Below are 143615 nucleotides of genomic sequence, written 5' to 3' on the forward strand. Positions count from 1 at the left end.
TGGCCATGGCCCGGACACAGAACACTCCTTTCCCCAAAGGCAAACTGATGAGACTAAAAGAAAAGTTTCTTGTCCAAGAACCTAATTACAAGACAAAGCTCCAAAACCTTCAAACCACACTTTTGAACCCAAATAGTGATGGTGCTGGAGGGCAACGCTTCACTTTGCAGCATACCAGCCTCCCTGTTTTACTCTGTTGTTGTTTTTTTAATGTAATAAAATACAAGTCAGGATGGATAGAGAGTCTGGTGGGCCCCAAGAAGCGTCTGCAGGCATTTTATTAGAAACCACAGGCATAAGGCACAGAAACAGGAACAGAAACACAAAGCGAAGTGGGTTGTCCACACTGCCGGCTCAGTAGGGAGTAAACTGAGTTGGTAGCACAGAAAGTAAGAACGGAATTTCCATCAGAGTTACTGCTGGAGTAAACGGCAGTTTCAGAGGGTTAAATTGCAGATCACTGGATGCTTGTTGCTTGCCAGGGGTGGCGTTCTTTGGTGGTCTTTAGAGTATAACGTTTCAGACCTGCGGCGTTTAACAGGAAGGCCTCTACCACGGCTGAGCTAACCACACAGTAGCAATGAATCTCTTTCAAACGCACACACTTTCGGGCCAAATCTATTAGTGAGGCGTCGAGGTCATCTGATGAGGTGGTGCGTAGGACCAGCACCTCCAAAGTCTTGCTATAGTTGCTGGTGACAAATCTAATCTGGTTCACCATGTACGTAAAGGTATTCAGTTGCAAAGTGGTGATAGGGATATTTGGCTGTAGGATCCGAGGGATCTTCCATGCAGGGATGGTGTGGTCAAACTCTAGTTCAACGTGGAGCTGCGGATATTTCTCGCTCACTGCAGCCCAAAGCTCTTTGGGGATCACAGGGATGTACTTGTCCAGGCGCTCGCAGAAAATGTGCAGGCACTTGAAGCTTCCTCTGTTTGGCTTCACCACCTCCTGAAAGACGTCCTTAGACAGACTGGCATAATAAACCCCCAAGGTAGAGAGTTTCGGGCAAGCTCTCAGCACCTCCACGACCGTCTCAGGTCGGACGTTGCAAACCAGGGTGCCGTTGTTGATGAACAAGGTGTGCAAATTGGGGGAGCTGAAGGCGATCAGACGGACAATCCCGTCGTCCAGCGTGAACGGCATCTTCCTGAAATCGACGCACTGGAGGTCAATGTCGTTCTCGCTCTGGCAGATTTTCTGGACGCTCCTCAGGATGTCTTGGCCAGAATAGAAGAATGGGTTTTTCCCTCGGCATTCAACGCAAAGCCCCTGCAACTTGTGGTTCTGCTTGGCCAGCAGGTCCAAGATCTGGGTGACCTTCTGCCGGATGGCCTCCTCGGACTGATCAAACACAATCTTCAGGTGCTTGATGTGGCCCAGGAACTGGTGCAAAGCCTGCAACGAACCTTCCTCAGCATCGCAACTGAAAGAGCAGGGAGGGGGAGAATGAAAAAATCACCACTGCAGCATAGCTGGAGCGGCAGCAAACAAATCTAAGAACATGGGAAGAGCCATGATGAATCACACCAAGGGAATCTCTAGTCCAGCATTCTGTTCATACACTGGCCCACCAGCTGCCTGTGAGAAACACCGAAGTAGGGCATAAATGCAAAAGCACCACCCCACCCATGTTCCCCAACAACTGGTGTACATAGGCATTTATTTATTTATTCATTTATTATTGCATTTATATCCCACCTTTTTTCCTCCAAAGAACCCAAGGCAGCAAACATAATCCTCCTCTCCTCCAGTCTGTCCTCACAACAACAACCCTATGAGGTAGGTTGGGCTGATAGTCTGTGACTAGCCCAGAGTCACGCAGCGGGTTTCCATGGCCGAGTGGGGACTAGAACCCGGATCTCCAGACTCCCAGTCTGACACTTTAGCCACTACACCACATGCTGCCTCTGATACTGGAGGTAGCACATAGCCATCAGAGTGCCTCATCCGCTATGGATTTGTCCAATCCCCTTTTAAAGACAAACTACTCAGTAGCTATTCTTACATCTTGTGGCAGCTTCAGTTAGGAGGGTACCAGGTAGGGGAAGGCAATACTGGGGAGAAAGACCAATGTTGCTTCCTATTTTTCTGTTATCATATGCTCCCATGAATTGTCTATCTTCTTTATACTGTATGTTGGTGTGACGTTACATGTCTGTCCATTTTGAGTTTAGGTTAATAAATGTGCATTCTTGTTATAGATCTATGGTTTGCTATGTCTCTCTGGGGTGAGAACAGTGGATTTGCATGTGTGAGCTGATTGGCTGAGAGAGTGAGAAGGAGGGGTTGCAGTGTGGATATGCTATATAAACTGGGTGCTGTACCTATGTGAGGCAGTCAGGGATTTGTTGAGATTGGGTTTAGATCATATGAACGTAAGAAGAGCCATGCTGGATCAGACCAACATGAGAACATAAGTAGTGCCATAGAATCATAGAATAGCAGAGTTGGAAGGGGCCTACAAGGCCATCGAGTCCAACCTCCTGCTCAATGCAGGAATCCACCCTAAAGCATCCCTGACAGGTGGTTTTCCAGCTGCCTCTTGAAGGCCTCTAGTGTGGGAGAGCCCACCACCTCCCTAGGTAACTGATTCCATTGTCGTACTGCTCTAACAGTTAGGAAGTTTTTCCTGATGTCCAGCTGGAATCTGACTTCCTTTAACTTGAGCCCGTTATTCCGTGTCCTGCACTCTGGCAGGATCGAGAAGGGATCCTGGCCCTCCTCTTTGTGACAACCTTTTAAGCATTTGAAGAGTGCTATCATGTCTCCCCTCAATCTTCTCTTCTCCAGGCTAAACATGCCCAGTTCTTTCAGTCTCTCTTCATAGGGCTTTGTTTCCAGACCCCCTGATCATCCTGGTTGCCCTCCTCTGAACACGCTCCAGCTGCATCCTTCTTGAATTGTGGAGCCCAGAACTGGACGCAATACTCTAGATGAGGCCTAACCAGGGCCGAATAGAGAGGAACCAGTACCTCACGTGATTTGGAAGCTATACTTCTATTAATGCAGCCCAAAATAGCATTGGCCTTTCTTGCAGCCATATCGCACTGTTGGCTCATATTCAGCTTGCAATCTACAACAATTCCAAGATCCTTCTCATTTGTAGTATTGCAGAGCCAAGTATCCCCCATCTTGTAACTGTGCATGTGGTTTCTTTTTCCTAGGTGTAGAACTTGGCATTTATCCCTATTAAATTTCATCCTGTGGGTTTCAGCCCAGCACTCCAGCCTATCAAGATCACTTTGAAGTTTTTTTCTGTCTTCCAGGGTATTAGCTATCCCAGCCAATTTTGTGTCATCTGCAAATTTGATCAGCGTTCCCTGCACCTCCTCGTCCAAATCATTAATAAAAATGTTGAAGAGCACTGGGCCCATGCTGGATCAACCATCTAGTCCAGCATTCTGTTCACACAGTGGCCAACTAGCTGTTGACCAGGAACCCACATGCAGGATACAGGTGAAACAACACCCTACCGCCCATGTTCCCCAGCAACTGGTGTATATAGGCTTACTGCCTCCGATACTGAAGGTAGAGCACATGGCCATCAAAACTAATAGCCATTGCTAGCCTTCTTCTCTGGGAAATTATCCAACCCCCTTTCAAAGCCACCCAAATTGGTGGCCTTCACCACATCTTGTAGATCAGAGTTAGGATTTTAGGGCAGAGAGAGAGAGAGAGAGAGAGAGAGAGAGAAGTCTGTGGTCATTGGGGATTATTTGAGAGAGAAATTTTGGAGTATTATGTATGAAAGAACTAATATTGATAGAGCCATTTAAGGGTTACTTGTTTATTATTCAACAACTTATTATTGTAGTTAATAATAAAGGTTTCTTTGTTAATAAAATCCTACGCCTCCTGCTCGTGGCTGTGTAAGGGGGTGGTAATAACGTTAAAGTGTAAAGTCTGCGTGTCCTCACAGAGAGAGAAATGAGTAAGAGTTGAGCCTGAGCCTTAAATGTCCTGGTGGCAGTGGAACCAAGTGTGGGCAAGGACAGGTGGTCCCGGCTTGGGGTGAGAAAGGCCTTACAGGAGGGGAATTCTCACAGAGGAAAGGCTGGAATGCCACTGTTGGCATAAAGGTGCCGTTACAAACTCTAGCACTAACAAGTTTTGCTTGCTAACAGCAAAAAAGGAAAAATGGTTTTCAAACCTCGTGCCGCTTTTTCCTATGCAAGCTTATTTGCTGGAGCTAAGTCCCACTTACATCAATGACACTTACTCCCAGGTTGCTGTGTGTAAAATGGCAGTTGTAACTCACTATGATTCCCCAATGAGTAGAGCAAGACTACAAGATATGATGAATACGTTATCTCCGGTTGGGCGGGGTGGGGGACGACCTTTTGTCAATTAAAACCTCCTACTAACTTGGAAAGATGTGTTTCTGCTTGCATTTGGTTTTAGTTGCACTTTGCTGTTTGAATGAGATGTAAAATCTCAGCCAGCGCAAAATCTGCCTGTGAAATAAAGAGTGAAAGATCACCCTCTAGTGATCTATTGGTGTCTTCTCCAGCATGGTTCTTAGATTGGAGGCGTGATGCTGCTGACATGTTTTTTAAAAAAGGATTAAGTGAAGCAAAGGACCCTGCGCCACACCTGTCTTAAAGATTGACAAAAGGAATTTAACAAGGGCAACCCTGTGTTGGCATTTTGGTTCAGCCGATGCATAACTGAAAACGGCTCCATCTGCTGCTATCACATCTGTTCTGGATGTCGTATTAGTGACGGCCCATTTCATGCATGCAAGCCGTCACCTGAGATCACAGTCTTCAAGAAAATGAACATGGATGCAAGGGGCAGTCCTCAGTCCTTCTAGGAGAACCTCCCACAACTTAGGGCCCTCCAGACGTGTTGGACTACAACTCCCAGAATTCCCAGCCAGCACATGACTCCAATCTGGAGAACACCTGGCTGGGGAAAGACTTTCTCGGATGGCAGCAACCATTTTTACACGGAACCAGTGGCAATCCTATGTCTCAGCCTTGTCCAACTGGGCACCCTTCAGATATTTTGGATTACAAGTCCCAGCATTCCTGACCATTGGCTATGCTGGCTGTGGCTGATGGGAGTTGAAGTCCAAAATGGCACTGGATTGGGGATGTCTGCTATAAATGAGCAAATAAGGATTGAATTTTGCAAATGGGGTTTCTCGCTGCTTCTACATCCCTCTCCCAGTCCGGCAAAATCAAAGTGTGTCTCAAGTGTGTGATGGGGCAATGGAAGACCCACAACCCAGCATTCCCATGGTGGTCTAGAAGTACCTTAACAATGTTGAGGTATACTGCTTGGCCCCCTCCCTTTCTAGGAAGAGCCACAAATGTCTCCCTTTACTAGTCGTCAGTGGCTGTATTCAGGCATAATGCTAAATGCAGTGGAGGCTGGTGGCTCCGATGTCAGTGGGGCGGTGACTCGGCTCTGGGTTTCATTCAGAATTCCAAAGGAGCTATCCAAGGTGCTTTAAAGTTCTGACTGAAACCCGGAGTGGCTAAATCATTGTGAAACAGTACAAGCATGACCCAATCCTCCCACTGGGCTTGTGTGCCCCTTGCTCCCCTGGCATGCCCATGAAGAGATAGGAAGGTTTTGCTTCCATTTTAGATTAACTATAAGTTTCTGTATTATCTGAATCAGAACAAACTGGTTAATTTTAACTATGGTTCATAAACTGTGGTTTGAAGTTAGAATATTTCCCTAACCATAGCTAAAATTAACCACAGTTTTGGAGTTCGGAGGATGCAGCAGGCTGTGGTTAAACAGAAGCAGAAGGTCCCATTTTAACTATGCTTCATAAACTGTGGTTTGAAATTAGCTTCTTTCTACTAAACATAGGCCGTAGCTGGACCTAAGGTTTATCCCAGGATTGTCCTGGGGTCAAACCTGTTCATCTAAGTGCCACACAGGGCATCCAGCGCTCAGGCAGGGATGATCCTGGGATAAACCTTAGGTCTAGCTACGGCCATAGTTACAATTAACCTCAGTTTGTCTGGGTTTGGAAGATGCCACAAGCTGTGGTTAATCAAAAGCAAAAGCTTCCAAACTCCTCTTCGCAGCTGCACGGGGGCCAGACTTGGCTTGGTAACACCAACTGGGGTTGCAGAGCCTCAGAACCAGGCACCCTCTGGCATCTCAATCCAGCCCTCCAGGGTTCTTCAGAAAGCCACGCCTCTTTTCCATGGCCACACCCTCTTTTCCCCAACCACTCCCCCATCTTTTTATGCAGTCCCCCCTCCCCATTCTAAAAGGCAAAATGCCTCTCCTAAGGCATAGTTACTGGCGAGAATAGCTTTAAGCTAAAATAAGCTGATATTTGGGGGCATTTTTGCCCCTGCCCCTTTTGCCCACTACTGGAATCTGGCCCCTGAAAGCTTCACCAAAATCGAAATCGGATCTTGGGCTGAAAGAGACTCTGCCCGCGCCCCCTGCGGTGTACCTTTCAAGGGCCGGTAACGCCTGCTTGACTCCATAACTGTCCACCACCAACGTTCTCTCTTCTTACCTGATCTCTGTATATCCCCAGACGATGCTAGAAGAAACTGCCGCAGCCCAGTGCTGGCAAACTTGGTAGGCGACGTGCCTGTCTCTCAGAGACAAGTAGTAAAATATGTGGGCCAGAATTTCTTCAGGGATGTAGTTCCAAACGTCTGCGGTTGGCGTTGGCATAGACATGGTCTTGGGGCAGCGTTTCCTCACTGAAAAACAATTGACTACCACCACCAAAAGGAAATGTCAACCTATGAAAGAAAAAGAGAAAAGGTGAGCATCTGAAGTAGGTACACCAAGAAGAGAAACAAGCTCTCAGGATGCAAGGATAGATTTATTAGCAAAAAGCCCGACGCGTTTCGGCCTGTCCCTCGTTTTGAAGCCTTCTTCAAAGAGTAGAGAAAAGTTTCTCACAGCAAAAAGATTGTCTCCTGTATTATGATTCTATTGGCATTGGGCTTTTTCTTAATAAATTCATTGTTGCGTCCTGAGAACTTGTTTCTCTTCGTGGTGTAACAGCCTTCGTGGTGTAACAATGAAATAAGCAGACCAAGCCCAGGATAAATGTCCAGAGATCAAAGGACTCTGCACATGGTCACTCCTGAGATGGGCAACCTTGCCAATTCTCACATGCAAACAGTCACACAACGAAGCGGACTTGTGTAAAGGGGGCCATGCACCGGGGGGGGGGGGGGGAATCACACGTTGTGAAAAATGCTAGCATGGTAAATTGCGAATTTGTTGTGGGTGGGCTCTTTCATAAGACCACTTCATCCTATGGATATCCAGGCAGGGACAGGACCTCTTCAACCTCCAAGATGGTTGTGTGAATTGAGCCTTGGAGGTGGTCAGCAGTGGATATCAAGAAAAAGTCAGGGTGAGGGGAAGCTATATGAATAGCCAGGCATGTTCCATATTTAATGTGCCAGGTTGGCTGACTTTAACGCAGCCTTCCCCAACCAGGTGCCCTCCAGATGTGTTGGACTACAACTCCCAGTATCCCCCAGGCTCCCTTAAAGGAAACCACCAATCAGTTTTTCTTTGTTGTTGTGGGATTCACCTGCCACTGTCCTAAGATGAGGTCAAATGAAATTTTGAAGAACTACTAAATTCCCAGATTCAAAATATAAATGCTCAAACTCTGAAGGAGATGGGATTATACTGTAGCTCAGTGGTGGAGGAGAAGCTTTGCATGTAGAAATCCTACTGACTACAATGAGCCTTACCTCTATGTCAGTGGATCTATATACACTTGGAAAAGGAAAGGCACCTCTCGTGCAAGCACTGAGCCCTTACTGACTCTTGGAGAGACGCCAGCTTTCGCTGACGTTTTCTTGGCAGGCCTTATAGCGGGGTGGTTTGCCGTTGCCTTCCCTGGCCGTTATTACATTTCCCCCAGCTAACTGGGTACTCATTTTACCGACCTCAGGAGGATGGAAGGCTAAGTCGACCCAAGCCGGCTGCCTGAAACCAGCTTCCGCTGGGATCAAACTCAGGCCGTGGGGACAGTTTCAGCTGCAGAAACTGCTGCTTTACCACCCTGCGCCACACGGGGCTCTACCTGGGAGTAAATCCCACTAAGCCCAGTAGGACTTACTTCTGAGTAGACACGCACAGGCTTGTGCTTTAAATGGCAAATCTTATACACACTTACTTGGCAGGGCTTAATTCTGAGAACACACACATAGGATTGCACTGTGAGGTTGCAATGCTATACCCAGTTTCTTAGGAGTAAGCCCTATTAAACTACCTTTGAGTAGACATGTGTAGGACTGCACTGTAAGTCTACTAAGTAGATAACGTTGGATGGTATGCCTTACTTGCTCTTGTCTGTAAAATTAAAACGAAGTTTAGAGTACTTATTTTCCCTCCCTGGTTCTTGATCTGCCCTCTTTCCACTAAACTGCTAAAAAAAAATTAAAAAGCAGGTTATACAGCTAGTCAAACAGAGATTATGCCATTACACAATCCCCACCAACTGCCCGTGTGTTGCAAATATAAAGAACAGATATAAGAATATGAATCAGTTTAGGGGAATCTTCTGAAGTACTACAGCTTTACTCATTCTGCTCCACCCTGATCAAGAAACATTTCCTGCCCTCCAGCGCAATGCAAACAGCAGCTGACATCCCTGTATTTAAGGAAACTTCTCTACTTAAAGGTTACTTCCAGCTCCATACAGTATTCCTTGGAACAGAACTCACAGAAGTCCAGGGCTGACATTTCTGATGGAAGTTTTGATCCTGCTCATCTGACATAAACACAGATGGATCACTTAAAAAAAACACACACACCTTGGAATCTCCTCCACCGTGTCAGCCACACAGACAGGGTGGAGGTTACACAGAGAAAACGCGGAAGCTTTATTGTGGGATATAATTATTTCCCTGCTCCTAATTGACAAAAACGGAAAGCATGCGGGTAAAGTTGGGTTCTCCTTTGGATCGGAGATGGCTGGCATAAAAATATGCAAGCTTTGGAGCCACGCAGCATGGCTTAGTCAAGGCTGAGTAAGCCGCCCAAGCTGAACGGAGCGTGTGCAGTCCAACAGCAGCATCTGAACAACTTCTGTGACACTGCCAGAGACGTGAGAAAGTCACAGATCAATCCCCAGTGCCTTCAGGTAGGGCTAGGGGAACCCCCGGCAAGGCCCTGTCAGACCATGGAGACAGTAGGGAGCTAGACGGGGCAATGTTCTGATTCTGTATAAAACAGTTCCCCTGTGTTCTTGTCACCGGCTGGCTCCGTTTAGCAGAATGGAAAAGTGAGCTAATGCTATAGAAAAAGCAAAGCTCTGTGCCAGCGCTATTTTTAGACACCTTGGCGATAGAAACTCTGCTCCTCTCTAACTAGATGGCCCGTTAGGGCATTTTGTGTCCTACCTCCCAGTATCGGCAGAATCCGTCCTCTTCTGCCCACTTAAGGCACCAGCTCTCGTTTCCTCTACGTCTCAGAGAGATCAGCTCCTCTTCTGGCTGTCACACCACAGTAGACAGGAGGAGGACCTAGTGATGGCCGTTTGCTTCTCAGAAATGACGCTTTCCTGGCACTCGGTGCTGGGGCTTTCGTTTTATTCTATCGCTTTGCCGTTTACAGCAGCTTTACGCAAAAGGAAGTAATAACCGCTCTTTGTTTGCCCTGACCCACTTTTCTTGCCACTCAAGTCATAAAAACATAGATTGTCTCACCCAGCGGGCAGGATGTGTCCTGGGTCACGATCAGCATGCCCGACTGGATTGCGCAAGGAGAGCAAGAGGGCAGAGGTTGGCTCTCTGTTACCCCAGAGGGCAGGAGACCAGATCTGACGGACTGAAGTTTCTGTCAGCAGTGCAACCTGGGCTACGTTGGGGAGACCCCAAAAGATCATGCAAAGAGCAGGAGGTGTTGAGGGCGTCGGGGAAGCACACTCCGTTTTCTCCCTGTGTTCATGATGGCACTACGATTCAAATGAGCTTAAATTCAAAATTGCAAATGCTCAGAGGATCATCATTATATTCATTATCCTAGTCACCATAGAATCATAGAAACGTAGAGTTGGAAGGGGCCTATAAGGCCATCAAGTCCAACCCCCTCTCGCCATCTGTAGTAGTGGTGAGACTCCAGGTTTGAGGGTGCCCTTGGCATAGCGCCCACAGAGCTTCGGCTGTTGGGCGGTAGAGAAATGCAATAAATAACTAATAAATAAATAATACACACCCACCCACACACCCACACCAGTCTTCCCTGGCACACCTCCAGCAAGCTTACGCTGTGTGGTGCCCTTTCCTCGAGGACTTATCCAGTGGCAATGCTTCTCCAATTAAACCCAGGCAGGTGCCATTTTAAATTTCCCACAATGCCTCAGAGCACTGCGAAAAGTTTACTACCGGGTGGAGGTCACTGCAGGGCAGGCATCAGTGCCAGAGGCCATCAGTCATTGCTTTTATTGCTTTTAAGTTATGCATTATTACTTTTATGCCTTTTTCTCTTCTCTGTTTTCTCCCTGTGTTCATGATGGTGCTATAGATTATCATCATAATCCTCGTCATTATCCCAGTCATCATCATTTTCTATTGTTTATAAGTTATCCGTGTTTGCATTTATATCCCGCCTTTTTCTCTCTTGCAAGGAAGACTGGGGGAAACCCAAGGTTTTCAGAAGTGCTGGAAAGAAATTGTAGGGGAAGCAAAATAACCTCCTGAGGGCTATTCTGAGGGTCACAGAATGCTAAACGTTAGTTGTGGGCAACGACAGAAAACTGGGGGCAGGGGAGAGGAGGGCAGATATAATGGAGTGTCCTCAGAAAGGGCATGGCTTGCTGGAACTAGGCACAGGAGCAGTCCACACTGCAACATTTTATTGCAGGTTCCACTTGTGATTCAAGAAGGATGTAAGCCTCTGCGGCAGAGTCTTGCTATTTACTGTTTTACTCTGTACAGCACCATGTACATTGATGGTGCTATATAAATAAATAATAATAATAAAGGACCAGGCAATGTGCTGTGTTTTGGAGTTATACAGAACTCCGCCTGAGACTGGACAGCAATCCAAAAGAAAGGTTAAACAGAGAAGAAAGATGTTTAGAGGGCGTGAAAGAGATATTGAGCTCTCCTATCAAAGGATGTTGGTGTACTTTTTTCCTCCCTTAACACTTAAAAAAAACATGAGCAATTTATTCCACCCTCATGATGGCCACTCACGGGAGTTTACGGGTCCTTTAGATAATGTCGTCAACCTCCAGGATGTCTCCCACGCTTCCCCTCCTACTTTATCCCACTTTAAAATAACACAGAGATAATCAGCTAATGCATAAAATCGGTCCTGTGTAAAGTTGGCATTGTGCTATAATTCCGCTACTAGACGGTGGTGCTGTTTCATTGAAGTGAATGAAGCACGCAGAGAGAGGAAGTATTTGATTCAAACCACATGGCCACCCATGTAATGGTGCTAGTCGTAATCCCAGAAAGAAAGCAAAAGCAGAAAGTCCTGGTAAGGCAGCGAGATTTTTTTTTTAAGCTCTCAGAATCATGGTTTGCTTATCAGTGGCACAGCCAGATAGTGGCAGGTCTACCAAATCACCCTGGATGGACAGGTGCAGGCCTCCGCATTTTTCTACTGGTTTTAGTTTGTTAATAACTTAATACATTTTTAGCCATGTATATTTACTGTTTTACAGTGTTCTGATTTTATCTGTACACCACCCTGAGATCCCAATAATATAATGTGGGATACAAATGTTTTAATAAAAAAAAAAAATTAAAATGTGTGAACAGCAGGGATCGAACTGAATTCACAAGAATATCCATCCCCCAAAGTAAGCACTGTGGCTGAAGATCCCTGTTAATTTCTGAGCATCATACGCTTGATGAAGTATCATTGCTCAGGAGCAGAGCAAGTGCTCTCCATGTTGAAAGTCAATGCCTCCCATCTCCAGGTCGGTCTGGAAAAGATTCCTCTCTAAAACCCTGGAGAGCCACTGCCAAACAGCATAGAGTTGCAGGTAACACTGAGCTAGATGGACCACTGGTGTGCCTCAATCTAAGGCAGCTTCCTATGTTTGTCTGCCTAGAGTGGTAAACATCCAGTCCAACTTTAGCAATTCTCATTAAACAGGGCTTGCACAAAAGAATGCCGCGCTGGATTGTGTCCAATAGACTTAACTTTATGGGTAAAATCATACGTAAGTCCTACTTAGAGGAGAACCATTGAAATGAATACAAGTTAGTCATGACTAGCTTAAGTCCCATTCATTTCAATAGGTCTACTCTAAGTAGGATTCCTGTTGGATTTGACCCAATGTCTGAAATCAGAGTGCTATCAAGTCTAGGTTCCTGAACCCATGAGTGGTGACAATTACAGATCCACCGGATGGAAAAGTGAATTCGCTCCCCATCTTCAAAACATCAGGGGTGTTAGATGTCTATACTTTTAAAAGAAATAAGAAAAAAAGAAGTAGATAGGATACTTTGCATATGAAAAAAAAATAGATCTGCCTTCCGTTGGATTAAATATGCCCCAGCCTGAACAAAACTGTCCCGAATCACAAAGATGAGTCAGAAATGTTCAGGACACATTTACATTGTTTTCCCCATTCACCCACCACATCCCCAGTGAGTTTATTACACTACTGGTGAGATATGAGCAGCTTGACTTCCCCTCCACTCCCCCAGTAAGTTAATGTTTAGCTCGTTAACACTATCAGTTAAAATTATTGCATTTGGCAACTCCAACCACGTCACAACAAGTTATCAGTGCTTCAGCAGGTTTTGTTCCCAACAGAAAGGTAGAATCTTAGAGTACAAGTAAGAATTGGAGAGGGGCGGGGTGCGTTATGTTGCCCCTTCCATGAAGGCTGGAAAATTCACGGTTACTCTTAAACACTACATTTTCTTATTTTACGTATTTATTTTTGAAATAGATGTTCTCTGGTCAGGTTACCAAAAAACCGAAATAATAAAATACAATATAAAGCCATAAAAACCAAAAGAATAAAAATACATAAACAAACAAACAGCACATGAATACATATGACAGCCATTGACCCTAAAAAACATCTAAAGTCCTCTTCCAGGTGCCTACTCCGAGGGAAGCTCAGAGGACAGCAACAAGGGAGAGGGCCTTTTCAGTGGTGGCCCCCCAATTGTCGAAGAATCTTCCCGATGAGGCTCACCTGGTGCCAACATTGTTATCATTTCGGCGCCAGGTCTAGACTTTTCTCTTCTCCCAGGCATTTTTAGCTGACCCAGAATAGATGGATATTGTATGTAATCTGTTTTTATGCTTTTTAAGGTTTTTAATTTTGTGTATTTGTTTTTAATATTTCATGTTTTAATCTTTGTAAACCACCCAGAGAGCTTCAGCTGTGGGGTGGTATATAAATGTAAATAATAATAATAATAATAATAACAACTAAATTCTAAACTTCCTGGGAGAAAGGAAAGGCATTTGCCTGGCACCAAGAATATGACAATTTGGCGCCAGGTGAGCTCCTTCAGGAGGCATTCCATTAACAGGGTGCCACAACTGAGAAGACCCTCTCTCTTGTAGTTACCTGCCTAACTTCCTTCAGCACCCAGAAGAGGGCCTCTGAGGGTGATCTAAGATGAAGAGCTCCCAACGTGAACATCTGGCAGGAGATGTTCCTTGAGTTACTCTGCTCCCAAGCTTTAATGGTCAACACCAACACTTTGAATGAATGCCAGTGCAGCTGGTATCACATGATCATATCGACCAGTCCCAGCCAAGCAACTCTGTTTTGTACTGCCTGAAGTTTCTGAGCAGTCTTCAAAGGTAGCCCCACGTACAATGCATTGCAGTAGTCCATCTGGGAAGTAGCAGAGTATGGACGTTACCGGATTATCTCTGTCCAGATAGTGTTGCAGCTGATAAAAGGCGATTCTGTTCACATAACACAAAACAGCCTTTTTACAATGGGAAGTAGCAGCTGCTGGAGTTTCCTATCGGGACAGGGGCTTTTAATTTATTTATTAAATTTATATACCGCCCCGTAGCCGAAGCTCTCTGGGCGGTTTACAGAAGTTAAATATAGCACATAGCCAGGGGCAGAGTTAACTAGGAACATAGAGTAGACCCAATGAAAGTTAAACTAACACTGGATACAACCCCTGAATTCCCCCCAAATATTTTTAGTTGTTGCTATTGCTAGACAGAAATCCCTGCTGATCTACAATAGTTCCCATAGAGCCAGTGTGGTGTAGTGGCCAGAGTCTTGGGCTGGGAGTTGGGAGATCCGGGTTCTAGTCCCCACTCAGCCAGGGAAGCTCACTGGGTGACTTTGGGCCAGTCACAGACTCTCAGCTCAACCTATCTCACAGGGTTGTTGTGAGGATAAAACAGAGAGGAGGAGGATTATTTACACCGTCTTGAGTTCCTTGGAGGAAATATGGCAGGACATAAATGTAATAAATTTAAAATAAATATATTGTACCTTTGGCTCATCCTTAAGACAGACAGACAAACAGATTTATAGATAGATGACTGATGGGAGTTTAACAAAATTATCAGACCGGGTTAAACATAACAGTGCTTTCACGGGGAAAATTTCATCGTAGATTTGCTCCATGTTCCTCACTGGGATGGGGCAAGGGTGCCATTTGGATTTTCTGACAAAAGTACCAAAATGTCTTGGGCCAACTCTGCATACAAAACAATCTGACTGAACCCTTGATGGGCCCTAATGAACGCATCATTTTACTGTGTGCCCCAAGGAAAACTTTCCAAGGGGTCGCCATGTTTGTCTGTGGCAGAAAAAAAGAAAAAGATAGAGCATGTCCTGTAAGATGCTACAAGATTCATCTGCTGTCTGCCAGGAAGCAGCAGGTGACGCCAGGGACAGAAGATGCCCTACCTTAGACCGCAGAAGATGCCCGACCTCAGACTTACAATGGAACAGAAGATATCCTACCTTGGACCGCAGAAGATGCCCGACCTCAGACCGCAGAAGATGCCCGACCTCGGACTTACAATGGGACAGAAGACGCCCGACCTCAGACCGCAGAAGATACCCGACCTCGGACTTACAACGGAACAGAAGATGCCCTACCTTGGACCGCAGAAGATGCCCGACCTCGGACTTACAACGGGACACAAGATGCCCTACCTTGGACCGCAGAAGATGCCCGACCTCGGACTTACAACGGGACAGAAGATGCCCTACCTTGGACCGCAGAAGATGCCCGACCTCGGACTTACAACAGGACAGAAGATGCCCTACCTTGGACCGCAGAAGATGCCCGACCTTGGACTTACAACGGGACAGAAGATGCCCTACCTTGGACCGCAGAAGATGCCCGACCTTGGACTTACAACGGGACAGAAGATGCCCTACCTAGGACCGCAGAAGATGCCCGACCTCGGACTTACAACGGGACAGAAGATGACCGACAGACCACAGAAGATGCCTGACCTCGGACTTACAACGGGACAGAAGATGCCCTACCTTGGACCGCAGAAGATGCCCGACCTTGGACTTACAACGGGACAGAAGATGCCTGACCGCAGAAGATGCCTGACCTCAGATTACACCCCCCATCAGCCCCACTGGGCAACTTTGGCTGGGGATGGTGGGAATTGTAGTCCAATACGGATGGAGGGCTTCACATTGGGGAAGGCTGAAGCAGTGTTTCAGGTGCCACTGCTGCCAGGCTCTTTGTTCTCTTTATTAGTCTGACTCGGGGCAACGATTGAACACATAGAGTCATAGCTCAGCGGCAGAGCACCTGCTCTGCATGCAGGAGGTCCCAGGTTCAATCCCCAGCAACTCCCGATAGGACTAGGAAAAAAACTCCTGCCTGAAACTTTGGACAGCTATTGGGACCAGTCAGCATGAATGATCCTGGGCTAGATTCTGACCCAGTGGGCTGGTTCGCCAATCAAGCAGCCTACGCAGGTCGCCAGTCGTGTCATCCGAACCTGGCGAAGACAGGTTGTTGTCATGGTTGAAAAAACCCACACACAACCCTAAATCAGCCCATGGATTCTGGGTGTTTTGTTGACCAAACCATCAACCCATTCTCGCTAGGTTTGAATGACATGAGAAACCATGGTTGCGGCTTGAATATTCAAAAGTCGCCCCGCGTGCACCCGCATGAACCACAACCTACCGTGGCTTATGCTAGCCATGGTGGACTGCTCTAACTGTGCGAACTGGGTCAATATAACACAGCTTCCTAGGTTCCTAAGTGTGGCTCCTTTCCAACCACCTGCTCAGCTGAGATCCCTGGGTTGTGGGTGGCTTAACCACAGCAACAAGCCACGCTCCATGGGCACAGCAAGATACTCCTTTAACAGTAATGACGCAAATCCTTCCCTGGCACACAACCAGCACCATGGCTTATTCGCCCCTTCTATGATCATATGAAGCGGGCCAATGTATGTCTGTGTGTGGCACTAGAGGGGGAATTCAGAGGTCTCTTCCTTTATTCTCTCAGTATTTTAACACTTAATTTTAACTTAAATTTAAATGTTACTGTTCTAACTCTGTATTTTAACCTTATATCTATTTTGCTGCGTGGTTTTATCCTGGTTGTGCTTTTTATATTGTACTTTGTATTTTGTGTTTTTAACCTGTTGGTTGTTTTATGATGGTTTTAATTTTTGTGAGCCGCCCAGAGAGCTTCGGCTATTGGGCGGTATAAAAATGTAATAAAATAAAATAAATAAATAAAATAAAAACAAATTCTTCTCCGCCCCTGCTCTTAGTGCAACTCCCATCTGATGGATTTGCCCATCTTCTCCCACCAGAGCGCCAGCGGCTCAAACAAAGCTACGATCTCTAGTCCCAGCTGGGTTGGGAGTCATCGGTGGTACGTATCGGGCACTCTGCTCACGCTCAGGAGGACCTCTCTCTTCCTTGTCCCCCCACCCCTCCCCAAAGCAATGTTCGAATTATTCCGGCCGCTGAAGGCAACCCAAGCTGTCCCCTCCTGCCCTTTCCGTTGCGCGATTTCTATCCCACTTACCTGAGATCCGATGACCCCACTCGCCCGCGCGCACTTTCGGCCCCTTTCTAGCCTGGTGTTTTGGGGCCTCCTTGGAACGGGGCGGGATCATTTTTTTGCACCCAACCCAATGGGAAAGCGGAGCTTCGTTTGGATTGGCAGATCTCCTGGCCAGTAAGAATTTATTCTTGCAAACCATGAATGGAGGGAGGGGAGGGGAGAGGGAGAGAGGGGGGGGTGGAGAATAACACAATCCTAAACTCCACCAAGTTCGAACCATGCTCCCTGGCAGGCGGGGGAGTCCCGTGAATTCGCTCCAGGCTTGGAAGTCACGGCGGAGAGGAGCCGGCACTGGCGGATTCCAGGGGGATCCCTCTTTAAGGGATCGGGTCAGCGTCCTCTAAGAGCCACATGATCACGGGAGTGCCTGGTTGGGCGCCTGAGCTCTCCTCCCGCGGCGCTGCTAATGCGCAAAGGCGGAAGGCGGCTCGGCTGGGAGCGCGTAAAGAGCGGAGAGGAGCCCGGCGAGGGGAGGTAAGGGGCCGAGCTCGGCTTCCGGGAGGAGTCGGGGGGCGAGCGCAGGCTGCGGCTGCGGGGAGTCTGAAATACCGGGGGGGGGTCGCGATCCCCGATCCCCCGTTGGCTCAAAGCGCAACGTGCCCGCGCACCGGAGAGAGGCGCAAAGCAGCCCGAGCGGCGCGGCGAAGGAGTTTGTTGTATCCAACCCGAAAGGGATGGATCTTGTGCGCGCGAGGGGTTTGTTTCATGGGAGGGCGAGATCCGAAGCCTCCCTCCGCTTTCACGAAAAGGCGAGGGGTGTGTGTGTGGGGGGGGAGAGTGCCGCCTTGGCGCATTCCGGGAAGCCGCTGTGCCACGGCGCCGTTCCGGGAACTGGCGGCGGCGGCGGCGGCGGCTCCATGTTGAAGGCGTGAAAAAGGCCGCCCGGCTGTTCCGCTGTTGCGTTGGCTTTGCGTGACGGATCGGGCAGGAGAACCCGCTCCCTCTGACCACGCTTCAACCACGCTTTTGTAACAAAGCGGGGGTTTTTTAGGGGTGGGGGTGGGGGTGGCCGGGGAGCGTATTCACGAGCGGTACAACGGAGAGAGTCTCCCAGCGCACGCTGCCCGAAATAAGCGAGAGGACTAAGCCGCGGCCGGGACCGCCTGTGTACAGAACCGCGGGAAATGCTCAGGAATAGTTAATCCGGAATAAAGGCATCCTCTGCAACAGGTTTTTCTCATTTAAGAATCACACGCGGGAAATTGGAGGGGTGTTTGTGTGCCTTCCGCTTTGTAAAGAAAAAGAAAACCAATGCCACCGCTTCAAAATAATATTTAGGGTTTGTATATAGAGCCCTGGTCAGGAACAGAGGGCCCTCCGGATGGTGTTGGACTTCAAACGCCGGGTGCGGAAGAGAGACAAGCTCTGGTGCTGTCAGATTTAGGAAAGGCTTGTATTGATATCCAAGAAGCTCAACGTTTTGGATTGCCAAATCCTTCGTCAGGAGCTACAACAATTAAAAATCACACCGTTAAAAGGAAGAAGAGGACAACGCCCGAGATATCGTTGTCCATATATAGGAAGTCGATGCACATACCGAGGAAATTTTAAACAAGGAAATTTTGAACAAACAGGTTTGTTTATAACAAGCTACTGCATGTGTTGCTTTTAGCTGATCACTGAGTCTGAGGTTGTATTTATCTTTACGGACACTGAACGTTGTAGTGTAATTAGCAAGGAACTTGATCCAGCTTGTGGGTTTATCTCTACCTCCAAGGAGCATGCTGAAATTAGCGTGTAAGACTGATATACTCCATAACTTATCCGGAAGCATTTGTCTCATGAAAGAGGAAAACAATCTGGTCTGGAATAGGTTGGTAAGATGTCCAAAGCTGCTGTTGTATACTAAGTTCAAAGTGTCTTATCAGTAGGGCTGTGCTCTGCTTCGCTTCAGAGAGTAGAAGCAATAGTGAGGTGGCCTGATTCGCCTCCGACAAAGGTGGAGACAAAGCAGGTCAGGGGGGCTGCGGATTGAGGCGAAGAGGATCAAGACCAAGCGGATTCTTGCCTCAATCCGGAGCTCCGAAAAAAAGGTAAATGGGGGCTTACCTGGTACTGCTGCAGTCCGTGTGGCGACAGCAGCAGAGCCAGGTAAAGGGGCAGAGGGGAGGGGGGCTTACCTGCCTCTGTCACGATCCGCCGGCGGCTTCAACTGAGGCTGAGGCTCAAACCGGAAGACCAGGCCGCAAATGCGGCCTGGTCTTCCGGTTTGAGTCCTTGGGCTCAGTTGAAGCCGCCATCGGATCGCGACGGACGCAGGTAAGGAGGGAGGGGGGCTTACCTGGCGCTGCTGCGGAGCTCCGATTCGGATCCGGAGCTCCGCAGCGGAGCAGACCATAGGCGGATCGACGTGGGGCGGAGCGGGCCCAATCCGGAATTTGCGGATCAGGAGCGGAGCGGGGGGGGTCCATGCACAGCCCTACTTATCAGCATTCTGTGTTCGAGCTGAGTATGTCGCTGATAATTTGTCTGTGCCAGCTCCTCCACCTATCTATCTGGCACATGACTTTTGAACCGTTAGCAGGGACAAATTATTACCGGTCAGATTGTTTTCCTCTTTCATGATACAAATGCTTTGGCATAAGTTACGTATATCAGTCGTACAAGCTAATTTCAGCATGCTCCTTGGAGGTAGAGATAAATCCACAAGCTGGACAAAGTTCCTTGCTGAAACCCAAGGGGAGGGCAATCGTAGTTCTTAAGGCATTGCACCCCATAGTTTGGGGGCAACGAGGAAAAAAAGACCCTTTTTCACACATGCCCAGCAAACAGGCCTCTGTGGTTAGTGCTATCCCATTTCATCGAAACAGCCTTAAGGAAATTTTCTCATGAAAGACAGCTGAAAACAACCAGATGGCTGCTTGGTTTTCAGCTACAGCAGTGGGGGGCAGGGGGTGGGGTGGGGGAAGCTTATAGGCCCCCAAACACCGGGGGGGGGCCTACAACTCCTGCCACCCTTTGCCGGCATAGCTAATGGTGATGAGGGGTTGTAGGCCCAAAATCTGGAGTGCTGCAACTCGCACTCCCTGAGTTACAACATGTGTTTTTCATGTATATCACTGTAATACAGTGGTTCCCAATTGGGGGTCCGCGTAACCCACCCAGGGGGTCAGTGACACCTTTCACATATTCACCATTCATTTCTGGAGTCCACTGATGACAAATTCCTACCAGAATTAAAATATAACATCACTGAGCACCTGCATGATTTAGCGACTAGCTTCAGAGATTACTTCCCTGCACCTAATCCTGAAAACTCATGGATAAAGAATCCTTTTGAATATGGTGATGTACAACTAACAACTCTCTCTGTGGAAGAGCAAGATGCACTTGTTGATGTGACTTGTGATGGTTCATTGAAATCATTTTTCAAAGAATATAGACTGGACCAATTCTGGGTGAAGGTTTCTCCTGATTATAAGAAGTTAGGTGAAAAAGCTTTGAAACATCTAGTTCCCTTTTGTTCCACATATCTTTGTGAACAAACATTTTCGACATTTCGTTATATGAAGAACAAGCATAGAAATCGGCTCGATGTTGATCCAGATTTGAGATTAAAAGTAGGAAATATTGAACCAGATGTGGAAGGGATTGTTCAGGACAAAAAGAGGAATGATTTCTCCCATCACATTTAGGTTTAGTAGCTGCTAGACATGTCACAATTTGTTCAATTGTAAACTAGACGTTAGTAAAATTAAATTCATCTTTATATTCCTAACTAAATCATTGTCATTTTTATTATTATTATTATTATTTATTTATTTATATAGCACCATCAATGTACATGGTGCTGTACAGAGTAAAACAGTAAATAGCAAGACCCTGCCGCATAGGCTTACATTCTAATAAAACCATAATAAAACAATAAGGAGGGGAAGAGAATGCAAACAGGCACAGGGTAGGGTAAAGAGGCACTGGGTAGGGTAAAACTAACAGTATAAAGTCAGAACAAAATCAAGTTTTAAAAGCTTTAGGAAAAAGAAAAGTTTTTAGCTGAGCTTTAAAACCTGCGGTTGAACTTGTAGTTCTCAAATGTTCTGGAAGAGCGTTCCAGGCGTAAGGGGCAGCAGAAGAAAATGAACGAAGCCGGGCAAGGGAAGTAGAGACCCTTGGGCAGGCGAGAAACATGGCATCAGAGGAGCGAAGCGCACGAGCGGGGCAATAGTGTGAGATGAGAGAGGAGAGATAGGAAGGAGCTAGATAGTGAAAAGCTTTGTAGGTCAACAGGAGTTTATATTGGATTCTGGAGTGAATTGGAAGCCAATGAAGAGATTTCAGAAGTGGAGTAACATGGTCAGAGCGGCGAGCCAGGAAGATGATCTTAGCAGCAGAGTGGTGAACAGAAACCAATGGACTGATGTGAGAAGAAGGAAGGCCGGTGAGAAGAAGGTTGCAGTAGTCTAACCGAGAAATAACCAATGCATGAACATTTTTGTGTGGTAATATCACATTTTATGGTCTGATTTTTAGTATACCTAAAATCCTTTGCTTATTAGGGGCCGCCCCTTATTTTCTACAAAAAAATTTGCTTCGCACAGGTAACTACCATAGAGGTAACAAAACTTTCAAAAGTAGGGGGTCCATGGCTTGGCATTTGAAAAACAAGGGGTCCACAGTACTTAGCTAATTGGGAACCAGTGCTGTAATACATTGTGCTGTCATGTTCCAATAATACTAATAATAACTTTGTTCACTAGTTAATAACTTTGTTCACTTGCTACAGATTATTTTGGTCTGTGGTGGTCTTGTTTTCGGGGGGGGACCCCCCCCCTTTGTGTTTGGCATGCCAGCGCCACTCGGAGACATTTTGCTGTCCGAGGCAGAGCCGCAAATGGTGCATTTCTGCGACACCCCCCTCCCAGTATAGATCCATCAAGTTCTGCTGACACCTGAGGCAGAAAATCCAACAGACACTTCTCCCCCTACCGGCAGTGAAAATCCAGCAATAATAAACGAAATAGCGAACAGTTCACCTCCTTTTCATAACGCCTGAAGTGTCTGCCTCGCCCTGCTAGTGCAGAGTTGTAAAATGGATCCACAGCAGTCACTGGCCTGCTCGCATTTTGTCTGGCCTTCTCCTGAGGGCTGGCAGAAAGCTCAGAAGCAGGACAGAGAGTTCTGTCACTTCTCCAGTCGCCAGCTGCATTTCTGTGTGTGATCCGGTGTGGTGTAGTGGTTAGAGTGTTGGATTGAGATTCTATTTCTAGTCCGCACTCGGCTATGAAGCTCATGGGGTGACTTTCGGCCAGGCACTGATTCTCAATCTAACCAACCTCACAGGGTTGTTGTGAGAATAAAATAGAGGGGAGGAGGACCACATAAGCCACCTTGGGGTATGGAATAACAGGCTCAAGTTACAGGAAGCCAGATTCCGGCTGGACATCAGGAAAAACTTCCTGACTGTTAGAGCAGTACAACAATGGAACCAGTTACCTAGGAGGGTTGTGGGCTCTCCCACGCTAGAGGCTTTCAAAAGGCAGCTGGAAAACCACCTGTCAGGGATGCTTTAAGGTAGATTCCTGCAATGAGCAGGGGGTGGATTCGATGGCCTTATAGGCCCCTTCCAACTCTACTATTCTATGATTCTATACTTTCAAAAAGAAAAATAGATGATAATAATGCACCATACAATACATACTCACCCGAAACAATCTTGGAAAATGCAGACCATAAAATATACTGGGACAGAACAATTCATTCAGACAAGACAATACTTTGCAATCGTCGAGACATAACAGTTATAGACAAAAAAGAAAAACACACCAACCTCATTGAAATAGCAATGCCTATCGACAGAAACGTAGAAATGGAAGAAGAAAAGAGAAATATACACCACTGGCTAGGAAAGTTAAAGAACTATGACAACAGGAAAAAGTGACCATTATCACGTTAGTCACACTGGCATCACATCAATATATTTCTTACAGAAAATCTTCAGAAATTGGGCCTACTGAAAGACATCCACACCAACATCCAGAAAGCAGTCATACTTAAAACATGTTCAGTAGTCAGGAAATTCCTAAATCAGTAAAAGACAGCATGGCTTGGCAAAGCCTGTCATGTTCATCTAGAAAAATTGCTAAGAGGGAGAAAAAAGATGATGATGATGATGATGATGATGATGATGAAGAAGAAGAAGAAGAAGAAGAAGAAGAAGAGGAGGAGGAGGAGGAGGAGGAGGAGGAGGAGGAGGAGGAGGAGGAGGAGGAGGAGAGATGGATAGCACTGTCTTTCCTCCTCTTTTACCAAGACCACTCACTCATGTGCAGTAACTTCTTGTCTGTAGTTACCAAGGTAATGCTTAAATTCACAGCCGGCCTATTGGTCATGCCGGCCGTGCCAGTGGCCACCGGGAGAGCCTCATTGCTGCCACTGATCCTCTCCCTCCATGGCCACCAGTCTGGTGTGGACATTTGGATCCTGGGTGTGTGCTGCTGATCACAGCATTTCCCTGCCTCCAGAGCTGTAGATGGAGCAAAGATGTAATGTTTCTGGAAATTTTGACGACATTGGAGGAAAAACCTATTTCCCCCCTGTTTTTTGAGGGAAAACCAGAATTTTGGGGGGAAATTGAAAAATAAGCAATACTTAATTTTTAAGCATGCTTTACAGATCTAAAGGCACGTTGGCAGCATCTACACTACTGCCTTAAAACCGTTTATAACAGTAGTGACAATTGTTGGGGCCCAGGACAGGCTGCATAGACAGTTTCCAAAATGTTTTCAAAGTGTCGTATCCTGCTTGGTGTGGATCTGGGCTTTGTTGCTTTAGTACAACCCTTCTTCAGTCTGGTGGGCCCTCAGCCAGGGCCGGTGCTACCATAGAGGCCACTCAGGCGGCCGCCTAGAGCACCAAAGCTAAGAGGGGCGCCGGGCACAGCGCAGCACTCACACGCGTTGGCTGTGAGCCAGCCCGGCCTGAGGATTCAGCTGGGCCTGGGCGGGCAAGATGGCGCCCCATACCCGCCCAGCCGAAGCGAAGCCAGGGACGCTGGGGTGGGGGTGGGGCAGCTCCACGTTCGGACTTCCGGAACACACCTGGGGGAGAGAGAGAGAGAGAGAGAGAGAGAATGTATGGGTGAATGGGGGTCTTTGAGTGAATGCATGTGTTCATGCGTTTGTTTGTTTGGAGTGAGTGATGCTGAGTGTGTGTGTGCGCGCATGCTTGTGAGTTGGGGGGGATGATTTGGAGGTGATATTCCTATTAAATAATACATTTTAGACCCATAGATGTTCTTTTCCAATTTGTTTGCTCTAATTGGCATGACGTATTTCTTGCACTTTAAAATAAATTTAGCAGTTTCAAGTTGTGTGCTTCTTATTTTTTCCAGGAAACATACGTTCTAAAAAATAAAAGTTGGCATTTTTTTTTTGGGGGGGGGGGTATGTGTGAAAGTAGCTCACCTTGCCTGGGGCGCAAAATAGTCTGGCACCGGCCCTGCCCTCAGCCAGGGCCTGACTGTGCGCACCCTCAGCATGGGCCAGGTAATCCAACACATCTGGAGGACATGAGGTTTAAAAAACATTTTTCTTCACCGTTTCATTATTTCCAGGCATTTTGCATCTCTAGTCTTATTACATAAGTTTTAGAAAGGAAGAGCATAACTGTAATTACAAACTCCCGTCGGAGGTCCGCCAAGCATCATCCTAGCCGGCTTTTAAGAAGGTCCTGAAAACAGTATTGGAAGTGCTAAGTGCCTCAAAATTATTTTCCATTGATTTTCCCGCTGACAGCAAAGTGGAAACTGCAAAGGAAACATACTTAGTCTTGCTGCTAAACAAAAACTGATCAGGTCTTTATGCAGTAGCAATGTGTTAGTATCTGTAAATAAGGACAAAAGACCCAGAGAGGAAGACAGTTCTGGTGATTGGTTGATACCATGTGCCTTAGTTGTGAAGCAACTGATTAGTATGTACTTTTTTAGGAGATGTGTAGATTTTTTTAAAAAAGGTGGGGGGGACTTGATCTAAAATCCAATCTTTCTTTTTCTTGGACATTTAAATCATGATTTTAAATAGCGGATTTAAAATCAACTTTATTCAAACAAACCTACCCAGTTTAAATTGTACCTTGTCTGTGCTTTTGTTATGTTCTTAATATTCTGTGTATGAGCTGGTGCAGCGTAATTCTTAGAGACTTCCACCATCCTCCGGTTGTGTTGGACTACAATGTCCACCATCCCCAGCTAGCGTGATGCTAGTGCAGGATGTTGAAAAGTTACTTATTGCATTTATGTCCCGCCTTTTTATTCCTCCAAGGAACCTAAGGTGGAAAACATAATCCTCCTCCTCTCAATGCGATGCAGTTCCCACATGGGCAGGGGTAATGTAAATGTAGGGTGTTTTTTTAAAATAAAACGTCTACTCTGTTTTCTGTTTCGTTTTCAGTTAGACTCGCAGAACAATGGGCGACAACTCTAATGTCTGGGTGGGAAGCGCTTTCCTCTTTGTGCAGTCGACGTCGGAAAAGGTCCTTCTGCCCGCTCTCTATGGAAACCCCCAGAATAAGCAGAGTGTGTTCAAGGCATTCAAATTGGCATTCGCAGGTACGTATTTTGTGTTGGGTATTAAGTTTGCCTAGCCGGAAACTGCGTAAATGCAACACGGCTTGCCAGTCGTTGCTCAGGAAGGTTACCACACCTGGAGTATCGTGTAAGATCCTGGCCACCACATTTCTAGAAGGACATTGGCAGGTTAGAACAGGTTCAGAGGAGGGCAACGAAGATGATAAAGGGACTTGAGGACAGGCTGAAGGAACTTGGGATGTTCAGTCTGGAGAAAAGGAGAGTGAGGGGAGACATGTTAGCAGTGTTCAGGCACATAAAAGGGTGCCACAGGGAAGGTGGTCAAGAACTATTTTCCATTGCCACAGAAATTAGGACAATAAATAATGGGTAAAAGTTCCAGCTACCTAGATTTCAATTAAATATAAGGAAAAACTTCCTGACGGTAAGATCTGGAATGGTCTACCTAAAAAGGTTGTGGGTTCTCCATCTCTGGGGTTTTTTAAGAAGAGGATGGATAGCTACCTCTCATGGATGGTTTAATTGGTTTTCCTGCCCATTGCAGAGGGTTGGGCTAGGTGATCCTTGAGGTCCCTTCCAACTCCACATTTCTATGATTCTGTGTCCGAGCTTCCCTTGGAATTTCATCTTCTTCCATGTCCAAAATGTTCCCGCAGGTTTAAAATGTAGCCATTCACCTCCCTCGCTATTTGCCACAAAATCTCTGCTCATGGGTAGGTGGGTGATGCCAGTTTCTCTGTAAAACATGGAATGGCACTGAGGTAGGCAGGAGCCAAGAACGGTTAGCTGTGTGGTGTCCACTCCATGCCCCTTAGACAGAGCTGCTGCACAGCAGAGGGAAGGGGGCGGGCCTATCCCTCGGCCTACTAACTTTCTCTTTCTACAAACTGTGCTTGTTCTTTTTTTCATACTTTAACATATTTCCCCTCCAATATCTGGGGCTTTTTTTTAAATGTCTAAAAAACGTGATTGTTGTATGGTTAAAATCTGCTCGCTGGAGTGCCAAGTCATGATGAGAAGTTGGATTGAAATCGATCAAGATGGCATTGAGGCAGTATATCTTTAAACGTTTTGATTTGCCGCCTTTTGGGTTCAAGATGGCGGTCAGATTTTTCACTCTGCCTGAAACCATCCCAGATAGAGGGAGAACAAATCCTAAAAGTCTCATAATAATCGGATGCACGGTTTGCGAGTCCCTCGAGGACATAGAAACAAACACTTCCTTTTATTTCTATATAGAAGAAGGTGAATGCAATAGAAAGATTACACCCAGCCTTCCGTTGGAGATCACAATTCCCTCGATGGGTGTTGCTTTGGTTCCCTGGATGCAACGGCCTGCCATTCCGAGGGCCTGCCTCCTCCCGGAATAAGAATAAGAGCAGGCCGGCTTTGCGGATTGTATAGGTTTCTCTCCTCAGCTCCACAGTGTGCCATGAGAAATGCAAGCTGGGAAACAAATTACTCCCCTCAGGAGAAAGGGCTCCGCTCCAGTTTCTCACAGGACAGTAAAACAACATCCTTATCTCAGAACATGAGATCAGGCAGCTGGGAAAACTCATCCTCTGAGTCCCTCCCTCATCTATGCGGTGTGCAAGGAGAAACCTACTTCTAGCGTGGCCACAGTCAAATATCCAATATACATATGCATTGGACTACAACTCCCATGTTCCCCAGCCAGCTGGCACATCTGGAGGGCACCTGGTTGGGGAAAGTTGTTCTAACCACTGCACCGTACTTTCTTTCAAGAGATGCCTGGGATTGAACATGGCACTTTCTACCTATGTCCTACCTCTGGCTCATGGCCTCTCCCTCAATGAAGCGGACTTAGAGTGCCATGTCTAACTCTGCTGCCCCTGTTTTGGGAGAAGATGTTTCAGGTAATCAGTCAGAATCAGAACTAGAAGATGCAGCACCGGACACCAGCCAGCTTGAACCAGTGGGGGAGGAAGCTCTCACGGGCAATGCCCCAGCAGGGAGTCAGCCCTCTCCAGAGCTTATCTCCTCAAGGCCAAATCCTACACACTGAGTGGGAAGTGAGGTTTCTTCCAGAGGTGAGCGTCCTGACAAGCTAGCTGATGCTAGGGTCCGCCGGAAGCTCAAACGCATGGAGCGAAGGAAGGCGTGAGAAAGTCGGTTCGATTACGCCAGAACCAGCCTCCGCACCAGGTTCTCTGAAGTTACGGGCATTTGGGAAGTAGCTTCCTATTCTTCTTGAGCGGACAATTGTCTTGCTTAGTTTGCATAGTTTTGCCTAGAGGGACGGTTCCGAGAAGTTAGAGTCTCTTCAGGTAGAAGAGACGTTCGTCGCTTAATAAAAGCTTTGTGGATTACTTAGCAAGCCTCGTCATTTGCCTCCCATCGAAAGCAGGAGTTTTCTGAGAAACACGACAGAGTCAGACTATTTGTCCATCTAGTCTGATATCGCCTACTTTGACTGGCAGCTCCTCCACAGCTTTGGACCCCGTAGGTGTCTTTCCCAGTGCTTCTACCCAGGGTTATATGAATTGGTGGCACGGGGCATAGAATCAGAGATCAGCACTCTTCGGCCTGTGATTCAGCAGGTGGGGGAGGGCAGAATGAGTGAGGGCTGGTGGCTCCGATTTCGGTGGGGCTGTCAATCCACTTTGGGTTTCAGTCAGGACCTGTCAGTCCTCTGAAGGTGCTCTCCAAGGTGCAAAATCCTACCCCCAAAATAGGCCTAGCACTTGCCATAGCTCCTTTAGAGTTGTGTCTGTTTCTGATTGAAACCCAAACTGGAACCGGAGCCACCAGCCTCCACAGGTCAGAATGTAACCCTGCTGTAAATCCTCTATCTGGTGTTCTTCTTCCTCGAAGTCATGTCTGAATCGGCACTGATTTCTCTCCCCCCATTTCTCCCCCCATTCTTCCCCAGACTCCACCGGGAGCCTAAATGGGGTGGACGTACTGAAGGTGCACCGCAGCGACCCGCACCTGATCATCCAACTCAAATTCTGCAAGGAGGAAAACTGCCGGAAATTTCTGCAAAGTTACCGTGCCGGAGCCCTCCGGGACTCTCTCCAGAGGCACCTCAAAGTCTCCACGGGCAGCGCCGTCCCTGTTGAGATGGAGCTGAAAGCTGGCGCCGAGAAGCTGGACGCCATGATCCGGGAAGAGGAGCGGTGCCTGGATTGCATCTACCATGAAAAGGTAACGCCCCAAAACTTGGGATGGGTCAGGGTTGCGCTTGGCTCCAGGGCACCAGTCACATTTGGGACTTAAAATTTGGGGAGACCCCATTTCTGCATCCAGAAAAGCTGGATTCTGCCACTGGAGAGAGAAATTTGCATAATTTGTTCTGCGGGTATTTAGTATTTTGCATGGTTCTGGTTTTGCATCATTCCGGGGAAAGGCAAGGAATTATGTGGAGCGCTAAAACCTCATTCCCAGGGAACTACGGAGAACACTGAAATCTAAGAAGGCAGCCTTCTTACTGTTCAGCAGCCGTCACTTTCAAGCCTGTTTTCACAATCATAAGGACTAGAAACTTGCTTCTTCATTTTTTAAGTGAAAGCTGGCATTTTCAAGAAGTTACCACAGTAGAAGTCATGAATTTTCTTTCTCTGTAGAACTATTACAGGATCAAAGAGAACTTAGTTGATGAATTGCATGAGCTCTTTTCTACCAGATCTGGATAAATTTGCTGAGTGTTTTGGATGCATCATCCAAAAACAAAGAGCACTCAGTGAATTTTTCCAGATCTGATAGAAAAGAGCTCATGCAATTCATCAACTAAGATCTCTTTGATCCTGTTATAGTCCTACAGAGAAAGAAAATTCATGACTTCTACTGTGGTAACTTCTTGAAAATGCCAGCTTTCACTTAAAAAATGAAGAAGCAAGTTTCTAGTCCAGTGGTTCTCAACCATTTTTGCTCCATTCCCCCCTTTCACCATTGTTCAGAATACAATCCCCCCCTTCCCAAGATAGTTAACGGTAAGAGGAAAGGAAGAATGTCTGTTCTGAGAAGAAGCCTGCTAGCCATAGATTCGTAAATACTTAAAACTATGTCAGGATGACATAATAGGCTGGTATTTTCGGCCACACCCATTTTGCATTTGGCAAACCTCCTTTGGCCTTCATCCCTACCCACCACTAGAAAAAAACACCCTCTATTTGGTTGATGAAGGCATTGGATTCATAGAATAATAGAGTTGGAAGGGGCCTCTAAGGCCGTTGAGTCCAACCCCCTGCTCAATGCAGGAATCCACCCTGAAGCATCCCTGACTGATGGTTGTCCAGCTGCCTCTTGAAGGCCTCAAGGGTGGGAGAGCCCACAACCTCCCTAGGTCGTACTGCTGTAACAGTCAGGATATTTTTCCTGATGTCCAGCTGGAATCTGGCTTCCTGTCACTTGAGCCCGTTATTCCGTGTCCTGCACTCTGGGAGGATCGAGAAGAGATCTTGGCCCTCCTCTGTGTGACAACCTTTTAAGTATTTGAAGAGTGCTCTCATGTCTCCCCTCCATCTTCTCTTCTCCAGGCTAAACATGCCCAGTTCTTTCAGCCTCTCTTCATAGGGCTTTGTTTCCAGACCCCTGATCATCCTGGTTGCCCTCTTCTGAACCCCCTCTAGCTTGTCTGCATCCTTCTTGAAGTGTGGTGCCCAGAACTGAACGCAATACTCTAGATGAGGCCTAACCAGGGCCGAATAGAGGGGAACCAGTACCTCATGCAATTTGGATTCCAGTGGAGATGTTTTTCTTTTTAAAAAATATCCTCACCCTGGGAGGGCCAGAGTGGAATTTCAGTATGAAAACATGAGTGGGAGAAACCAAAATCTACTCCTCCTGGATCACCATGGTCCCAATCCAATTAGAAGAATATTTAGTTTGGCCCTCAGAACCAGGAAAGGAAAAGAGCTAGTTTAGGGGGAAATTAGACCAGAGGCGGATGGTTTGTATGTTTTTAAAATTATTATTTCAGCCTAACCGTCTCAGGGATGAAGAAATTGCAGAGTTGGAGGAATCCCTGAAGAGACTGAGTTGTTATCAAGAAAGCAACGTTGACAGCACTTATTCATCTTTGGATTCTTCACGTCCATCTTTGGATTCTTCACCGCCATCTTTGGATTCTTTGCCTCCATCTTACAGTTCTTTAGAGATTTCAAGGTCTTTGCTGCAGGGGGACATTTTCACATTCCAAGACCAGCAATTTGGTGAGTGTTTCAAGGAAGAATGTGAAGCAACCCTATCGTGAAAGAGGACGAGGTGCAAGACAAAAATGGTGGGTGTGTGGGTGTCTATCAATACCTGTCTATCCTAAAAGAAGATAATTAGGCAAATGCATTTGTCTCAGTCACCTCAAGGGGGCACTCTGGAAACATTTTCTGTGCATAAATATAAATTTCCTAGAAATGCCTCGCCTTACAATAATCCTCCCAATTTATTATTATTTTATTTTATTTATAAAACTTCTCCCCCATTTATAATGCAATATAAAATAATGATTAAAATTGTTTATGGGAATTAAATACTAGTTTTAAAAAGTTGATGTTTACATAGAGGACGGGGCGCCGGTCTTTTGCACACCTTTTCTATCTGTGTATGCATTGTCCAAAATCAGCGCATCCCACGTTACCGTTTTAGTGTGTGCACTAGTAAACCCACATGTGAAGCAACAAAAACAACAACAACAATAATAATATAACGTTATGTGCACCCCAATTCTCCAAGTGATGAGATTTCATGGGCTTCAGTGCTTACTCTTGGGTTTGGTTCCTTTTGAATGAGGTCCCAGGAATCTTATAATATCTGCATTTATTTACAAATATAGAGCTTGAACAGTTCACCACATTGACACCCCAGTGGGTACTGTTCCCCTGCCGGATTTCTCGGGGGACCATCAAGGCCGTAGGATTCTTGCAGAGAGCAACTCGGGTCCTGTGTGTCTCTTCTAGTCCCACTCCAGAAACTGCAGGCTTGTCCTTTGGTTTCCTGTTTACACACAGACCTGACTCATCCCCACCCCACTTGGGAAGGGGATTGCCAGTTCATCTCCAATGTCTTCCTGGATATCTTGGCTCCCAATGAGACACATCGACTGAATATTTTAAAGTCCATATCGTATAATACTTTTATTAGGCTGGCTCAAAGATCACCAAAAACTATGCAAGCTTTCAAGGTCTCCAGATATCTTCAAGGCAAACTATTGCAGGCTGGTGGTGGGGTGGGGGTAATAGGAGCGGGGGGGGACCACCCATGGCCCTGCCGGCTCGGTAGCTGCAATCCAGCACATCTGGAGGGCACCCCGTTAGGGAAGTCTGGTGTATAAGATTGCAGCCCAAAGATACAGTATATTCATCGTGTGAAATGAATGCACGAAGGCATCCCGATTAGTTAGTTTTGTTTTCTGCTTATCTTTTCCAAGCCAACCGAAAGATCACCCCAGACGACCATCAGAAGTTTGCCAAACTCGTCTCGAAGAAATGGAAGCAGGTGGGCCGGTCTCTGCAGGCCAATTGCCGGGCCCTTCGCGATCCTGTCATTGACAACTTAGCCCTGGAGTACGAACGGGAGGGCCTCTACGAGCAAGCGTACCAGTTGCTCCGCAGGTTTATCGACTCGGAGGGCAAGAAAGCCACCATCCAGAGACTCATCGCTGCCTTGGAGGAGAACAGCCTCATCAGCTTAGCCGAGGAACTTCTGGGGCTCCAGCAAAATGACAAGTCGTAGGGGGAAACCCGGCAAGGGTCTTCCCTCGAGACTACTAGCTGCATGGCCTTGCCGTCGCGCGCTCCCGTGCACTTACAAATCTGTTGACTGCACCTTAGTCATTCGTTGCCAGATCAACGACGTTGCCTCACCAGCAGCAGGCGCCCCAGAAGAACCCATGGCAGAAATGGACCAAAAGGCCGTATCCTGCATCAGCGCTGAAATGTGGATGTTCTCAGTCGTCTCTCATCTTCCAATAGGATCTTGAGGAAGATGGCCCAGTCAGGTCTCAGCAGTTTCAGAATGCAGCATAATTGCACACACACCTTTGCCCCCAAGGATGGAGGGTATAAGAACAGGATGATGTGGGAAACTGGGAGACCGTCTGAGTAACTAAGTAACTGTCAGAAAAGGCCTACTTAATGAAGGCCTCTTCAGACTTCACTTTCATCCCTCATTGGCTGCAGCATCAACCAATGACATGGGTGGGAATGAGCCATCCTTATCAGCCTTATGCAGGCATTACAAAATGGAAAGCCTGGAGGGGCTACGGAGAGGCCCACGCCGGACCCACCCCTCCACCCCGACTTCCCCGTGTTGACCAGGAAAATCTGGAAGACTGTAATCATGTTTGGTTGAACCAGGTTACAGTCCTGACATGAATATAAGAAGAGCCATGCTGGATCAGACCAAGGGTCTATCGAGTCCAGTACTCTGTCTACACAGCTCCCTGTGGGAGACCCGTAAGTAGGCCTTCACTGCAGTAGCACCCTCCCGCCCATGTTCCTCAGCGTCTGCTGCACAAAGGCGTACTGCCTCTGAGGTAGCGTATGGTCATCAGTAGCCATTGAACGCCTTCTCCAGGAATTTGCCTCATCCTCTTTTAAAGCCAACCAAGTGGGTGGCCATCCTTACTTCTTATGGTGGCCAATTCCTTGGTTTAACTACATGATGTGTGAAGAAGTCCTTCATTTTGTCAGCCCTGAACCCTCCACCAAGTAGCTTCATGGGAGTGACCCCACTGAGTTCAAGTATTGTGGGAGAGGGAGAAAAATGTCTCTCTGTCCGCTTTCTCCACACTGTGCATACCCTATCATGTCTCGCCTTTTTCTCCAAGCTCAACAATCCCAGCTGTTGTAACTTCCCTCACAGGGACATTGCTCCAGCCCCTCGACCACTTTGGTTGCTCTTTTCTGTCTTCTGGGCCCTCACACATGCCCTCTTCACGTTTTCGTTTTGCAACGGCTGCATATGGCTCCTATCCAGTGTGAACACAACCTCAAACACAGCGCTTTCCAGTGGATCCATTTCACACGTTCAGTGGTGAGTCATTGAGTGATCAACATGTCCTAAACTGACTTGCTGCTGAAAGGGGGAAGTGAGTCCCCTGGGAAAGTTTGTGTTTGAGGTGCTGGGAAGACTTTTGCGGAGGATGATATTATACCTGTGAGGGATCATTTTTACCTGCGAGTCCTCACCTGATGCTGTGATACCACAACTGAAAATGTTTGTGTCCACTAGCTCTAGGTGGCATTCATACGAACAGACTGCATCGACATTTTGCACCTCATGGGGTTATTCAGGAGTGTCATACCTAATCTGCATTTACGTGGCGTTTAGGTCACCCGCATCGCCTTGCAGAAAGGATCAGCCTTCGTGACGCTGTTTCTGCACTCCAGCGTGCTTCCACACTAGGCATTTATTCTAGAATTGCCATGCTCCGTTCATTCGCTTTTCACAGGTCATCCACACGGGACCTTCTTGGCCTTTAGCATCTGCATCACGTCACTGGTATGTACAGAATATAGCAGGATGACCGTACAAGAAAAGGACAATGTCCCTGAGAAGTGTGTGGGTAAAGTTGCAATCCTCCATGTAACTTACAGCAATAAAGCAGTGATTTAGTGCTAGCAGCTGCCTGCCTGGAAGCAGGAAGGTTGCTGATGACAACTGTTTCCCTCGGATCCTGCAATCATTTCTTTAAGGGCTTGAATAATGAATATTCATTCAGCGTTCCAAGCTGCATATACAACATTCCACCCTTGTGCTCAGGGTTAATTCAATCAGAATACAGCCCTTGTTTTAGTATTCATAATCACTATGGATCCAGACTTAGAGTAGGCCCATTGAAATCAATGGGACTTGCGTTCATAATGACTGAGAGGTTTAAAATAGAATTTCTCGGAATTGGCCGAGCTTCTGCCAGCTTAGCCATTAACGAGGATGCAGCATTTAGGGGAAGCCCCGAACTCTTGGACACAGCCATCTCGCGATACATATTTTAGGATGTTAGAAGCCTGAACGCTTTGGGGAGGGCAGGTGAGAGTTAGTGCTGCAATTTGCATTTTACTCAAACCAAGCACAGGGTAGAAGCGTGCATATGCAACCCTGTTACCTTTTAAAAAAGTAAAAAATTGCAAAAGGAGAGGTGAGCCCCAGATCAGTGGCTTAGTTCAGACACGTTTCTCAGCGGTGGCTTTAGAAGTCCACGGTGGAGTTTTTACACCATCGTTGAGAAATATGTTGTCCGGTGGGAAAACTCCACCCCACAGTGGAGATTTTTGGGGAAACACTCCATGCAGAATATATACACTGTGCAGAGGAGAGTTCCTGCACAACCATTGTGTTGTGTGGAGGGCTGCATGGAGTTTTCCGTTGCGTTGAGTTGACTCTTCTCACTAGCTACAGAGTATGCTGGCAAGAACAGTGAAAGAAGCGAGTGCAGCTCTAGGAGAGCTGCCGGGATTGATTTTTCCCCCAGCAATGGCTGATTCATCATCGGGAGAACCAGGGGAGGAGAGAGGGCAGAGAAACTGTCAATCAAATGTCACGATGGATTTTACTCAACTCCACTGTAGCCCACAGTCACACAACGGTGGAGTTAGAACATGTTGGGTGGGGATGCACCCCCTAGAAACAGAACATGTTGACTAAACTGAGCCAACGCCTGATGGAGAATTCATTATTCAAAGCACACGGTTGCTAAATTTGTCATCAGTCCTCAATATGAGGTTTGCTGTGCCTTTTGTTTATTGGGGGCACCTTTTGCTGCTGCTGGTGCCAGCCTTTTTGCCTTTTGAAACTAGCATGTGTCTTTTTCTTGCATTTGATCTTTGCTCATGCATCCTTGTGATATAGTAATACCTATACATTGTCATGTTCATGAGTATATTGGCACTATTACATACATACACACTCCTGGAAGCCATCCTTGAAAAGTAAAATTCACTTAATGTGAAGACTCAAATCATCTTTACACTTCTGGAGGGCGCCCACTTGGGGAAGTCTGACTTAATGCATTGTGGGAAACGCTACAGTGGGAAACCCGCGTTCCAAGGCCTATGGGTGTGGAGTCCCCAACATGCCTCCCATCTAGGCTCTAAGCAGATCTGCCTAGCTTTAGGAAGACACAGTGCCTACCTGAAAAACGACCATTACATTGCAATAAATTTCATATAAGCCAATACATTTGCAAAGCACTTTTTGTACTTGCCTTGCATTTGAAATGTAGGTTGACATGGTACAGTGCCACATTAATGGGAAAAGCAATATATTACTACATGATCTTTCTAATAGGCACTAATTTTTAATACTGTAACTTGCATCCTTTGATTGTTTTGCTTGACGTGATAACACTTAACCTTAACACACATGCACTGGCAATAGTAGAACTGATTTGTGTCAAGTTTCAAAAAGCTGTTATTTTTAAACTTGCGCCAGACAAGGCAAAAATCAAATAAACATGCGGTTCAATGTTTAAAAGAAATTGATTTCGGTGTGTCCTGGAGATACCTCTCAAGAGCTTGTCAAAGGAGTTTCGTGTGGTGTTTTTAATAGTTTTAGCAGGACTGAGTGCGTAGAATGTTCTCAGTCTCTGGTTGGCCATAGGAAGAAGACATTAATCCCTGCTGTAACCCACACATTTGTCTTAGCAAAACTGAGCCAAAGGATTTACTGGTGTGGATTTTAAAAAATTATTTTTAATATTTATCCACCTTGAGCATGGTGGGAAAACCTGAAGTTGCTCTTGTTACCGCAAGACTTGTATCCGATGGAGGTTCACTATGCCCATAGGAATCCTCATGTGTGTTCTCAGGCAGCCTTCCTGGTGGGTGGGCGGAGACATGTTCTCTGGCTGCAGGATTCTGAGGTGAAGAAGGCATCATCCAGTGACTCATTGTCCTCTGCTACCCTGAGATCTTCCAGCTCCGAGGTTGTGGCTTTACTGGACTTGGAATGTCCACCACCAGCACCATGAAATGTTCACATTCACACACTCCTGCTGGGGGAGCCAGCAGCTGCAGAATCAGCCAATGGTCCTTTAAGAGCCAGACAGCTCCTCCGAGAAGGTTGGGCTAGCCTTCATAAAACCTCAGGAGGCCTCTGCATGTTGCTGAAACGACAGCTCTTCCTGAGTGAGTTCTGGCCAGCGGCAAGTCTGGTCATGCAGGAGAGCCAGGCTTCTCAGAACCCTGGACAGATCTATAAGCCTGGCTCTCCTGAATCACCAGACTTGATTCTTCCTTGCCCTTCTAGTAAGTACAACTGTTTCAGTCCAGCTCCCGTGGTAAAGTTGAGTTGAGCTGAGCTAGACATGACAGGAGGGGGTTGTCAAGCTGTCATTAAGGTCTTGGTTGACACGTTTCAGTCATGTGGCGGTATGTGTGAACCTCACAATGCTTTCCCTTGGTGAACCTCAAAGTAATGCTTCTTTCTCTTCAACTTGCAGCATCGCTACATTTGCACTGTAGTGCAGGGGACGGGTTTTGAGGTGGTGTTTACATTTTTGGACCTGGAAAGGCACTCATTTTCATCATGGTAACACAGATCACTTGAAAGCAGTCCACGGACCACCGGGATTTCTGTGGACCCCGTTAAAGACTCACAGCTCTTGCTGGCAGAAGCTTGGCTGACGATATATCGATTAAGCTGTAAACTTAAAACGCACTGATTAGGGTGTTAAGTCCCTAAGATGTCAAATGGACTTATTTTTGAGCAGACCTGTTTCGGAAAGGGGCGGGGCATCTCAGGAACCCCAGGAGGACAGATTGGGACCTGAGGATCTGCACCTCTGATTTATTGAGACAGTCACTTTGTTGTTGTTTATTTGTTCATTCGCTTCCGACTCTTCGTGACTTCATGGACCAGCCCACGCCAGAGCTTTCTGTCGGCTGTCGCCACCCCCAGCTCCCCCCCAAGGTCAAGTCTGTCACCTCCAGAATATCATCCATCCCTCTTGCCCTTGGTCGGCCCCTCTTCCTTTTGCCTTCCACTTTCCCTAGCATCAGCCTCTTCTCCAGGGTCTCCTGTCTTCTCATTATGTGGCCAAAGTACTTCAGTTTTGCCTTTAATACCATTCCCTCAAGTGAGCAGTCTGGCTTTATTTCCTGGAGTATGGACTGGTTTGATCTTCTTGCAGTCCAAGGCACTCTCAGAATTTTCCTCCAACACCACAGTTCAAAAGCATCTATCTTCCTTCGCTCAGCTTTCCTTATGGTCCAGTTCTCGCAGCCATAGGTTACTACGGAGAATACCATTGCTTTAGCTATGCGGACCTTTGTTGTCAGTGTGGTGTCTCTGCTCTTAACTATTTTATCAAGATTTGTCATTGCTCTCCTCCCAAGAAGTAAACGTCTTCTGATTTCCTGGCTGCAGTCAGCGTCTGCAGTAATCTTTGCGCCCAGAAATACAGAGTCTGTCACTGCCTCCACGTTTTCTCCCTCTATTTGCCAGTTATCAATCAAGCTGGTCGCCATAATCTTGGTTTTTTTGAGGTTTAACTGCAACCCGGCTTTTGCACTTTCTTCTTTCACCTTCGTCATAAGGCTCCTCAGCTCCTCCTCGCTTTCAGCCATCAAAGTGGTGTCATCTGCATATCTGAGATTGTTAATGTTTGTTCCTGCGATTTTAACTCCAGCCTTGGATTCGTCAAGCCCAGCACGTCGCATGATGTGTTCTGCATACAAGTTGAATAGGTAAGGTGAGAGTATACAACCCTGCCGTACTCCTGCCATACAGTCAGTTACTGAAGTTATAATTATATGTCCCAGTCTATGTATAATCTAAAATATAAGTATATGTATTTTCAAAAAAGACATAAGTGTCTATGACCAACAGATGAGCTGTCATTCCCTAAAACTATACTAATCTGTTATAAGGAAATCAGATTATTGGAGCCAAACTTTAAAGCGGCAGCCATTTCCTCTTTTACAAGGTGCTAACTTTATTGCTTGTTCGTTTTTTGGAACAAGACATCGTGCGGTGCTCTCTCCAGATTCCACTGGGCCGCCTGGTGCTGCGTGGAGGCACAGGCCCGGCCCCTCACATGTGCCTGCTCGCACAGCCAACGCCTTCCCTTTCTGGCAAACATCTGTATCGAGAGAGCTCCGCTGCTCCCCCCAGTCCCTTGGACTGAAACATCTGCTTGGGGCACGTGACCAGGACTTGGAGGAGAGCTGAGCTCCTTTCAGCACAGGGTCGAGGGCTTCTTTTTATCAGCACACGCAACAAGGCAGAATTTGGAGAGAAGATAATTGGGGGTGCAGGCTGGGGGAGGGAGAAGAAGGGCTAAGCCATGTTCAGCTGCGGTTCTCCGCACAGAAGCATCGCTGCTGATGAACATTAGCTCGGGAGAAGGCGAGCCGGCATTGCTGGACTCGGCTTGGGTTTCCTGGGCTATATGTTGCAGGGCTGAGGAATGCCAGAACTAAGTGGCTCCAGATGTGCCTACTTGGCAGTCTTTCGTCCAAACATTACCGAAGGGATGCAGGACTGACGCGATTGCACTGGATGTAAGTACCGCGCCGTTCTCTTTGGTCGGGGAGTGCACTATAGGCAGATGCGTTTGCAAGAAGCAGGCGGCCTTGCCCCCAGCTCTACCCTACGCCCGCGTTCCCCAACCTGGCGCCTCCCAGATGTGGAGGGCACCAGGTGGGGGAAGTCTCCCCTAAGCGTTCTTTTCCTGCAGGCTTTCGGCTCAATGCGCTGCCATTCACAAGCAGCCGACCCAGTTGCGCACAAGCTCAGGCCTGCCTCCCCGCCCACCCATCCCATCGCACCACTTGCGCATTACTTCAAGGAAGGGTCCGCAGGGATCAGCCAGCCTTCCAATGGGACAAAGGAATGGCAGTGTATTTGCGGAGTGCTTCCAAACTGTGAGAAGGCCAGCGTGCGCAACCCAAATGCCCCCCACAAATAAATACAAGCGCAAAGCCTAAACATGCAAAAACCAACCAACCAAACCAACCCTGGGCCTAGGAAGGCTGCATTCTAAATTACACTGAGATCCTGACACGTTCAGTGCAATTTCAGCCCATGAGATGTTCCAGCGGAGACTCATGTGTGCAACATGTCTGCAATGCACTCTACGTGGGGCTGCCCTTGAAGACGACACGGAAGTTGCAGCTAGTGCAAAATGCAGCAGCTAGGCTGCTGGCGGGTACATCATACAGAGACCACATAACACCGGTCTTAAAGGAACTGCACTGGCTTCCTATACACTTCCGATCGGAATTCAAGGTGCTGGTAATGACGTTTAAAGCCCGGCTTGGGACCTCAATACTTGAAGGAACGCCTCTCCTTATATATGCCTGCCCGAGACCTGAGATCTGTTGGAGGAGCCCTTCTCCGCATCCCACCAATGCAACATATACGCTATGATGGGACAAGGGAGAGGGCTTTCTCTGCCGTGGCACCCCAACTGTGGAATGCTTCTTCTTGCCCTTGGAGGCCCGACTGGCGCCAACGCTGACTTTATTTTGGCGCCAAGTGAAAACATGGCTTTTTAACAAAGCCTTTAATGGTTAAATTCACTGAGATGGCATATTGTTTTAACTGTTTTAATTGTTTTTACTGCTTTTAAATTATATACTGGTTTTAACTTGATTAATGGTTTAATTTATTTTTTAGTTCTGTATGTTGTTTTATATTGTGTGATATGCCACCCTGAGATCCTAGTGATATAGGGCGGGATATAAATGTTTTAAATAAATAAATACATTTGTTCCAGTTAATATATGCAAGAAAAGAGCAGTGAAAAGGTGCAGGCTTGGGTTTTGTGTGTGCCCCGCCACCTCTGGGACCGTGCCCTCCCTCTCCTGCGCGGACACCCACCTCATTGTTCTCACAAGCAGGCAAACGAGAAGGGCCTCTCTAAAAGAGCCCGCAGGCCGAGATGGGTGAAGGCACTTAAGAGTTCAATTTGTGCCAGGGCTCAGCCTTGGAACCTATGTTCAGGTCCAGTGTTTGACTCTGGAGCATGTTCAAAAATCAGTTAGGCTATCCCTCTGAGTGTGTGCAGAGTGCTCACTGAATAAGCCTATGCACTTACCTTGGGATTTCTGTCCTCCTCAGCAAACACAAGCTGTGGGAGCATTAAAGGCAATTTGGGATGGGGTGGGGTGTTGGTTTATCTCAGACATTTTTTTTCCTGGCAGGGCTCTTGCGCCTTCTACATCTGCCTGTCATGCAGGATTTAAACAGGTGAGCTTCCTCCACCACCACCCAGCCTGCTTGGGGCTGTGATAATGCTGGAGTTACTGCACTGGTGGAATGTCTGCCCTGTCCTACAGCTGCTCACGCAGCCCTGCCAGGAAAAGGTGGAACGAGAAATAGGTTATTCGCAACACTCTACACAGTCAGATATTTCTCCAACGTGGCTTATTTGTAGTTCTGGCCTGGCAGTCAGAAAAGGCCAGGGGACGGGCCTTTGCTAGGAGCGGGCTTCCTTTTCTCTTTTTCTTTTGCATGATCAATTCAGCTTTTCTGCGAGGACCTTGCCACGCAGAGCGCTCTCGCGATGGGACATCCTGTGCATGGGTACTTTAGAGAATCTGGCTTCCACCCAAGGGGCACGTCAGAAAGAATTTGCTGTTCCGTTGAGCTAAACCAGGAGAGAGAGAGAGAGAGAGAGAGAGAGAGGAGTGTGTACTTGAACCTTAAGGCCTGGAGTTTTTGAAGCAAATCTCAAAGTGGAAGGAGGCAAAAGGTCCAGGGTGGCAGTGAACGCAGCAGGTATCCATGGGACCTAACCCCAGGATTTCTCCTAAAGTGTAAAATCCACAATCATTGTTGTTTTCTGATCTCCCTGCACACCCCCTTCCCAGATCTGGGCAGGCCCCCAACTCTCCTTCTGTTCTGAGCCAGATATGCAGAGTCATAGCAGAGAAGAACATCTGGATCAGAGAAAACTGTTTATTTGTCTGCTTCATTTAATTCTCCTCTCTCTCTCTCTCTCTCTCTCTCTCTTTTCCTGCTGCATGCAGGAGAGCCAAACCGGCCGCCTTGCATCTTTCTTCTTTGCAAAGGCAACGGATTCCAAGGCAAGCGTCCACATCTTTTGTCGTGCGATGAGAATTGTGGATGCCTGTGAAGAGACGTTGCAGTCGGAGGCAAGGACTAAGTTGTTTGATGCTCTGCTTGGCCTGCCCTTTATCTCTGGAGTTCTCTTTTGGGGTTGTCATGAAGCCGTATACATAATCTTGCTCCAGTTTTAAATCGTTTGTCACGATTCTCAGGCAGGCTGTCAAATCAGAGCCAGTTTGTAGGAGATGAAAAATGCTGCAGCCCAGCCTTCTATTTAATTTTATTAATATCCCACCCTTCCAACTCAGTCCCAGGGCAATTCATATAGTCCAAGTACAATGAACAATTGAAAAAGAAAGCACAAGAATAGCAACGTAGCGAAGGCACATAAGGTAACTCAACAGAAAAACAGCTGATCAAACTGAAGTACAAGATATAAAACGTTTAAAGGCCCAGGGGAAAAAATGGTTTTGCCTGGCACCAAAATGACATTAAGGCAGGTGCCAGGCAAGCCTAACTGGGAAGAGCATTCTATAATTGGGGAACCACCACCAAAAAGGCCCTTTTGCCAGTAATCGTCTCCTGCATCTTGGATGGCAGAGGTACGTGGCCTCCTATGGAGATTTTAGAGTCTGGGCTTCCACATGTGGAAATTGCCGATCCTTTTGGTGTCCTGGTCCCAAAACTGTAAAGGTCTTTAGGAATCAAAACTAGAACTTTGAACTGAGCCTGGAAATGGGCCATCAGCCAGTGCAGCTGATGAAGCATATATGGTTATATTGTCCAGTCCTAGTTACCAGACTAATCATTCTATGCTGAACTCACTGTAGTTTCAATCTTCAAGAGCAGCCTGTAGTTTCAATCTTCAAGAGTAGTCTAACCTCAAGGTTACCAGACCTTAGAGAATTGAGGCCAGGCAATCTTTGTTCTTAATCCATGGGCTGCATCCTATGTGTGGAAGTATGCCCCGGATCTATTATCAGGACAGAAGATGCACATGTGTGCATATGTTGTGTGTATACCTTAAAAACTCTTTACATGGGCTCAACTTTCAGGAAGTCAGATTGCAACTGGACATCAGGAAAACATTATTGACTGTTAGAGCAGTATGAGAATGGAACCAGTTACCTAGGGAGGTTGTGGGCTCTCCCACACTAGAGGCCTTCAAGAGGCAGCTGGACAGCAACCAGTCAGGGATGCTTTAAGGTGGATTCCTGCATTGAGCAAGGGATTGGACTCAACGGCCTTAGAGGTCCCTTCCAACTCTACTATTCTATGATTCTATGAGATCCAAAGCCATGGGACGCCCTACAGGGCATTGTGCCTCCTGCAACATCCCCCTCTCCCATTCATGTTTAAACCATGCAGGAAGGAGAAAGAAAGGATTTTGGACTAGGACTGGGGAGAGCCGAGTTCAAGCCTTCACTTGGCCATAAAGCTGGCTTTATGGTGGCCATAAAGTCACCGGCTATCAGCCTAAGTATCTCTTAGGGGTGTTGTGAGATAAAATGGGGTGGGACGGGATGGGGTGGAGAGAACCATGCACGTTACCTGGAACTTGGATATAAACTTGGGTGGCATTTTGACCACAAACAAAATGGTTGTGTGAACAGACTTGCAACAAAAAAAGAAGGAAAATGAAACTAAAAGAACTAGCAAGGGAGCAAAGGTGTGAAGGAGGTCCTTACAAGAAGAAACAAAGATTTATGGAACAATATTATCCAAGATTACTCAAAAGTCCCACTGCAATCCATGGGGCTTATTCTCAGGAAAATGAGCACAGATTTGCAGCCGTTATCTATTTATAATTTTACATAGAATTGGATATTTCTACTGAACGTTTTCCAACTATACATTTCTAGCTGGTCGCGTGATCCTTCTAAGGGCCTTCCTTCCTGGCCACGAAAGGCAGTCTGGGCTTTGACCCAAACATTGGCGGTTCCAGGATTTCGTCGGCTTTCCCACCGTCTCCAAGATATTGGCAGGCTCAATCTGTAAGTCATGGAAAATGTGTGTTCCCATCTTGCGCAAAGTTTATTCCCGAGGCATGAGCCTCTAAAACTAAACAAAGAAAAAGGGTCAGAAACACTGTCCAAGGGCGTCACGTTCGCTTCTAATGCAGCCTTCCCCAACCCGTTGCTCTCCAGATGTGTCCGACAGCAATGTCCATGGTTCCCAGCCAGCATGGCTGGGTATGATGGAAATTGCAGTCCAACACATCTGGAGGGCATCACCAGGGCCGGTGCCAGACTATTTTGTGCCCTAGGCATGGTGAGCTACTTTCACACACATATGCCAACTTTGGTTTTTAAGAACCTATGTTTCCTGGAAAAAATAAGAAGCACAAAACTTGAAACTGCTAAATTTATTTTAAAGTGCAAGAAATACGTCATGCCAATTATAGCAAACAAATTGGAAAGGAATGTCTATGGGTCTAAAATGCATTATTTAATAGGAACATCACCTCCAAATCATCGCCCCCCAACTCACACACGCGTGCACACACACACACTCAGCATCACTCACTCCAAACAAACACACACATGAACACATGCATTCACTCAAAGACCCCATGCACCCCAACATTCTCTCTCTCTCTCTCCCAGGTGTGTTCCGGAAGTCCGAACATGGAGCCGCCCCACCCCCACCCCAGCGTCCCTGGCTTCGCTTCGGCTGGGTGGGCGCTGGGCGCCATCTCACCCGCCCAAGCCCAGCTGAATCCTCGGGCCGGGCCGGCTCACAGCCAACGCGCGTGAGTGCTGCGCTGTGCCCGGCGCCCCTCTTAGCTTTGGCGCTCTAGGCGGCTGCCTGAGTGGCCTCTATGGTAGCATCGGCCCTGGGCATCACATTGGGAAGGCGGTGTAAGGGTGGCCCGAGGGGAGGGTGTTAGTTGGCTGACCTCCTCGTGTCTGCTGCCACCACCTTCCAGAAGCCTCCGAGCTCCAGAAACCTGTGGGAAAGAACACCAGAATCCTGGCACAGGAGCTCTGGATTTAGCACTGACCCAAGTAGCAAGAAGGAAGCAGCACACAAGCAGTTGAGGTAGAAAGAATCTACTTACATGTAAGGGTAGGGGTTGTGGGAAGACCAAAAAGGCAAAACACACATTTAGGCAGGCATAACGTAGGAAATGCAGTAACCTTAAAACAATTATAACTAGCTAGACCAGTGGTTCCCAATTGGAGGTCTGTGGACCCCAGGGGGTCTGCGTAACCCATCCAGGGGGTCCATGGCACCATTCATATATTAGCTCTGCAAGGTCTGCATTTTAATAAAAGAAAATACGCCGTCTCCCGCGCTCCGTTTGCTTCGACGGTGATGTCATGCGCGAAAGCACCTGCGTGATTTAGCGACTAGCTTCAGAGGTTACTTCCCTGCACCTAATCCTGGAAACTCATGGCTAAGGAATCCTTTTGAATGTGGTGATGTACAACAAGTAACAACTCTCTCTGCGGAAGAGCAAGATGCACTTGTTGACATGACTCGTGATGGTCCATTGAAATCATTTTTCAAAGAATAATAGACTGGACCAATTCTGGGTGAAGGTTTCTCCTGATTATAAGAAGTTAGGTGAAAAAGCTTTGAAACATCTAGTTCCCCTTTGTTCCACATATCTTTGTGAACAAACATTTTCGACATTTCGTTATATGAAGAACAAGCATAGAAATCGGCTCGATGTTGATCCAGATTTGAGATTAAAAGTAGGAAATATTGAACCGGATGTGGAAGGGATTGTTCGGGACAAAAAGAGGCATGATTTCTCCCATCACATTTAGGTTTAGTAGCTGCTAGACATGTCGTAATTTGTTCAATTGTAAACGAGACGTTAGTATTAAATTCTTTTTTTTATTCCTAACTAAATCATTGTCATTTTTGCGTGGTAATATCACAAATTTTATGGTCTGTTTTTTTAGTATACCTAAAATCCTTTGCTTATTAGGGGCTACTCCTTATTTTCTCAAAAAAATTGCTTCGCACAGGTAACTACCAAAGAGGTAACAAAACTTTCGAAAGTAGGGGGGCCCTGGCTTGGCATTTGAAAAACAAGGGGTCCACAGTACTTAACTAATTGGGAACCACTGAGCTAGACAATCTACTGACTCCACAGTAGGACCTTGCAGTCTGAGCCAGCCACGGACGCCTTCCTCCACACCGTAAGAAAACACAAGACAAAGACTGGAGTGGGTGGCTGGGTGGGGAGGGAATCCTCCAAACTTTATACCCTCCACGTTCCCATCTCTCTCCTTAGTCCCTGTTCCCTCTGGGGCAGCCCCACAGGGGCCTGGTTTCACACCTCTCCAGCGGCAGGGCTTCTTTCCTGCCCCCCCCCCGCCTGTATATGACCATGATGGCCAATGACCCAACATGGTGGTCCTAAAAATCTGTTCATTAAATGCCACCTTATGGTACATGCAGTCACCACATGCATCCACATACATGCACACGCAACTGAACTGCCACAGAGACCTTCAAAAAGTCCTAGCCCATTGGGAGCTGTCTTATACTGAGATGAGTGGATCTTCTGGGCCCGTATTGTCTACACTGGGCATGCAGAATAGTTTAAAGGGGAATGGTCAGATTGCCCTCCTCATGCTGGGTGGTGTTGGGGGTGTGGCCTGGACCACTGACCTCATCACTCCACCCACCCACCCCCCTGCAGCCATTTAAGGATTTGTCTGTGCTGGGCGTGGACCAAAGTTCCCTGCCTCGTTGGAGAACGGGACTCAAACAGCAGCTGCTCTTATTTATTTATTTATTACATTTCTATACCGCCCAATAGCCGAAGCTCTCTGGGCGGTTCACAAAAATTAAAATCATAGCAAGACAATCAACAGGTTAAAAGCACAAATACACAATACAATATAAAAAGCACCACCAGAATAAAAACCACGCAGCAAAATTGATATAAAATTAAAATACAGAGTTAAAACAGTAAAATTTAAATGTAAGTTAAAATTAAGTGTTAAAATACTGGGAAAATAAAAAGGTCTTCAGCTGGCGACGAAAGGAGTACAGTGTCGGCGCCAGGCGGACCTCTCTGGGGAGCTCATTCCACAGCCGGGGTGCCACAGCGGAGAAGGCCCTCTCCTCAGTAGCAGCCGGGTCCCTGGCTTCATGGGGGGCACCCCACAAGGTGACTTGTCCACCAGGGAGAGCAGAGCCAGCCTCAGGGATGGGCGACCTAGGCAGTTGCCAGAGGTGTGGCGCTGCCAAGCTGAGCTCAGTGGCTGCGTTTTTGGAACGCGCTGTCTGCAGCGAGCTAGCGGGGCTGAAGAATGTGTCTGCAGCCTCCCTTGCAAGGTTCTACCAGCTGTTTGGGTACGAACTACAACAGTGATCTTCCTTCAGTTAGCTTGAAAGTACGTTTCTTTTTCCATTTCCACTTTGCCGTCATTATTTGTTTATTTATTTATTTATTGCATTTTTATTCCGCCCAATAGCCGATTCTCTTGATAGATTATGAAAATGATGCTCCAAACTCTACCCTTACCTATGATTTCTTTATTTGCAGATGGAAACAGCCAGGAGGCAATTCCCATAATACCGCACCGGATGTCTCCTAGAAATTTGTGGAAACAATGAGAGTTCAACTCAAGGGCGATGCCATTTGCACTCTCTTCCTGGTGGTAGCCCTTTTTACCATGCTCTATTCCCAGCTGGGCCACACTTCCCAGAGAGAAGAAAAGGCGGAAGGCCGGAAGAAGCCGCCAGCGGCCACCCGGGGGCTCTTCCACGTTCCCAGTGTCCTCCAGGAACAGCCGAACGCGCAGGCGACGGCAGAAGAGCCCAGGATGACGTCTGCTGTGAAACGCATCAAGGTGGCAAGTCAAGACGGGCAGCTCCACACTCCCCCGCCTTTGACGCCTTCCACGTTTGACTTTAGACATTACCTTCGAAACAAAGACCACAGGAAATTCGACCTTCTCATTAATCAGCCCAAGAAGTGCAAGAGGACGCCCGCGGGGCCCTTCTTGCTCATTGCCATCAAATCGCTGGTGGAAGACTTTGACCGCCGAGAGATCGTGCGGAAAACATGGGGGAGAGAAGGAGCGGTGAACGGGGCACAGGTGCAAAGGGTTTTCCTCCTGGGCATCCCAAAGAACAAGACGGCGTTGCCAACGTGGGAGACCCTTGTCCATCAGGAAAGCCAGATGTACCGGGACATCTTGTTGTGGGACTTCCTCGACACTTTCTTCAATCTGACCTTGAAAGAGATACATTTCCTAAGCTGGGCTGACGAATTTTGTTCCAGTACCAAGTTCATCTTCAAAGGGGATGCCGATGTTTTCGTCAACGTGGAAAACATTGTCCACTTCCTTGATAGTCAAGATCCCTCGGAAGACCTGTTTGTCGGCGACATCATCTACAACGCGCAACCGATCCGAACCCGCAAGAGCAAATACTACATCCCCGAGACAATGTATGGCCTGGGCACATATCCAACTTACGCTGGAGGTGGCGGCTTCCTATTATCCAGCAGTACCATGAAGAAACTCTCCCAGGCCTGCGGCCAGGTAGACCTCTTCCCTATTGACGACGTTTTCCTCGGCATGTGCTTGCAAAGGATCAACCTGAAACCTGTTTTGCACGAAGGGTTCAAGACGTTCGGAATAACCAAGCCCTCAGCTGCCCCAAACTTGCAGACGTTCGATCCCTGTTTTTACAAAGACCTCATGGTAGTCCACAGCCTGAAGGTAGCTGAAATTTGGCTGATGTGGAACTTGCTGCACAATGCACGGCTTTCATGCACGCAAAAGAAGCAAGTGAAGAAGGCTTTCCGGTGGAAAATGATCCCGAGAGGGACCACGAAGGGTTATAAGGCTGACGACACACACACGGTCATCCAGCGATGACTTGACTTGCGCGGGCGCATGAAGCACACCGTTGAAAGACTACAGGTGGAGCGTAGACATCACCCGACGTCACCTAAGACCCAGTCGTTTTCAAGTAGGGAGATCTAGTGATGGACACACTTGTTTGAACTAGTTATGTGTAGAGGGAGGAAATATAGGGGGTAGGATCCAACTTAGCTGGACTGTTTGCAGAAGGAAAGTTTCATAGAATCATAGAATAGCAGAGTTGGAAGGGGCCTACAAGGCCATTGAGTCCAACCCCTGCTCTAGCATCTTCAGCCTCAGGCAGCTGCCTCCCTCTGCCTAATGGTAGGGCCAGCCCTGGCCCACAGAAGGAGTCCTTTCATGAGTGCAACTCTTCTTCTATGAACGGAAGGGCTTTTTTTTTCCTCCCCTGTGAATGGAGCCACGACATTGGATCCCATCCAGAGTCAGAAGAGGGAATTTTGCTGGAGAAAGAGAATTAGGATGCATTGACTCCGGCTGTTCTGTTTTCAGGAAGGAATCAACACATTGGTGTTGGGGGGGGAGGGGCGGTTATTTTCAAGCAAATTTTCTTCGCTTCAATTTGTTTCCAAAGTTTTCAATTAAAAAACCACAAGTTTTTCTCTGTTACATTTGATACAGGCAATTTAGAAAATACGCGCCGGTGTAAAAGTATCGAATTTAGCACACTGATACTTAACTACCTTAAAATTTGCCACCAGGGAGTTTGAGTTTAAGGGTTTAAGTTCTTAAAATTTGCATTTTGAACACAGAAGGTTTAAAACGCAAAAGTCAATCGTGTGTGTGTTTTGAAGTCCTAAAGTCCAGTTCTGATATTTTTTTTCATCATCTTACAAAATTTCCAATTCATTCTAAATTTCATTTCTGCTCTGCTCTACTCAGCTGCAGGCCGTTGACCCCTGTGCTCACCCCCTCCAAACGCTTGGAGTTGTTGTGTGGCTGGGTTGGGGGTACAGTGGGTTTCATGTGATCATAAGGTGTTCTGTGGGTCTCACACAGTGGAGGGTGGTAGCTCCAAAGTCAGTGGGGCTGGGCATCCACTCGGGGGGTTCAGTCAGAACTCTAAAGGAGCTATCCAGAGTTTCAACTGAAACCCAGAGAGGATGCACCACCCAGGGACATCAGAGCCACAAGCCTCTCTGCTGGTCTCATGTGCACTTGAGTGATCCCACTCCCAAAATCACTCTAGACAGCACCCAACTCCAGCAACAACCCCATTTCTTCTTAACACTCCTGGTTGCCAAGCATCTTTTTCTAGTACTCCGCTTGCACAATTTATGAGGACAACTGGATGCACTTATAATACAGGCACTCCCAAAGGAGAAGAGGCCAGATGCAAATGAATCGCAAGTGTCACAAGCTGACAGTGTACCAAAAGAGGAGCAAGAGAACTTGTGGGCAAAGAGGGCCTCAAAGATGCCACTTGCATCCACCAGTTCAGCTTGGGTCCTCCAACAAGACAAGGCTGGCTTATCCCCAACAAGATGAACAGGAGAGAGGCGCCACAATAAAATTGTGGATTTTGTGAACTGTTGAGCCTCATGGAAGACTGGTGCTTTCAGTTTCCCCTGCTGAAAGGGGTGGATGGTTTTCTGAATGATGCTTGCTAGTAACACATCATCTAAAACAGGGATGGGAACCTGTAGTCCTCCAGATGTCGTTGGGATTACAACCCCCATCATCCCCTGTGCATTGGTCATGCTGTCTGGGGCTGATGGGAGTTAAGAGTCCAACAACATGTGGAGCACCACATATTGGGTTGTTGCATATTGGGTGCAGATTCCCCACCCAGTACGCAAGTTTATTTAATAAATTAATTGCTAAATGACATTTCTATACCACCCAACAGCCGAAGCTCTCCGGGCGTTAATCACTGGCTAAATTGGGCGGTTCATAATTGACTAAAACTTTTGATCAAAATTTCTTGAATTGGCTCCAATAAATTTCTTGAATTGTTTTTATAGGAGAGGGTACGGTCATGTGTTCTCCTGGGAATTCAGAAAGAACTGCTGGGCAGGTGAAGAATCCTGGGCCCCTGCAAGTGTGTGTGTGTGTGTGTGTGTGAGCATATTTAAAGTAAAATTTAAAAAATAGAAAGATCCTAGCCACCACCTATGATTTAAAAAGTAAGAGGAAATCATAGAATCATAGAATAGCGGAAGGGGCCTACAAGGCCATCGAGTCCAACCCCCTGCTCAATGCAGGAATCCACCCTAAAGCATCCCTGACAGGTGGCTGTCCAGCTGCCTCTTGAAGGCCTCTAGTGTGGGAGAGCCCACAACCTCCCTAGGTAACTGATTCCATTGTCGTACTGCTCTAACAGTCAGGAAGTTTTTCCTGATGTCCAGCTGGAATCTGGCTTCCTTTAACTTGAGCCCATTATTCCGTGTCCTGCACTCTGGGAGGATCGAGAAGAAATCCTGGCCCTCCTCTCTGTGACAACCTTTTAAGTATTTGAAGAGTGCTATCATGTCTCCCCTCAATCTTCTCTTCTCCTCTTGTCCTCTTCCCCAAGGAGAAAGTTATTTGAAATTCTCATCTCCCTAGACTCTTTAGCCAGAGTTTTCGTTTCGTCCCCACCCTTGCACAAAATGCCGAAAATGAAAGAAGTGGCATTTTCGGCACAGCAATACTAAATAGTGAATTCATTCTCTGAGTGTGGATCCTTATGTAGCCAATACAGCATCATTGATGCACAATGGTTTATCACCAGGCTTGGGGAAACAGCAGAAGTACTAAAAAAAAGACTTGGGGACAGCCTAGAGGAGGGTGGGTATGAGAACTGAGTATGCTCAGTGGCCAGAGGACACGGGGAAGGTTTAAATTAGATAAGAAAACTTGTGGTTTTGAACAAACGAAGTTTGTATTTGAAAGGGCATTGTGTACAAATGATTAGCATGTTATTGCAAATATATATAAACTTTTGTTGAAGTTTGAGACGGAGGAAGAGCGATTAAAGGATTATATGATAAAAAAAAACGTGTTTGAAAACTCATTTGTTTTCAATAGCTTTTGGTATTTTAGCTTGATCTGCTGTTCTTATTACTATGATTATTCTCTCATTTCTGCTTTGTGAACCCCTTCCCCCCCTTCATATGTTTTAATGTGATTTTAGATTTTAAGCCTCTAGGCAGGGTGTCACTGTTTTATTTGTATATTTTGTTCAGCACCAAGTACATTGTTGGTTCTATATAAATAAATAAATAAATAAATAAATAAATAAATAAATAATAATAATAATAGAGCCAAAACTTTAGATATAATATAACAACGGAACAATGGGAAAATATGTGGTTAAAAGGCCTACAATTTACATTAAGTTCTAGTCTTAAAGAATTTTTTTATAAGATGATGTATAGATGGTATATGTCTCCTTTGAAATTGGCCAAAATGTATAAAGGTGTCTCGGGAACCTGTTGGAAATGTGAAGACCAAGAAGGAACATTTTACCATATATGGTGGACTTGCAAAAATGCTAAAAACTTTTGGATTCAAATTCATTCTCTAATTCAGAAAATATTAAAGATATTAAAGGAAGCTGGAATATTTCCTTTTGGGATTAATGGACGATCAGATGAAGAGGAACTATGGGACTTTATTCTTATATATGACAACGGCAGCAAGGTTATTATATGCACAAAAATGGAAAGGCTCAATATTGCCTACAACGGATGAATGGCTGCTGAAGATGGTGGAGTTGGCGGAGGTAGCAAAACTTACGTCAATAATTAGAGAAAAGTCAACATCTATGTTTTTAACTGAATGGAAACCTCTAATAGACTTTTTGCAGGGACTAGAAAAAAAATGATCTGTTTATCTGTGGATTCAATGATTAAGAAGAAAAGTTTAAGATAAAAGAAAGAGGGGAATTTTGATTATTGTAATTATACAGTAAGAGAAGTTATGGTCACTTATTTTTGCTGCGGAGAAAATCTGAAGTCCATCTTAACTTTGTATGTTTATAATAATAATAATAATAATAATAATAATAATAATAATAATAATAATAATAATAATTTATTTCTTACCTGCCTCTCCCTTTGGATCGAGGTGGGGAACAACATTAGAACAGGAATCAATACATCTTAAAAATTCTTGATTTTACATTGATCTGGGTAGGACTGCTGGAAAAGGCTAGTCTTTAAGGCTGCCTTAAAATCACACAGAGAGTTAATTTTACGAATCTCCTCCGGCAGGCCATTCCACAATCTGGGGGCGACAGAAGAAAAAGTCCTCTGAGAAACTGATTTCAGCCTAGTTTTAGCTGACTGAAGTAAGTTCACCCCAGAGGACTTGAGTGTGCGGGGCGGACTGTATGGGAGAAGGCGATCCCGCAGGTAACCTGGACCCAAACCATTTAGGGCTTTAAAGGTAATGACCAACACTTTGTACTTTGCCCGGAAACTAATTGGCAGCCAGTGGAGTGATTTTAATGTTGGGATAATATGTTCACCCCTAGATGTACCGGTGACCAACCTGGCTGCCATATTTTGAACTAGTTGAAGTTTCCGAACTAGGTACAATGGTAGCCCTATGTAGAGTGCATTGCAGAAGTCAAGCCTTGAGGTTACCAGCGTGTGCGCTACTGTCTTTAGATCTTCTGACGCTAAGAAGGGGCGCAGCTGGCGTATCAGCTGAAGCTGATAGTAGGCACTCCTGGCCATCGCGTCTATCTGGGCTGTCATTTGGAGCGACGGATCCAGGAGCACCCCCAAACTGCGAACAGTCTTTCAGGGGGAGTGTAGCCCCATCCAGAACTGGTTGACACACCTCCAAACCTAGGTTAGAGCCCTTGTTTTTATGTGTGTGTTTTATCTTTCTATATGTTTTTTTCCTCTTTCTTTTGCATTGTGTGTTTGTAAGTTAGTTGTGTTTTGAAATAATAAAACATTTTTATGTCAAAAGAACAAGGGGGGGCGGGGCGGGGCGGGGGGGGAGAAACTATGGGAAACCAGAGGGTTTCCTGGAAGAGAGGACGGTGGCCACCCTGAGAAAGAGCACGCCATTTTGCAACCCGTCGTTGTCCTCTCTGCATCCGAACCTTTAAAGAATTCATCATGTGTTCATGGCCAGAAGCATTTAACAAAAGGAAAACCTACACAGTCATTCAACCTTCACTTCGAAAGTGACAAATCCTCGAAACTGATTCTATGAATACTGAACCGGCAGCCAAGGGTTGATTTCAGCAGGGAGGAGAAAGATGGAGGAAGGAAGGCTCAAATCAACAGTTGAAAATCTGATCACGTAACTTGATTATTTCCCTGCACAGAGAAATCTGTTTCGAATTAGAGGCGATGTGGATCCTGGCACAAGATTATTGAGCTATGCTGTCGGTAAGAGCACTGCGGATGGGGGTGGGATATAGATGACAGCGAAAGAGCAGAGAAAGCTTTTGACTTACAGAACCAATCTAGCTGAACTGGGTGTGTGTATGTGAAAGAAATCATAATATACTTACGGGGCATTACTTCTCTCTGCTTTTCAGATCACGTGACTATTTTTCATGAACTTCTGTATTGCTGTATGATTACTGTTCAAGCAAGTGCTCTTAAACTCACAGCTTTTTGTGTGTGTGTGTGTGTGTTGGTGGTGCAGTTTTAATCTTAAATCTGTGAATCCCAAGAATCTTGGAAGGGGCTCCATCCCAATCTTTCATCCTTCCATCCCCTGCTGAGAAAGCACCATTAAAGTTCTAAGCCTTTTGCCAGCCACCCAGTGGTTAGGAAATTGAAAGATTGCACTGGATTTTTGTCCATGAGCAGATAAGAGTACAGGTCAATTTCCTAATGCAGGTCAGTTTAGCTTTTACAGACCGTTATAATTTCTTGTGCACATTGTAGCATCACTTACTATGTGGAAGCCATCCTGAAAAACCCAGGGCTATTCAGGATATAAAGTTAAACAAGCAGCAATAACACTTTTATGCCATGTCTACTAGATTGGGAATTTGCGGACAGGGTCTTCTATTATATATTTATTGCACTTATATACTGCTCCCATAGCCAGGGCTCTCTGGGTGGTTTACAGAAATTCTAAAATTGAGATAAAAACAAGTATGCAAAAATTAAAACTCTAAAACACAGAACATACACACATAAAGCATTAAAAACCGTTAAAAAAACCTAAACATGTGGGTGATTAAGATGTGCCGCCATATGCCTGGGCAAAGAGGAAAGTCTTAACCTGGCGCTGGAAAGATAGCAGCATTGGTGCCAGGTGAGCCTCATCAGGGAGATCATTCCACAGTCTGGGGGCCACCACCAAAAAGGCCCTATCCCTCGTTGCCGCACTCCGAGCCTCTCTCGGAGTATGCACCCGGAGGAGGACCTTAGATGTTGAACGTAGTGACCAGGTATATTCACGTCGGGAGAGGCGTTCTGTCAGGTATTGTGGTCCCAAGCCATGTAAGGCTTTATAGGTCAAAACCAGCACCTTGAATTGGGCTCAGAAACATACAGGCAGCCAGTGCAAGCGGACCAGAGCAGGTGTTATATAGTCAAACCTTCTGGTTCCCGAAATCAATCTGGCCGCTGCATTTTGCACGAGCTGCAGCTTCCGAACCATCTTCAAAGGCAGCCCTACGTAGAACGCATTGCAGTAATCTAACTTGGAGGTTACCAGAGCATGGACAACTGAACCTAGGTTATCCCTGTCTAGATAGGGGCGTAGCTGGGCCACCAACCAGAGTTTGTAGAAGGCACTCCGTGCCACTGAGGTCACCTGAGCCTCAAGTGACAATGATGGATCTAAAACAGCGGTTCTCAACCTGTGGGTTGGGACCCCTTTGGGGGTCGAATGACCCTTTCACAGGGGTCGCCTAAGACCATCGGAAAACACAAATTTCCGATGGTCTTAGGAAACTGTATTGACTGAACTATGTCATGTATCATCTTTTGTATTATTAAAGCTATTGTTATGTATTATTTTCATTAGCAAACCATCCCATGACAATGGATCGTGTAGAGAAGAACGAAAATAATTTTATGGTTGGGGGTCACCACAACATGAGGAACTGTATTAAAGGGTCGCGGCATTAGGAAGGTTGAGAACCACTGATCTAAAAGAACCCCCAAGCTATGAACCTGCTCCTTCAGGGGGAGTGCAATCCTTTCTTTTAGACTCTGTACGGCACTTATTAGACACTTTACATGTGATTGAACAACACTGGGACGGCAGGTGGCTGCTTGCCCCGGATGTGAGGACACAGAACCCAGCCCTCCCTCTTGGCTAGGTTGCTGTTGTTACCCATATGAAGAGCGTCTCCTGCCCCAAGGAACTTACAATCTAGAATTCGACAGAGGAAGTGGAGGCAGGTGGGCAAACAGGGCAGGATGGTGCGGTACATTGTGCCTAGGCACAAAGTTTCCAGACTTTGTGCCTAGTCTGGAAACTTCAACTACTGTATTTCTTCGATTCTAAGACACACTTTTTCACCCATATAAACATCTCTAAAAACGGGGTGCGTCTTAGAATCGCAGGTCATTTATTATTTCTTAGAATCAAAGCTTTTTTTCTGTTGGTGGTACTGAAATTAGTGTGCGTCTTACAATTGATGGCGTCTTAGAATCGAAGAAATACAGTAGTTCAAAATATGGCAGCCAGGCCGGTCACCGGTACACCTGGGGGGGGGGGGTGTCTGCCACGACACAGGCTCTGAACACCAGGCCCGGCCGCGGCTGCTCCCTGCTCAAGCCAAGCCCCACCGCTTGATACGCCTGAGGCGAGGGATAAAAACCACCTTCCTCCAAACTATGTGGAGAAAGGGGTTTAAAGTGGAGAAGGATTTTAATATATATAATAATGCGCTGTGAGTTATATCTGCTTAGGTGAATGATTGTCAGAGTGGGTGCTGAATGTGTAAACTTAAGATGATAAATGACAAACAGACACGTGGGATTTTTGTGGTAGTTTAAAAACAAAACAATCAAAATTTATTTTTAAAAGTTCACAAGCTTTGTTTTAAATAACATTTAAAAACCTTTTTGAAACCTTTCATACAATCCTGTCACTCATTCACATACGGCTTTCCTTTTTCTCACACAATCACTCTTGAACTTTCTTTATTCAGTATTGATTAATATACATCCACTACGTGCACACCACACCCTAAAGACACCACTCACTACACTGACCCTCAAATTTCCCAGAACTTAAGTACCCTAAACACAGAGAGCACTACAGACTCTAAGAGTACCTAACAAGTCCCCCAGAAAAGTTCTACTCAATCCCCTCCGTCCTTCCCTTATATATGACTCCTCCCCCCTCCGAAGACATTCTAACTCCGCCCACTCAGGCCAACATTCTAAAAACCACAGACTTACAAACTGCAGACATACATTTGGAATTGACTTGTGGGGTGTAACACCACAGGGTCCACATTACACGAACTTTAAAATCTCTTCACTGGCTGCCGTTTAGTTTCCGAGCAAAGTATAAAGTGTTGGTTATCACCTTTAAAGCCCTACATGGTTTGGGTCCAGGCTACCTGCGGGATCGGCTTCTCCCGTACAATCCGCCCCGCACACTCAGGTCCTCTGGGAAGGGTTTGTTTCAGTCAGACACAACTAGGCTGGCAACTGTTACCCAGAAGACCTTTTCTTGTGCCGCCCCCAGACTGTGGAATGGCCTGCCGGAGGAGATTCGTCAGCTTAATGCTCTCTCTGAGTTTAAGACAGCCCTAAAGTCGAGTCTCTTCCAGCAGGCCTACCCAGATGAATTTTAAACCTAAGAATTCTAAAATGCTGTGATTATTTTAATATTGTATTAGTTTTATATGCTCTTTTAACTAATTCTATGTATTATATTGTATTTACTGTTGTCCCCCGTCTCAATCCAGAGGGAGAGGCTGGTTGTTGTTGTTGTTGTTGTTATTATTATTATTATTATTATTATTTGTAAATCAGGGACGTAAACAATGAGGCCTTCAGTCCAGGGAAAAATTCCCAAGTAAATAATTCGGTGATGAAAATGCCACTGGGGGCTGGAGGGGGGGGGGGAAGAGTGTCTATGATAAGGAAGTGCACCCCCTGGTGGCAGAAAAAGCCAACCTGACTACTACTACTACTACTACTAATACCGTATTTCTTAGATTGTAAAAAACCATCGATTGTAAGATGCACACTAATTTCAGTACCACCAACAGAAAAAAAGCTTTGATTCTAAGAATAATATCCGCACCCATGATTCTAAGATGCACCCTGTTTTTAGAGATGTTTATATGGGGAAAATGTGTGTCTTAGAAACGAAGAAATACAGTAATAATATATTTATTTCTTACCCACCTCTCCTTTTGGATCGAGGCGGGAAACAACATTAGTACAGGAATCAACACATCTTAAAAATTCTTGATTTTACATTGATCTGGGTAGGCCTACCCTGTGCCTGTTTGCTTTCTCTTCCCCTCCTTATTGTTTTATTATGGTTTTATTAGAATGTAAGCCTATGCGGCAGGGTCTTGCTATTTACTGTTTTACTCTGTACAGCACCATGTACATTGATGGTGCTATATAAATAAATAAATAAATAAATAAATAAATAAATAATAAAAGGCTAGTCTTCAAAGCTGCCTTAAAATCACACAGAGTGTTAATTTTACAAATCTTTATAAACAAAGGCCACCTACTTCTTCACACGGCACATAGTTAAAACTATGGGATTCGCTACCACAAGGGGTGTCTTCAGATGGGCGCTTTTTCAGGAGATCATCATGGTTCGGTTATTGGTTTTCCTGCAAGCTTTTACACGTTGCCATCGCCATGCAGTTGTTGTCTCATGTCTTCACCCCCTTTTTGCGGGTTATTTTGCTATGGGGAAAATACGGTATTTCTGGCGGCCCTGCAACAAAACCGCTGCCGTTTCCCCATGTGATCCTTCCCTGCGCCGTATCCTGCCTTGTGTGGGCGGGTGTTGGGCGGTGCAGCGTTGACGCCAGTACTGACAAGGAACAGTTGGGAGTGTCTCCTCCCGCTCCTGCGCTGTTTTTCAGGAATGGCTAAGCAGATGGCCAGTGGGGACGGGGGTTGCAACAGACGTGAGGAGATGCAATCAGTTCCCATTTAACCCCCCTACTCAAACGAGAAAAGTGTTACTGTTGCTTTAAGAGTCTTTTCAGACGGGAAGGAAATTGCACAGCTGGGAAGCGTGGCCAAAGAGACTTGTCAACTTAACAGTCTTTTAGCATTTAAGAAAGCTATAAAGACTGATCTATTCCGGCAGGCCTATCCAGTGGAATTTTGAGATGTTTTGATAATGTATACCATGTTTTTAATTCAGTTTTATGTATTTTATACTTATTATTCCCCGTCTTGATCCAAACGGAGAGGCGGGTAAGAAATAAATTGATGCTGATGCTCTTACGGAGACAATACTGATTTGCATGTGGGCTTGGGGGAGGCAGACTTCTAAACTGACAACACTGACTTGAATTGTGTGAGTGTTTCTCCAATGATGCAGATTTCTGAACTTGTGAGGAAGTGTTTCATTTTATGCTGAGGGAAGGTAGGGTAAAATAACAATCAATAACATCCTGCAAGGTTCCACCCACCCTTATTTATTTGATTTATTTATTTATTACACTTATATACCACCCCCATAGCCAGGGCTCTCTGGGCGGTTTACAGAAATTCTAATATTAAGATAAAAACGAGTATACGTAATTTAAAATTCTAAAACGCAGAACATACACACATAAAGCATTAAAAAAAGTTAAAAAAACTAAACATGTGGGTGATTAAGATGTGCCGCCATATGCCTGGGCAAAGAGGAAAGTCTTAACCTGGCGCTGGAAAGAGAGCAGCGTTGGCGCCAGGCGAGCCTCGTCAGGGAGATCGTTCCATAGTCTGGGGGCCACCACCGAAAAGGCCCTATCCCTCGTTGCCACACTCCGAGCCTCTCTCGGAGTAGACACCCGGAGGAGGACCTTAGATGTTGAACGTAGTGACCGGGTATATTCACCCTTGCAAACGTCAGATAGCGTTGTGCATAAAAACAAAACCTGGCTGTATAAAGACCCCATTTAAATCCCGAACAGGAAGAAGCGGGAAATTGCAGGAGAAAATGCCCCTTCTGAAGATGCCCCTGATTTGGTGATGGCAGCCAATTTGGATAGCTTTAAAAGGCGGCTGGATAAATTCCTGGAGATGGCTGCTAATGGCTGCTAAATGGCAGATGTCTGTGAGGAAAAAAAATATTGGGCAGTCTCTGTGTTTTGGTAAGAATATAGAACAGCGTTCCCCAACCTGCTGCCCTCCAGATGTTTGAGATAACAAGTCCCAGCATTCCTGACCATGGTACACTAGGTTGGGGAAGGGCTGCTCTAAAAAAGAGAGAAGTAGGTGGCCCTAAGTAGTTCATCATCAGTTTTACCGCATCACCACAGTCACCTCTGCATATCCTATCCTCCATCCTGTCCTCCTGATTTATCTGCTTTGGGAGAATGAGAATTCCACTTGCACTTTCTGCCTCCTTAGGGAGGATGTGGTGTTAAGCCTGGTGAGCCTTAACTCCCAATTTCCCTACTTTTGGGTGCTTGGTTGAAAGCTGTAGAGCTTTAACTTTAAAACAAAACAAAACCGTAGGGTTTTTTAAATTGAATGAATATAATGAAAGACCATCAGAGGGAAACAGATCAAAGACTCACCATTAATTGCAAAATACACACACCCAGCAACTGTATTTTTTTACAACACAGTAACTGAGTCTTGTTTTATTTGTCCTTTCAATGTACATGCTAATTAGGTATTTTGTATAATTTACAGGAGGGTTATGAAAAACAGAATCCATATTAGAAAGAAAAAGAGAATCGGGGAATTTTCTCAGCAAGCAATGATCATAGGGAAAACAGCACATTATGAAGAAAAGGAGTAACATCTAGGAATACAGGTAAACCATAAAACGTTTTCCCCTCATTATCCGTTAAATTTTCAGTGGGGCTTCCTTTATTTCTTCTTAAGTAAAACAGGATAGAATGTCACAGTATACAGGAAGACTAAATGGCAAAAAGGAGGTCACACATACTCACATATATACGCAACACACCCACCCCACTCATCACATTTATCCCTGCTACTGGTCCAAGATCCGAAACTCTTCGCTAACGTTCTAAAATTTCCTATCCCTCATTCATTGATAAACTATACAAGATTACACTGTACATGGAGTTGAAATTACAAAAAGGTTTTTGTATTTACAAAATCTGTACACACATTTGCAAAACTCACAAAAAATCATCTCTGATATATATATCACAAGTTGCTACACCAAAATATTAAAAATGGGAAAAAGTATACATTTCTCTTTTTTCTCTCCTCTCCATTGTTTTAAAAAGGGTTAATAGTTCAAAGGTGACTGAGACAGACAGACAATCTACCTTCCCCACAATAAGACTGGAAAGAGAGCTGCACACTCCAGTTAGCTTCTGCTTGGGATAATGACCGATAAGCAGCATCCCTTTAATTTGAAGCAGCTGAAATCATGTCTGCTGGGGGTGGAAGAGCTGGGTGTGCAGTGTCGTTATATATGTACAGAAATGTTGAAACTAGATTAAGGATCTCTTTGGCTAACAATTTGGCATTAAATTAAAAGAGAGAGAGAGAGAGACAGAGAGACATGAGTGAGGGAAGAGGTAATTTCTCTCCCGCTCCAATGTGCTACATATATCACAATCCAGAACGCAAACCGCCAAGCCCGTGTTCCATAGAGGCCTCCAGGGAGACCTCTCTTGCATTAAGGCCGTGCAACGTCCGCTTCAATTCAATGCAACTTAGGTGGAAGTGGTTCCCAGTGGCTGCACCCCAGTTCTCCAACTACGCTTCTCTACAGGACAGTAAGAAATTCTAATCTGATACATTTCATACAGTTGCAAGACAAGACAACTGCGTTTACTCTTAACAGGACTGAATAATTCCCCCCTGTTTTAAGGGTAAAGAAAAATGGTAGCAAAACCCTTAAGAAAAACGTAATTCGTAAGAAGAATCCATTTGACTTTTTTTCCCTTCCCTTCTGGAAACTATTTAAAAAAACAAGTCAGTTAACCAGGCATGGCAGAAAGTAAGTTGTTTCAGCAAGTCAAGTAAATATTAGTGCAGAAAAGAGGGGAGGGGATTCTTCCCCACTGTATAAATAAGCTTTATGCAGGGCAAACCCTTAAATAAACCATCGCACCCCCACTCACACCCAGTACACAGATGCTCCTCAGAGAAGATTAAAATGTCTTGTCAAGTAATTAAAGTGTATGTAGTGCAAAAATGTTACAACCAAGTCTTATGCACATGCTGCTTTTGCGCTTGTTTCAACGTTAGACAAACATGTGGTGCCTGAAATCATGGACATGTATATACATACTTGTCACATTTGGTACGGATGTCCTAAGCCACAGAAATACTCATGTACTTTACTTTATATATACACCTATATATAAGTTCTGTGTGTGTGTGTGTGTATTATATATATATATACACACCCACCCACACCTACACCGCTGTCTTTTAAAAAAACATGACCACCATTATCAATACAGTTAACATAAACACAGACTGGAAAATATATATATATATTTATATATATATATCCAATACCTATTTCCAGATGCTCCAAGGCTCAAAAAGTTTGTGCTTCTAAGTCGTGCAGTCATTTATGTGCTCTCTCTCTTCTTGAGCGCATCCTTCTTCCAGCTCAGGAAAGAGACCAGTCTGTATATACCCACACTGTAAAGGAGGAGGGCAGCCCAGAAGAGGAAAACCAAGGGCAGCAGGCACCTAACTGCTCACCTCCACCACTAGTTCCATGCCCTGTGACGAACAGTCAAGAGGATTTTTGTTTCATCCTGCCTCATGCACAGGTGGCAAGGGACAGGTTTTTTTGAACACACGCACACACAAGAATCCCATCATACCGTGCTTTTCCATATTACAAGTGGCAGCAAATCAAGGCACGCTGTACTAATTTTGTAGCATTTCGTTCGGCTGATATTGCTCACTGGGGAAGATCCAACGTTTTCAACTGGCTGCTTGGCCTTGCTGGGCCATACAGAGTAACAGATGCTATGTGGTTATTCTGCATCACCTGGAGCAAGAGGCAGAAAGAATACGGACGTTAAACTCCTCCAAAAAGCATCCAGATACATTAGCAGCAAGAGAGCACCAGTGTCACCCGCAGACCAGCTGTGGATTTGCTGGGTGACTTCATAAGGAAGGAAAGGAAAGGAACCTCTCGTGCAAGCACTGAGTCATTACTGACGCTTGGAGGGACGCCAGCTTTCGATGACATTTTCTTGGCAGGCCTTATAGCGGGGTGGTTTGCCGTTGCCTTCCCCGGCCGTTATTACCTTTCCCCCAGCTAGCTGGGTACTCATTTTACCGACCTCGGGAGGATGGAAGGCTAAGTCGACCCGAGCCGCCTGCCTGAAACCAGCTTCCGCTGGGATCGAACTCAGGCCGTGGGGAGAGTTTCAGCTGCAGAAACTGCTGCTTTACCGCTCTGCGCCACACGAGGCTCTGACTTCATAAAACAACCCTATTTTTAATCAACATGTTTGCTACCTTTTCAGTGGATTATTTAGACCATAAACATTTAGCATTAACATCCAAGAGTGAGATTTCTAAACCATGTACATCTTGGGATTCAGGTGAGTTTGCTGAACTGGTCCAGCACACAATGGACTCGCCGGTTCTCACGCCTTTTCACTGCCTTGTTTTCAATTTTAGCATTAAAGGCACATGGAAAAAGAAAGCTAAGTACTTCAACAAGACATAACCCAGTGCTCCCTCACTTCTTCTAGTTAAATGTACTTGTTTTCCTAACCTCAAAGATCATCCGCTGCAGTCCAAAACAAAACGTTGATCCAAAAGGGTTTGTGTTGTTCGGAGAGGACGACCTGAAGAAGAGAAGGCAAGACTAAAACACCAAATGCTGCCAGCAAGACTGAGAGTTAAAAAAAGGTACAGCAGAAAATATTGAATAAGATCGGCATGAAAAACAGAACTCATCTTCATAGGGATTCCAACAGAATCTTTCACCATGGAAGCATCATGCAGGCTTAACCACCGTTTGTTTTCCTTGGCCCTGGCAAAGTAGGAGGTTGCTGCAAACCAGGATGGGAAACCATGGTGAACTTTTGCAACAGCCTTTTCCAATCTTGTGTCCTCCAGAAGTCTTGGACTACAACTCTAACGATCCACCAGCCAGCGTGGCCATTAGCTGGGGATGATTGGAGTCGTCGTCCAACACATCTGAAGGGCACCAGGTGGCGAAAGGCTGAAACTTCATCATAGCTTCACATCCTGGTTTGCGGCAAACTCCTAATACTTCGCCGTGGCCAAGGAAAACATCACGTATTCGGCACCACATGTTCAGCACGCAAAGAATGATGAAGATAGATTCCCCGCTTCTCCTACTTGCAAGGTGGCAAGCACGGCTGAGTGGTGTCTCCTTATGCACCTCCTCCAAATAACTGATTAGCTTAGAAAGCTAAGCCAGGGTTTCTAGTTCTAAAGGCCCGTAATCTCCAAGGAGCGATGAATAAAAAGCAGAATTTGGCAGTGACCAAGGGCCCCCTTTTGCACTATGAATGTCCTTTAACTACTGATTATGTCTAGCGCCATGAGGATGACACAACTGCTGCTGGTGAGTGTTGTTAGGACTCTCCTCCTAGTTGCCACCTGAAACCCAATCAATTCCTATCCAAGTGACAAAAGAGACAAAATCTTTACCTGTGAAGTACTACCGGCTTCTCTACTGGATGCCCAAGAAGGTCCTGAATGTTGTCCCACTGTAAGCAAATGAAAATGTCTTCAAGGAATGAAGCACCCTAAATATTTTCTCATATACATGTGCAGGTGTGTTGTAAAGCTGGGTCTGTGCTTTGCTTTTCTGCTCCTAAAATTCAGCAGTGACAAGAGGAAGGACCTTCTTAGCAGTGGCCTCTTGTTTACACAGGAGAGGGCCTTCTCTACGGTGGTCCCAAAACTCTGGAACAAACTCCTATTGGAGGTCCGCCCATGCACCATCCTTGCAGGCTTTTAAGAAGGCCGTAAAAACATTTTATTTTTCCATGGTCTTCCCATGATGAATACTGTTACTGCCGCTATTGCAATAATCTGGTGGTTTTATTGTTTCAATTGCTATTGTATAGTGATCATGTTTTTATGGCTTTCAATACTTTAGTATTTTATTGCTTTCAATATTTTATGCATTTTATTGTTGTAAGCCGCCTTGTGAGGGCCCTGAAAAGCAGCCAAGAAAAGTTTTAAATAAATAAACAAATAAATTATGAAATTCCCTCCCCAAGAGGCTCACCCTCAGTATCTTTCCAGTGCCCTGCAAAGATCATTCGATTCTCTCAGACTTTCAAACTCTGACATGGCAATCCTGTAGTGCTCTTTGTTTTAATGAGGCTAGTTTACTCTCTTGTTTCTTAGCTTCTCTCTCCTACGCAATATTTGTTTTAGCGCTGCCTTATCGAATGGTATTCTTTGTGGATTTTGCCATTCTAAATTGTTTTAATACGGTTGTACGTTGCCCAGAGAACAGCAGCCTGCTAAATAAATACGTACGATTTCGGTTTGGTTACGTAAAAGGGCTGCCTTCTTCCACATGAACCTGCCTGCCCACTTAAATCTCCGGTGGAGGCCCTGTTTCATGACCTACCACCACTGGAGGTGTGGTGGCTACATATGTAGGACAGGGCCTTCTTGGGTGTGCCACACAGACTGTCATAGAATTCCCTCCCTTGGGAGTCACATCCGGCTCTTTCTCTGTTGATATCTGAGTGCCTTGTGCCATCAGGCCTATGGCCTGTATGAGAACATTCTTTGCAAATGGGACTGGCTCAAAGTTTTCTGCTGCTGCTTTTTTTAAAAAAAAACAAATATGTTTCAATTTACATTCAATTTTTTTTAAAAAAAAAAACCTAGTTTGTTGGCTGCCTGGAGATGGTGGAATCCCCATTTTGAGAGCAGAAAGACAAGATATAAATACTTTAATAACATAAAGATATATACATAGACATCAAACTGATAGGAGGAGAGTATTGATAAGAACTTGGGACCTGTATAACATGAAGCCATCTTTTATCTAGGTAAAATGCTACTTCCCCTACCGAAGAGAAGCAATTTAATTTAAAGTGGCTTCGCATTATTAGGTTATCACTGACAAATGTCTTATTCTTTTAGTTCAGAAATGATTAATAGGCAGCTTGATAAGTCACTCATTAGTTGCTTGAGTACATCTGGTAAACAATTTACCTACATGAGAAAATCACCTGTAGTCAGGGAGACGGGTTTACTTAATGGCTGTGATTGTGGTGAAGCCTGAAAAATTCTGATGAAAACAGCACAGTGTAAAAACAACCAGGTCTTTTTTCCTTCCCTTCCTTCCTCTCCTTTTCAAAAACATTTTTCTGGCCTGACTCCCACTCCATGAGCCCAAATGCCTCCTAAAAGAGTCCACCTAAGCAAAATAACAACTCCTTTTATTCATGTGGCACCAACGGGGCGTACCTTTCTTGCAGTCTAAGGGCTGTTCTAGCAAGCATGACTTGGGTTGTGATTTACCTTGCTGTAGGTTGTGCAGGTTTCTGTCTGTGAATCGGCACTCTCTGTTTGGGGGAAGAACAGAACAAATCATCTGTAAGAGTGCCATTTCAGCAATCCATTTCACTCCTACTAATACCTAATGCCTTAAGTGCGGTCTACAGAAAGCTTGTAAGGGTCTCTTTAGACCAGTGTTTCCTGAGCTTCTGTTCAAGCTGAGGTACGTTTAACTCTTGAACCACCCACACCCCACAAAAAAAGATTTGGAATGTGTGGGAGTAAGAATGGCTCACCCCACCCCATACCCCACACCCAACTATTCTGGGCACAGCTCCTCATTGGGAGGAGCCAAACCAATAAGCCATCTTCTCTGAGGGCAGGGAACACATCTGTTTTTTTGCATGGCAGAGACTGAATTCTCCAATTGAATCCAACACAGAGATGGGTTAGAATTAATCACCCCCAGTGGAAAAAGATTGGAAAGGCGCAAAGGCAGAGCAATACATCGTGCAGAGTTGCAGCAGGGAGCTTATTCTAGAGATGGGATCCTTGGGCTCACAGGAGTCTTTATTTAATCAAATTTCCAAAATCCATAATTACCGTATTTCTTCGATTGTAAGACACCATCGATTGTAAGACGCACACTAATTTCAGTACCACCAACAGAAAAAAAGCTTCGAATCAAAGAAATAATAAATGCACCCGCGATTCTAAGACGCACCCCGTTTCTAGAGATGTTTATATGGAGGGGAAAAAGTGTGTCTTAGAATCGAAGAAATACGGTATGTAATACCTATGTTAGGCCAACCAAAAATATTGCAATAAATGTGCAAACGTTTGAGATTCTTTAGCGCTCTTCTTCAAGCAAGATGTGACAAAAAGCAAGGGGGGCTGATTTGATGTTTATGTCATGGACCTGGTTAAGATGCTTGGACAACCCATGGTTTATTAAACATGGGTTGTTTGAGAGTGCACAGGAGCAAGCGAGTATGCTGGCCTGCACCAGCTCTGGCTGTTGTTAATCCCTTCCTAGGTTGTTCTCTGTGGTGTTGGAACCCAGAACTCTGGTTTGTTGATGGAAAAGCAAGAGTTTTAACCAATGATTTAGCAAAGTGGAAGCAAGCTCTCTCTGGCCCACGGTTTATATTTTAATAGCTTTTTTAAAAAATCTTTTTAAAAAGTTGATATTTCTGTTCGAGACTAAAAGCAGAAGAAAAGAACCATTCAGTGTATTGTTCACATTTGTAGAAACCTTACCTAACATTGTCAGAAGTTATAATAATTCATTATTATAGCACTTCTATCCCGCCCGTCAGCTAAAATTGGCTGTCAAGACAGCTTACAAAAATATTTCTTAAGACAGTCCCTGCCCACAGGCTTACAGTCTAAAAAACATGACACAAAAGGAAAAGGGATTGGGCGGGAGGAGGAAAAAAAGCAAAAAAAAAAAAAAAAAAGCAAAAAGCAAAAGCTAGTTCAGGCACTAGATTCTTCACTGCAAAGTTCAGCAGCTGCTTCCTCTCCCTCTAATAGCCTCATACAGATCAAGGCATGATGGAGAGATGCCTGGCTGCCACTTAAAGTGTCTTTTAAAATCTTTTACTTTATGAATAAAGTACAATCTTATTTTGTTATATCTGTGGCGTCACCAGCCTCAGTGATGTCTACTAAGACCTCTCCTTCGCTGCCACCGCCCACTTCTTTATACTCAAAAATGGATGCGAAGCTCAGCTTCCTGAGAATCTCAGATTTCATTTTTAAAAGTCAGTTTCAAGCCCTGTGAAGAGATGCTTGCAAATGTGTGGACAATGCCTGCTGAAGTCTAAGAAGCCAGAGGGGGCGAATGAATTAAGATTTCCAGTGGTGGGGATGCAACCGGCAAAACCAGATTAAATTACACAAATTAGGAAATAAATGATGAATAAACCATGTTTAAAAAAACCCAGGGAAAGCTGATCAGTTCATACAAGTTGCAGAGTTCAGTTTTTCTTGGCACAGAATTTAGTTTGCCTGAGCACATCTTAAATTTTAGCACACATGGCCCTGGCGATTGCAGATCTGTTTGTACTGAGCAGAGGATGCAAGTATGAGGGTGAGGGAGTTTGAGAAGCAATGAAAGTACAAGTGAAGAACCTTGAATGGAAGGAAAGGGACAGCAAAGCGGACCGAGGAAGGAATAGCAAAAAGGAGAAGAGACTCAGAGAGGAGACATAGCCGGGGAAATATATCCTAAAGGGAGGAAATTTAAAAAGACCCATTTTAACGGAGTGATCAAGATGGCACTATTCTCCCCGGCCCGTATTTCCCCAGAAACTGTTAGTAACACACACACAAATCACGAGCGCAAGAACGGGACAACGTCCTGAGGTTTATTATCTCGGCAAGTAACAGCACGGCTTGGCTGTGGATTTCTAAAGAGCACTTTACATAAAACCTGGAATTAATTAGAGCTGTTCTGCCCTCAGGGCCGTTGCATATTTAATAATTTCCATGAAACTGGCTTTGAAATAAGGAGCTGTTGCTGAGTAAAAATATTCACAGATGAGAGAACTTGAAACACCGTTTGAGACACTTTAGGGAAACCTAGCCGGGCATACAGAGATAAACGAATTCTGTCTCTCCTTTCTACATGCACTCAGGTTTTCATAACAGGTTTCTTTATATAGGAATTAGGGTGAAATGAGGCTAAACAATTAGTGTCACACACACACACACACACACACACACACACACATCATAACAAGTGCAAGAACAGGACAGCATCTCAAACTGCAATTCAGATAAGGGGTTGCTTTTGTATCCAGTGATCTTTTTTTAATTTTTACTGACTGCTCCCAGGCTTATATAAGGTCTGCAAAAGTACTTAAGCAGCTTCTTGAATCAGGACAAGAAGTCCACCTACCACCATTTTGAGTCCAGGGCCTTTGATGATCCTTAACGCTGATGTTTTCTAGAAAGAAGCCCATTTCAGACGTTCTAAAACAACGTTGCCTCTACATGCAGGGAGGGGAAGCAGGGAAGGGAGTGCTAGCTATATACACACTGCAACCTCATGGCTCTCTACAGCGGAAGGCAGGACTCCTCTCTGTGTGGAAAAGCAGGGTTCGCAATTGCGTGGAGAGTCTCCATGAATAGAGGAAGGCCCCCACGGCACTTAGTAGCCGTTCACACATGGAGGCCAATGAGGATGCAACAGAGCACGTACTCTCTGTGCTCACATATAAAGCCAAAACACATTTAGAATGGTGCCAGAGGGGTAGAATCTGAACTGAAACTTATTTCACTGTGTTCACTGTTTGCAATGTATTAATTTTGACTCTTTTTCTTAACAATATCCGAAGGGTGTCAGTCCTATTCTTAATTAAAAAAAATAGCAGACTTATGTGCTATTAACCTGCTCTGTCTCTAAATGAATGTGATTTTCTTCCCATTCATATGCCCAGGTCAGTTCTCTCAATCCCTCTCGTTTCAGAGAGCCCAACAGGAAAAACTGCAACCTGTTGAAAGTTGACCTAAACCCAAGTCTTGCATTCCTGTCAGCTGAGTTGTGCTGGCATTCTGTAACTGCTCCACATTATGGACGGATAAATATTTTCTCTTTATACTATAATCTATGGGGTGTGTGGGGGTGTGAGCACTCCACAATTCCTGGCATCGCTCGGAAGCGTTCACGGCTTTTCTTTTTCTGTACCAAGTGTTTATTCACTGACATTGCGGGAACACGCTAGCCTGAAGTTTTCTTAATTATTTGCCATGGTACAACTTTGGGCCCAGTTCTCGTTCTGGTTGCTGAGAATATTAATGTTTTACTACAAGCACGCATCAAAAGCTTCCACTCATTCCTGTTAGTCTTTTTACTTCCCAGTTACTCCAGCCTACATTCAGACGTATGCCTTTTCGTCAATATGTTTCCCTCTTACCTCGTTTAATAGCTAGCGGAATCTTGAATTCACAACGGTGGTAACTAGAAACATTGAAATTGAAGAGTTATTATGAGGAAGTATAAATGAACTGTACTATTTCGACGGTGGTTCATTCTAAACTAAATGTGAAATACTGCACAACAGAAGCAGACAACAAGTTCAGGACCCAGCGGCCCCAATCCAACAAGGTGCTTAAGCCCCACTGATTCTTTTCCATCTTGCAAATTCCCTTCTGCAAGCAATGGATCCCGTGGACTGCATTGCGCAAACATGTGCTCTGCCGCTGAGTTCTACGACACCTCTGCAACACCCAAAATGTGCACAAACCACACCAAATGTAGGCTTGTACACTAGGTTGCACTCTATTGCACACAGGCCAGCAAAAACATGGCCACTGCACTCAACCCTGCCTGGAACCACAAGAAATCAAGCATGTCTAACTTTCTCTTCATTACTCCCCGCATCTATGGTAAAGTCACACTGATACCTGGAAAGAAAAAGGTCTGGATTGCTTATAGATAATTAACTGCCTGCATCTTGTCTACATAGTAAGGCAATTAAGCACAAAACTATTGTTTCTGGAAAACAACCATTGAGAAAGATGACGGGGGTAGGGGAATTTCCTAAAATTCAGAGCAAGTTGGCCAATTACCAATGCAGAAGGGCAAGTGAAAGTTCATTTTGGAAATAGGTTTGGATTTTGTTCTACCACCTTAATTTTACAGTCAGTTCACTGAAAAACAAGCTCGGCATTCATTCTTTCTAGTGTCAGCTAAAACCTACGGTGCTGTAGCAGGTGCTGAGTTTATAGGTAATTCCAGATATCACTACACCTGCCCATCTTCTAAGGCCACAGAATTCCTCCTGGCTGCTCACAAATAACATAGCTACACAGAAAACTTAAATTAATCAGGTGCGTGCTACAGCACATCTGGGTGAAGGTGATCTTGGTGGGGTGGGGTGGGGTGGGGAGCGATCTCTGTGTGGACCTAAGTTGTAAAATCTAGCCTTATGAATGATGGGCTGGGCACACATTAATTCCATCTCCTGAAAAACTGGGTTTGCCAAATTATAGAAGCACATTTTGTACTGGGGATCCTTGGAATCTATACATTACAAGCTCTGAAGCAGGCATCTCCTGTGGAAAAGGAGTTACTATAGGTAAACACAAATGCACGGTCCATTATATTGCATGAGATTTGAAACACTGGGAATTTCACATTTTTTCTAACAAGTTGTGGCCACCTAGGTAAGTCTGGGAAAATGTAATTGATGTTTGATGAAGTCTTAAAAACTAGAAAGGGGTTGCAAAGTAAATCTTTACAGTTATTGGATATTCAGCACATCACAGTGCTTCTTAGCTTTCTCCTGTACGCCTACTAGCCCGGAGAACTTGAAGTAGGACTTGGGCAACTCTCACTACTCACATGTTGAAGTTGTAATGACCGGGGTAGTTAGTGTGCAAAACAAATTTCTTCACTTTGTGAGTATTTGCATCAAAAAGGATGTCCTGTGTGTGAAAATGGGAAAGAAAAAAAGTGAGTCAACACTAAATTAAAATGATGAAACAATGTCCCGTACGTGAATGGAAAGTCCTGGGCACATTTTCAATGTGTGTGCAGGTAAGACCTTGTTCCCTTCTGGCAATTATTTTAGGACTTATTTTTAATTGGAAGCTGGTGAAGAAAATGTTATACCCAAACTAAGACCTGATGTTCCTTGTTTGTATTTATAAGGAGTGCAATTTCTCTGCTCTGTCCAGGCATTTGCCCTGGCTTTTCTCCAGAGCATATATGATTCTGAAGGAATATAGTATTTTGAAAATACTGAATATCAAATATATGGAATGGGCTTCATGAGACACTAAGCAAGAATAAAAATGTATGGTTCAAATATTCCAGCAAAGGAGCTCTGGAGAATTTGGACTATATTGACTCCCATGCCACCCAATTAACACAATGCGGGCATTATGGCATTTATTCATTTGCTACGTTTTCTGCCTTTCCTTAAGGAGCCCAAGGCGGGGTACGTGATGTTCCTCTTCCCCCGTTTTATCCTCTCAACAGGTGTTGTTGGTTAGGCTGAGCATCAGTGATGGGCCCCAAGTCACCCAGTGAGCTTAGACAGAAGGAAAACACGACTGCTTTCAGACTTTGTAACTCACCACTCCCAGCGTGAAGTAGTTGAAGAAGTAGTCATTGCACTTTGATGGAACCTGCTTGTGAGGGGAGGGCGAATGAATTTTCATCTGTCCAAAAAAACAAAAAAAAACAAAATCGCCACCACATGAAGCTTCAGTTTTTTGTGGGGGGAGGGAAACAAAGACACTTCTCAAACTCAACAGTTGCCCTCCCATTTCGTAAACATGGTTTAACTGGACTAAGTTACTTCTGTGGCAGAAATGAGAAATGTGTTGAGCCCCTGCACCCATTCTTGCCACTGAGTAACTGAACATGCGGGGGGGGGGGCACACAGCATAAACCTTAAGCTGCATAATTTGAGGGCATTTGTGCAGACCCCTCCCCTCTTTATCATCTCTCCCTCAGCACGGGCAATCTCCTCAGCCCATCGTGTTCTCAGTCCCATCTTTTGCGCTTTCCTTTTTCCCCACGAAAAAGACTTCCTATTCTTACCCTCCCCTCATTTTTCCTTCACAACAGCCAAGACTCTGGGGAAACTAGTTGGGGCGGGGGGGGGGGGGGAGTCTAATGACTGAAAGCTCCTCCATTCTACCAGCTACAGTTGGCATGCCAGCTCTGGGATCACCTGGCAATAGTAGTCCAGGGTCTGATGACTTCCTGACTGGACGGTTGCAATGCTTTCTACATGGAGCATCCCCAGAAGCTGCAGGTGGTGCGGCAGTGCTGCTGTCCTTTGCTGACAGGGCAATGAGATATGAGCATATCACAGCAGTTTTGAAATCTCAGCACTGGCTGCCAGTGAGCTACTGGGCCCAATTTAAGGTGCTAGTCCTTCAGCACTCACGTACTTGAAGGATCACCTTCCTCAGTAATGACCAACCTAGGTTTTCAGATCGGCCAGGGAGACTTTGCTTGTGGTGTCCTTGAGGAGGGCCGCTGTAGCGCTACCACACATGTCAGAACCTGCTCCGTGGAGGCACCCCAATTATGGAACTCCATTCCTGGAGGAACTCAGCTGTCAGACACCAGTTAAAGACTTATTTGTACAAGTTTTGGGGGTATAGGCAAGTGTTTTATCTGTTTTCTGGTGTTGTTGTGATGGTTTTAATTTATTGCATCATGTATTTGTAGTTTTAGAGTTATCTAAAACAGCCTGGGTCTGGTTTATTTGGCTCATTGTTTCTAAAGTTGATATTGTGGTTTCAAATGTATGTGAATTTTGCATGTTTTTATGGTTTTTAATTTTTGCATATTGTTTTTAAATGTTTTATCTTATGTGAACCACCCAGAGCGCTTCGGCTATGAGGCGGTATGCAAATGCAATAAATAAATAAATAAATAAATAAAATAATTTAATGTTGTCTGTGTGTCGTATTGCTTTTTTGAGATTTGTTAGCCAACCTGGGCTCCCTGTGTGGATGGGTGGGATATAAATGAATAGCTACATATGTAAAATAATCCCTGCACAGAGAGAGTGAACATGTCAGGAAAAAGGGCTTTAGATCAGCATTCTCCCTGATATGCTCATTTTCCATGTGTGGGTTATGGGATGTGAGCCTCCTTACAAAGTCCGATGCAGTACATCTCAGAAACCTGTTAGAAAGTTATCATATGAATAAACTTTGTATTGGAACGCTGCTTAATATTATTTACCGGCTTCTTAGAATGTAACATATGGTCAGCGTAAATGGATTTTTCGCACCCTCTTCACTGAAAAAAGACTGATACTACAATACTGGAAAAATAAGAGCTCACCACCTATGACACAATGGATTGAAGGCCTAACGACACTAGCAGCATTTGAAAGTGTGGAATATAGGCACCATTCGCTAAAGGACGTTGCCGCGGCCTGCTCCCTGCTCAAGCCAAGCACCACCGCTTGATACGCCTGAGGCAAGGGATAAAACCCACCTTCCTCCAAACTATGTGGAGAAAGGGGTTTAAAATGGAGAATGGATTTTAATATATATAAAATAAAACACTGTGAGTTATATGTGCTGAGGTGAATGATTGTCAGAGTGGGTATTAAATAAGTAAACTTTAGATGATAAATGTCAAATAGACACGTGGGATTTTTATGGTAGTTAAAAACAAAACAATCAAAATTTATGTTTAAAAGTTCACAAGCTTTGTTTCAAATAAAACATTTAAAAACCTTTTTGAAACCTTTCATACAATCCTTTCACTCATTCACATACGCGCTTTCCTTTTTCTCACACAATCACTCTTGAACTTTATTATCAGTATTGATTAATATACATAAACTACGTGCACACCACACTCCAAAGACACCACTCTCTACACTGACCCTCAAATTTCCCAGAACTTAAGTACTCTAAACACAGAGAGCACTAAAGACTCTAAAAGTACCTAAAAAGTCCCCCCACAATCCCCCCAGTCCTTCCCTTATATATCACTCCTCCCCCCTCCCAAGACATTCTAACTCCGCCCACTCAGGCCAACATTCTAAAAACCACAGACTTACAAACTGCAGACATACATTTGGGAACTGACTTGTGGGGTTTAACGCCACAGACGTATATTTGGATATTTGGTCTGCTCTTACTGAAGTTTATGTGTAATTTACTCCTTATTGTAATGTTTGAAATTGAGGCCTTTAATGTACGTTGTTACACTTGCAATTTTGTTTGTTTTGTTGAAACTTATAATTAAAAAAAATGTTGAAAAAGAGAAAACTGTTTGCCATGTCTTCTTGCTGTTTGTGACAACTGTACCACAGAATAAATGGGTTATAGTGGGAGAGCAGGCATTCACCAAGCAGGCATTCTCGGAGCAAGAACCTATCTGGGTTAGGCAAGAAGTGGAAACAGGGCCCTGAGGTGGTTTAGAAGGCACAGGACACTTGGATGGCTCAGGATTTGCTAGGGAACCTCAAGCATTTGAGGATACTGTAGTGTGAACAGACTGGTTTAATAGTCTAATTGTCATGTCTAGCCCTGCTCCCCCTGGGTTGGAAGGTGTTTCAGGTAATCAATCAGAATCAGTAAAGGAGTCGGCGCCAGACACAGGCCAGCCTGTACCAGTGGGGGAGAAAGCTCTCACGGGCTCTTCACCAGCTGGGAGTGAACCCTCTCCAGAGCTTATCTCCTCGAGGGCAAATAATACACAGCCTGTGGGAAGCCAACATTCTTCTGAAGGAGAGAGCACCAACAGGCTAGCCAGTCCTAGAATACGCCGCAGACTAAAATGGGCGGAGCAAAAGGAAGGCGAGAGAAAGTCGGTCTGGCTTGCATCGCGTCAGAAGCCGCCTCAGAACTAGTCTCTCTGAAGTTGTGTCTTGGGAAAAGGCTTTCCATTCTTCTTGAATGGACAACTGTCTCGCTTAGTTTGCATAGTTTTGCCTAGGGGAAAGTTCCTAGAGATCAGACTCTCTTCAGGTGGGAAGAGATGTTTATTGCTTAAATAAAGCTTTGTGGATTACTTAGCAGGCCTCGTCATTGTCTCCCAAGAAGGCAGGAGGTTTTCGAGAAACACGACACTAATAAAAAGATAATCTATATTAACTTCTTATTTTGTTGTCCAACCTTGTCTTCTGACTTGTAGAAAACTTTGTGAGGCGACCCCAAAGTGCTCAGAACGTCTTGGCACGAATCACCAAAATACACGCAGCGCTCAAATACCCGCATCTTGGCATCCGCTAATACGCCAAGGCCACAACCTGGAGGAGAAGAGAAAGCGGAAGTGGGTTGTTCCTGACTCATGTGATAAAACACTTTCTGGGCATCTCTGTGGCCTGAAGCCTGGCTAACTAAATAAGTGGAACTTGAAAAATATCCACAGCAGCTGCGCTAGTCTTCCTCAACCTGGCACACTCTAGATGTGTTAGATTACACCTCCCACCACCCTCAGCCAGCATGGCCACTTGGACAACTGTACTGGCTAGGAATGACGGTGGGCTGCAGACTGACCCATCAGCAGGGCCCCAATTTGAGAAGGCAGATTAAGAGTCTTCAAAGAAATAACAGTCAGAATGGAAGACTTCTGAGATGCAGTCCAGAATGCCAAGTTACATGACTACAGCCAAATCAGAAAAAAATGTACAATAGGATATAAAAGCAAACAAAATACACCTGCCACACCGGAACGGTCTTAAAGTTGATCTGCAGAAGACAGATCATTCACTCCAGTTTAGTGCAAGCTAAACTGAGCCAATCTAGCTCATTTTTTCCCTTCTATTTGAGCTGGAGCTGCATATAGCAGATGTACTCCTGAGGTGAGGAACTGTGCTCTTTTGATGCTGAAAAAGGGCCCAATGCAGTGCAATGCTATTTATTGCATGAGGTTTGAGTTGGAGGTCAAACAAATGGGAACAAAAGTTATACACAAGTTATACCCTTCTGTAAAAGTTACTCCATAGTATCATACTATTAGGAATAATTACTAATGACTCTAATTACTATCCCACCCTTCTTCTAGGGAATTCAGGGCAACACACATGGGTCACGTTTGCATGTCATGCTAAGTTAAAAATCCTGGCTTATTAAACCAGGATATGCCTGAGCAGCACCTTCCTGCTGCTTTGCTTCTCCCTTTGCATGTGTGGCAAAACAAGCCAGGATTTAGCCCTTAAACCCAGCTAGCTCCCAAGGCTGGCTTGTGAATTCTAGGGTGTTTGGGAGCCATTAGTCCCAATTTGAATGTCATGGGAAGCTATGTTGAAATGCTCAATCCTGGCTTGTTAGCTCGCTTGTATAAAGGGAGGTATAAAGCTGGGTGCACACCACTTGTGCGTATCCTGGCTTATCGAAACTAGGGTTTGGGGATTAGCGTGGCGCGCAAGTTGAGCTGGGGTCTTTCCCTTTTATTCCTCACAACAAACTCATGGTAGAAGGCAGGTTAGGCTGAGAGTGTGTGACTGTCTCAAGGTCATCCAGTGGGCTTGGGGCTGAGTCAGGTTTTGAGCTGAAATCTCCCCGGTCCTAGTTTTATACTATACTGGCCGTGTTGTATTACCACTACAGTGGACACATTATACTGAATTCCTATCAGAACTCTTATCCTTTATTGGATATCCATGATTTATTTATTTTATTTTAAAAGCTTACGCCCCGCTTTCCCCCATCAGGTAGGATCAAAGCGGCTCACAAAATAAGCACCTTAAAAACAAGATGAACAATGTACCAACAATGTTTTAAGAGTTCTACCTTTACAGGCAGCCTAAAAAGCATTTTAAAGCAATACATAAAATAAAATATTAAACCATATTAAAAGGCATAATGTTTTAAAGACATTACACTGCAATAAAAAGTAATTTAATGCATCCTATAAATGTCGTAGATTGATACAGTCATACTTAATTGTTGGTTATTACCTTTAAAGCCCTACGTGGTTTGGGTCCAGGCTACCTGCGGGTTCACCTTCTCCCGTACAATCTTATTTATTTATTTATTTATTACATTTCTATACTGCCCAATAGCCGGAGCTCTCTGGGCAGTTCACAAAAATCTGCTCTGCACACTCAGGTCCTCTGGGAAGAATCTACTTCAGTCTGCCAAAATTAGGCTGACAAGTATTACCCAGAGGACCTTCTCTTCTGCTGCTCCCAGACTGTGGAACGGCCTGCCGGAGGAGACTCGTCAACTTAACAGCCTATTAGCATCCAAGAAAGCTATAAAGACTGATCCCTTCCGGCAGGCCTATCCAGTGGAATTTTAGGATGTTTTATTAATGTATACTATGTGTTTAATTCAGTTTTATGTATTTTATATTTATTGTTGTTCCCTGCCTCGATCCAGATGGAGAGGCGGGTAAGAAATAGGATTATTATAATTGTTGTTGTTATTAATGAGTACACACATTTTACATAAATGTAACACAATAAAGACATTTCTGCCCATTACGAATCCCCCTCCCGAAGTACATTCACTTCTAAATCTTTAAGAGATGCCTAGCTTCTTCGACAGATTCAGGTTTCACGTGCTCGTATTAACCTGCAGTGTATAAAGCTAACGAGCAGCGAATACACCCAACATCTTTCTCTCTCTCTCTTTACATCTCAGGCATGCACGTTATCTACACTTCACACTCTACCTTGAGACAGTGTCTTTTCAAAACCATTTATATTATCTGGATAATAGCTAACTCCTTCCTACTATACCAGGATATATGGTCCCTGTCCTAGGCGGCTCTCCTTTCTCCTGTTCTGTAAAAATAGAAGCAAAATTCACTTAGGGTTTTATTCACCTCTCTTATTCTAAACAATTAAAATCCTGAATTATGTGACACTTAACTGCAAAAGAACATGGTAATAGAGCTCAATTGGGGCACTCAAGGTTGCTCGCAAATGACCAAAGAAACACACACACACACACGCACACCAAAAAATTAAAGTAAAAAATTAAAATGTAAAACAGTTTGAAATAAAAACAGCAGATAATACTATTTGCCTCCAATGCACAAAGAACACTATATAAGTCAAGAGAAACATACTCAAATCTCTGGCAGGCAGAAATCTTGTCAGAATAAAGAAGTTTTCAAATTCAGACAGAAAGCAATAATGAAAGAAGCCAAATGAATGTCACTGGGCATTGTACCCTCGGGAGTCAGGGTACAATGAAAAGAGGAGGTTCTATCCCTTATTAGGCTGAGAGACAGTGACTGGTCCTGAGTCACCCCATGAACTTTATGGCTATTTATTTATTTATTTATTTAGAGTATTTTTATCCCGCACCTCAGCCAAAAGGCTCTCGGAGCGGCTTACAATGTATCAATAAAGAAGACAGTCCCTACCCTCAGGCTTACATTCTAAAAAATGTAAAAATGGCTATGCAGGGATTTTAATTTAGGTCTTCCTGGTCACAGTCTAACACAGAGTCCATTCACACATAATGGCGGAAAATCGTGGGTTAATTTGCCGGGGTTGCATATTATTCTGTAATGTGTGAACTAGGACACTATGGGTTAATCATGGGTTAAAACCCCCACAGTTAACCTACAATTAATCCTTAGGTAAACGGTGGGCTGTTTAACCCATGATTAACCAATACTTTCTGGAGTTCAGACGTCACAGAATAACCTTCGATTGGAGGTTGCATATTCAACATGATGTTGGCAGGATTAACCCAGGATTTGCCACTGTTACGTACAAACTGGGCCATAGTCTTATTATTTCATATTTTCCTCAGAAGTTTTTGGAAAATAAATAAATCAGTCAACTTCAAAACAAACCATGGATTGGCTAAATGCAAATCACAATGGTGTAATGATTGAATTATCTCTAATACTCACAAACCTCTTCTCAGACTACATCGCTGCCAGCCAGCTTCTGTCCTTCTGTGTTTTAAGCTAGGAGTGGGAGGAGGCACGTTACACCTGTAAGCATCCCCACTATGCATATCTCGGGACTTGATTTAACTTACAGGAGTACCGCCCAATTGTGTTTTCAACCCTGCTAAACTGTAAGGGTTCCTGGGGACCTTTTCCCCACTGTCAAGGGCTCTGATTGTGTGAAGTTTTACAGGTATCCCTGTCTTGACAAACACGATTTAGTACTCAAAAGGAATTCCCATACTTGAAATCTTTTCCAAGAAGGGTACTGCAATGGGCAGTATCCTACATTGCCCATAATGCAAGTAGAACCCACCAATGTCACTGCTGAGGCCATCAGAGGGAGAGGAAGCAGTAGCCAGGCACCCCCTCCATTGTGCCTGGACCCATCTCCAGCTAAGAGCCCCCCTCCCTCCTGCTACTAACTGTCGCCAATGAGGGCATCAGAGGGAGAGGAAGCGACAGCCCTTCCACTGTGCCCATGGCATTCTGAACTTTGCAACTGAGAATCCAGTGCCTAAATTTGCTTTTCCCCTCTTCCCTCTCAATGCCGTTTCCTTTTGTGTGATGTTTTTTTTAGATTGTAAGGCTGTGGGCAGGGACTGTCTTAAGAATTATTTTTGTAAGCTGCCTTGAGAGCCTTCTATTGCTAAAGGGCGGGATAAAAGTGCTAAAATAAATAAATAAAATAGTACAGTAAGGAGCTGTCACCTGTAAAAGCAACCCAAAATGCGTGGAAACACTTGTTTCCAGAACGGGGCAGTCAGCAGAGCTCAGCAAAAGGCGCTACGCTGACCTGTCCTGATCGGGAAATTAGTGCTTCTGCTAGTTCCTGAGGTTGCTTTCAGAACCGCTAATTGCTTGTTGCGCCAGTGTTCGGTCCTGTTGGCGCAATGAAATGGGATACTGCCCGGAGAGTTTTTAATCCACTGAAGCAGTATTTCCTGGAATGTTAAGAGTCTTCTCCAAAACAGAAGAGGAAATGGAGAAATTAAGAGAGAAGTATTTGAGATGCCTTGATACTCTCCGATTACAGTGTCACATGCAACGGCTATGAATGGCCAATTCACCTTCATGCTTTGGAAAGGAAACGAGAGCACAAATACCACCGCTCAGTAATTATACCTGCAGTGAGTAAGCGAAGCCGTAAACCTGAGGGTCCAGATCCATCTCTCAGAACATCAATGTTCTCTGCATACACATTTCCAAGGAAACAGCTGAGAGGCATCATAGGAGCCCTGAAACAGTAAAATCATACATAATAATAATAACAATAACAACAACAACAACAACATGTACACAAAACAGGACACAGAAACAAATGGTTTCATGTTAACTTCCTATCCCAATAGTGGAGCAAGTAACAGTATCTCAACAATGGTGACACAGACACGTTTGTCAGACAAAGGAAGCATTAAGACAAAGATTCAATTTTTGAAAAGAACTATATCATTTATTAAGCATCTTCCAAACAGAGATATAAAACTGCTATATTCTGCAGGTAAACAGAATACTTTTTCCATTGTTAACATTTTAATTAACTATCAGACAAAATATCTCAGAGTTGCAATCTATATGCTTTTAAATAACTGGATTTCAAACTGAAAGTACTTCCAGGAGGTTAGCAGACTATGGATCAATCCAGATGCTAAAGCACGGTTAAGAAAGTTTAACAAAAGCTGAATTGACAGACCATAGTTTGTAGCTGGCTGGCAAACCAGAATCAGAAACCATGGTTTGAAGTAGATTTGCAAATCATAACTTGGTGTGATGTCTGAAATGATAAATCACAGTTATGGCCATCACCCTGCCTCTAGAGACCAGAGAATGGAACAGTGAGTACTTTACCTGTACATTTGAAAGTTCAAGTTACGGTTTGATGTGATGTTTGAATTGAGCTTGTCTCAATTCAATTCAACTTCAGGGTAATACCCTTTAACGTGTTAACCGAAGTTAGAAATAATTTAGGATTGATTGGTATATTTTAAATTCCAGAAACTAATTGTGTGAAAAGACCCTACATTTAAAGCATGGGAAAAAGCTAAAGCGTAAAATGAGTGATAAGTAAATCTGCATATACAGAAATACAATAAGGATGCTAACAACGCTAAATATAGCTAGCATTATGGCTAGAAGGGTCTGTCACATTCAGTTTCGCGGTTTCTAATTTTTCCAATATCAAGTTCATGTTATCCACTTTCCATATCAGCAAATAATTTTTTAAAAAAAATCTGCACAAACACGTACATACATTTTTTGTGCACATTTCTCCTCATACATGCATTATGAAAGCAATTTCCCCTAATAAAATTATTATATTTATTTATTTATTTATTTATTTCTAAACATTATTTTCACCATATGCATTTTTGTGTGGACTTTCCCATTATACATTAATTTTTCTATGCATGTTTTCACTGGAGAACTGCATTGCAATTTGGAAAAACATGAGTGTTGAAGGATAACTTTGTTTCAGTTCACGTATTGCTTTGAGAAGTATAATTAGCAGGGCTGTGCACCCACCCCCGATCCGCCTTGGAGGCCGATCTGGAGCCTCCGAAGCAGCCCCGATCCGCCTTGGGGGTTCCTGACCCACCTCGGGGCTGAATCCAAGGCGAAATTCAGGCCCTCCGAGGCGACTTGGACTTTTCTGGGTGCTGGCTGCACAGCTGACACCCAGAAGCCTCCCCACTTACCTGGTGCCTCTGCCGTCTGCCGCCATGGATGGCGGAGGCACCAGGTAAGCCCCCCTTCCCCACTTACCTGAGTCCGTCGGTGGTGGCTTGCGTCTGTCGGCTTCCACTCCCGACGACGCAGAAGCCCGGAAGTAGGCCGCGGCCTACTTCCGGGCTTCTGCGTCGTCGGCAGTGGAAGCCGACAGACGCAAGCTGCTGGTGGCGGCAGGTAAGTGGGGAAGTGGGGCTTACCTGCTGCCTCCATTGTCGCCACCGCCATCTTTCTTCTGGAGGCTTCTGGTGCCACCGCCAGCAGAAATTACGGTACTAATCAGGAGAGGCCGCACGATATCTTAAAATCGCATGGGCTACTCCCTTTCATTTCCGGCAGCGGCACCAGAAGCCGCCAGAAGAAAGATGCAGACGGAGACAACAGGTAAGGAGACTGGTGGGGGCAGCTGCTGCGAAGCACTGAGGCGGTCCAATGCTTCGGAGCCAATTGGCTTTGGGCCGCCTTGGCCTTCGCCCAAACCGCCTCAGATCCGTGATCTGGCGCTCCAAATCACCCCGATCCGCTTCGGTTTTGGGGTTCGGAACCGAGGCGGTGCACAGCCCCAATAATTAGATTGGTTCACATGAAAATGCGAACTGAATAAATTTCTCCCGCATCTCCATTTATACAATTGTGTGCATACAAGAAGGCAAGACCCGATATTCATTATCTACTTGGGGATATTTTCCACCATGCAAGCGTTACGTACTTGGTATCTTGCAGACTGTTTCCACTATAGATGTACATGCGTTTCACAGTTGCACCATGGGGAATCTGCAGAGAAGCTAAACCATGGGCAAAGTTTGGCTGTGGAGATAAAAAATAAAAAGTTATTTTGATTACGCAATGAACAACTATAACAAAAAAAGTGCTGTATCTTTTAACCAACTGCAAATGGAGAATTTAAGACGATTTAGAAAGACCAATGAAACATTATTTCTCCACACTGTAAAACTAACTTTAAAACCATCACAAAGTACCTTTCAGAAAGTTAAGGCTGCCCATGGTAAAACCAGGTGTGGATCCAATGCCAGTGTATTACCTGGGGATTCACAAGTTGTTTCTTCTCTGTGGTGTATGAACACACTTTTTTTAAAAAAATCATATTCTCCTCCTCTCCTGCTTTCGAGTTGAGTGATTTCTGTACCTCATGCTGGCAGGCTAATAGTTTGCTAAACGTCTTCCAAATAGGAACATGGTTGTTGCTTTCTCACCTTACAATATACCCTATTTCTTCGATTCTAAGATGCACTTCCCCCCCCCCCCATATAAACCTCTCTAAAAATGGGGTGCATCTCAGAATCGTGGGTGTTTCTTAGGGATTTTTTTTCTGTTGGTGGTACTGAAATTAGTGTGCGTCTTACAATCCGTGGCGTCTTACAATCGAAGAAATACGGTATTCTGAATTTTAAAAGGAAGCCAGTACATGCAACAGGATGGTAACTTGCCCTGAACTGGGGCATGTTTCGATGGGGCGATATCCCAGGGATCGCCCTGGGATCATCCCTGTACATCGACATGACGCACAGAGGATCTGGGGGCCAGGGAGGGATGATTCCTCCCATGCCCCGGGATATGGCCCTATAGTTTAATTCTGTTTTTTCCCGCGGTCTCGGGCTCATCTCGAGACCGTGGGATGTGTGGGCACCCATCTTGTTTTCATCCGACTCCTCGCAAGTAATCGCGAGGAGTTGGGACCTGGGCACGGAGCTCTCCAGGAGCTCTGTGCCCATCGGGGTGGGGTGGGGGTAGTGGGGTTTTTTTTTTTTTTAAATAAACTTACTTTTTGCGCAAGAGCACTCCTGCACTCATTTTCAATTAAAAAACAAAATGGCGGCCACAACGTCCTCTTCCTCCGGGGACATCGCGTGCACGTGTAGGCGAGGGGGATGATCTCGCGATCATAAAATCACGAGATCATACCCCTCCACTCCCCTCGTCTAGACATGCCCCCGGTATGATCCTAGAATGTTACCCCATGGCAGTGTCCCCAACGTAACCCGTGTCACACACTGCAGTGCAGTTAGCGTAAATGCAGCCTTCAGCTTGCATAGCCAGGAGACAGCAAATCCTTTCTTCCATAAAAAACGCTATATGAAATTTTATTTGCCAACAAGTACGGATTTGGGGAGCCTACGGCCACATAACATGTATTTTGTTCAATGGAATAAGCCCTCTGAAAACACTCAGATTACAAACACAAACGCCTGGTTCAGAAGTCACAGGGCCTGATCACCGAATCATGATTTAGAGATTGGGAACCCCTTGCACACTCGTGCATCTCTCTGGGTCTGTTCAGAAGACCCTTTAAACCCTGCTGGTTAAGGCTCTTGGTTAAGCAGCAGGGTTTAAGGTGTCTTGTGTAACGTGTTTTGCTAAACCCTGGTCACTCACTCATCACAGTCAAACCGTCTGCAGCAGGGTTAGCGGCTCTAACCATGGCTTAAAGTACTGTGTGCGACAGCACGGCTTGTGGCTAGTGCTAACCCCAGAGAACCACCGTTCCACTCACCACAGAGCCCGAAGTGTCAACTGAACACCCTCCTGCCCTGTTTCCTCGTTTACTGTGACATCTGAAGCGGTACTGTCATAGTTACCACTAACCACCATTTGAAATCATCCAGATTTCAAAATCTGATTTGAGATCAAATTGTGGTTAGCAATAATTATGGGAATAGCAGTTCAGTTGTCACAGAAAACCACAGTTTACTAGTTATTGCTAACCAGGAAACAATGGAGGGAGGGAGAAGGCAAACTGAGGGGGGGATGGGATGGGGCAGGAGTGTAAATGGAAGCAGATTGCCAAACTACAGTTTGGGAATCAGAAGCAATCTGGCCCCATGACAGCTGAATCGGGCCTCAGAGGAAGACACATATCTGACAAGCCATTATTGTAAGGAACAAGAAGAAAACTGCTAAGTTCAAAGTGCTGGTATTAACATTTAAAGCCTTAAACGGCTTGGGGCCAGGTTATCTGAAGGAACGCCTCCCCTAAGGTCATCCTCAGGGGTCCTTCTCCACAAGCCCCTGCCAAAGGAAGTGAGGCAGGTGGCTACCAGGAGGAGCAGGGCCTTCTCTGCTGTGGCACCCCGGCTGTGGAATGAGCTCCCTAAGGAGGTTCGCTTGGCACCTACATTATATGCTTTTAGACGCCAGGTGAAGACCTTTTTATTCTCCCAGCATTTTAACAGTCTATAAATAAATTTTAACTTGGTGTTTAAATTTGTAATTTTGCATTGCTGCTGTTTTTATCTGGTTGAGCTTTTATATTGTATTTTATATTACGGTTTTATACTGTTGTTTTATACTTTGAATGTTTTTCATTTTTGTGAACCGCCCAGAGAGCTCCGGCTATTGGGCGATATAGAAATGTAATAAATAAATAAATAAATAAATAGTTGTAAACCGCCCAAAAGCGCTTCAGCTATGGGGGTGGCATAAAAATATAATAAATGAAATGAATGAATGAAGTTTTACAAAACACAATAACTATTTTATTGAGCATTGTATTGATTAACTAAGATGTCTGACCTCATACTTTGGAGTTTCAGTCCATGAGTCCAATTGAAAGGAAAAAGACAGTCCTCTGAAGTTGAGGTGGAAAAGTTGCTCAGCAGAGTTGTACACTGGAGAAACACACACACACACATATAAAAACAGTAAATATCTCGCGTTCCTATCCGGCATCACTGTCAAAGCAGTTCAGCCCTTCATGAAAGCATGCCCAAAACTTCCATAAAATACGGTGACAGCAGTTGGGTCGTCAACGTGTCTTAGGACAATAAAAAAATAAGTACTGGAAAAAAAACTGGGAGGGAGGAAAAGTAGAAGACCACAAATGATGTTTTCAAAATGTGTAAACGTGATACATGAACTAATATCTTGTTCCTTTGGAGAAATAATTTTGCGCTGTTTTTCCTCAATGGCTTTATGGTATCTGTAGGATTGGAGGAGGAATGACCACAAACACAGCATACTACCTACAAACACATCATACTACCTACTTTTAAAAATCCAGCACAGGCCCCATTGCAGATGCAAAGATGGGTAGATTGGGAGTGAAAATGCCACTACATGTTGTATTTCTGTTGCTTTCTGTTGACCTGACTGTTAGAGCAGTACGACAATGGAATCAGTTGCCTGGTGAGGTTGTGGGCTCTCCCACACTAGAGGCCTTCAAGAGGCAGCTGGACAGCCCTCTGTCAGGGATGCTTTAAGGTGGATTCCTGCATTGAGCAGGGGGTTGGACTCGATGGCCTTGTAGGCCTCTTCCAACTCTGCTATTCTATGATTCTATAAGTAGAAGTTTAAATACTGAGACCCCAAGATACCAATAACTAAGTGGGCTGGACCCACCTGAAAGTCCACCCCTGCTGTTGACCCTCTTTAAAATCCAAGTGCAGGTTATGCTTTAGCACAGTGGTTAAGACCATAACCTAGGGGCTAGACATCTTCATTCAACACTTAAGCTCAGCCACAAAGCTTTGTTGCCAGTTTTTCTCTCTTGTTTTAATCTTATGTAAGCCGCCCAAAGAGCTTAGGCTATGGGGCAGTATAAAAATGTTAATAATAATAATAGGTAATCCCTATAGGTAATAAATACTTCACTGGGTGGTCTTAGGCAAACCACTATTTATTGGCTTACTCTGAGGAGGCTGAGGCCTATTCCCTAAGGGGGATAACACTGACCTATTTTACAAGGTTGTTGTAAGGATCAGTGTGGTAATATGTTTCGGCACACAGGAAAAGTGTTATGTAAAGGTGAAGTATAATCAGTTACCCTTGGAAACAAATTCAGTATGAGATCTTACTCATCCAGAAATGGGAAGTCAGAACACATTACTCCTGAAGACTGCATCCCCTGGAGAAAGTTTTAAACCATTTACATTTGCCTTCCAGCCATTCAAAAGTCTCGCTGCTGACAGTTTTGTTTAGACCGGCAAAAAGCGAGTTACTTTAGCCTCTGCATCTGAGAAGAGCTTTACTAATACTGCCAAACCTTGTTTGACATCTGATTATATGGCTTACATTTATGGGAACACCTGCTAAAGTTTAAAGAACACCGTCATGTTTGCCTGAGTCTCCTTTTCTCTTTTGTAACTCAAGAAAACACAGAATAGCCTACATGAAATTATACAAAGCGGTGGGAAAGGTTCGCCCTGCCAGCTTTTAGTAAATATGGTCTACAGCCAAGGAATTGCGTGGGTGGGAAGGAAGACGGATTTTGTGTCTTCGGAAGAAAAACATACTGCCAGGGTTCAGTAGTTCCAATCAACTGGGGAACCAGGGCAGGGCACCCACAAAAACTAAGAACAACAGAAGAAATTGCACCGACAGCACAGAACTGCTTTTCCCTCGTCACTGTTTCCTGTGCCTCTGGTCAAACAGGATTTGCATGTTTCTAAAGCAGTACAGTGACCTGTAAAACCTGTTTAACTAGAGATCACACACTGGGGCTAAAGAAGAAAAAAGAGGAGTATATATGCCAGAGGACAGAAATGAGTACATCTGTCACAAGCAGCAATGACGTATCATTCCATCTTCAGCTCGCTGTCCGTCTCCAGCCTCAATAGACTCATTACAAGACTTTATCGCACTTCACACAAACGGACGGACGTGGAAACTGGCAGCAAGATCGCTGCAAATGCTCAGCAGAGATAGCAATGGCTACACCAGCCGTCCCCCATCCTGGATCCCGAGACGTTGATGGGGCTGCAAATCTCATCACCCGCAATGGGTGGTGACGATGGGAATTGCAGTCCAACATCTGGGGGCAGCAGTGCAAGTACCGGCCCCTGCAGCCTGGGAGGGCCCCCAAGCATCCCCAACAGTGGGTGGCTTCTGCTCTTCTTGCCACACCGCTGCCAATGGAACGCGTTGAGCCAGCAGCTCCTCAAGCCTACATGATGCCATTTTAAATTAAAGCATTTTTGTGGACTAGGCCTGTTGAGCATTTCGATGGGGCCTTCGCGGGGTGAGAGGGCAACGAGGGCACAGGAACAGTGAGAAGATGCAACTCTGGTGAACGAGGCTGTAGCCCTCTGGTCTACCGGGCTTCCAAATCCCGCGGAAGCTTAGGGAAGAGACTTTTTGGTTCTTATGCACGTAGCCATCAAGGCAAGTTTCCACACAGTGCCCAAACCTGCAACTCACCTCCTGGATGTGTTGCTCCGAAAGACTGATCAATTTGTTCTATGGTTGGAGCAATAGCCTGAGAGTTAAAATGAACACCACTGGAAAGAAGGAAAGAAAATGAAAGCCTCTGAATCAATACACAAAAAAATGCTATATTTGTTCAAAGCTGGTGCTAAAACAGCAAAGTGCTTCAAGATTCCTTCAACTTCACAGTTTATTATGATCTCAACAATCTTCCCAGACATCTAGAAAGGTAGATCATTACTCCCATTTTGTAGATCGGGAGTTTGAGGGCAAAACACAACGCATGGCCCAAACCGACTCAGTGATGTGGCGTCCTTAGTCAAATGTTCAGTCTTCACCAGATGCACACAAATATGACCATGAATCTTCTTGTGGAATGTTTGAATGGTCTTTCGGAACGCCACCGAGAAAAACACGGTCAAAAATATACTTGATGATACATTTTTAATCACAGGTAAGAGGCCCTTGCTTCAATTACTCGCGTCACTGAGTAAGGCAAGGTATTCTCAGGGACAGAAATGAAACCATTTTTTAAAAAAAGCCAAGTTCTACTTTTTCTTATTTTCAGCCGTTCTACTGCATTGTCACATAGTGCGTGTGTGAGCACACATTGCGATAATAAATAAACAGTGGGAATTTTTTAGAAGACCAAACACAAAACATTAAGATAAGCTGAGGCTATATCCTCAGAATAGATTTAAACTGGTTTAATAGTAATTCCCTTCCCCAGGGACTGTAAAGGGATGGTTGCTTGAGATCTCCAATAAAGAATTCCCCGCACTCCCACCAAACTCTTAAGGTGCAGGATTCTTTGGGGCAAGCCATGGTAGCTGAACTGGTATAAACTGATAAAAATTTGTGGGGATTTGCTCAGTTCTCTCTTGCTTGAGACACGAACTGCACAGACTTGTCACGCTTGGGGCATTGTAGCACAGGTCTTATGACTAGCTGTAAAGATATAAAAATACTTTTCATAGTAAGCCAGGATTGTTCCACAAAAGTATATGGACTCCTTTCCCACTGTTTGGGGTTCAGATTTTTAAGTTGCAATCTCTAGAAAACAGCCAGGAGGGCACAGTTCTAGTTACACACGTGGGAAGAAGAACGGGGTGGGATGGATGGATGGATAGACATACCTTGAAGCAGAATTTATTTATACTTTCCAGAAACTCAGGCTTGGGGGGGGGGGGACAGGGTGAATCCAGCCCTCCTGGAGGCCAAACCCAGCCCTGCTGGGGTTCTCCAGAGGGCCATGCCCCTTTCCTCCCATCCACTGAACATTTGGTGAATTTGTACCCCACCCTACACCGTTCTAAAAGACAGAAAAAGCCTCTTCTAAGGCTTAAGTGACTGGCAGTAAAAGCTACAATATGTCCATATATTTGGCCCCGCCCCTTTTGCCTTCGGCCCCGCCCACCACCAGAATGCAGCCCCCTGGAATTCAGCTCTCTGGTTGAAAGAAGTTTGGCACCCCTGTCTTAGGAGCGTAAGTGGTTTCTCTCCCCACCTCCGCCTCATTTTAGCTTCACGCTAACCCTGCGGTGTAGCTAAGGCTCAAAGAGAACGACTGGCCCAAAGTCATTCAGTGAGTTTCATGGCTGAGCAGGATCTGACTGGGAAACTATGGTTACCAGCTTCGGAACAAGCCAGGATTATAAACCAATTTCAAACTGTAGTTTAATATCCTGGCTTGTTTTGATGCTGATAATCGCGGTTTCCCGGTTCTCACAAATGGGAAACTGTGGTTAATTAGGGACTCCTTAGTTTGCTCAATAATGATGCAGAGGGCAGAGCGAGAGGACAGCGTGTACACGCTAATTAAGCTGAGCTAAGCAGTAAATCTAAACAAATATCTAGCTGCAAAAGGGAATGGGGAGGACACATTTCTTTGACTAGCCACTTACCAATATTTTAACTTCACTTTAGTCAAGTCATAAACTTCAATCACCTAAAAAACAAAAAAGAAAAATATTTCAAAAGCATGAAAAAACAGTAATGAGATCAGACTTTAAAAAAAAAAATCAGGAGGAAGAGCAGTGCTATCTTGTCCCTATAATGACTTGTGATTTTAGGGATGTCAAGCCAAAGCACAATATCTAATGCTGCCCATGTGCCAGTGGGGCCCACTGTCGGTACGACAGAAAGCTAGGGCTTCCTAAAGAAGCAGAAGACAAGCTGAAACACTCCTGCTTAGCTGTCCCATTCTGGAAACAAGCATTTCGCCTTGTTTCCAAGGTTGCTCTAGGAAGTACTAAAGTCCTGTTATACCAATTGTGGATCCCGCTGGCTCAACTTGGGTGTGCAGCAGCAACATTGGATACTGCCCAATGAAAAGAATACAAAACAGACTTCATTTGGATGTAACAGGGGACCTTGGGGGCAGAGGGTCTGAGTAATATCTAGCCCTATATAGACAGACCTGAGGTAGCTGGGGCGGTTTCAGGTGTGGTGTTGAAGTCTCCTAAACTGACTGTGTTGGGCAACTTCAGTCATTTATGCAGAGGCTGCCCTGATGTGAATAGCTCAAGACTTCACAGTGTTGATAGCAAGCACAGGGGTGTCTTGGATGATACCAGGCCTACCTCGTGTAGCAGAACACACCCTAGATCTGTATGTTTTATACTGGATGGAATGGTGGCAATCTGGGTATGGAGGGACAGTATGTGGTCATGGGCAGATCACTATCTGGATGAGTTTAGATTTACAGAAACTCCTCTAACTTTTGCAGGGGTGGGGGATCTATTAGAAAAGTCCACTCTCAGAGCATGATGGATCTGAATATTTTCCTGACTGCTCTTGGGTTTTCCTGCCACCTAAGCTGGTGATTCTGTTGAATCTCTGGTGGATCTCTGGGTTAGGGAAACGGCAGAGGAAGCGGATACAATGGCTCCTGTGCGCCCTCTCCCTGCTGATGGAGCTAGACAGTCCCTTTGGTTCTCCAGGGAGCTTGGAGCAATGAAGAGGCAAGAATGAGGGAAGAAAACCCGGGGCAAATCTTATCAAATGCAGCCTGGACTCCATATTAAGGCCTATTCTGTGGGGAAGTAACCTTATTTTCTGCTACTGTTGCACCTTCTTGTTTCCACAAACCATAGTTAACACTAACTGTAGTTTGTCTGGATCTGGACATAGTAAATAACTATGGTTAGTTGAAAACAGAAGTGAAAGCTTCGAATCTTCTCCTCGCAGCTAATGGTGGAGCAGGGAGCATGCGAGCCCAGAGGCCATAGAATAAAGGGTCAAGGGAATGAGAAAGAAAGTAGGCATATGCACTTGATGAATACAAGTACAAATAAGTCCCAGTACAGGACTGCAGAGAATAGAATAGCAAGAACAAGGGGAAGGAATGCATGGATCTGACAGAGAAGAAAACAAAGAAATGTAATATAAGGAAGGACAAAAACGGGGAAGAAGCAAACTGCGTTGACGATCTCACTGCGGCTATCATCCATTTATTAATCACATTAATTTTCAGGCTTACAACACGTTTAATTGACCAATTAAAATGAGCATTACAGCATCTCAGAACAGATGACATTTTGAAGGGATTTAATGGAGCCAACAGTTTTCCTTGGGCAAAGAAAATGCAGAAATATAATGATTGCCTGGGACAAAACCTTAAATACGTTGACTCAAGATGAACACAGATGTGCTCACAACGATGCCTTCAGCAACAGCATCCACTTTCTAAGAGACTGCTCTGCTCTAGTAACAATCAGATTGTAAATGTGTATGTTTAATAAATAATTTTTGCCACGCAACCAACCAAGGATAGACTCTGCAGTGATAAGCCAACACATCAGTCGTAGATGAGGAAGTCATCTCTTAGTTACATTACTAACAACTGGGACTTGCAACAAAACATTGCAGTCTTCCTGTTCAGAGTTCCAGCCAGCCATGCCTTCTTCCAAGGTACTCCGTTCCATTCTTCCCTTCTATTTTTCCTCCCAGTTAGCATCCTGTGCCTACTGAGTTTGCTCAGTCCTCATTTTGCTGTGGTTTTTTGGGCGGGTTGGATGGCTTTAAGAGCCCCCCCCCCCACAAAAGATTCTTTAGTACTTCTGCAAATCTTGGGTTTCCTGCAAGCTTGCTGATTTCTCCCTCTTGTATATGGGTGATGCACAAGAGCTAAAATACTGATAGTCCCTGATTTCGCTTTATGGGGACAGATTTTTGAGTAGGGACTGCTCTAGATTTCTAACTTGCTTGAGCCCAGGCCAATCTGACAATTGATGGATTATTGTACAGACAATTATGTCTATAAGCTGAATCAACCATCTTCTCCTAGAGAACGAGGGAAGAAACTAGAGTGCTAGACATGTGCTTGGCACAACTGATCAGAGGCGTGTTGTTGTTTGTTGTAACCCTGAGGCTTGGCAGGTGTTTGCAGGACTGTTCTTGGGGAGCCCAATTTATTCCTGGCATGGAAGTGGCAGAGGGTGGTGAAGCATGACTGTTCCAGTTCCCCAGGGTTTTCGGTGCAGCGCTCCTAGACGTTCCATCCTTCTTTCTCTTTAAAAATTCAAAACAAAACGCAGCCTTTCTTCAAGACTTGCAACACACACACAATAAACTCAATAAACCAATTAAAAACAGCAAGCAAAAACAGGCAGCAAAACCAAGCAAAAGCAGGAACCAGTTAAAAAGAGGCAGCAGAACAAACAGAGGAAGGAGTCCCAATCAAAGCAGCAGGAGAAAATCCGGACTCCCCAAAACGGCCTCTCGAGATGGCACTTCTTGACAAAGGAGCACCATGACTATAAAAACGGGCCAAGGCAGGCTTTCCTGGGAAAGGCATCGCCACGACTGATAAGTCCCTGTCGTTTGTACCTGCCCTCTGCACCTCAGAAGCCGAGGGAACCCAGAACAGGAGATCAACTGTTTGTTCAGAGAGCACGGGAGAGAACGTTTAGGGCTTTTTAAAAAAAGTAAGAATCAGCACCTTGAATGGAGCCTGGAAACAAACCGGCAGCCAAGATAGGCAGAATAACATTGGGTTTAGGTGCTCCACCTCTGTTTGGCCAAAAGACTAGCGGTCCCCCTCTTGCAACGAATTTAGTTTCTGGAGGCTTTTCAAGGACGGCCTCACAGACAGAATGTTGTAATAGTCCAGTTGGGAGGTTATTAAAAGCGTGACCATGAACAGGACTTTCTCCTTGAGGAAAGGGTACATAGTATACCAGCTAAAGCCAAGGCAGCATCCAAATGCAGCACCAGTTCAAGGATCAAGCTGCGGGCCAGCTTCTTAAGAGGGAATGCATCCTCTTCCGACACAGGCTGTGTACCTTTGCCTCGATTGACTGGTGCCCCAGCTGGTAGCATTTCCATCTATCTGAATTAAGTTTCAGTTTGTTCCCTTTACAGAGCCTTGTGTGGCGCAGAGCGGTAAAGCAGCAGTTTCTGCAGCCGAAACTCTCCCCACGGCCTGAGTTCGATCCCAGCGGAAGCTGGTTTCAGGCAGCCGGCTGGGGTCGACTCAGCCTTCCATCCTCCCGAGGTTGGTAAAATGAGACCCAGTTAGCTGGGGGAAAGGTAATAATGGCTGGGGAAGGCAACGGCAAACCACACCCCGCTATAAGGCCTGCCAAGAAAACGTCAGCGAAAACTGGCGTCCCTCCAAGAGTCAGTAAGGACTCAGTGCTTGCACGAGAGGTTCCTTTCCTTTCCTTGTTCCCTTTACATGCAGCCCTCGCCACCATCTGAGACAGGATCAGTTTCCACCAGAACTCCCTAGGATCCAGTGAAGAAGAGAGAGATCATCAGCATACTGATGACACTTCAGCCAGCATCTCTAGATGACTTCAGCTGGTGGTCGCATACAGAGAGTAAAATGTAGATTCCACTGAGTGAGCTGTGACCATTTCTTTTGCAATCACGAGACTACGCTACTGTAACATGTTCTGCATGATGCGGTTCTTGCTGATGGTTCCAACGTAGTTGCTAGTACAGATTGTTGCGGCCCACATCTTGGCAGCTGCGCATCGTCAAATTTAGTGTAAGCGATGCACAGTATCACCTAAAGTACACAACACTGCTTCACACGTTCACAATAGCGCTCTCCATTTGTAGGCACATCTGATTTTGTTGGGTAAACAGCCTACCTAAGGAACAGTTTTATTTTTACACAGCAGTCTTGAAGATCTGCAAAATGGCATAATGTTATCTCTCTTTGGAATGTCAAATTGTCTAGAACAGGGGTCCCTAACCCCCCGGTCCACGGACCGGGACCGGTCCGTGGCTTGTTAGGAACTGGGCCGCACAGGTGAGCTGTTTTCACCTATCCACTCCCACCCCCATCCCAGTGCACCTGGGCGTGGGGCGCCATCTCGCCTGCCCAGTCGAAGTGAAGCTAGGATGCTGGGGTAGGGTTGGGCGGCTTCGGAACAGTGTGCCCGGCCGGAAGCCGCTCTGGGAGAGCGACTTCCGGGCGCGCCGTTCCGAAGCCGCCCACCCGCACCAGCGTCCTGGCTTTGCTTCAGCTGGGCGCTCACCCAGCCGAAGCAAAGCCATGCCCACCCACCCCCACTCCAGCATCTCTCAGAGCCGCTGTGGGAGCGTGGCTTCTGGGTGCGGCAGCGAGAGTGGGGAGGTTGCCACAGCTCTGCTCCTCCCTCCTGGGGAGCAGGCGGGCGGGACCCTGGCCGCCGCTTGCAGGCAGGAGCGGGCCTTGCGCGTGGATGGGCTGGAGGCACACGGCGCTGTCAGCACTCCGAACGTGGAGCAGGTTGCAGCTTGGGCAGATGCTTGGTGGGAGGAGGAGGGAGGGAGGGTGGCTGCCGCTGGCAAGGAAAATGGCGGCCCACCCCTTGGTGCCTCCCTAACCCCTCAACACACACACACCCAGTCCGTGGAAAAATTGTCTTCCACGAAACTGGTCCCTGGTGCGAAAAAGGTTGGGGACCACTGGTCTAGAAAGTATGCTGCTAGGTTGCTACTACATCCAAAATAGGATGCCCATCTGTTTGGGCTCTGAAACAAGGCACTATTCCACAAAACTCAACATTTCTGATCACAACAACTCTGCAATGTGAGAAAATGGGAATAGAAGCTCCGTCCCAGATAGAATAGGAGCTCCGTCCCAGATAGAATAGGAGCTCCGTCCCAGATGGAATTCAAGAACCCCAGGTGTCTCCCCTTTTTTAACCTTTTAGACCAAGTATAAGTTTGAAATCAAATTAAATGGGAGATGTGAATCGAAGTGGTTTCTAAAATAAAACACAGGAATCATTTCTACTATAAACCTGTTCTTTCAGTTCAATGCCCATTTACTAAATTCTGGGCAGTCAACATCATTATTTGCCTAAAGTGCGTTCTCAGGGAACTGGTCTGCAATTATTGAGTATGTTAGTTTTTATAAGCTTCCTCTTTATTAGAGGACATTTCCCTTGAAGTGGTTAATGGATACTTCATGTGGGACAGTAGTAGAGCACATCCTTTGCATGCAGAAGGCCCTAGATTTGATCCCCGGTAACTCCAAGCAGGGTTAGAAAAATTCCTAACCGAAAACCTGGAGAGCCATCGCTGCCAGTCAGTGTCGACAATACTAGACTAGATGGACCAATAGCCTGACTCCGTATAAGGCAGCTTTCTGTTTTCCTATTACGTTTTCTTGCTCTTGGAAGTGCAAAAGCTAGACGCAACCATTACCAAAATTATCACATCTGAAAGACTTGGACTGGGTTCACACAACACACTAACCCATGAGGGTTTATTTTTCAGAACAACCCATGACGGGTTAATGTGTTGTCTGTGGGGATGTTCCTGCCTCCCAGCGGTAGGTTATTTCCCCCAAATAAGCCACCCTGAGAATCCACGGATTGTAGTAAGAGTTATTTTATTCATGATGTGTTAGTGAGTTGTATTTGTAGCTTGTTTGCCACCCACCATGGCTTATCGTGATGTGTGAATACAGCCTTATAGTCATCACCCTAACATTGATAGTCCCATAATCAGGGGAGAGGTTTTTCCACCCTAGACTCAATACTAGGAACATTTACCAAGCAAAGCTATACATGATGGACTTGCATAAGAAATCAACTGTGGATGTTTAATGGCATGCTATTGATTCATGCACAATTGAAAGTTCACCAAAGCACTTTAGAGTCTGCTAGAAAAGCAGAGTTATGAATATTAGGAGGGAAAGCCTCTCACGAAAAAGAGATGGGAACTGAGCAAATTAATGTGCGGGCAAAACCAGAATAGAAACCACTATCAGTGAAAAATGCTTCTCTATTGAATGAGTTATTGTGGGTTTTAAAAAAACAACCCACCAGAATTACCTTACATTTTCTGTGGCTAGATTTTGGTTAAGGTATTTGAGGAGAGAAGGTATGCTAATTAATTTTATACTGCTGCTGACTTAGCTGCCATGTGCTACCAGAAGGAGAACCTACAACAGCATTGAAGGATCTTTCTAAGGGTGTCTGATGCTGTCAGAACCAAGAGCTACTGCAGCCACCTGGAAGTTCCTTGCTACATGGAGGCTCATTCAAAAGCTTCTGTTTCATATAATATATATATATATAATATCTCAATCTCAACAGTGCATGGAACTCGAGGACTCATAGCCAAAAGTTGGAAAACTGCAGAACTTCTAACAGTGAAATCATGGCACGTGGCAAAAAAAATTGACCTACCAACTGAAACTAGCTAAAAGCAAAGTCAAACCTTTGTCAAGAAATACTTTTGTAAGCCGCCGTGAGAGCCTTTTTTGGCTGAATGGCGGCATAAAAATCCTTAAATAAATAAAAAAATAAAAATAAAAAAAACACCTGACTTATAAAACATGTCTGGATTTTATTCTATATACAGATTGTGGATACACAGCAGTATTTATCAAACCCTTTCCTCAGATTATGGGAAAGAAACTAAACGTAAATTTGACTTACAGAAGAATTATAAAGAAAACTTTCAAGCAACTCATGGATGTCTTGGATTGTAAAGTAATAGTGAAAATATGAATAGAGCTTAATAATTGATTATTATTAATCAATAATTTGATTTAAATTCAATGTATTTCTTTTCATTTACTTATTTCCTTTTTTCACTCTTTATTTTTTGCTCTCTCTCTCTTTGTTGATTTTGTTTTGGAAATAATAAAATCTTTTCAAAAAGTACTGCACAGGTCAGAGTATTGGACTGGGAGTCGGGAGATCTGGGTTCTTGTCCCCACTCAGCCATGGAAACCCACTGGGTGACTTTGGGCCAGTCACAGACTCTCAGCCCAACCCACCTCACAGGGTTGTTGTTGTGAGGATAAAATAGAGAGGAGGAGGAGGATTATGTACACTGCCTTGAGTTTCTTAAGGAGGAAAAAAGTAGGATAAAAATGTAATAAATAAATAAAACAAATAAATATAATAAATAGAGATTGGATGATGTACATGAACTAGAAGATATACATCAGGGGTGGACACTTTTTGCTGCACTCTGAAGGGTAATATAGGGGAAACAGTGATTTGCCACCGGAATTTGGGTCAAATTTAGCTTGAGAACAAGCACTGCTAAAACTACACTTTTTTGGTGGTGGAGACCACCCCAGGGGCCATCTGTAGCCCATCCCTAATATACTTGAGCCAGAAGGTACCTGAACAGAACAAGCAGGAACTGCAAAGGGGAAATAAGACACAGTTTCCTGCTTTGGAGAAACAGGAAGGTTTTTGTGCCTTGAATATCAATTAAACCTTTCTTCAACCTTCAAGGTCATACGTAGCAACCAATACAAGGGGGTTGTGGTAAGGAAATAGGCAAAGAGTCCCAAAATAAAGGCTGGGGGAAAGACAGGTTGATTAATGACTGCTTAGGTCACAAAAACAAGGCCACAGAAATGGACTAGGTACGTCCAGGGCAAATGCCTAAGGTAAGGTGCAAATAAAATGGTAGCCACAGGCAAGCAGCTCAAGCCATGGAGAGAGAATACTAGCGGCTAAGGAAAGAAGACTGAGAAGGGCTAAGGAAAGCAGAACAAGGGCTAAGAAAAGGGATAAGGAAAGAAGACTGAGAAGGGAAGTCAGAGCAGGCATACACCCCCACCCCCCCACCCCACCCCATCACTACCACCTGTACCATTTGTTAGGCATCTTGCTAGTAAACCAATAACGCTTTCCAGGGCTACTTAAACAGAGGTCTGAAAGATACCAGGGATCATACCTGGAACCTCATATATTCAAAACATGTGTTCTGTTTTCTGTCCACTTTCCCTGTTTGTGGGCCACTGACACATCACATCAAGAATACCAAAATGCAATTATTTTATCCACGATTTTTTTTTTAAAAAAAATAGTTTGATATCAGCCTCGTCTCACCTCAATAGGGTGATCATATGGAGAGGAGGACAGGGCTCCTGTAACTTTAACAGTTGTATAGAAAAGGGAATTCCAGCAGGGAATTCCAGATACAAAAGAGGGCAGGGCTCCTGCAGCTTTAATTGTTGTGATGAAGAGGGAATTTCATCAGGTGCTGCAGGCATACAAATGACACCTGTTGAAATTCTCTTGTCTATGTAAAGGTAAAGGTACAGGAGCCCTGTCCTCCTTTCCGTATGGTCACCCTACACTTCAACAGAAATAACCCCCTTATATTCAGCCAGTCACACACAAGAGCAAAACAAATGACAGAAGCAGTAGCCATGGAGATAAGAGTTCCACAGTTGTTACTCAGAACACTGTCGGTGTTGTTTTTGTCGTGACCAACCTTGGCGGTGCGTAAGCACACATTTAAGGTGGGGGAAGGAATGGCATTTCCCAATTTAAATGTTTACCTTAAGTCTTTGATTGAAAGCATCAAACAGAAGTTTGATTCCGTCCTGAGTCAAGTTAAGGATGAGGTCATGGCTAAGAGGAGACTGGAAAAGAAAAGGAGAAATTAGCATTTTAATGGCTGATGGGGTACTTATGAAGCTATGTTCTCTGTAACAGAAAGCTGAGCAAGAAAACCTTGACACTCCTTCCTCTCGGTTGGCACAAGGAACTGTTGATTGTTCCATAAATAAAAGTTTCCAGAAAACTGCCAGAAAAAAAGAGCTGCAGTTGCTCAATCCTCTCCCACTTACCTGTTTAAATGAAACTCAATGGCTTTGGGCAAGATTCACATGCCGCGTGAACTCAAAGCCCATCGCTTTGGCAGGGGGGAAAAATCAGTCAGAGTTGGTATTTCTGGCTTAGGCTGAACAACTGAGATGCATCTCAGAGGAAAGAGTGTTATCACACTGTCAGTGCAAATGGAAATGAGTGCTTTGAGGGAAAAGAAAGGCAGAAAACATCCCCTCTGCACCACGAGCATATTATAACTCATATCTGTTGCATACTTCGCAGATCTGTAAATCCAGAAATGTTTATTGCAAAAGAAGGTTTTCAGAACCTTCTGCAGTTCCTTAGCTCTTTATAAAACCAAGCTGTAATCAATAAGAATATGTCAACAGTTTGCATTTTCTGAATCAGGGATTGGGGTGGGGGCGAGGTGTTGTTCATGTTATAAAATTAATGAAAGCTTTCAAATAAAATGTTAATAAAAACAACAAACTCAAAGCTTACTGACATAAATAAAATATTCTTCAATCAAATTCTTCTAACTCTCAATTCAACCTGTCAGCCCCATGAATCCAGGATTCACACATGCTCACTGTTTGACAACCTGTACATCCAGGGATGACCTGTGTGTGAGTGTGAACCATGACAACTCTACCACAAACGACAAATCTTTCACGTCATGTCAAAAAAAAAAAAAAGTGTTTCAGTGCAGTAACTGCATACATGCAGATATCAAATGAACACTACTCAAGTGTAGAATAATTAGTTAATGCATACCAGCCCTCTACAGATCAGTGCAGACCCAGTTTTCCCAGACCAGGGAGCAGGTGTACTACAGAAAGGTTTACTAGCGCATAGATAGCTCAAGTAAATGAGCCAAGCACATCTTATATCAAAAGGCAAAAACTCTGCAAGTCACTCATGACTGATGAAGCATTAATGAAGCAATTTTCTTGTGCATGTGGAGTGAGCAAGCTGTGAAATGATGTACTGTGTAACTTGCATACCTTTCATTATATCTTTTAATGTTTTTCATTAAAAAAAAATTGAGTCCCCGTCACAGGATTAAGAACATACAGCTGATAAATATTAGGATTTCAATTAGATTTCCAAAGCCAGCCCTCATTTTCAGATCTTAGCTCATGATTCTCTGACTTTTTTAAAAACCTTGTTTTGAACAATCAATGCTCACAGAACAAATGTGCATTCTTGACCACCCCAACTGATTAAACGAGTCCTGTTGGGATTGAAACAACTATGCAACTAGTTCTTTGTCTTCTGCTTTTCATGCACTCAGCTCCCCATACACAAGGCCACACAGGAAACGGCTTTTGAAATTTAGGGAAGTCTCCAAAGCAGTTTGTGCTATAGAGACAGGCAATCCTTTGGGCCTCAAGGGAGGGAGAGACTTTGGTCGGGGGGTTTTCCTGGGCCTGCAGACACATCTGTCTTGCAGGTATTTATTTCTGCGATTCCTTTTTATTTATTTATTTATTTATTACATTTCTTTTCCGCCTTTTTTCCCCCAAGGAGGCGCACATATACCAGTGCGGTGCAGTGGCTAAAGTGTTGGTCCTGGGAGTCGGGAGATCCGAGTTCTAGTTTCCACTCGGCCATGGAAACCCATTGGGTGACTTTGAGCCAGTCACAGCCTCTCAGCCCAACCTACCTCACAGGAATGTTGCTGTGAGGATAAAAATGGAGAGGAGGAGGAGGTTTATGTATGCCGCCTTGGGCTCCTTGGAGGAAAAAAGGTGGGATATAAATGTACTAAATAAAAATAAAATAAATAATCGTCCTCCTCTCTATGTTATCCTTACAACAACAACAACCCTGTGAGGTAGGTTTCCGCCCTTCCGCTGTGTCCCTTCTTTCCTTGTGCCCTTCCTCCTCCTCCTCCTCCTGTTTTCCTTCTTCCTGCCCCTACCTCTCCTTTCTCCTTGTTTCTCCCTGCCGCCGCTTCTGCCTCCTCCTCCTCCAGATTTCTTATCTCCCCACCCTCACCCCAGCCGCCACCAAAGAAGCAGGAAATTGGCAGATCATGCGCAAAGTCTCCTATCTCCCTGTTTCCTTGGGGTGAGCATGTAGTGAGAGAGAAGCAGCAATGGGGGAAAGTGGGAGAGGCGTGGGCGGGGTGGGGTCTGGCGGACACAGTCGGCAATGTTGGCAAGCACCAGAGTGCCCACGGGGGTTGCACTGCCAACCCCCGTGCTGTGGCATGAAAGGTTGGGGAGCTCTGCATGCCCCCAAATCCTTAAACCCAGCCATCCACAACCTGGTGCCCTCAGAAGAGTTGGACTACAATTCCCAGCATTATCCACGCAGCGCCACGTTGGGGAAGGCTGCCTTAAGGCTCCGGCGTTCCTCCAAGCTGCTACATGAATGCACAGGATGGTGATTTAGTACACCTGAAGTAGCTCTCTTGTTTCTAGTCTCTATGTTGTTTTTTCCTCTCCTAGAAACAAGGCACAAAGATAGACACTATAGTTTAATATGGTGTTAATTGCCGAAGCTATTGAAATAAAGAATATTATGGTCATGAAGCAATACAAGCAAAAAATAAATATTATCTCTGTGGGGATTCTCGTCAATAGCAAGGAAATGCCTTCCTTGGGAACACTTCTTGCTTTGCAGCTCATCTCATGAAGACATAGGAGTTCTCTTTAAGCTGTCAGCAAACATTTCAATGACACTGGCCTTGACGCAAGAAAAGTGTTAGCAGGCAATGGGTTTTAGTACTGTATCGTCGATGCGGTGACACCAGCCTTGTTAGAAGGGTTCCTGCACAGAATGATTATGAAATGATGCCAGAGCCAAAAGGAAAGCAGAAGAGCTTTGAAGTAATGCTTGATCATTAACGTTGCCTGTAGCTGACTTCCCTCCTCGGCAAATCTCACAGCCAGGCAAAAACAGCTTCCAAAGGACACAGGTTTATAATATATTGAAGCAATCACAACAGAGCTTCAAAGTGGCCCAGCCCACAGCTGGGAAGAAGAGCAGGCCATTTCCCCCTGAGCGTGTGCTGAGTTTCAAGACAGGGAGAATAACTGAACAATGCAAAAGACCTTTCCCCACACCTCAGTTTTAGAACAGAATTAATCTATTTAATCTCTTCCCATTAAGAGGGACAAATGGCAGGCCTTCTTTCCTAGCACCACATCACTTGCCCTCAACTTCCTACCTTACAATAAAACACAGCTTTTGTGAAAGGCGAAAGAGTTCATAGGTCACTTGAAACTGCAAGCCACGATAATGTTGGGTCATAAGGCGACACCTTTAGATGTAAAGCAAATATTGCCGGTTACCCTATATTTGAAGTAGCATGTAATTTTTAGAAAGCCACATGATCCAGGATGTGGCAACTGTGAGGGATGACTGGATGTCACGTGGCAACACACACAATGGTATTCCACAATATTGACACATTCTCTTTTCCCTCGTAGGCTATTTATCACACAGAGTAAACTGCAGCAAGCAAGCTAGACCTTGACATACCTGCTCACTGTAGAGAACCTGGACATTTTTGATGATACGACAGTGTTTCTGAAGAATTGCTACAGCCTGAGCCAATGGCATTCCTGCAAGAAGAAAACAACAGCAGTTAAGAGACGTTGCTCCCACTTTGCCATGTTGGCAGAAAACGTGTTTGCTCAGAAGTGTCAACATGTGGCAATACACACTCACAGGCCAAAAACAAGTTGAAATCATAAGCATTTCCAGCGGTCTTCCATCGAAGTAGAAGAGACCTGAGCTTCCAGAACAAAACCAGCCACGCTTAGCCATCAAGCCAGTCCATTTTCTAAGAAACTGGACACAAGAAAGTGTCGCCAAGAGTGATCCATGGAAATGGTGCAATTTCTACCCCCCCACACACAAAAATTTACATACTGAACCAAATCTAATAAATTCCACTTTAACATCCCTTCACTCAGTAGTAAAGTAAGGATTTGTATCTGGCATACAGCCAGCTAGTTCTGCTCATTCATTTCAACACATTACCCAGCAACAAAACCGGGATTGCTCTTGAGTATACCACAATTTTAGGCATACACTTAAAAATATAACACGCAAAGAAGCCTCCAGGATGTCACCACGTTCACAGCCATGTGCTCCCTCTTCCAGATTTTCAGTGTTGACAAGGAGCTTGTCAAAAGCAGGCAAAGAGAAGGAGGAAGAACGTCTAGAATTATCATTATTTGACCAACGCACAATTGTAATTATCTGCCCTAATGAATCTGAAAGCAAGCTCACTTCTTACCTAATATGTTCATTTGTCTGAGTTTACATTGCTTGAAGTCTTTGAGGTAAAACACATATTTGCCACAAATCTAAAGGGATGGATTAACGCAAAGAATGGTTCGGGGGCTTCCAAAAAAAGGGGTCCTAAGACTACCAATCAAAAGTCATTGTACAGTGATCACACCTTTTTTTCCTGATCAGATTTTCTGCGGAATACATTGGAAAAAGACTGGCTCAGTGGCAGAGCACATGCTTTGCATACAGAAGATCCCAAGTTTGATCCCTGGCCTGAAATCTGCCTGGGAGAATCCTGCCTGAAACTGCTGCCAGTCCGTGTTGACAATACTGGTCTAGCTTGACCAATAGTCTGATGTGGTATAAGGGTGCATCCTAACATGGCAGGGTTACAAGTAGAATATAACTTGCTCTGGATTCCCTCCCTGCTAAAATTCTGTGAATAAGGCAGGGAAATGGTGCCGTAAAAGCCTCATCTGGAAGGCCCTACATCTTCACCCATACACACGGGATTCTAGGAAACTTTCTTCAACATATTCAAACACTGTGGCTTTGTCTCTGTCATATTCTAGGGCATGCTAATTACAGCCTTCAACTCTTGTCCTAAAGCTAGCAATTCCAACTTCACAACCATCACCAGATTATTTATATGGGATCAGACAAAATCTTTGTTGTCAAAACAGAAAAATAACCCTCTGTGAAAAACATACATTCTTATATCCCTGCCTCATTCTTCTCCTTGTAGTCTAACAGAAAGTAAGTCCATAACAAGAAGACTTCTGCAAGTCAATTTAGACATTCAGATTCCAATTTGTTTCTACTTGTTTTGGCATGACATTGTGGCTACAAGAATGGGCCAGGGAGCCCTCTGTTCAAATTTCACCTCATTAGGCAAACGAGCATTTTTCAGCTTCAGTCCACTTTCAATATTGGGATAATAAAGAGAGACTGAAAGAACTGGGCATGTTTAGCCTAGAGAAGAGAAGATTGAAGGGAGACATGATAGCACTCTTCAAATATTTGAATGGTTGTCACACAGAGGAAGGCCAGGATCTCTTCTCGATCCTCCCAGAGCGCAGGACAAGGAATAACGAGCTCAAGTTAAAGGAAGCCAGATTCCAACTGGACATCAGGAAAAACTTCCTGACTGTTTGAGCAGTACAACAATGGGACCAATTACCTAGGGAGGTCATGGGCTCTCCCACACTAGAGGCATTCAAGGGGCAGCTGGACAGCCATCTTTCAGGTATGCTTTGAGTTGGATTCCTGCAATGAACAGGGGGTTGGACTCGATGGCCTTGTAGGCCCCTTCCAACTCAACTATTCTATGATTCTTCAATATTGGGATAATAATACTGGGCTACTTTACAGGAGCATTGTAACAACTGCAAAATAATACATGCAAATCGCTTAGAGCACTCTCAAGTGTTTATCACTATTAGGGAAACTATTTAGTATCCCAATTTTCTTGAGTTAAGCTGCAGTAAGAAATGGCCTTTTGTGACGCCCAATTACATCAGAGGTCTAACCCCTCCACATATAAAACTTCCAAAGGGCTAGCTACGTTAGTTCTGTTGCAGCCAGAACAAGAGTCATTGTGGCACCCTCAAACTATCAAATTTATTATGGCATAATCTCTTGTGGACTAGAGTCTATCAAAAACAAATATGTATAAAGAGCTATATAGAGATCAATGTCATTGACCATATGCTGTACCCAAGTCACTACTCCTAGAAGACAGCAGGTAAGCGTATGTCAAGCATGAAATCCATTACTGTATAGGTTTTATAGCAGCGGTGGAAATTGGTATATCCCCAGGAAGCCAGTATGTTTTATGGCTTTATCATCTAGGCCTGGTCTACACTGCAGTTTGTCAGAGGAAAAACAAAACATACCACACACATTATAAGCTGCAAACTCCCTGTCAGATTTACAGCGTAACTGATCAAATATAAATGAAGAACAGAGATCTTTGGTGCACCCTTGCTCCCTCAAGTACTTCTCAGAGGGCAAATAAGAATTTTGATAAATGGCAAACTCTGTGAAAGCAACAGGGCAACTTTTCTTTTTTCTTTTCTTTTCTTTTGGAGTGGGGTTAAACTATTGCCAATAAACTCCTATCAGCTGATCCAGCAACAGAATTCTATCAGCACTGGGTAACCTATCCGTATTCAGTTCAACATTTCTTGCTTATCATGCATCAGGTATGCTCAAGTGACAGTGTAATAAAGCCAGGAAGGGAACATGCTTTTCATACCCATACTATTCAAATCATTTTACAGGTAGAGGGATCGAAGAATAGGCTTGGACTAAGCCCAAAGTGAAGAATGAGAGAGGCTGGGTTGAACCTATTGGTGAAGATAGAAGCAATTTGAGGGAAGCCTCTTATTATGCTGTTCATTTGCACTACTATTTTAAGGGCTATTATCTTACAAATAAAGAGCACCAGTAAATTATAACCTAAAACCACATGAGCAAGAGATGCTATTACATTTCAAGCGCTTCCCAATCATTCGCGAAATAAGCTTTTTGAGGCACACAGGGGCAGGGCTGGAGTAAGGCCAGCTGGTGCCCTTAGCACAGCCCAATAATGGTGCTCCTTGGCCCTTCCATTGCTTAGCCGGCAAGACGTTAAGACTCAATAAGTGCTGAAGTTTTCTCTTTTGTGCACCACTTAATTGAACACGTTTCATCTTGGGGCCTGGAAAAGTACAGAAGCAAAAATAAACACACACACACACACAAAATAATATGGATCATATTTATTTATTTATAATGCTTATAAAAAAAACACTGAAATCCATGCGGAAAACATTGGCACAGTCAAACATACTGAACTCTAGGTATATGCTGAGACAAAGATTGACAGAAAGTTATCTCAGTTGACGTCGTGGGACACATAGAGCCTAAAGCTGGTTGATTTGGTGTAATAAAATAAAGCACAAATAATAATAAAAAATTGCCGCTCTTAGAATATGCCACTAGGCCCTTTCTATGAATCTGGGATTCCTTAAAATTAGATGGCTACGGCTATGGTACCGGTACTCTGTGGTGCCCCCTTCCCTTAGTGCTGATACTGCTTAAAGGTGAATCCAGGGCTGAGGTCATAGAACGAAGAGCCTGTCATGTCCTTTAAGGCAGCTTCCCCCAAAGCCAGCACCTTCGAGACGTGTTGAATTGCAATGCCTATCATCCACAGCCAACACATCCATGCTGACTGGAGATGCTTGGAATTGTAGTCCAAGACATCTAGAAGGGGCAGCTTGGGGGGAAGCTGTCCTGTGGTCTAACCTCTTTCAGCCCAATGATCAAATTCCATTTAGGAGAAGTTCTTGGGGGCTGCATTCCAGTGGTGGGTGGGCACAGGAGCAGGGTGAAAGCCCCCCCCCCCAAACACCAGCCTATTTTAGTGTAAAGCTCTTGTCAGTAACTAAGCCTTTAGCACAAAAGCCCGGTAAAACAGCAAACGACCAGTGGTTGGGGAAAGGAGCATGAACACCTCAGAGGGCCAGATTTAGCCCCTGAAACTGAGGTTCTGCACCCCTGGTCCAAGGTTCTTGAGACTGCTTAACTCAGCTACAAGTTGCCTTCCTTATAAAAGGCAGACATACAGACTTTTGAGGGTAAAGATAAAGCGGCAGAGTTCAGACAGCCCACCATGTTCGGTGGGCTAAACGCAGCTCATTATCCAGTTGTCTGAATGCAGCACATTTTCTGCAGGCTGGCTTGTTAATCGTGCAGTGTGGCTTATTTTCTCGAACTAGCCACCTTGAGAATTCATGGCTTACTGTTGGGTTGGTCAGGGTTTAAGCCACACTGCTTGATTAAGGAGCAACCCTGTGGAAAACGCGCTGCATTCAGACAACACGATAACCCACAGTTCAGCAACAACCCACGTTGGGTGGGCTAGCTGAGTGATGTCAGCCAGCTTGTTTATCTTTTTTCAGAAGGTTACATTGAAGAGGGAGAAAACTGAGTTTTCCATGTTTCTGGCATCATCAATTATAATCATCATTTCTGGCATCATCAATTATAGCCTGGTTTGGAGAACCTGAGTCACTTTTCAAGTTACGTATTAAATTTACACAGTGAACTTGCAGGAAACAAACAAAACTCTTCAAGGGTTAGCAAATGCCCCTGACTGATTTGCACATTGAGGAAAACATGTACGCAACACATGCTAACCAAACCACAACTCAAAAGTTGAGAGAAGCATCTTTCCCAACCATCCCAAGGCATCCTGTCAGTTCTAACTTCTGAGCTCACTAGTTTTCCACGAAACGTCCCGGTTTCTCAACTCATAGTTTCACCACCTCTGGATGGAGGTGGCATTTTGTAAGAATGGCTAGAATACTCTCTTTGTTCGCTTTTACTAAGTCAACCTCCAACTTAAAGCAAACTTCGATTGCAACAGACAGTAGAACAACGTGTCTGCTTGAAAGAAGCTTCTAGTATCCCATTAGCCAGCTTTCCCCAACCCGTTGCCCGCCAGATCATTTATTTATTATTATATTTATTTATATCCCGCCTTTTCCCCAATACTGGGACTCAAGGCGGTTTACAAGATTAAAATATGTACAGTTAAAAACGGATTGAGATGTACAAAAATTAAAGATATAATTAAACATGGTACAATTTTAAAATATTTAAAAACACTTTAAATACGAATATTTTTTAAAAATCCAATATATAAAGAACACATCAACAGAGGTCCAGACTACTCCCCAAAGGCCTGCTGAAACAGAAACGTTTTAGGCTGCCTCCGAAAGCACACCAAGGAGGGAGCCAGTCTAGCTGCTCTGGGAAGGGAGTTCCAGAGCTCTGGGGCAGCCACTGAGAAGGCCCTCTCCCGCGTTCCCACCAGGCGTGCCTGTGATGGTGGTGGGACTGAGAGAAGGGCCTCCCCTGAAGGGGACGGGCAGGCTCGTAAGGGAGAATACGGTCTTTCAGATAACCTGGACCCGAGCCGTATAGGGCTTTCTAGGTCATAACCAACACTTTGAATTGTGCCCGGAAACAGACTGGAAGTCAGTGGAGCTGTTTTAACAGAGGAGTTGTATGCTAGACTGCAAGTAGCAATCCAACACAACTGGATGGTACCAAGTTGTGGAAGGCTGCTGCAAGGCTTACAGCAAGCAGGACTAGAAATGTCTAGCCTTAGGTCAGTTGGGACTTCATAGGCCTTTAAAAGCTGTAGCACATCAAGGCCATTTTCATCAGGTTCTGCCTCTGCCCAGCAGCCATTCCCTGGAGAGGAGGGAAGCAGGCCCATTCAATTGGCTTCAGGGGAGAGACCAGCCATTTTCATTCCATTTCAGTGGTCACGAATCATGACTCACGATAAGGAGAACAACAACATCCAGCTACACGACAGCAACATTACAGCTGGTTGTTCTAAGACCCTTATAAGATTTAAGAATTGATGCCTGAGTGATTTTATTTTCTGTTTCCCTCCCCCTCCCTTTTGGGTCATGTCTTTTTAGCCTCAGAGCAGGGGCTGTTTTGTTTTTATTTTTGTTTTAGGTTGATCTGGGAGACTTTCCGGGCTGAAGAGTGGGTATAAATGCTTCAAATAAATAATCCAATAATGCTGAATATAGCATAAATATATAGAGAAGGAATATAAATAGAGATGTGAAGGCCTAGGGGGAAACCTGGAAAAAACTGGAGGGAAAACAGAGAATTTTTTGGGGGAAATAACATTTCCCCCTTCCCCAGGTTTTAAAAAATGGGGGGGGGCATTTCCCCTGTCATCTCCCCACCCACCCACACACACACCAGGCCTTCACATTTCTAGCTATAAATACAGTTCACATGCCTACAAAAGATACATCAATAAATGGGATGCTTTCACATTGCCCAGCCAATGAAATCCAGTAGTATAAGAAGTGGTCCTGGACAGAAGAAACACGCAACACAATTGTTGTGCAGGAACTCTCCCCTGCACAGCATGGATATTCAGCGTGGAGGGTTTTCCAAAAAAGACTCCAACGTTGCGTGGAGTTTTCCTGCCAGACATCAGGTTTCTCAATGGTGGTGTAAAAGCTTCACCATGGAGTTCTAAAACTACCGTTGAGAAACGTGTTGTCTGAACTGAGCCAACATCCCTGGTGTTGAGTAATGGTAGAAAGCTTTAATGTAGCTCTAAGCATTTCGGAGTTAAAAACTCCTTCAGGAGCTAAGCATACAAAACAACAGACAACCCTAGTCACTTACATGTGATTTTAAGTAGGGATGTGCTCCGCTTCTAATCGGACCGGCGAATGAGAAGCAGAGCAGGGGGCTTCGCCTGCCCTTAAGGCGGAGGCAAAGAGGATTGGGGGGCCGGCGGAGCGTGGCGAAGAGGATCGAGGTGAAGGCAGATCTTTCGCCTCGATCCGGAGCTCCGCCGGAAAGGTAAGTGGGGTTTACCGGGCCCTGCCGCTGTCGCTGTCGCCCATGCGGCGACAGCGGCAGGGCCCGGTAACCCCCCCCGCCCTCCTCCCCCTTACCTGCCTCCGTCCGCGGTCCGTTGGCGTCTTCAATTGAGCCCGCGGTTCAACCAGGAAGTCTGGGCCGCTTGTGGCCCAGACTTCCTGGTTGAACCACGGGCTCAATTGAAGATGCCGACGGACCGCGGACGGAGGCAGGTAAGGCCCCCCCTCCCCCTTGGTCCCTTACCGGGCTGTGCCGCCATCGCCGCACGGGCAGCAATGGCGGCAGGGCCCAGTAAACCTCCCGCCCTCCTCTCCCGGCCTTACCTGGCGCCACTCCCCTCCACTGTGGAGCTCCGATTCGGAGCCGGAGCTCCGCGGCGAAGAGGAGCGGAGTATGGGCGGCGCGGAGCGGGCCGACCCGAAATTTTCAGATCGGCCCGCGGGGCAGAGCGGGGGTTCCGTGCACACCCCTAATTTTAAGGCAGTCCTTTATCCATTTACTTTTCAGGATCAAATCCCCTTCACTTCAGAAAATGAAATGTATGTGCCCTTCAGCCACTCTTTGGTCTAAACTGGGGTCATCTAATTATTTAATATCCACTGTATAGTTTTGTACAACGGAAGAGTGATGGAATTTAACTGAAGATCAACATCTGGAAAGTCGATTGGCAACTCAGAGCAACGTGGTGGATTCTCCAGAAGCAGATCAATGATCTTTTCTCAGTTGCAAGGAGCGTAGCTTCAGGAAAGTTTGGCTTATAGAAGCTGCAAGATTGGTATTTTTAATCCTAAACTGAATGTTTAGACCAGAGGTGTAAACTTTCAAGAACTTTTGAAGCGATGGAATAAATAACTTTCCTCCCCCACCCCAATTTTTCAGGGTGGAAAATGGAAATCTTGGAGGAAATTAAAATATATTCAGTATTTATTTTCTTATCAAACCTAAACTTATTGTACTGCTTTAACATACAATACACCACTTATAACTTAGTACATAAAAGTTTCCTATTTGGCATATTTATGAAGTTTATGGAGCAATTTTATTTGCTTATTTATCTCAATATTTTTAGGCTGCATTTTACGGTACAAACCTACTCCAGGCAGCTTATATAAAATATCCCTATGTCTGTTTAATAGAGAGAGAGAGAGATGCAAACTGGTACACCCTATGCTACTTAAACACATGTATCTTAGTTTCTGCCATGAGAGAAGTAGGAAAAAAATGAACACCGAAAGTAGAAACCACAAGTTTTGTAGTAAGTAAAATAAAGTGCATTGTGTAAAGTGCATTGCCTTCCCCAACCTAGCACCCTCCAGATGTGTCGGGTCAGAATTTTCATCATCCTCAGCCAGTACTGCCATTGCTGGCTAGGGACGCTGGGAATTGTGATTCAGCACATCTGGAGAGCACAAGGTTGGGGAAGGCTTATCTAGATACAAACATCTCAATGTGTCAAACATTTAGGACTAGTAACATATTTGGATATCAAGTTAAACTTTATAACAACACTGAACTCTTCAGTATGCATAGTACGGATTGCCTTACATTAAAAAGAAATCATATTTATTTATTTATTTATTTATTTAAGGATTTTTATGCCGCCATTCAGCCAAAAAAGGCTCTCACGGCGGCTTACAAAAGTATTTCTTGACAGTCCCTGCCCACAGGCTTACAATCTAAAAGACATGACACAAAAGGAAAGGGGATTGGGAGGGAGGAGGAGGAGGGGGGAAAGGAAAGCAAATTCAGGCACTACAATCTTAGTTGCAAAGTTCAGCAGTTACAGGTGACAGCAGGAGGGAGGGGGCTCTCAGCTGGAACTGAACCCAGGCACGGTGGAGAGGTGCCTGGCTGCTGCTTCCTCCCTCACTGGTGGCCTCTGCAGAGACACTTGGTAGCAGGAGGGAGGGGGCTCTGAGCTGGAGCTGGACCCAGGCACGGTGGAGGGGTGCCTGGCTGCTGCTTCCTCCCTCTCTGGTATCACACATTTAGAGTAAAACCTTGTCTTAAATATTCAAAAAAATACTTCATTGAAGTTTTTTTCTAGTGTTCCCCAAATTTCCATTTTTTCCCAATGAGTCCATGAAAGAAACTGGGGCGGGCGGGGTGGGGGTGGGAACTGTCTCTCTCAATCCCAAATGTTTCCAAGTTTTATCCTTGGGCCTTCACATCTCTAGTTCAGACACAAATCTAGTTATGACTTAGGGAGCAACCCTATGCTTGTTGCTGTTTTTATACTGTTGCTGTTTTTATACTGTTTATGTTTTTTAAAATTTTGTATACTTTTAATGTTTACTATTCTTAATTGTTGTAAACCGCCCAGAGAGCTTCGGCTGTGGGGCGGTATATAAATGTAATAAAATAAATAAATAAATAAATATGGATGTATAGACAGAAAAAGTCCTATATGCTGTCCTATATACAACAAAAAGTCCTATATACAACAGTCCAACAACATCGGGAGGGTCACAGCCCTATTGTGGGTGTTCCTGGTACCTGTGTGAACTGTGAGTGTGCATCTAGAATGCCCTCTAGAAACCTGTGGCAAACATACAAGCATTCCTCAGAAGACAAATCGATGTGGATAGAGCTTGCTTATGGAATCTGAAGACCACCACACTGCTAAATTTAGGAATGAGTTTTTAAATATCCATCATGGTAAAGGCAGGGTGGGCAACTTGTGGCCCCCAACCCGATTTCAAATCATAGTTTGAAATTTTCACCAAACTACACAGCATTTCCTCTTCATGAGATTATGAATTAAGAATTAGTGTGTGAATACAAGAAAAGACAGGAAGAGTGGCATTTGATTAAAGTTAGTCTCTGGGCCTCTAACATTTTAAGAAATAGGCTACTTACTGCATACTTTTTCAGAATATTGTTGACTCACAAACAACCACTAGGTTTTACTTAAGCTTTTCTGCTCATTACAACTACTCCATCCCAATTCATCTGAAAGCGCCCCTACCAGTTAATGCAGAATATATGCAATAAATATATTTGTAAACCACCCAGAGAGCTTCGGCTATTGGGCAGTATAGAAATGCAATAAATAAATAAATGATTGTAACAAATTCAAGGAGCCTCTACTGGTGGGTTTGGGCAGGGGAAAAGCATAGGCCTGCAATTCCATCAGACCTCAGAACCACTTCTTAACAGACAGTGCATTCTTTAAAAAAAACCTTGAAGCCTACATCTAGGATCTTCCAACACAGTTATCAGGTCTGGCTCAACCCGCACACATGTCCCTATGCCAAGCTAGAAGACCCTGACTAAATTCTGTTGTGCTCTGAACAATTTGTATAAAGCTCATTCCAGAATACGGCCCAAGAAGTGTGAGGTGCTTAGCAGCTGAAGTTCATACAACCGACTTTTATGTCAGGAAGGAAAAGGAGCACCCCAGCAGGTGGGCCAACAGAAGAGAAGAAGGCAACTGCAGTAGCTGTGGAGAGGTACTCTGATGGGAATACTTTCTATGAGCCCTCCTCCTCTTACCAGGACACCTGTTAATATCTTAATCTCACACCAGCTAGCCAAGGCTAGAGCAAGAGATAGCTAAGTTCCCCCAATATACCGTGGTTTATTACAACCTCTTCGAAGAATCACAGAATCATAGAATAGCAGGGTTGGAAGGGGCCTACAAGGCCATCGAGTCCAACCTCCTGCTCAATGCAGGAATCCACCCTAAAGCATCCCTGACAGATGGTTCTCCAGCTGCCTCTTGAAGGCCTCCAGTGTGGGAGAGCCCACAACCTCCCTAGGTAACTGGTTCCATTGTCATACTGCTCTAACCGTCAGGAAGTTTTTCCTGATGTCCAGCTGGAATCTGGCTTCCTTTAACTTCCTTTAATCATTCTGCTGCCTAGATGTGTTGGACTACAACTCCTACTATCCCCAGCCAGTGCGGCCACTGCCATGATGGCTGGGGAAGATGGGGTTGTAGCCCAACCCATCTGCAAGGCTGGGTTGGGGAAGGCAGGTTTATTGGATCAAGAAAGAACATTGAGTCCACACCCTCCCTCCTCTTGGACACCGCAATGGAAAACGTCCTGGGTTTGTTAAACCACCGTTTCCCATTACATACAGAGAAACTGTACTGTAATCTCTAACAGGAAACCATGGTTTAACAAAACTGAGGGCTTCTTTTTAAATGACTATGCATGAGAAAGGAGGAGTGGAGGAAGCATGCAGGCACAACACGTGCCCGGGTTCTGGGGACGGTATACCTGGTCTGACCCATGTTTTGAGGCGTACTGTGCCCACCTCTGAATTGTGTATACAGTGGTAACTAAACGTTTCCTGATCCAGAAAATCCTACCACCACATAGAGACAGATTTTCCCATGTGGATCAGCTGCATTGAGTAAAACACTTGGTACTTGGGACCTTCCACAAGCAAAGCAGTTCAATCCCCAGCATGTCCGGGAAAGGCTGAAAAACTCCTGCCTGAAACCCTGGACAGTCACTGCAAGTCAGCATTGACAATACTGAGCTAAGACATACCAATGGTCCGACTCGGCAGCTTTTTCTGTTCCTGTGAACACTTATAAACACCCATATTTCTTATAAAACACACAGAAAGGTCACTGGTATCTCCCATTAGTTAAATTTTAAGCCTTAAACCAATTCCACACAAGTTTTGTGTTGTATAACCATACTAAAATAAATAAATAAGCTGACTTAACCACTATTACCAGGTGTTGGAAGCAGTGAAGCATTGGAAGAGATCCAGCACAATGTGAAAGTCTGGTAATGCAAATCCACTATAAAAACCAAGATAAGAATGCAACAAATTCTTTAGTGAGCTATGGATTGTTCTATTGATCACATTTGTTCCTGTCTTTTCTCCAAGCAGTTCACAGTTGTAAACACAGAGTTATACAAGCGTCCTGTGAGGTAGGATAGGCTGAGAATTTATTGATCGGCCCAAGATCACCCAGCATTAGGTAGGATTTGAACTCATATATCCTGGCCCATGCCCAACACCCTGTCTTCTATGCTGCACTGCCTCTCTCTGATCATGCAATCAATGGCTCAGTCCAGACAACACATTAGTCAACGCAGTGTGAAAACTCCATTCAACTGTTGAGTTTTTAGGGCGGTACTCCCCACACAACATTTTTTGACTCCACCTTCGGGTGCCTGAGGGCTACAGTGGAGTTGAGTAAAAGGCAAGGCAATGTTTTATTGACTGTTCCTCCACCCTCTCTCCTTCTCCGGTCCTCCTGATGGTATCCCATCAGCCATTGCTGCAAAACAAAACAAACAAACAAAAAAACCAATCCCGGTGGCTCTCCTAGAGCGGCGCTCGCTACTTTCGCTGCTCTTGCCAGGGAACTCTGTTGCCAGTGGGAAAAGTCAACTCAACGCAACGGAAAACTCCATGGAGCCCACCACACAACACAATGGTTGTGCAGGAACTCTCCTCTGCACAGAGTAGATATTCTGCATGGAGTGTTTTCCAAAAAAAAACCTCCACTGTGGGGTGGAGTTTACCCGCCAGACGACACATTTCTCAACGGTGGTGTAAAAACTCCACCGTGGACTTCTAAAGCCACCGCTGAGAAATGTGTTGTCTGAACTGAGCCTACGTCAATCAATCAAACCAAATTTTCTGCCTCGGAAACAAAACACGAATCAGTCCTCTTTTTCACTGAAGAATCCTCCAGATACGACTATTAGATATCAAAGCACTTCAAAAACAGCTTCAGTTTCTTCTTCTAGAAGTGATTGCTGCATTCATGTTCCAAACTTCACTCAAATATGTATGTGGACTGAATATTTGTCTGGAAGAAAACTCCATACCTTTCAAGAATCCTGCTTCCAGCAAGGCTAAATGCCAGCTGTTCTCAGCAATAGCCATGTGATTTCTGATGGATGTTGCTAAACATGCTAGAATTACAAGAGGAGGAAGTGCCAAAGTAAAGCATAAACAAAACATGACCCTGTTTAAGGGCAGCCAGAGAGGCTTCTGTGTGTAGACTAGGAGCCATTTAACAAGTAATGCAGAATTAGGTGGTGTAATTATGTGGTGGACTATACCACTTCAGAAGACTTTAGATATGAAACTTTAATACTTCCAACACAGTAAAAATCCTTGCAAGGTAGTAAGCTAGCTATATCCTAAATCTCTCACCAAGGTGCTAACTTATTACATGCAAGGAGCTTTTAATATGGGGGAGGTCAAAATATGGCCTCACATCTTCAGCTTGCTGAAAGAGTCCAGTCCAGAATTTTAACCCCTCAAACTACCACTTATAGAATCATAGAATAGCAGAGTTGGAAGAGGCCTACAAGGTCACTGAGTCCAACCCCCCCCCAATGCAATGGCTCTCAAAAAAATTCTTCCTTACAATCATCACACTTCCAACACAACAGCCAAATTTGAAGTTTATTCCAACCTAATTCTCACTCTCAGAACAGGAGGGGAAGGACAGTCCTTTTGTCAGGGTCCACCTCTCTGCATCACTTCTCATGCTAAACAAGATGTTGACGAAGGCACCAAAGCACTTACCCAAGGTGAATTCCCATTGTTCATTCCCAAGAGATCGCTCGGGAACGACTTCCAGATCTAGCATTGGCCCAGGCAGAACGGCCCAGTTATCACACAGCAGGTTCACAACGTTACTGTAGTTTGACCTGAACAGGGAGAGAACACACACCCAAGCTTATGTGTCATCCTTCTAATCTCAGGTCATAACCCAAAGCAACATGTAAACACTCCCTCTTGCGCAAACTCTGATGAGGAAAACCACTGCTCCGCAAAGCTGGCCTTATGCTATTGTTAATAATGTCATTAATAATAATACACTGTACCGTCTCCCTTTTGCCCATGTGATCTACATCTTAATTACAGTGCAATACATTTACAGTAATGTCAAGCGTTCTATGTGGGATTGCCTTGGAAAAGTGTTCGAAAACTACACTAACGAAAAACGCGATGGTCGGACTATTGACTGGTGTGTGCTTTAGACACCATACACCACTGGTCTTGAACCAACTGTACTGGCTTCCATTTGTTTCTGAGCCCAATTCATGGTGCTAGTTTTGACCTTTAAAACTCTAAATGGCTAGAGGCTAGGATATCTGACAGACAACAGCCTCCCATATGAGCCTGGATGCACTTTGCAATCTTCATCAGAGAGTCTGCTGAATGTCGCACCACCAAGAGAGGCTAGGTTGTTGGCTATACATTACAGGGCCTTTTCTAAAGCAGCACCCTGACTCTGGAACTCCCTCTCCAAGGAGGTCAGGTTGGCTTCATCCTTATTGGGCTTTAGACAGGCAGTGAAAACTGTCCTATTTCGCCAGGGCTTTGGCTTGTAAAATTGCTTGGGCCTGTTTTAAAGAACATTTTGGTTTTATTCTGTTTTAAATTGGATTTTATACCATTGTGCATCCCTTTGGGAGCCTTGGTGGGCAAAAAAGTGATTAATGAATACTTTTAATAAACAGATAATAATATAGATGTTCAACAAAAGTTTTTTAAAAAATTCATCAACTCCCTAAACATTGAAAGCTTTAATCACACACACACATTGTATAATGCAAGGACTGGCAGGATCAGGCTACTTTAGGCTTGCATCTTTCCCTCCAATCACACTCACTTGGAGGCTACATCCATATTCAACAACAGATATGCAGGATAAGTGCTCAGAGAAGTGATAGGAATACAAGCTGGCCTGTTTTTACCCTGCTGTGTCTCTCTGCCAGGAACAAAAGTGAGTTATACTGATTCCCTCAGTGCCAAAACTTTGGGACAGTGCTTTTGCCTCTCCTCCCTCACCATAATGAGTGGGGGGAGGGATAGAGGGGGGGCTTCCTCTGGAAAAAATCCAAATACTTTGCAAATACCCCTAGTGTTCTTAAACACTCAACAAGGGCCAGTGGACATGCCATTCCTTCCTTAGAGACACTCTCTGCCATAGTAGTAACACCACCCCACAAGAATTTTCTCTTAGCAGGGTCAGCCAAGAGGAGTCATCATTGGGGACCAACCACACCTACACCCCTATATATATGGGCCAAAATTTCATATTATGTATCCACATTATCCAGAATAGGCAATCTGGGAGGCAAATAACCTTTCAGCTCTAAGACATATGCAAGGTAGTCTCTTTGCACTGCCTCAGACAAGAGATCCAGGTTTTTAAAAATGGAAATATTTGGCCTTCTCCCCATTATGGGCAAGAAATTCACCCCCTTGGATACAGTGTGCTTGTGCACACCCAGAGTCCAAGAGATATGTGCTCTGTCAAAGTGACCAGAGAACAAGCTCATGCGCTCTGCCCCCACCCCGCCAATCTCTCACAAATATCAACCACCACCCCGGCCATGAGTAAAAATTACTCACAGGGAAGGGGGGGATTTGCATAGAGAGTCTAGAAAGACCCCTCCCTTCCAGCCCATGCAGCAACTCCCTGCAATAGAAACTCTGCAACAAAAACTCCACTTCGTTCCTCGCCCCCACCCCCACCCAAACTATGATACACAAGCAGGTGAGGAAGATCCCACCAAATAAGAGAAATCTCAACTATTGGGAGCAGAGGTTTCTATCCTCAATAAAGCTCCCCCCCTCCCCTGCCACTACTTTCAAAGATAAAGAGTTATCTCCCCATGGAGTGCAAAAACAAAAAGGCAAAGTCACCCAGGCCAGGGAGACACTTCAATAAGAGATACCCCAAAATATCCCATCTTCTGTTAACTCACCCCCCCCCAACACAGGCAGCCTCAGGGCTAATACATCTCCCCGTAAGCAGAATAAGCAAGGCAAATAATACTCCTATCCCCACCCCCAAATAACACCCCTATCCCCACCCCCAAATAACACCCCTATCCCCACCCCCAAATAATACTCCTATTTTCCTAGGGACCAACAGCTCAGCTGGTACCCCTTCCCCATGGGTATTTATGATACCCCACGACCCTTGGAGAGAATTAACCTGTGTGTGTGTGTGTCCCCCACATACCAAAAACGTGCCCCTCCCCAATTCCAACTTGGGGACCACCACCCCTTAGGAGTAAACACCACCAGCCCTGTACCAAATCATACTGTGGGGAGTGATACCTTGCCCCATTTTCTCCCCGCCCCCACCAGCACAACAGCGACCCCCTCTCCCCAGTTGCAAACAGGGGGCAGAGGAAGGCAGCCCCCCACTCCTCTTCAGCAGTAGATATTTCGCAAGCGCCCCCCATCCCCCCAATATCTCCCACCTTCACTAAGCACAATAATAAGAGAAGAGACTTCTACTCCACCCCTGGGACCATTTTTTCCCCCTGGGGAGGGGGACACCCACACCCTCTCAGCCCTTTCCCCCTCCCTTTGGATGGTCTCGGGGGGGGGGGGGAGAAGAGACCCAAGGGATTATTGTGCGCCCCCCTTACAAAAATAACAAGGGGAGGGGGGGAGAAGGAGAGAAAGACATGGGGAGGAATTCTCCCCCAAAGCAGCACCTTCCCTCTTCGCCCCCCTCCGCGGGTAAAAAGTGGCCCACAAAGAAGAAGTCGCCCCCTCCCCACGGAAGGCGCCCTCGCCCCTCCCCACGCACCCTCAGGCCATCTCTTTCCCCCCCCCCCCGAGAGAGGACCGGCGGGAGGCCGTTTCTCTGCGCCCCCTCCCCTCTCTCTGGGGGCGTCGAGGGCCCCCACCGGGCTGGGGGGGGGAGGGGGCTTGCGGGGCCGCGACTCACCTCACTTGCGGCTGCTGTAAAAAAAGAAGCGAGCCCGAAATGCCTTTTGCAGCCGCGGCGGCCGTCAGGCGAGGAGGAGCAGGAGGCGGAGGCGGAGCAGGCGGCGTACGGAGGGAGGGAGGGAGGGAGGGGCCCGGCCCGGGCGGGGAGAGGCGGAGCCAGGCAGGCGCCCGCCCGCCCGCCAAGAGATGCCGGGGCTCAAGCTTCCCCGTCGCCCCGGCCTTCTTCTCCGCCCACCTCTGGAGGACAGGCGCTCTGCATGCGCTCAGAGGCTGCACACCCACCCCCACCCTGGCCGCCGTTTTCTCTGGGCAAAAGGCAGCTCGCTTTCTCTCCTGGCTTCATTTCCCTTCCTCCTTCCTTACCCTGCTCGCTGAGGAGGCGCTCTGCACGCGCTCAGAGGCTGCACCCTCATCCTGGCCGCCGTTTTCTCTGGGCAAAAGGCAGTTCTCTTCCCTCTTGGCTCCATTTCCCTCCCTCCCTCCTTACGCTTCGTTGAGGAGGCGCTCTGCACGCGCTCAGAGATGCCCCAGCCTCCTTCTTTGTTGTTTTCTCTTGCTCAAGTCAGCCCCCTCTTCTTTCGCTCTCTCTCGCTCTCTTCCCTCCTTCGTACTCCAACTCTTGGATCATGGGGGGAGGGCACTCTGCACATGCTCAGAGGTATCCCCCACGTTCACTGTTTTACTTATTAATGCACAATGGATGCCGGGCTCAAGCCAGCCCATTTCCCTCCCTGCCTTGCCTAGTGATGTCTTTCTCTTCCTCCAGTCTCTCTCGGTGGCGTGGGGAAGGCTCTCTACATGAGCTCAGAGGCACTCCTGCCTTATGTGTTGTTTCCTCACCTCTTGTGAGCTGCCAGGGCTCCAGCCAACCCCACTCTGCTCCCTCTTTCACCCCACCCCCTCACCTTGAAGGCACTGCACACACCGCTCAGAGATGACCCACCGCTTCCATTGTTTTACTTCTTATGGTGCAAGAATTGCAGGGCTTAAGATAGCCCCACGCTCTCCTCTCTCGCCTCCCCCCACCCCAAATCTCAGAGATGTCAGGAGGAAAACGCACGCTGTGTATTTCCCAGGGACAAGGCTTCAGCCAGCCCTCCTGTTCACAGCCACCTTTCTTCCCTGCCACTCAGTCTCAGAAATGCACAAGGCAATCTGCACATGCTCAGAAGCAATGCTGGCTGCAGGTTTTGGAGGCCCCATGGACAAGACACCCTCAGTGGACACGCTCCCCTTCTCACCGCCATTGTCTCCAACCGCTATTGCTCCTTATCCCCTTTCTCATCTTTATTTATGTAGATTTATTTTATTATTACATTTATTAATCTTCATAAACTGCCCAGAGAGTTTGGCTATAGGGCGGTATAGAAATGCAATAAATAATAATATAATATATCCCACTTTTTTTCTTCCCTAAGGAACCCAATCCTCACAAGAACAACAACCCTGTGAGGTAGGATAGGCTGAGAGTCCATGCCTGGCCCAAAGTCGCCCAGTGAGCTTCATGGCCAAGTGGAGACTAGAACCCAGACCTTTAAACTTCCTTCCCAACACTCTAGCCACTACACCACAGTGGATCTTCGCTTGACAGGCAGAGAGTCAGGGAGCAAGCAAATACCTGCTGTTCCTCTTTCCTTTCCACCACCACCATTACCACTGTTTGGGCTGCAGCGAGAGGCTGGTGAACAAGCAGGCTGCAAGTGTCAAGAGGAGGAACAACTCCAGAGGCCTTTTGCCAGTGGGCCGCTGCTGAGGTGTGGGCCCTCGGTGGGTGCCCCACCATGTCTACCTTTGATGCCTGCCATGCTCAGAAGCAAGGGCACATATCTTTATTATTGTCTTACAGAATAGCGACAGGCCTGCAAAAATTGACGTGTGTGTGTGTGTGTGTGCGTGTGTGAGTGTGAGCTGCCAGTTGACCATCCTTACTTTAGATTGTGATGGACAGAAAATAGATCTCCAGATGTTGCGGACTAACTCCCAGCATTCCTGCATATTCTGGTAGGGGCTTCTGGGAGCTGAAGTCCAAAAGAGCTGGAGAACTACCTTCTGCCCACCCCTGGTTTAGAAGACACGGCGTGTGCGTGTTTAAAATGCAGATGAGAAACAGTATCAGGTGGTTGGTGGCTTTTTTATGCCACCTTTATTTATCTATCTATTTATTTCTTGTATTTATATCCGGCCTTTTTTCCTCCAAGGAGCCCGAGGTGGCATATGCAATTCTCCTCTCCATTTTATCTTCACAACAACCACCCTGTGAGGTAGCTTGGGGTGAGAGAGTCTGTGACTGGCCCAAAGTCACCCAGTGAGCTCCCATGGTTGAGTGGGGATTAGAACTCAGATCTCTCGACTCGCAGTCCAACACTCCAGCCACTACACCACACTGGCTCTCCTTAGAAATGTACATTTATTCCCTGCTGGGCTTTAGTCCTTTAGTATTTTAGCCAACCTATTAGTCTGGTCAGCAACTACTTCTTGACAGACCTTCATCCGGCCACATTGGTTCCACTCAAGCTGAGATGGAGAAAAAGAGCTGCTTAACCCTCTTCTCCCTCAGGAGGGAATGGCAGAAGAGGCTTTGGCAGCACAGCTTGCCTCTTCTGCTCTGCCGCTGCTCCAAATCGATGCCCTCTAAATGGGTTGGGCTGTAGTTTTGATCATCCCTAGCAAGGGCGATAATAGAAATGTGTTTGTTTGATGTATGTGTTGCAGTGATATCATGCCTTTCCTCCAAGGTTCATGACCAGCCTCCTTCTTTCCATTTCATCCTCACAACAACCCTGTGGGATAGGCTAGGCTGAGAGCCAAAATCATCCGGTGAGCTTCCATGGCCGGGTGGGGACTAGGGTTCAGTGTGCCGGATTGAGCGAGGGTGGTTTAGCCCTTTGAAGAGTTTCAGAGAACCTAAAAGCCTGCACATTTTTTGTGGAAATTTGGTCCTAATAAAAGTATTGTCTAATCATGGACTTTGGATTATTCCCCCCCCCCCGGACCAGCACGGCTACCTTTGTTTTTGTTTCGTTTTATGATAGTGCGAAGAGCTCTCTGCCTGCCAAAGCCTCTCTTGCTGTTCGGACTGACGGAGAAAGGATGAAAGCGCCCTTCGGCTGTGTGTTAGTTTGGGACAGAGGAGCGAGAGTCCTTGGGGTCAAGGCCTGCGCTCAGGGCTAAGTTGAAAGTGTTGGGGAAGCGGATTTGGCCCTGGGGCCTCCACCTGCCCATCCCTCGCCCACGCCTGCTTTCCATGCACTTGACAAGCGTCGGCCCTTGTCTGAAAATCCTCTGTGCCGCAATGAATCAGTCTCTGAGGAGCCTCAATCCGCTTTATCTTTCTGCTGCTGCTGCAGAGTTACGCGGCTTTCTGGAACGTCAGTTCCAAGGAGGCCCATTAAAAACACACCCGCAGAGCCAAAGAGGTGTAGGTTTTTGATTTGTTGGCTCTGCACGCAGGCACCTCCAAGCCCACCTCAGATGAGGGACAGTAACCCTTAGCGGTATCATTGCAATGCTGCACTTAATGTGATACAAGAAACTGTGTTGAATCTTGAGTGATTGACTGAGCCTTGGCAACATTCTAGGCCAACCTGGTACCTTCCAGCTGTGTTGGACTACAACTCCCATCATTCCCGGTCAGCATAGGATTGCACTCCAACACATCTGGGGGGCTTCAGGTTGGAGAAGCTGCTTCAGGTGTTTGCTATTCCACTTGCCGCTGGACAAGGTGGATAGTGAAAAATAGTGACCTTAGCAGGTTTCTCCTCTGCCCTCCGTCACTTTGTGATCCAGGCGCCTCCTGCGTTGGTTTGCTGCCTCCAATCTCCCCGCACCGTAATCCCACCTATGTGCCCTGGACTGTATTTCTGAATGGGCTATTTAGTAGGGCTGTGCTCCGCTTCGGAGCGTAGAAGCAATAGCGAGGCGGCCTGATTTGCCTCTGACAAAGGCGGAGACGAAGCGGGTCGGGGGGGGCTGCGGATCGAGGCGAAGAGGATCGAGACCAAGTGGATCCTTCGCCTCGATCCAGAACTGTGAAAAAAAGGTAAGTGGGGGCTTACCTGGCGCTGCTGCAGTCTGTGTGGAGACGGCAGCAGAGCCAGGTAAAGGGGCAGAGGGGAGGGGGGCTTACCTGCCTCTGTCGCGCTCCGGCGGCGACTTCAAGTGAGCCCGAGGACTTTCGGCCTGGTCTTCCGGTTTGAGTCCTTGGGTTCAGTTGAAGCAGCTGCCAGACAGTGACGGATGCAAGTGAGGAGGGAGGGGGGCCTTACCTGCTGCTGCTGTGGAGCTCCGCAGCGGAGCAGACCATAGGCGGATCGATGCAGGGCAGAGCGGACCCAATCTGGAATTTGTGGATTGGGTGCGGATCAGATCGGGGGGTCCGTGTACAGCCCAGAGTGCTTCGGCTATTGGGCGGTATAAAAATGTAATAAATAAATACTATTTAGCCCAGGATGCTGTTGACTGCGTTTTGCACTGAACCAGGCAAGACTCTGGGTTGCTACTGATCTCTTTGCAGACTTGGCCTTGTGCCTTTTCCTGGGGCTAAAAAGAAACCTGTGCCCAGACATGAGCGAAAGACACTCACATACATGACCCAAACTACCCAAACAAATTTCCCACACTACCAAACCCAGATGGTCTTAGGTAATGGATTTTAAAATCAAATGAAGCTTATAATTTTGTGCATCTCTTTTGCTTTAGATGCGTTTCTGTGTGTGAGCTTGCAGGGAGGGAAACGTTTTTGTTTGTTTGTTTTACGTAGATGAGGCTTGGCAAACGAAACTGAGAATGAAAGATGGGCTGAGGCCGTGTGTCTCACGTTTCTAATGGCTGACAAAAAAAAATCTTCCTTTTTTTAAACGTTTATTTAAAATCCATAACAAAACAGCAAACTCGATGGATCTTCAGTCATACATTTGAAAGCTACAAAAGCTACTATGATCCAGCCTTATGTGGCCGCAAAGTACGTTCCAATATGCATAAACAATAAACAATAAAAATGACCATTTATCTGAGTACTTTCTTCCCTGTGACCTTCTTCTGCTAGCTTATCCATTTTTGCAAGCTCTTAACATGATATTATATGTCTTTGTATGCTGTCTGTTTTTATAGTTTCAAATACTGTATATCAGTTTTTAATGTTTGATGTTTTTCTCTTTTGTAAACTGCCCAGAGAGCTTCGGCTATGGGGCAGAATAGAAATAATAATAATAATAATAATAATAATAATAATAATAATATAGGAAGATGGGATTTCCCCAATATCTTGCCCAGTTTGAAAAAAAAATGCTTCTGTAACATTAAATAATAATAAAACATAACCCAGGATGTAACGTAGGGTTCTCCAATTCTTTTGGATCAGTGGGCACATTTGGAATTTTAAGAGTGTGTCATGGGCACGCTTACAAAATGGCTGCCATTTCCTAGAAGCCAAACTGCTGAGGTTAAAAGAAAAGTAACTTACAAGGCAGAAGTGGGGGCTGTGCTCCATAACAAAACCATTCCCATTTGTACGCACCATCTCTTACACAAAATGATGAGGCTCAGAAACAGCAACCTGGCCAAAAACGCCATTTGGGGGCCGAGAGGAATTCTTGGAAATAAAGGTAGTCCTGGAGATTGGCGCTTCATTTTTTCAGATCGTCCGTTCATGGAAGTTTGCAGGTCCCAGAAGCATCGGTCCGGTTGCTTTGGGGAGCAGAATTCTGGACTACATGGACTGCGGCCTGATGCACGAGGGTCACTTCTTACCTTTATTCCAACACCTGGCAATATTCTGCAGAGCTAGGGTGACCATACGGAAAGGACGACAGGGCTGCTGGATCTTTAACAGTTGCATAGAAAAGGGAATTTCAGCAGGTGTCATTTGAATGCATGCAGCACCTGGTGAAGTTCCCTCTTCATCACAACAGTTAAACCTGCAGGAGCCCTTCCCTCTTTCCATACAGCCATCCCATGCAGTGATGCATTCTCCCAGGCTCATGCTGGTGTGGTAAGAAGACAGCTGGGCTATTTTAGGCAATCCCTGTTGATGCAGAAGCATCCCTTCATTAAAGCTGGACGTTTGGGTTCTCTGCCATGAGCATCAGTAGATTTTTGTAGGCTTCCTGCCTACGGCCGTCCAAATAAAACAGGGACCAACCTTCTTGTGTTCTGACTGTCTCTAAGTGACTTGCCTGATTGCTCTGGGGGGTTATAATTATTGCAAAGGGCATGCAAGGGTTAATGAGTGACAGGCTGATGTCCTTGACCTTCTAATTGCCATTACATTTGGGATCTTTGTACTTGGATTCCACGCTTGACTTCTCGGTCTAATGGCTACCTGGATGTTTTGCCCCGCAGAACAAATAGTTTAGGAAGGCGTGATTTTAATCAGGAAAACAGCATGTAGGGAGGGCGAAAACTGCCAACACCTTCATCCCAAACTGCTGAGGCTGACCCTTCTTTCTTTTTTCTCCAGTGACAGATAAATTTAACCTGGGTAATATTATCATCCCTACAGGAGAGCGCAGAACAGGAATCCCTTGTGTCTACTATAGATCATTACGACGCAAGCACAAATCAATAAAGCATATATATCAGGGGCAAATACGAATGCCAATCTTGTCCTGTATATCAACATAACGATCTTCTACGCCGATGGGAAATGAACACTCAGTATGTGGGCAAAAACAGAAGCAGTGAGATTTTCCCGCTAGAGTAGAACAGATACATGCAAAGGCATCGGGAAGTTTCAAGCCAGCAACTGAAGATAGTTTTGACAGCTGGGCTGTGACTAAAATTCAGTCCTGCTCATTTTAGACCATCAATTGCAGTATTTATTCATACACCTACCAGAGAAGGAACAGCTGTAGACAGCTTGTTTCGCCCTTCTCTGCCAGAAAGAACATTGATAAGAACTTGAAAACTAAGAAAAGGCCACTGAGTTTTGCTTTTTTTCCCTTCTCCCTCCTAATCTCTTTTCCTTTCGTGTCATGTCTTTTAGATTGTAAGCCTATGGGCAGGAACTGTCTTAATATTAATCTGTGTAAGCCACTTTCGGAACCCATTTTGGCTGAAGAGTGAGATAAAAATGCTGTAAATAAATTATTTACTTATTTATTCTGCAACAGACATCCCATCCCTCTCCCATAGTCTCCAAGGCAATTTACTCCCACCCATTAAAACAATGCGAAAAATAAAACTAGTCGATACACAACAATACTACGCAAAATACATAGGTGCTAAACAAACAGATTTTGGAAGGACTTCCAGAGCTAAGGTTTTATATGGGCTGTCACTATTTTATATCCCTTAACAGTTCTGGGAGGTAGATTAGACCGAGAGTCAGGGCCAAACTAGATATGATAGAGCCAAGCCATGTGTATTTTATGTAGGCAATATTGCAACCCTGTTTGCACGTTACAGGATGGGGGACAGTGTTGCAGTTCGTTCATGGGAAGTTCGGCACAGCTAGCCTTAGGGTCTCTAGAGCCTACAGTGTTTCCTTCTTCTCCCCCTCTCTCTCTGGTCTCCTCCATTGCTGGTCAACATGGTCCCTGCAGGCACTAATGCCTCCCTAGGAACTTTGGTGCCCACTAAAGTGCCAGACCCCTCTCACCTTGAACTCACCTTTCAAGCAGACTAGTTACCTGCCCTTTGTGATTAGCCATGCCTTCAATGGCAGCTATTTTGTGGAGGTGCCCAGGACAGTTCCTCGAATTGCTGAATGTGCCCATGCCCCCCCCCCACAAAAGCTGTCTATCCTTTGCCCAGGGCTTTCATGCATGGAATTCCAGAAGATCTCCAAGCCTGCATCTAAATTATTACACTAGAGAGAAATATTGCTGAATGAACCACACAATTAAATAGAAGAAGGCTGCAATCCTGTACACACTTAGCTGGGAGTAAGTCCCGTTAAACATAACAGTACTTTCTTCTGAATAGATATGTATAAGATTACACTGTAATTTGCTTCCTCTTGCAGGCCTTATTTTTTAAGAAGCGGTTGTGAGGCTGTGCTGTCGGTGAAATAGCAACTGATGGTGAAATTCATATGCAAAAGACAAGTGGTTGGAAGAAGCAGAGAAATGCAAAACTGGGAATGTTCTTACTAGAGTGATGGTCCCAACATCACATGCATGAGAGGGATTTGCCCTTCAAGGCTGCCCCCAAATAATTTAAACAAAGAGCACAGCAAACTGAATGGCTCTGCGAAATAGTCAAACATAGAATCATAGAATAGCAGAGTTGGAAGGGACCTACAAGGCCATCACATCCAACCCCCTGCTCAATGCAGGAATCCACCCTAAAGCATCCCTGACAGAGGGTTGTCCAGCTGCCTCTTGAATGCCTCTAGTGTGGGAGAGCCCACAACCTCCCTAGGTAACTGATTCCATTGTCGTACTGCTCTAACAGTCAGGTAGTTTTTCCTGATGTCCAGCTGGAATCTGGCTTCCTTTAACTTGAGCCCGTTATTCCGTGTCCTGCACTCTGGGAGGATCGAGAAGAGATCCTGGCCCTCCTCTGTGTGACAACCTTTTAAGTCTTTGAAGAGTGCTCTCATGTCTCCCCTCAATCTTCTCTTCTCCAGGCTAAACATGCTCAGTTCTTTCAGTCTCCCTTCATAGGGCTTTGTTTCCAGACCCCTGATCATCCTGGTTGCCCTCCTCTGAACACGCTCCATGTCCAAAGGCATTTTGGGCCAGGGTCATGGTGTTTCCTTCAGCTACTGCAGTGGCTTTTAACTGCTTCAGACCCGGGTCTCACTTTTAGCCTAACCTGCTCAGACCTCAGACAAAAGAGAATGGTGGTTGTCTCCACTTTAGACTCATCCGCCGATCTTGGTCCTAGCCCATCAGTTGAAAAGACCAGTGATATACAACACAACGCTAATATAGAATATAGAGTGATCATCTGGCAGAGCAGCTCCTTTGCAACCAGAAGGTCCCAGGTTTGATCCCTGGGAGCTCCCAGTAGGTCTAGGTAAGAGTCCTGCCTGAAACCTTGGAGCGCTGCTGCCAGTCAGTGTCGACAATATTGGGCTAGGTGGACAAAGAGTCTGACTCAGTATAAAGCAGCTTCCTGTGGTCCTATGTTCCACATGCTTTGCAAGCACAAGGTCTTGGGTTTCCTGCCCAACTTTCCTTACCTTATTAAATTGGTAGGAGAGGGCCACTTTATTGCTCTACACCCAAAAGCCATTGACACGGACAATATCATAAAGGGATGCCTTCACACGGTGCACCTACAATCACAAAAATACAAGGAAACAAAGTAATGAGCCACTGAGGAGACCAGTAATTAAAGCACTTCTCCTAGGCAGGGAACAGGAACTAACTAATTAAAGGACCTATTCAGGAATGGCATTACCACAACAGTGCACAGGAAGAAATTAATTAAAGGGGTAGAAGCCAAGAAAGAAACAGAAATTGTGTTATAAAAGTAAGGGGGCGAAGACAAAACTACTAAAGGACCAGTTCCAAAGAGAAGGATCCATGTTTAATTTATTGAAAGAATTTACATGCTGTCCTTTAATGTAAGTATTTCCATAGTGGTTTGAAGTAAAATTATAATAGCATCTTGCCAATTTACACTGGGCAAGCTGGTCCTGCCATTGCTTTTTCCTTTTTAATTGACAGAAATCGATTTTTGGGAGGAGGGGGAGATCGGAAAACACTGGGTATGTGTTAGGTTGGCAGTAATGTCATCTGGATTCTCCATTTTTTGAGCTCTCTGATGAGAACAAACCATGCTTCCTAGCTGTAAACATTGACTCTTTCCTCCAAGACAGAGATCTTTGCTGGGGACTTTTTTCCCCACTGCTGACCCTGCAATTTCACAGCACTAGTTTTCACAGTGTTGTCATGGAACTGACTTCCCACATTTTGTTTGTTTTCACTGTGTCTTCCTCGATCTCTCCAGGGATGTGGCAGGAAAGACCAGAAGGAACGAGGGTTTTGCGGAAGCATTCCAAAAGAAAAAAAGAAAAACAAAGAGCCCGTTTTTGTATTTAAAATGGGAGCAGTTGGAAAAGAACAGATTGCTCCGAGAAAGCTCTTATAAGACTTTGCAGTGATTTCCTTGAGTCTGTGGTACAACTTTGCTAAGTTCTTTGTGAAGTATAAATAAGGTATTCAATGGGGATAAATGGAGAATTAAGCCTAACCCCCAAGAAAACTCCCATTAGGCTTTGATTCCACTGAGTTTTGATTAGTGGCCAGTGGTTATTTGAGGCGTATGAAAAGCATGTTTGACTTGGGTTGCCACGTTTCTTCCTAACCCGGCTCCTGTGTCTTAAACAGCAGCTTGATGAATAGAAATAAATTAATCAATTACCGTATTTCTTCGATTGTAAGACGCCATCGATTGTAAGACGCATACTAATTTCAGTACCACCAACAGGAAAAAAAACACCCTAAGACACACCCTTCCATTTTTAGAGATGTTTATATGAGGAAAAAAGTGTGTCTTAGAATTGAAGAAATACGGTATATCTTATCTTACCTTATCGTACCAAAATTTCAGGGTGGCAGATTGAAGAGGTAAGTCTCTCTCATCACTTACTGCCACGGTGGGAATGGCTTGACCTGCTTAATGTGTCTGTGTTATGCTGCTATTAAAGGCACAGGAACAGGAGCAGCAAAAAAAGAGATGGGTGACCCAAACATCTGGCATTCTGCCAGCATTTGTTTGAAAACATCTGGGAATGTGTGCAGGCATGGGCCTGGAAGCTGTACCAGTTTAAAGAGGGGCATTGCTGCAAACCCAAATCTCTTTGAAAATGTGGGGAGACCATTCGGATCTCTTCTAAAGAGGAGAAAATGCCGCCCTGTTTCAGCAGAGTTTGTGTTGTAGTATGATGCAAGCACATCTGAGCAAGTTCAAAAGCAGGCTTTAATTTCAACCTGGATTTTGAGCCTAGGGTGGCCACTTGTGCATCACCCCCAAAAGAGGACATGGCACATGGTTGCAAGAGTCAAGTGTCAATAATGCGGGAAATGTAATTTATTTATTTATATATTAGGGTGACTCTATGTAAAGGAGGACAGGGCTCCTGTATCTTTAACAGTTGTATTGAAAGGGGAATTTCAGCAGGTGTCGTTTGTATGGATGCAGCACCTGGTGAAATTCCTGCTTCATCACAACCGTTAAAAGTCTCAGGAGCTATACTAGAGTGACCAGATACAAAAGAGGGCAGGGTTCCTGCAGTTTTAACTGTTGTGAAGAGGGCATTTCACCAGGTGCTACGTGCATACAAAGGACACCTGCTGAAATTCACTTTTCTACACAACTGTTAAAGATACAGGAGCCTGTCCTCCTTTACATATGGTCACCCTATATTTATTGCATTTTTATACTGCCCAATAGCCGAAGCTATTGGTGGAATAGAGTGTAAGGGATGGGTGAATGGTACTGGGAATGGCCTGTCTTTTAATATGTTAAATTTTATTATGGTTCCTAGGAACTGGGAGATAAGCGGCCAGCTGCATGGGGGAGTTGTGGCGAATCCAGGAACCGCTTGGGGCAAGGTCCGGCCGGCCTTGAGAGAAATTAACATCTCAGGCGGAGGTGTGAAAGATCTTTGTATGGAAAGCCAAGGGGAGGGGGGATGGAGTTGGAAAAAGAAACTATAAAGCCTATTCTTGGGAAGGGGGGTTGGTCTGAGCTGGCTGACACCAAGGTTGGGTGATGTATGAGTTGTAACTTAGTTTCTGGCTTGCTTTTTCTGGGTTCTTATATATATGCATGTTTTTATAGTTTTTAGTATGCTAATCCCATGTAACCTACCCCTTATCCTGAAATAAAATGGTCTTAAACCTCTAAATTGTGAGCTGTGTGCATATGTTCTGGGGATCTGTGCAAAATCCAGTGGAAAGGCCAGCTTTGCTGGGGCGTGCTTCCTTTACATAGAGCACTTAAATTTCCCCTCAGCTTGAATTTTAATCAACGTATTACACAATCTTTGATGCCCATTTTGTGTCCCATGTGGGGGATTCCATGTCAGGTGCCCTAATTCTCCCAGCATAGCTACACCACTGCATTGTGGACTGATATAAATGCAAAGGGATTTAAGCCTCATGTGTGAAAAACATTCTTGAAAATAGTATGAGAAAGAGACTGGGCCGGCCGTACCATGATGCAAGGTGAAGCAGATTTCAGGCGGAATTTAGATCAATGCAGGAGGCGATGTCTGGATGGTGCTATTTATATAGCACCATCATGTACATTGATGGTGCTATATAAATAAAATAATAATAATAATAATAATAATAATAATAATAATAATGGTGCAACGAGACTTTTTATAATGTTGGACCTACCAGGGGGCTATGACTGAGGAATCTGGTGCTCCAATTCAGGCAGCAAAATATCCTGAGCAGGTTTTTGTGAAAGCAGAACTGGAACAGTCTCCTCTAGATTCTGGGTACTGGCTAACAGGGGGAGGGAATCCTCTCCTCCCCATTTTTTTTTATTTTCACGGGATTATTTGGTAATGCCTCCTGTTAGAAAGGCAATTAGCAGAGAAAACAAAAAAGCAAAGCAGAAGGAACATTTACCAGTCCCACGTGCACACAAGCTATCTTATAACAATAAAAGGAGATCACACCCCTCTTTGGTGTCGAAAAGGTAAAATGGTTTTACTCACAAATGTTATTGCATATAAAATGCAGGTACAGAATAGAATCTCAAAAGAAGAGTTTGTTAAGTCCATTTTGTGTTCCATTACACAGGCAGGAGCGAGAGAACAAACACACGTTCTCCCAGCAATGGTGGAGGTCAGAGAGGGAGGGGAGGAAGGGGAGGAGCAAAAAGGAAGAAATCACAGGAAACCACACTGTAAGCTATAGAGATCCTTAGGCTACCTGTGGTCAAAATTCCCAGGAGCTCACTAACTGCAACATTGCCCCCTTCCAGGAAGTTGCAGATGAGGTTATTCCCAACATTTAGTTTTTGTATGGAGGAACATTCAGCCTAGTGAGCTGATCTCAAAAATCTGATGTGGAACAGACCCCCTTCAAGTGTTCCAACAAGTTCCAATGCTACTGAGGCCATCTGGCCTTGTCCCCAATGCCCACACGCTCCATTGTATGCATGAAAAGGATCACGATGTGCTGCATGTGCATAGGGTCTGTTTCACCCATCCAAATGAATGTGAGGATGTTGAGATGTGTGGCTGGAGGGGTGCAGCACTGTTGGGGTGTGGCTCGCTTGCAAGGCTAATTCTTGAAAGGGGGTTCTGTTATTTGTGTGAACAACGGTGTATTGGTGCTCTATTAAGGCCCCATCAAGTGTGCATGGCTGTCAGAAGAGGTGAAAGACTGAACGGAATGTAGAGGGCATGTACAAAAGAACATAAGAAGAACCACTCTGGATCCATTTAGTTCAGTATTCTGTTCACACAGTGGCCAACCAGCTGCTCACAGGAAACCCATAAGCAGCGCATGAGTGCAACAGCGCCCTCCTACCTAAGAGCTTTATCACACCAGCGTTATACTGTGCAATCATTGCGAATTGCATGCAAAGGACGCAGAAGTTTTCCACCTTATAATCTGCTATGGTTGTGAAGTGCTCCCTTAATTGTGCAACTAAGCAAAAAGATTTGCCGTATTTAGCCCCTACATTTTGAGCGTATCTTCCGAGCCACCGCTGGGGCGCAGGAGCAGGATTTTAAAGAAATGCTTACATCTGCGTAAGCTTTAAAGATAAAGACACCAAAATTGGCAGAGTAATAGATATTAGGGAGAGCTTTAAGCATACCAAATTTGAATTGAATTGGGTCATCTGTTGATTTTTTACGATTTTTTTACATTTCCCCCCTTAAACTCACTTCCTGGTATGCAAAGGTTTGCTGTTGCCCAGTAGCAAAAACAACAACAATCGCGAAAGCTTAGCGCTACGGGGATAATCCGAGGGAAGCAGGTCTGTGGGATGAAGCTTTATGTTCCCTGCAACTGGTGTGCCCATAGTGGAGGTAGCACATAGCCACCAGGATTAACAGCCATTGATAGCCTTCGCCTCCAGGAATTTATCCACCCCCTTTTTAAAGCCATCCAAATTAGTGGCCATGACCACATCTTGTGGTAGTGAGTTCCACAAGCTGGAGCTTGTTCAGAGGAGGGCAAGGGGGACAATCGGGGGTCTGGAAACAAAGCCCTATGGGGAGAGGCTGAAAGAACTGGGCATGTTTAGCCTGGAGAAGGGAAGATTGAGGGGATACATGAGAGCACTCTTCAAATGCTTGAAAGGTTGTCACACAGAAGAGGGCCAGGATCTCTTCTCGATCCTCCCAGACTGCAGGACACGGAATAATGGGCTCAAGTCACAGGAAGCCAGATTCTGGATGGACATCAGGAAAACTTCCTGACTGTTAGAGCAGTACGACAATGGAATCAGTGACCTAGGGAGGTGGTGGGCTCTCCCACACTAGAGGCCTTCAAGAGGCAGCTGAACAACCATCTGTCAGGGATTCTTTAGGGTGGATTCCTGCATTGAGCAGGGGGTTGGACTCGATGGCCTTGTAGGCCCCTTCCAACTCTACTGTTCTATGATTCTATGATTCCACAGTTTAACTATGCACTTTGTGAAGAAATCTCCCACCAAGGAGCTTCATCATGGGACGACCCCATTGGGTTCTAGTATTATGAGAGAGGAAGAAAAATGTCTCCTTCTCCGCACTGTGCACAATTTGAAGAGAGAGACGAAATGGGGGGGGGGGGGAGAGCTTCCGTGCTGCACCGTAACTCCATTCATTATTCATTATTCCATTTCTGAGTTGAGAACCGTGTGAAAGCCGCAGAAGAAACATCGGTGTTTTTTTGTGGGTTGTATTTTTTTTTATAAGGAAATGAAAGCAGAACGAACGATTCCAATAACCGTGCATTAGGGATTAATTTCGCTCCTTCATTATTAGCAGTTGGTTTCTGAATTATGGGAACAAGCAGCTCATATGGTTATTCCTTATTGGCCTTGCTATAGCAACCTCATTTCTTGGAAGATGGGAGTTCTGTTCTAACAGGTCTATAAAGTAATATTGAAATTGAACAGATAATGACACACGTCATTAATATTTGCCGAAACATCCGAATGATTTACAAAGCTAAGGGAGATGTAGTTGGTTCTTATGTGGAGAGACTTCTTACATCAGAGGTGTGAAAACTCTTTCAGCCTGAGGGATGAATCCAGTTTTGGGGAAGATCTCAGAGCTGCATTCAGGGGGCGGGGTGTGAGTGTGAGAGGGAGGCAAAGGAGGTGCAGCCAAAATGTTAAAAAAAAAAAAAAAAAACACCTGCAAAAACAAATCCCAACATATTTTAGGTTCCAGCTCTGACTGACCGTCACTAAACCTTAGGAGAGGCATCTCAATTTTTGGGAATGGGGGAAAACTTGCAGACAAGCCAAAGAGAACTGCCCAGAGAGCTTCAGCTATGATTTGGTATATAAATGCAATAAATAAATAAATAATAAATAATAAATAAATGTTGGTGTATGGGGTGATGGGGAAGGGGTGGATGCCAGGAAAAGGGGTCGTGGCTAGGTGGAGAGGACCAGAGGGCTGGATTGGGGACACCCAACCCTTTCTCCTCGACCAACAATCATTTGTTAGTTTTCCAGCTTCTGAGTATTTCTCCCCTTCTTCTGAAAGGTCAAAATGCCTCTCCGAAGGCTTAGTTACTGGCAGTAAGAGCTTGAAGCTAAAATGGGCTGCTGTTTTTGTAGGGTGGCCATATGGAAAGGAGGACAGGGGGCTCCTTTGTCTTTAACATAGAAAAGAGAATTTCAGCAGGCGTCACTTGTAGGCATGCAGAACCTGGCGAAATTCCCTCTTCGTCACAACAGTAAAAGCTGCAGGAGCCCTGCCCTCTTTTGGATCTGGTCAAGAGGGCAGGGCTCCTGCAGCTGTAACTGTTGTGATGAAGAGGGAATTTCGCCAGGTGCTGCATGCAGACAAATGACGCCTGCTGTTAAAGATACAGGAGCCCTGTTTTCCTTTCCCTATGGTCACCCTAATTTTTGGTATTTGGGCCTGCCCCTTCCCCTTTTAGCCCCTCCCCTTTTGCCATTGGCCCCTCCCGCCGCTGGGATGTGGCCCCCGAGAGCTTCTCCAAAATGGGATTGGGTCCTTGGGCTGGCAGAGGTTCAGCACGCCTGCAACAGATGGTCTACCGTGGGTTGGGTAGCAGCACAGAGCCCCGTCCAGCTCCACTCCTGCTTTACCGGCAATGTGTCTGAGTACAGCTGCCGAGAATCGGAGCCTCCTGCGGCCCAGATGGCCGCAAGATTAATGGGCGCGCGCTCTACCGGCGCCCCACATGTGTCGTGTCGAGTGGGCGATTAAAGCGATTAGCGGAGCTGTCATTGTGATGTCCAGCTGGGCCCGGGCCTGAAACCCTTTCCCAAAGCAAGGGAGCGAGACGGATCGTGATGGAGGGAAATCATCTGCGTGCCACGTTGCCTGATAGACGAGCTTTCGTGGCTTCTTTTTAGTGTTTGCAGTTTGAGTCGAAGCTTGCAACCTATTTGAGGAGGTAAAACAACAGCAGCGGCAGGTGTCTCCCCCCAAACCTGCTGACATGGGATGAGGAAAAGTTGTGGCCTCCAATTGATCCACAGTGGAAACAAGCAAACAAGAAAACTCAAAGGATCACAGATGTCTGAGAACTGCCAGGCAGCAGGTAGCCAGGAACAGAGAGGGAAGCCACCCCAGTGCTGCTCTTATGTGGCTTGAACCTCAAGTGGTGTAGGGGTTAGAGTGTTGGACTGGGACTCAGAAGATCTGGGTTCTAGTCCCCGCTCAGCCATGAAGCTCATTGGGGTGACTTTGGGCCAGTCCCTGACTCTCCGCTGAACCTACCTCACAGGGTCGTTGTGACGATAAAATGGAGAGGAGGAGGAGGAGGACCCTGCACATCGCTGTGGATTCCTTGGAGGAAGGCTGGGCTATAAATGTAACAAATAAAATAATTAATAGACATTTGTTAATGCAGTGATGTGTATTTATAATCCACTTGCGTCTGCACGCTTCAAAGCCTTGTACACAAATCATAAAAACATAAAAAGATGGAAATCAGAGAATGTATCGTATCTACATATGTATAAGGGGGTAGACATAGAGCTTCATCCCATGTACCTGCTTCCCTCGGATTATCCCCATAGTGCTAAGCTTTCGCTGTTGTTGTTGGTTTTGCTCCCGGGCGGCAGCGATCCTTTGCATATCAGGAAATGAGTTTAAGGGGGGAAATGTAAAAAAATCATTAAAAAATCAATGGATGACCCAATTCAATTCAAATTTGGTGTGCTTAAAGCTCTCCCTAATATCTATTACTGTGCCAATTTTGGAGTCTTTATCTTTAAAGCTTACGCAGATGTAAGCATTTCTTTAAAATCCTGTTCCTGCACCCCAGGAACTTCCTGCACGGAAGATGCGCTCAAAAAGTAGGGGCTAAATACGGCGAATCTTTTGGCTTTATAGCAAAATTAAGGCAGGATACATGGGAATACTTCACAATCAAAGCAGATTATAAGGTGGAAAGCTTCTGAGTCCTTTGCATGCAATTCGCAGTGATTGCACACTCGTGGGTCATCTTCATGCACCTAAAGATAAAAAATGTTGGCACGTGTCTAATCTCAGAGGGAAGGTTATTTCACATCACGTGTGCCACTGTGCTAACGGTCCTGCTCCGAAGGCGTGTGGAGCGGACCTCAAGAGACTGTGGTGCCATCAGGGGATCCACACCACCTCAAGGACTTCATGGGTTTTATAGAGGGAAAGGCTGTCTCTCAGCTAACCAGGTCCCAGGTTGTTGAGGGCTTCGTACGCTAGCAACAGAACCTTAAATCTGGCCTGCTAGGCAATAGGTAGCCCGTGCAGTTCCCTTCACTACAGGCATAATATTGGAATGGTTTTTAATGCTGTGTTTTTAATATTGTATTTTAAATGTTAGGGATTTTAGAGATTTTATTATATTTAGTGGTATATAAATGCCACAAATAAAAAAAAATGCTGCCAATCAGAGCTCTATCAGACATGCGTTTATTGCACAGTTGTTACTGGGCACTCACAGATTTTCGTGGGTCCCTCTCACGACGTTGTCTGCCTCCCGTGCGCCTCCTGCCCTTCTAGACATCTCCACGCCACAACCCCACCCCCAGAAAATCCAACTTATTTTTAAAAACGGAAGTTGCTGCTATCTCCTGCTGTGTGCAGGAGAAGGAGCGGGATCAAAACCACCCACTGAATGGGCCACGGGTACGTTGTTTACTTCCTCTTTCAGAAGAGGAAGTAATGAGGGACAAATGTGCAGATGGAGAAGCGACAGTAAGGAAACGCGATTTCCCCCTGTGTGATGACGCTCTGGGTCACCCCCACTCAGCAACTCCAGCCAAAGTCTTCTGCACTAGCTGCAGGTTTCGATCCAGCCTTAAGGGCAGCCCCACATAAAGCACATTGTAGTAGTTGCAATACGTAATGTCGGGGGTGGGGTGGGATGAGTTTGCTCTGGCAGCTCACTCTCCACGTCCGTGTCAAACCACGGGGTAAACAGGGTGTACGAACAGTCTCCAGGTGACGCTTGCTCAGTGTGACAGTTGATGAGCAACTCCAAGGCCCATGTTCCTGTTCCTCCCTTCGGTTCTTTTATCTTGGGACTGGACAGCACTTCAAAAAGAGGTCTCACAAAGAGTACCCTCCAACTGCTTTGGACTACAGCTCCCGTAACCCCTGGCCATTGGCCATGCTGGCTGAGGCTGATGGGATTTGTAGTCCAAGACAAGTGGTAGGCATCGGCTTGCTACCCTTGGCAGCAGGGCACAGGATCTAGGAGGTTGTGCTAAAGCCGTCTTCCCCAACCTGGCTGGCGGATGATGGGAGTTGTAATCCAATACATCTGGTTCAGGAAGGTTGTGCTTAAGGCTTTTTTTTAAAAAGGTGATTTTTGAGGAGGGGCTTGAAATAAGTAAGGGAAGTGCCATTCCAGGCATCAGGGGCATAAAAGGAACAAGGGAAGAATATTTTAAGGGTAGCTGAAGATGGGAGTGATGCAGGAGTGAAGGTCTTGTTCTAAGTAGAGAGATATAGGGGGCAAGGGCCATGCCGGGCTTTGAAGGCAAGGCTGAAGTGTTTACGCATCGTAAAAATGATTGGAAAAGGCCACAATGTGCAGAAATGCTATAAATCCTGTCAAGCGATCTGCTTTCCCCCCCCTTTTTGCTGCAAAGATCTAAAAGTTAGAAGAAGGGTGACATCTAGTGGCCATTTGGGATCATGACGTTTGCATGTGAATTTTCTTTTCGCTGTTTCAATCCTATGCATGTTTAGGCAGAAAAAGTCCTACAGCTGTCTGGCTGGGGAACGCTGAGAGCTGTAGCACGTTTTTCTGCCTAAACATGCATAGGATTGCACCCTTATTTTATTACAGCAACACAGCCTTCCTCAACCTGGGGCGCTCCAGATGTGTTGGACTACAACTCCCAGAATGCCCCAGCCAGCTGGCTGGGGCATTCTGGGAGATGCAGTCCAACACATCTGGAGCACCCCAGGTTGAGGAAGGCTGCAGCAACAGCTCACCCAAAGGTCCAAAGATGGAAGCGCATGGCTCAAAGGTAGCACACCTGGGTGGCACACGTGTTATCCTTGCAACAACCCTGCGGGGTCCTGGCAGCTGAGAAGGAATGACTGCGCCAGAATCACCCAACAAGATAAAGTGGGGAATTCCACCACTCCTTTTATTTATTTAAGATATTAAATATTCCTTGGGTGATTTACATTTTAAAATATTACAGCGATCCCCCTCCACACAAGTAAAATAGAAACAATCGAAGTCAAGGATCAGAAGAAACGCAAGGTCTAAAAGCTGCCGAAGCCTTAAAAGGCAGGTAAAAATCAATCAACAGCTAAAAGGTCTGGGAAAACAGAAAGACACCTAAACGATACAGAGCAGGCTGCAGGCAGACTGCTGTGGGGAGAGCATTCCATAACTGGGGTGCCACCACTAAGAAGGCTATCATTTCAGACGTCAAGGGCACCAGTAGAAGGTCCGCTACTAAAGAGCCTAATATGCAGGCAGAAACACATGGAGGACTTTTCTACATGAGGCTTTTAACCCACCACTATACAGAGGCTTCTCTTTCCAGATTCTTCTATTTCCGGCTTGAGGTCGGCTCCTTTACATGTGTTTTTTCCTGGGGATTTTCTTTCTCTTCCTATCATTATTCTCTTCCTCCCATTACACAAGCACTAGGTGGCGCTGCAGCAAAGTGAAACTGTGCAATTACACTAGGCTTTATCCAACCACTTGCAAATAATACCATACTTGCCTCGCTTGAACACCCCCCGCCCCCTGCAAAAACAGTTGCAAAGCCCTGGAGGATGACACCTTTGTGTAATGGACTGACATCATTCAAACTAAGATGCCTTTTTAATAATGTGCTGCTTTTAATAATGTATCAGTTTTAAATGTTTTAATTAGTTTTATGTATTTTATGGTGTTTGCATCTGTGTTGTATCCCACCTCGATCCAGAGGGAGAGGCGGGTAACGAATACATTTATTATTATTATTATTCTTGTTGTTGTTGTTGTTAAACTACTGAAAGTGAGGAATTATGAGCACTCAATAAATGCCTTGTGTAGAAAGGCTTGCAGACAGGCAGCCCCCAAAGTATCTATACTAATACTGAGTCTTGCTGCTTTCATGCTGATGTAGCGAAAACCCCACCACCTCCACACAAGAGCCAGATATTGGCAGGCTTGGAATAATACTGAGGTTTGCAGAAGACCAAAAAATCTTTAGAAAGTCCCTATTCAATACCCTCAAACAGGCCCAGATAACACATGGCATGGAATGTAGACTGAGTAAGGGATAGGGTGACCATATGAAAAGGAGGACAGGGCTCCTGCATCTTTAATGGTCGTATAGAAGAGGGAATTCCAGCAGGTTTCAATTAGGGGTGTGCACGGACCCCCCACTCCGCTTCACTTTAAGATCCGCCATTTTCGGATCGGCCCGCTCCGCCCCGCCCCCACTCCGCCTGTGCCCACTCCGCTCCGCTCGGAGCTCCGGATCTGGATCGGAGCTCCGGTCCCCCCCCATGGGGGGGGGTTACCGGGCCCTGCCGCCATCGCCGCCCATGCGGCGATGGCGGCAGAGCCCGGTAAGGAGGAGGGGGGCCTTACCTGCCTCTGTCCGCGGTCCGTCGCCGTCTTCAATTGAGCCCGCGGTTCCACCAGGAAGTCTGGGCCGCAAGTGCGGCCCAGACTTCCTGCTGGAACCACGGGCTCAATTGGAGACGCTGACGGACCGCGGACAGAGGCAGGTAAGGGAGAGGAGGGCGGGGGGGGGGGGTTACCGGGCCCTGCCGCCATCGCCGCCCATGCGGCGACGGCGGCAGAGCCCGGTAAGGGACCAAGGGGGAGGGGGGCCTTACCTGCCTCCGTCCACGGTCCGTCGCCGTCTTCAATTGAGCCCATGGTTCCACCAGGAAGTCTGGGCCGCAAGTGCAGCCCAGACTTCCTGCTGGAACCACGGGCTCAATTGGAGACGCTGACGGACCGCGGATGGAGGCAGGTAAGGGAGAGGAGGGCGGGGGGCGTTACCGGGCCCTGCTGCTGTCGCCGCATGGGCGACAGCGACAGCGACAGCGGCAGGGCCCGGTAAACCCCACTTACCTTTCCGGCGGAGCTCCGGATCGAGGCGAAGGATCCACCTTCACCTCGATCCTCTTCGCCACGCTCCGCCGGCCCCCCAATCCTCTTCGCCTCCGCCTTAAGGGCAGGCGAAGCCCCCCACTCCACTACTGCTTCTCCGGTCCGATTAGAAGCGGAGCACATCCCTAGTTTCAATCACAGAATCATAGAATAGCAGAGTTGGAAGGGGCCTACAAGGCCATCGAGTCCAACCCCCTGCTCAATGCAGGAATCCACCCTAAAGCATCCCTGACAGAGGGTTGTCCAGCTGCCTCTTGAAGGCCTCTAGTGTGGGAGAGCCCACAACCTCCCTAGGTAACTGATTCCATTGTCGTACTGCTCTAACAGTTAGGAAGTTTTTCCTGATGTCCAGCTGGAATCTGGCTTCCTTTAACTTGAGCCCGTTATTCCATGTCCTGCACTCTGGGAGGATCGAGAAGAGATCCTGGCCCTCCTCTGTGTGACAACCTTTTAAGTATTTGAAGAGTGCTCTCATGTCTCTCCTCAATCTTCTCTTCTCCAGGCTAAACATGCCCAGTTCTTTCAGTCTCTCTTCATAGGGCTTTGTTTCCAGCCCCCTGATCATCCTGGTTGCCCTCCTCTGAACACGCTCCAGCTTGTCTGCGTCCTTTAACTGTTGTAATGAAGCTTTAACTGTTGTAAGAGGGCATTTCACCAGGTGCTGCATGCATACCAATGACACCTGCTGTTAAAGATACAGGAGCCCTGTCCTCCTTTCCATATGATTTATTTATTTATTTATTTAAGGATTTTTATGCCGCCATTCAGCCAAAAAAGACTCTCACGGCGGCTTACAAAAGTATTTCTTGACAGTCCCTGCCCAGAGGCTTACAGGGACAATTGGGTGGAAAGGTTGCTCGAATGGAGTGGCTAGACACACATGCAGTCAGGGTCTCTGTTTCTCTCTCCCCACCCCCTGTCTTTCACACATACGTATATAAACCTTCTCTACAGGCAAGAAAAATGCCATGCCTTCCTGTGGCTTTCCTCCTCTCAGTAATCCCATCATCACAATGTGCTCCTTCACATATGACCACCTGATTTATTCCTGTCCCCACTGTGTTTTAATGAGACATTGCCATCTAGTGGTGGAGGGATCCCACTTTTCTCAGATATTATCACATTATCTGTGTGTTTTTTCAAATGCACGATTTCCAGGGAATAGTGCTGGTGATGACTTCGTGTAATGGACCTGCAAACTTCTACGAGTGGCCAATCATGAGCATGCTATAAATCGCTCATTTAGAGAAGCTCATAGAAAGAAGCATTATCTGGATACATCATTTCCTGAATTACATTGAGAAGGTATTTTTAAATGCCTCCAGGGATGGAAGTGAAAGCTGCTGTCAGACACCAGTGGCGAAATTAAAGACTTTAACGGGGCTGTGATTGGGCACCAATTTGTCTCCGCATACTGTAAAAAAATGGAGGAAAAGAAACCCAAATGGAGAATGGCCTTCTCATTCCACGTGGCATTCCACCCTGCAACAACAACAAAAAAGTCCAATTCATATATGGTGCTCCTTTTAAGGTGTCTTCCAGTGAATGATTTTGTAATTTTACTGCCTTTCCGTAGTCCACTGCTCTAGTCTCAGTTAGTTCTGATGTTTTTATGGTGTCCCCCCCCTCTCTCTTTTATTGATTCTTTTTAGGATTGTGTTAAACCACTTTGGTGAAACTAAAGTTAGTTGATCTTAAGACCCATTGAAATCAATAGGGATTAAGTTAGCTGTGCGACTTACTTTCAGTAGGACTTCAGCATGACTAACTTTAGTTGGATTGGTGTTTTGATAACTTTCTCATGCGTGCTCCTTCGATGATATTATAACACTGAGGTTGTGATCTTGTACACATCTACTTGGGAGTCCCACTGAATTTACTTCTGAGTAGATATGCATAGGATTAGAACATAAGAAGAATCATACTGGATCAGACCAACGGTCCCACAGGCAGGATATGAGTGCAACAGCACCCTCCCACCCATGTTCCCCAGCAACTGATGTACATAGGCTTCCTGCCTCTGATACTAGAGGTAGCACATAGCCATCAGGACTAGAAGCCATGGGTAGGCTTCTCCTCCAGGAATTTATCCACCACCACCCTTTTAAAGCCACCCAATTTAGTGGCCATCACTACATCTTGTGGCAGTGAGTTCCATAGTTTAACTATGTGTTGTGTGACACAGTCCTTCATTTTATCTGTCCTGAATCTCCCATCAATCAGCTTCATGGGACGACCCCATTGGGTTCTAGTATTTTTCATACTTTTCATAAGAAAACTGCCTCTATATTATCCACTTCCTCCCCACTATGCGTAACCTTGTACACCTCTATTATGTCTCCCCTTACATGCCTTCTTTCTAAGCTAAGCAATCCCAGCCTCCTCCTATAAGACCGGCTGCCTTTTCAAATCAGACAGAAGGTTGTCATAGTGGAGACTGGAGCCA

At 45.4% G+C, this 143615-nt stretch overlaps 4 protein-coding genes across 7 annotated transcripts; 2 read left to right on the top strand and 2 right to left on the bottom strand.

Annotated features, from left to right (window-relative positions):
* Positions 1 to 244: 244 nt before the first annotated feature.
* LOC134408570 (F-box/LRR-repeat protein 8-like) lies at positions 245 to 17006 on the bottom strand. 3 transcript variants are annotated; one of them, XM_063140891.1, is made up of 3 exons: positions 16942 to 17006; positions 6498 to 6732; positions 245 to 1427 (listed from the first exon to the last, which is right to left on the bottom strand). In XM_063140891.1, the coding sequence occupies exons 2-3, from the start codon at positions 6665 to 6667 to the stop codon at positions 458 to 460; spliced, it is 1140 nt and encodes a 379-aa protein (XP_062996961.1). In that variant the 5' UTR covers positions 6668 to 6732; positions 16942 to 17006; the 3' UTR covers positions 245 to 457. The 3 variants fall into 3 exon arrangements, with proteins under 3 accessions (XP_062996961.1, XP_062996962.1, XP_062996963.1); XM_063140892.1 differs by lacking the exon at positions 16942 to 17006 and adding an exon at positions 9670 to 9948; XM_063140893.1 differs by lacking the exon at positions 16942 to 17006 and adding an exon at positions 9364 to 9478.
* Positions 17007 to 17043: 37 nt separating this feature from the next.
* TRADD (TNFRSF1A associated via death domain) lies at positions 17044 to 35909 on the top strand. 2 transcript variants are annotated; one of them, XM_063140895.1, is made up of 5 exons: positions 17044 to 17094; positions 25368 to 25525; positions 28398 to 28672; positions 30447 to 30678; positions 31890 to 35909. In XM_063140895.1, the coding sequence occupies exons 2-5, from the start codon at positions 25384 to 25386 to the stop codon at positions 32192 to 32194; spliced, it is 954 nt and encodes a 317-aa protein (XP_062996965.1). In that variant the 5' UTR covers positions 17044 to 17094; positions 25368 to 25383; the 3' UTR covers positions 32195 to 35909. The 2 variants fall into 2 exon arrangements, with proteins under 2 accessions (XP_062996965.1, XP_062996964.1); XM_063140894.1 differs by lacking the exon at positions 17044 to 17094 and adding an exon at positions 17198 to 17454.
* A 2857-nt stretch (positions 35910 to 38766) lies between these two features.
* B3GNT9 (UDP-GlcNAc:betaGal beta-1,3-N-acetylglucosaminyltransferase 9) lies at positions 38767 to 48525 on the top strand. The gene is made up of 2 exons (XM_063141547.1): positions 38767 to 38964; positions 46989 to 48525. Exon 2 carries the CDS (start codon positions 47056 to 47058, stop codon positions 48328 to 48330), a length of 1275 nt encoding a protein of 424 aa, XP_062997617.1. The 5' UTR covers positions 38767 to 38964; positions 46989 to 47055; the 3' UTR covers positions 48331 to 48525.
* An 11451-nt stretch (positions 48526 to 59976) lies between these two features.
* PHAF1 (phagosome assembly factor 1) lies at positions 59977 to 119558 on the bottom strand. Its single transcript, XM_063140952.1, has 17 exons — positions 119488 to 119558; positions 116313 to 116437; positions 102624 to 102706; positions 98861 to 98944; positions 90006 to 90049; positions 88096 to 88175; positions 85474 to 85568; positions 82652 to 82749; positions 80341 to 80453; positions 75474 to 75607; positions 71952 to 72035; positions 71215 to 71297; positions 69785 to 69828; positions 65886 to 65929; positions 64044 to 64102; positions 63136 to 63208; positions 59977 to 62397 (listed from the first exon to the last, which is right to left on the bottom strand). Exons 2-17 carry the CDS (start codon positions 116374 to 116376, stop codon positions 62308 to 62310), a joined length of 1272 nt encoding a protein of 423 aa, XP_062997022.1. The 5' UTR covers positions 116377 to 116437; positions 119488 to 119558; the 3' UTR covers positions 59977 to 62307.
* Between the last annotated feature and the right edge of the window lie 24057 nt (positions 119559 to 143615).

Source organism: Elgaria multicarinata, chromosome 14, assembly GCF_023053635.1.
Source record: "Elgaria multicarinata webbii isolate HBS135686 ecotype San Diego chromosome 14, rElgMul1.1.pri, whole genome shotgun sequence".
Classification (NCBI taxonomy): domain Eukaryota; kingdom Metazoa; phylum Chordata; class Lepidosauria; order Squamata; family Anguidae; genus Elgaria; species Elgaria multicarinata.

Excerpts from the sequence above, each read along its gene's own strand:
- PHAF1 (XM_063140952.1), bottom strand. The coding sequence starts at position 116,376 with ATGCTAGATCTGGAAGTCGTTCCCGAGCGATCTCTTGGGAATGAACAA. Across the intron at positions 102,707-116,312 it reads ACAATGGGAATTCACCTTGG|GAATGCCATTGGCTCAGGCT; the intron begins GTAAGTGCTTTG and ends TTCTTCTTGCAG. Across the intron at positions 85,569-88,095 it reads CGGAGCAACACATCCAGGAG|TGTACAACTCTGCTGAGCAA; the intron begins GTGAGTTGCAGG and ends GTGTTTCTCCAG.
- LOC134408570 (XM_063140891.1), bottom strand. The coding sequence starts at position 6,667 with ATGTCTATGCCAACGCCAACCGCAGACGTTTGGAACTACATCCCTGAA. Across the intron at positions 1,428-6,497 it reads TGGGGATATACAGAGATCAG|TTGCGATGCTGAGGAAGGTT; the intron begins GTAAGAAGAGAG and ends CTGCTCTTTCAG.
- B3GNT9 (XM_063141547.1), top strand. The coding sequence starts at position 47,056 with ATGAGAGTTCAACTCAAGGGCGATGCCATTTGCACTCTCTTCCTGGTG.
- TRADD (XM_063140895.1), top strand. The coding sequence starts at position 25,384 with ATGGGCGACAACTCTAATGTCTGGGTGGGAAGCGCTTTCCTCTTTGTG. Across the intron at positions 25,526-28,397 it reads ATTCAAATTGGCATTCGCAG|ACTCCACCGGGAGCCTAAAT; the intron begins GTACGTATTTTG and ends ATTCTTCCCCAG. Across the intron at positions 30,679-31,889 it reads ATTCCAAGACCAGCAATTTG|CCAACCGAAAGATCACCCCA; the intron begins GTGAGTGTTTCA and ends ATCTTTTCCAAG.